General features: G+C 40.3%; 1 protein-coding gene, 3 long non-coding RNA genes and 1 pseudogene across 5 annotated transcripts; 2 read left to right on the forward strand and 3 right to left on the reverse strand.

Moving 5' to 3' along the window:
* Nucleotides 1-477: 477 nt before the first annotated feature.
* Nucleotides 478-3489, reverse strand: LOC309488547. The gene is made up of 2 exons (XR_014202168.1): nt 3371-3489; nt 478-889 (listed from the first exon to the last, which is right to left on the reverse strand). It is a non-coding gene; the product is annotated as an uncharacterized lncRNA (long non-coding RNA).
* Nucleotides 3490-6461: 2972 nt separating this feature from the next.
* On the reverse strand, nt 6462-7742 carry LOC309487615 (baculoviral IAP repeat-containing protein 2-like; annotated as a pseudogene). The gene has a single exon. The product of its transcript is annotated as a baculoviral IAP repeat-containing protein 2-like (transcript).
* Nucleotides 7743-15156: 7414 nt separating this feature from the next.
* LOC309488412 lies at nt 15157-15636 on the forward strand. Its single transcript, XR_014202124.1, has 3 exons — nt 15157-15221; nt 15344-15374; nt 15475-15636. It is a non-coding gene; the product is annotated as an uncharacterized lncRNA (long non-coding RNA).
* A 5384-nt stretch (nt 15637-21020) lies between these two features.
* Nucleotides 21021-88013, reverse strand: rap1ab (RAP1A, member of RAS oncogene family b). Its single transcript, XM_082156801.1, has 8 exons — nt 87770-88013; nt 72165-72253; nt 60739-60807; nt 60576-60632; nt 59523-59663; nt 31941-32084; nt 31723-31832; nt 21021-22076 (listed from the first exon to the last, which is right to left on the reverse strand). Exons 2-7 carry the CDS (start codon nt 72219-72221, stop codon nt 31743-31745), a joined length of 558 nt encoding a protein of 185 aa, XP_082012927.1. The 5' UTR covers nt 72222-72253; nt 87770-88013; the 3' UTR covers nt 21021-22076; nt 31723-31742.
* On the forward strand, nt 53352-58166 carry LOC309488556. Its single transcript, XR_014202180.1, has 3 exons — nt 53352-55389; nt 57172-57237; nt 58153-58166. It is a non-coding gene; the product is annotated as an uncharacterized lncRNA (long non-coding RNA).
* Nucleotides 88014-144179: the final 56166 nt, after the last annotated feature.

Here is a 144179-nt window from a genome sequence, read left to right on the forward strand (position 1 = left end):
TAACTACAGTTAGAAAAGTCAAATCATAATCAACCACCCCTTTAACAGAACTGCATGTTTCCATTATACAGGTGATTATGACAGGATCCTGCTTGGAGACAGGGGCTATGCCTGCAGGCAGTATTTTATGACCCCATTCCCTGACCCAAACCCCAGACCACAAACCCGTTACAATGCAGCTCTAGCCAGGACAAGGGCATGCATTGAAATGACCTTTGGGCAACTAAAGGGAAGATTTCAGGGTTGCACCTGACAGGGCCTGTGACATTATTGTTTCATGTGCAATATTACACAACATTGCCACCATCAGAGAGGAGAGGACCCCTGTGGTGGAGGTGCAGCCTGATGATGACCTCCAGCCAGTGCACTTGGACCAACCTAGTGGCAGAGCTGCACAGGACAGAATTGTGGAACTAATTTTTTAGAAAAAATAAAAAACCCTTTATTTTTTGTTTAATAAAAGACAAGACAAATATGCTTAGTTCCTTCAGTTTTATTTCAATTATTCTTTGTAAAGAAAAGCCCATCAACCTGTCAACACATGCCTCATGCAACAAAAATAAAAAGGAAAAGTACAACACTGCCCACCTCTGTATCACCTCTTTGTGCTGACTCTTCTGTAGATGTGGATTCCTGCAACTCATATTGCAGTCAGAAATAATAGGTACACAAGTATAAATAAAGTTATTTATGGACTTACAGATACTTACTCTCCAAAAGAGTCATCTGAGAGGGTTTCTTCACTGTTCTGTGCACTAGAAACAAATGGGCATTACAAAGTGTTGCACTTTCTTCCCTTTCGATGTAAAAAGTTAGAAAAAGTCCACTTACTGCACATGCTTCAGCAAGCACCCAGGAACAGGTAAAAGTGTTGCTGTATTATGTATAACTGCACAAAAGAGGAAAACACAATGTCATTACAATGAAGTACACTGGGGGAAATTGTGATCAATAACTCATAATGGCATAATATTTTTACATTAACTACATGCAGTGTTCACTTTCACAAGTCAAAGCAATTCATCACTTCTCAAGATTTAACAGATGATATGACTGGACCAGCCATTTGGATTATGACCCCAAGACCTGACCCCAGGGATGCCCTTCACAATATGTCAATTCACATTCAACCCAAGGGCTAGCTCTTCTGCCTGCGTATAACTTGGGGGTGCAGGACCACCCCCTGTTTTTTTTTTTCAGCCTTTTTCTTGGTTGCTGTTATAAACTCTTGCTCTGCTGTGGAGAAAAACTGGGCGCAGTCTTTGGCCATGGTGAGCAGCCAATAGCAGTGTTGCTGATCAATGTTTCTACTATCGATACATATCCCCTTTTAAACCACCGCATGAACACGCAGTTATCTCAGATAACTCAATCCAGCGTTACTACTAACCATAAACAACATGTGTTCAAAGAACCTAATTAGCCAGATCATGATTAGCAAGATGATATAATCTTGGATGTGTCATTTGATCACGGATGTATTAAGCCACGTACGAAGAACGGACCCCAGGACTGCGTTGTCGTCGTGTCCAGGCACTAGGTGCTAAATAGGAAAAGGATCTACCGCCAGTAGTCGATTTTGATATTCTAGGTATTATCAACTGGCCGGAATTTTGAGATCGCAATAGGCATGAAGGACTATAATACGTTAAGAGCTCGCTTAAGTACTGGGGAGCTAAACCATTTAGTGCTTTGTAAGTAATCAGCAATATTAAAAAATGTATCAGATGTTTAATAGGGAGCCAATGCAGTGTTGACAGAACTGGGCTAATATGGTCATACTTCCTGGTTCTAGTAAGAACTCTAGCTACTGCATTTTGGACCAGCTGTAGTTTGTTTATTAAGCGTGCAGGGCAACCACCCATAATAGCATTACAATAATCTAGCCTTGATGTCATGAAGGCATGAACTAATTGTTCCGCATTTGTCATCGAGAGCATATGTCGTAATTTAGATTTTTTTTTTAAGATGGAAAAATGCGGTTTTACAGATACGAGACACGTGACTTTCAAATGAAAGATTGGTATCGAAGAGCACACCCAGGTTCCTAACCGACGACGAAGACTTGACAGAGCAGCCATCAAGTGTTAGGCAGTATTCTAGATTATTACGTGAGGAATTTTTTTGTCCAATAATTAGAATCTCTCTTTTTTCAGAATTAAGTAGTAGGAAATTACTAGTCATCAAGTTTTTTATATCAGCTATGCATTCCGTTAATTTTGTGAATTGGTCAATTTCGTCAGGGAGTGAAGAAATATAGAGCTGAGTATCATCAGCATAACAATGAAAACTAATGACATGCTTCCTAATGATATCTCCTAAGGGTAGCATGTACAGAGTGAACCGCAACAGTCCTAGTACTGAGCGTTGTGGTACGCCATACGGAACTTTTGATCGATAAGACATCTCTTCATTTACTACTACAAACTGATAGTAGTAATTATGATACACCACCTGTCAAAAAATTATTGATTGACAGGCGCCACGCCCCTTCCGGTGACAGGTCCCGCCCCTTCCGGTGACATGTCCCGCCCCTTCCGGTGTCCCGCCCTTTCCGGTGACAGGTGTCCCACCCCTTTTGGCATAGGATCAATGGGATCAAAGGGCTTTTGACAGCTAGTTTTGACTTTTGATTGACAGGTTGACAGCTTTTGATCATGTTTTGACAGCTAGTTTTGACTTTTGATTAACAGGTTGACAGCTTTTGATCATGTTTTGACAGCTAGTTTTGACTTTTGATGTCTTTTGAAGTCTTTTGAAGGCTTTTGAAGCCTTTTGATATTGACAGAAAGTGTTATAACAATATGTCATGGTATCTGACAGCTAGTTTGATGCCTTTTGAACATGACAGTTAGTGTTTTTTGAAGCCTTTTGATCGTTTGAAGACACTGTGATTAAATAATACGTCAATGACAGCTAGTTTTAATTGTTTGAAGCCTATTGAAGCCTTTTGAACATGACATTGTGTGTTTTTGAAGTTGGTATCACACACACGATCCTCCCTACATATTCCTGAGCGTATCCGGGCTGTACTGTGAAACTGATAAGGGGAAAACTGTGGAAGTTTATCTCACACACAAATGTTGAGAAACCATTCAGTTCTTTTAAAACAATATAAATTATTATAAATAAATAATTTAAAATAAAGATCTTACTAAAACCTCACTCAAAAAGTTTAAATAAAATGGAGTCATAAAAAATTGCAATCAGTTAAATGTTTATAGAGTTAAAAAAAACAAACAAAAAAACATACAGGTTATGAAACAATCAGTTAAATGTTTAGAGAGTTGAAGAAAAAACATATAGCTTATGAAACAACGCAATAAATGAAACGGGTTCACGAAAATAAAAAAATAAAAAATCATCTCACATGTTTAGATAACTAAAGCGCCTCTCCAGCACAGCCCCGGCCTGAGTGGTGCGTGCGCCCTCCGCATTCTGACATCCCCCTCCTTCTGCTCCTCCACATTCCAGAGCACAGTGATAGTGAGAAACAGAGATTTTATTAAATAATGTATATTTCACACAAATAATATAATATACAATAATATAAAATAGCATCTTACTGAAACCAATTCTTTCAGTTTTAGATAAACAAAGAAATAAAAAATCATCTTACATAAAACATTCTGTTCTTAAAAAGAATATAAAGGATTATAAATAAATAATATAAAATAAAGATCTTACTAAAACCTCACACAAAAAGTTGAAATAAATGTAGAACTATCCAGTTTAAATAAAATGGATTCACAAAAAAATTGCAATGAGTTAAATGTTTATAGAGTTGAAGAAAAAAAAAAAGAAAAAAAAACATAGGCCTACATGTTATGAAACAATCAGTTAAATGTTTAGAGAGTTGAAGAAAAAACATACAGCTCATGAAACAACGCAATGTATGAAACGGGTTCACGAAAATAAAAAATTATCTTACATGTTTAGAAATCAGGGCCCTTTGGCCTCTCTTTACACCAGCGTTTGACCTGCGGGGCTTTCAAAAAGCACCAGCCAAAGGGTGTGTGTGTGTGTGTGTGTGTGTGTGTGTCTGTGTGTGTGTGTGTGTGTGTGTGTGTGTGTGTGTGTGTGTGTGTGTGTGTGTGTGTGTGTGTCTGTGAGAGAGTCACACAAATTCAGTGATCAGGATATCAGGTGCTGAGTTTATGAGAAGTATAATCTTAAAAGTTTAAATGATATCTTTTAAAAATAAAAGATTGTTTAAATGAAATATTTAAAGTTTGAATACATACACATCTTCTATTTATCTTTTAGAAGATTACTGTAATGATTTTGTTTAAATTGAACCTAAGGTATAATTGTTATTAAACAATGTCTGTTCAAAAACTTTAGATTGTTGAAAAACTGTACTTAGTCGTCTTAAATCTCATTTATATGAAAAGATTCAATCATATTTTTTTGTCCGTGTGGAGTTTCAATTTTGATGGCTTTCCATAGCCATGATGATTTTTGTACCGTAACTGCATATTCGATCATGTACACCTAAACACGACCATCACAGAAAACTATAAAATAAATAAATCATTTAATATCATTTCTAAGCTGTATTGCACGCGCGCACACACACGGTTCTAAAAAATTAACTAATCTCTATGTGCATCATGTCACAGCGTATGTAATGTTAGTCTGCTAACGCCTTTCCAGAGCCAAAGTTTTGTTCGTACTAAATTTATTTCAAAGCATGATCGTAAAAGTTTAAATATGATCTTTTAAAAATAAAAGGTTGTTTTAGTTTGAAGTTTAAAGTTCTTAACTTTCTTTCTCGAAAAAATCTTTAAAGTTTTATTAAAATCATATCTTCTATTCATCTTCTTAGAAGACTTATGTAATGATTTTGTCTAACGGTGACCTAAATTATAATTGTTACTAAACAGCGTCTGTTCAAAAACTTTAGATTGTTGAAAACCTGTACTTAGTCGTCTTAGATCTTATTTATAAAAAAAAAATGTGTCCATACAACATGTTGTCAAAGTCTGTCACAATGTTTTGTTGTTTTTAAGACATCCGAGGACTCTACATTGCTCTTACTTAGACTAAGTTGTATCATTTTTTATTTTATTTTTTTGGTTACATTGTTTTTATTCATCAAGTTAAATGTAAATTTGCAAATCCAAAAACTGTTTGTTACTTGGATGATGAATATCTAAACTTTATGATAGGAAAGTACGGACAGCGCCTTTGACCAAGCCTCTACATATGGGGCACTTGCGTAGAGAAGGCGCACATTCTTTGCACACAACTAGGTGACCACAGGGGATGAAGACAATGTTCACTTCCTTACCCATGCAAACTTTGCATGTGCGCTCCTCTTGAAGTCTTCTTAACTGTTCCTCCATAGGCAAGTCTGAAAGATCTTGACTCGGTGATGCAGCTTCATTTGTCTGGGCCATCAGTTCTCTCAGCAGGCAGACATCATTCTTCTTGATCCAGTTGCGGAAGACCTCTGCTGCTGCATTTCCTTTCGACAGGACTAACTCAATAGCCGCGTTTCCACTGTCGGGCCAGGGCCGGGCCGTGCTAGTGCGTGCCAGGGCCAGTCGCGTTTCCACTGTCACTTCCGGGGCTTGATCGGGGCTTACTCGGGGCCAACGGCCAGGATTTCTGGCCCGTCGAATACCTTGGGCCAGAGCGGGCCAGCTCGGGCTAGAGGAGTGGTTACGAACAGAGGCGGAGTTTACCTGAGTCGAGAGACGGCAGCGCCGGATAATTCTGTCAGCATTAAAGACTTTTAAAATAATTTAACTCGCGTTCATGTTTGAATGCCTTGTGTTTGTGATGCAAAAGACTATGCGCGCTAACCGTTACCATAGTAAACATAGTAAACGCTTGAAGATACGCATAGTAAAAAAACATACGCTTGAAGAAATCCGACCAATCATAAAGGCTATCACAGTCATGTTTTTATTTTATCTGTCAGTAGCCTACGTCTCGTCTCTTTATACCGGACTATCATAAAATAAAGCAACTTTTTTTTCGGGAGCTTCCTCTGTGCAGAAACGAGGTTGCTGAACTTGCTAAGCTAAGCATTCAGCGAACAACGCTTCGAGTTCGAAAAAAAAAAAAAAAGTTGTGGGCGCAGTACAAGGCGATTAAAACGCACAATGGACAAAGCGGTGCCCAGAGAAGGAACTTTCCATGGTTCGACTTGATGGACGGTGTGCTGGGTCACCGTCCATCTGTTAGTGGAGAGACAAGTCGGGACACTATGGCAGCCGCGGACGGTGAGTTAATACATGCTATCTTCTTAAAATCTAAGTTTTCTAACTTCCTGCCTGAATGAACATCATAATTCCCGCTGAAATGGGTGAGGTTGTATGACGTTTGATCCAGGAAGGCGTGTTAAGGGCGGGGTTTAGGGCAGCGCTGCAGGGCTAATGGCCCGGCAGTGGAAACGCAAGCCCGGTGCTTGAGGCCCGAGGCCACTGGCCCGGCTCGGCTCGCTGTTAGCCCTAGCCCGGCCCTGGCCCGACAGTGGAAACGCGGCTAGTGAGATGCCCTGTCTGCTGCTTGACTGTAGTGTAGTTACGAATAATGTCATACTCTTTCTGTGAGATGACGTTCTCCTCTAGAAGATGGTCCATTAAGCACTGCACACTTTTTAGGCGCTGTGACACGGCAAGATGATTTTTCTTAAGAAAAGTAAGAAACTTACTTTCTCGCTCCTCCTCTCTCTTCTCATCTTCCGCACGTAGTAAATCAGACACCAACTCTTGAACGGTTTTGTAATTTTCTCCACTTGCGAGAATTTAGCTTTGAACGGTTTGCTTCACCACAGGATTGTTCATCATCACTGCATCTTCTCCAGGACCCAGGTGTACAACAGGTGGATCAACAAATTCTCTTGAGTTGCTGTCTCCATTAGTCAATAGCTGTTCAAACACAAAAGGAAATCTTGCTTGAATCTGATGAACAAACTCTTGGCCCTTTTTTTGCAACAGGTATTCACATCTTGGAAACCACTTTGCATGTTCTACCCATGGATCATCACCAGACTCCCAACATCTGAGTCCACCATCACAACAAAAGCACTTCACGTCATCATTACGACCAACATAGTAAAAACCAGCCTTAGCCAATCGGTCTGGTCGAACAGTTATTCTTGAGGGCCAGTTGACAAATGTGAGCAACCTTTCTTCACACTGTTGCATTGCCGAGTTAGATCCATTGGAAAGGCCGCCACCAGATAAAGGTACATTATCTGCACGGTCACCTCGAACAAAGCGGCAGTTGGGGTAATGCCTCTGGTGCTCTGATACTGCACGATCTCCCAGTTCCCAGTTGCTAAGCTGGCCTCCACAACTGAAGCAAGCCACTCTGTCACCCTGACCAAGGTAGTAGAAACCACTTTTGGCAAGCTCGGCTGGAGTTACTGTAGCAAGAGTCCAATTCTGAAAGGTGTCAAGGCGTTCCTGTTCCCGACGCATGCCAGGATTGTGACAAACCAGAGGTCGCTGGTGAGACATATCCTCAACTCCACGGGAGGAAATAGGACTGGAAAGGGCCAGGTTGCTGAATGCCGTGTTTAAGTAACCCACCTGCTCCTCCATTTGGCCTGAAACGGATACCGTGGTGGTCGATGTTACGGCTGTCGCAGGGGTAGAAAGCTGTAGGATGGCCACGTTGTGAAGCGGGGGAAAAGGCAGAGTGAGAGGACGACAGGAGGTTTGCGGTAGCGGGTAAAAATGTGACCACAGGGCGTGTCCACTCAAGCCCTTCTCTCTGCTGGACATCCCATGACTAGTGTCTAGTCGTCCATGACAGAACACATAATCTTATTAAACTTATTAAATACCCTCTATGATGCAGGAACCGATGCTAAGAACAAAATAAAATTTTGTTCAACACCACAATTTCAAAAATTGAAAAATCACCACACAATTTCAGGTATTCACATCTTGGAAATGGTTGCCACCTCAGGAATACAGTAATTAAAATGCAGAAAACAAATATTGAAATATTGAATCTTTTTAAATCATGTAGTATTATTATCATGTAGTGTTATAATACTATTCTTATGAGCTCAGAAATTTTTTCATTCAGAAAATTTTATTTCAACATTATACTTTCAAGTATACATTGAAGTAGTGAAGAAAATGATAGTACATAAAGTAAAACAATAATGACATTTACAGATGATCTAACCAGAATAGAAAATCTCTGCAGGCTATCATGTTTTGCTCTAGGGTATAGTTGACCAGACTTGCAACTATTTCACCAACGTCAGTTTTTGCATTTTTTGACACCAGTGACACGCAGAGATCCGTTACAAAAGTCCATATAGCGAGTATCTCGGTGATATCGAATTCGTCAGAACATGCACACAACACATTCAGAAGTTTTCTGAGGATTACGCCGTTCGGCTCTTTGCCGTTAAAAAACATGGGCGTTACATCAGGCCAGGACTTTGTCAAGCCTCTTACAACATCCATTTCATTTTTGAGATTTGTCACACGTTTGGTATCCTGCATCAAGCCAACCATCTGACCTCTAAAATGATCTTTAAACATAGAGTCTAGCGTAGCTCTTAAAGGACACTCTTTGCCCGTGGCGCACTCACACGCCGGATGATACTTGTGCCCCACATCGCCAGAACTCAATGCGGAGTCGTTCTCCATCCGTTTTTGCATCGCCATTTTTTCCAACTTTTCGAATAGTCCACTATTCGATGATGAAAGATGCTTTTCGTTCCTGGAATCTTCCTGGAATCTCCTGAGTGAGTCCTTGTGGCACAATCGTCCAGGGTTTGTGCGTTAATGCGCGGAAGTTTGTGTTTTTGGGTCAGGAGCGTGAGTCGTAGAAGCGTAGTTTGCGTCAGGTTTAGGCAAATGTTGAAGCGGGCTTTGACAGTCCTTCAACTTTTGATCAATGAGATGATGCAGTAGCACAGCAGTCCGCGGCTAGTAGAGCTAGAGTAGAGCTAGAGCATGCGATGTCCTGAAATATTTATCAGGACGGCGATTGGGATCCGCCCACCCTGTTGCGTAGGATGTACGGGTGTCGTCATCAGGAAAGCCATACAAAAACTAGTTCCTGCATAAACAACAAGTCCTACATGCCACCAGAGAGAAGTTTATTATTTTCACTCAATCCAGTTACAAAATTTTATTTTTTTAAATCTGAAAATTAAAAAAACTTTCAAAACATATGCATGGGTGAATTGTTCACCATAAGTTCTGTAACAAACATTTAGAAAGTAGTTAGGATGCACATGCTTTAAGTTAATGTGCTTTAAGAATCATTTTGCGCATGCTTTTAGTTAATTTGACCAACTATGAAGATGTTAAAGTTCATAGACCTTTAGCGTTTTGAGTTAAAATTAAAACGTGATATCGCATTAAACGCATCATTACTGAATTCAGGGGTGTTTAATAACTTCAATAGTTATCAAGCACCAGCTGATGTTAGTTTTTCTTCAAACAAAAGTAATTTTCTGATAAATCATTGTACACCTACATGTGTTTTGTTGGTCGCTTATAGAAAGATGCGTCCTTGTCTTTGTTTCGCGGTATTTTTAAAAACATAGAATCAGAGAACAGAGAACCTTGTGTGGTATTCTATATCCGCATAAAGGGTTAAAATATACATTTTAGCGCTATTTAAAAACTAGGTCGGTATAATAATATATTGTGTCACGTGAAGATGATGGTTTAAACCATCATTTTATCAAATCGAACCAATTCATGTGAATACTGTCGTATATGAACAAAGAGAAGACCTAGAGTTCACTAACATTACAGCTAACTGTAGGAAACAGAAACAGATACACAGGGAAAGTGTAAAGAGAACGCCATACAAAACATTACAATCACACCCGGCAATACGATAAGTGTTACGCTAGTGATGTTAAAAATTGTTAAACAATTTCAAAACAGGGTGTTTCAGAAGAAATGCAAACAAAATCAAAGGTGTCCAAAATGTTACGTGCTAATATTTGGTCTTGTTTCAGAGTCGATATGCTCCGGTGAAAACTTTGATGAGGCCGAGAACAATAGCGCTGTTAAACATGCGGTTCAATTACAATGTTCAATATAAACAAGAATCCGACTCTAATGCGACTGAGCTTGTTTCACATATAACTGTTGATTGTTAGATATAATAGTTAGATGATTTTTCTAACCATTGAATTTACGATATGTTAAAACATTCAGCATTATGCCGAATAAAAAGAAGATCATAAAAAGAAGAACAATTATTAAGACATAAAACACAACGTCTGTTTTCTGGATCGGGCCTAAAACTCGGGTTTGGACAGAATAAAAAATGAATCAACCCTCCTTTCGCGTAAAAATACCACGTATCAACTGTGATTCATTAGCTTAACTGTTGTTTAGTGACACAGACACACAAAATAACAGTGTAATAATAACAAAATAAGTGTAATAGTTAGACGAGTTTGAAGTGTAATACTCAGCATGCACTTTGTGTGATTCGTAGATAGAGGGAAAGTTTCTGCTTAAAATTTCACTTAAATTCTTAATGGTCATTTATTTATATAAACACTGAATGTTGACGGCTCTCAAAGAAACGTCTTCACCTAAAACACACACACACACACACACACACACACACACACACACACACACACACACACACACACACACACACACACACACACACACACACACACACACACACACACACACACACACACAGTCCAACATACAAAATGTGAAACAGTGTCGTCTGAACAAGATGACTAAATCTAGCGGAGTAACAAAACCATCATTTGGATACTTTTTATTATAAACGGAGCTTTTCAATCCTCTTTTCTTAGGGATTTGGTCTTTTGAATCTTAAAGATAAAGAATAAGATGATGTTTTAAAGTTAGTCCATAGGGTGTGGAACTTTGCATCACTATGGTGTGTAAAAATACACCCAAAGATTTAAGCACAATTATTTACACACATACTATGTAGGAGAATATCTAACTGTATATTGTAGATTGTGAACATTGCACTATCAGTTTATTTGGGGTCAGAGAACATCCTTAGCTCATACATCTCTTTAATTTTGTGCTGGATGTTAGTTAAAAGATGAAGGTATTAGTTAATAACAAACAAATAAAAAACTTAAAATCAACATGAAGCCATAATATTAATTAATAAAATATGGAATAATTACAGTTTGAAAATGACTTCCATAATATTTTATTTTAGTAAAGGTATGCCCAACACAAAGTTGTGCGTTGTGAGTGAGACCCCGCAAAGATTACGCCAATATTAGATTTCTCGAACACTGCACTATGCCTGAAACTAAGTAATCAATATGTAGGACTGTCAAAAACTGTAGGACTGTCAAAAAATCATCTGTTATCATGGTTTAGTTGTATTTTAAAACACTGTTTTTTCTTAAAAATGTTGTGTCAGACGTATTTGGTAGCATGATTATCTTGTTAAATCGTGTATTCAGTCCATGTTTATCAGGTTGATATTTGTAGAAATACATTTATAAAACAAAAAGAACAAGTTAATGGCCTTGTGTCAGAACACAACAGGTATGAAGATATGTCTGGTTTTTACTTTTTATTCTAACTTTAAAGCTAGATTATCCTTTGGAAAGTGTAATACAGTATTTGATTTTTACACACGCAGTGTTTTCGCCAACTGACCTAAACCGTTGACCCCTGAAGTTATGACTTCTGAAGGTCTCTCATGTGTAGATTCACTCGGTTGAAAAAATTGTATTTTCTCATTTAAACATCTGAAAAAATAGACTGTGCTTAATATCTGCTTACTCTTTATTGTGATGCTCCCCAACAGATATTCTACTGACTATAAGTAACTCAACTATATCTCAACTTATTCTAACCCTAACCCTACCAGTCCACTAATACTCTATTAACACTAATGAGAGTTTACTTTACACACTCTCACAAGCGAGTTAGTGGGCATGCAGGTGCAACACTACTATAGTCAACAGCACGTTCAAAAGGACCATCAAAATAGTGCTACCAAATGATGACTTAAAAACGTTTTAAGTATTACATTAAAAAGGCGTAATTGACAAAGATTGTAATTCTGAATTAAGTAATAATTATGACAAAAAGTCGAAATTATGACTTAAAAAGTTGAAATTAAAATGATGACTATGCGTCATAATTATGAGATTAAACGTTTAAATGATGACATACTAAATTGAAACTATGATAGATAAAGTAAAATATTCCATAGTGAAATTTTCTGAATTTAGTATAATTGTATTTTTGAAAATGATTCAGTACTGAAACAGCATTTATGAGTTTTTACATATTTTCTGCTTGTTTATGCAGTTCGTGTAGGCCTCTAAGACTATGAATAACTAAAAATGATTATTGATGAACTTGAATAACTTGAATTTTGTTGGCAATATAAAAAAAAATTGCCTTCCCATAACGGGAGTCGAACCCGGGCAGCCTGGGTGAAAACCAGGAATCCTAACCGCTAGACATTATGGGAGGCGTTGATACTGCCCCGGCACATTTGAAAGGCTGCACTGCACGGTACAATATAATGCAGGATCATAGTTATGCAGAGCCACAGGAGAAGAAATCCTCGTCGCCAAAAAGCAAAAAATGTATTTAAAAGGAAACGTGACCGGCGAATTCAAAACGAGGGTAAATATCGGGATAGCTTTTCACAGGTGGAAAGAGCTAATGAAGGAGAAAGACTTTGCTGGATGGCGCCTTGCATGGCTGACACCGCCGTCGGTGTGTGAATGGGTGAATGTGAGGCTATGTAAAGCACTTTGGTGGCCATAGGTCTGTGAAAGCGCTATATAAATGCAGTCCATTTACCATTTACTTTGAAAGGGACGCTGAAGTTGCCTGCTTTCTTCTCGACAGGTAAGTCAAAGTTACGGTCTAAATTACAAGCTTTTTTCATTGCTTGGTTGTGTAAATCATTATATCATTATATCATTATATAGGCAGCATAACAGTAGAACATGTACAATTAAACTCGATGAAGTGCTATTGGAAGACATGTTGTCATAGCTTCTTGGCACATAACGGCTACTGCAGTTGCAACACGCATTTGAAAAAGTGAGGCGCTAGAGAGCACTATTCGTTTAAATGCAAAATAGAATTTCACCGCTAGATGGGAGAAATTCCTACACAGCGTACCTTTAAGGATAGGGTCTTTAACAAAAAAGCCTCCAAAATATAAAATACTCTATCAAATCTAAAAATAAAAAGTCGCTTGTTTAAAGCAAACAGAAATCGCTTGAGAAGTGTAAAACAATAAAACCATAACCTCTAATTTGATATTAAATGCTGAACCGAAAAACAGAGTCATAAAGGAATAAAGTAACTATAATATCGGGAATCATCAGATGCTGAAGACGGAAGGTAATGTACTTTTTTTTTTTTAAGTGAATCGAAAGTGCTTTTTACGAACGCCCGCTCGACACGTGACGTCACATCTCCGCGCTGCTGTTTTGGCGCGCTTTATGGAAGTTTGAATCGTTGGAGTCACACACACACACACACACACAAGTGCAGCGATGGAGCGCGTGAACACGAGCAGTGTGAGAGGATTCCTGAGATCTTGTGACGATCTGACTGAGAAGAGGGGTAGGGGTAGGGGTGGGGGTGGTGGTGGTGGTGGTGGTGGTGGTGGCGCAATGGATAAGACACATGCCTTTGGTGTGAGAGACCCGGGTTCGAATCCACTGTGAGACACCAATGTGTCCCTGAGCAAGACACTTAACCCCTAGTTGCTCCAGAGGTGTGTGACCTCTGACATATATAGCAATTGTAAGTCGCTTTGAATAAAAGCGTCAGCTAAATGAATAAATGTAAATGTAAATGTAAGATCCGCTGTTTAATACAGAAGAAACTCATCAAGAAGTACTTGAGCAGGTGATATTATGCACTTACGATTTATGTGTGGATTAAAGAATAGACATTAGTAGAATAGACAAAATAGGCATTTAATGAAGATATATTTTATATCATTGTAGAATGTATTTCTGAGCACCAGACGCTCACTCTCACTAGTATATGGACACACAATCCCATGCATGCCAAACTATCTAAAATGGTGCCTTCGAAGGGCACTAAAGTTTTTAATCATTATCAACATATTTTTTGATAAAAATAACTATAAAAGAGTTCCAAATGACACTTATTTTTGAGCCCCACAATTTTAAGCGCTCCAAAGTTCTAACTAGAGCAGGGGGCAGAGTTAAAAAGGAACTTTGTTGTTCTTGTCTAGCCTTAATTTACTGAAGGCTATGGATGTTAGGTAAATGTTTATTAAATTAATTCACAATATGTACACATTCATTATTAATCTTATGCCTAATATGATGAAAAAGGCTGTTATTTGTTTCTTCTCCTCTCACATTAAATCACATGTATTATATAGGCCTATTTTAAGTTCAAAATGGTGAAATTAGAAAAAAGTTGATTAGTTTGCCTTGATTATTTTTGTCGTTGTTTAACATTTCTCAAAACTTTTCTGTCAAATATGAAATGTTTAGTTTAGCTACTTGCACCTTATCTCACACTTTATGACCGTTGTCAGCAGGAACTCGCTCTCAGCGGCTCCTGTGAACATACTATTGTCCTAACATAGACTATTATTGTTATTGTCCTAACATAGACTATTGTTTTAACCTGCTGTGGATGTTCACTGTCCATGTGGCTTTGGTTGCCATATTTATGAGCTAATCTGGCCTTTGAAAAAGTGAATGTTTGAACTCTGGTGTATGCTAAATGAAAACAGGTGAACAGGTGTATGAATGTGTCTGCAGGTGACCCTAACAACTAATGACAAACTTTATTCTTCTAATTGTTTGTCTTTGGTTAACACAGCTGGAGAAGAACAACAGGGAGGTTGGAAGACACAGTAGAGGAACTACAGAATAAATATGGAGAGAAAACAGCATTAAAAAGGATCAAGTCCATTGTGAAAAAAATCAGAAAAAATAATATCAAATGTAGGAAAAGATTTATAATTTACTTTGTTAGTAGTCAATATGTTTCTCAATCTTCAATAAGCTTTACATGGTTTTGGTTGTGTATTTAATTGTTATTTTTTTAACAGATGGTGCACATTCTGGAAACATGACAAATCAACAGCCTAACAACCTTCCACAACGAGAGCATAATAATAATTTTACATCATTCGGACAGCTTAACTTAACAACTGACCAGAGGAATGGTGGGTCAATATTTGCTCCAATCATAGTAGACAAGACAATATATGGTGAAGTTAACATCAGTGTGGTGAGTGTCTGATAATTTAAGAAACAGTTGCTTAGTTAAGAAATGATTTGTGTATGTTATATATATATAGATATATATATAGATATAGATATTTATGTACGAGTATTTTTTTTTTTTTTCAGGTGTCTCACTCTACCTCGGTAAACGAACATGGTAAGATCTCTTGTTGTAGAACACTGTGCATTCATAAGCGTGATGCTCCTGTTAATAATATGACTATCCAACTTTGTCCTGATTTTTAGAAATTCTTCAGAATGTAAGGAATGAGAGGACTTTGGAGGGAAGTGCACCACAGTCGGTCTCTCTAAACAAGATCTACACTGAACTGTTTATCATCAATGATGAGACTGACCCCATTAATAGAGGACATGAGATCTGGCAGATCGACACATAATTTAAACACATCAGCTCAGAGACTCATAAACTACAAGGAAATCCTTCAGCCACCTACAGATGAAAATATAATTGTGTGGTGATTTTCCAAATGATACAACTTAGTCTAAGTAAGAGCAATGTAGAGTCCTCAGATGTCTTAAAAACAACAAAACATTGTGACAGACTTTGACAACATGTTGTATGGACAACATTTTTTTTTTATAAATAAGATCTAAGACGACTAAGTACAGTTTTTCAACCATCTAAAGTTTTTGAACAGACGCTGTTTAGTAACAATTATAATTTAGGTCACCGTTTGACAAAATCATTACATAAGTCTTCTAAGAAGATGAATAGAAGATATGATTTTAATAAAACTTTAAAGATTTTTTCGAGAAAGAAAGTTAAGAACTTTAAACTTCAAACTAAAATAATCTTTCATTTTTAAAATATCTAATTTAAACTTTTAAGGTTATGCTTTTAAATGAATTTAGTATAAACTCTGGATGTAGTATGCTCTGGAACGCAGACTAGATTTACTGTGACATTATCTCCCCGAGTTTTTCAGTTTCAGTTTTTCAACCATCGAAAGTTTTTGAACAGACATTGTCTCACATTATAACAATTATACTTTAGGGTCACCGTTAAACAAAATCATTACAGTAATCTTCTAAAAGATAAATAGAAGATATGAATGTATTCAAACTTTAAAGATTTTTTTTAAGAAAGAAAGTTAAGAACTTTAAACTTCAAACTAAAACAACCTTTTATTTTTAAAAGATCATATTTAAACTTTTACGATCATGCTTTGAAATAAATTTAGTACGAACAAAACTTTGGCTCTGGAAAGGACCTTATAAGCAGCCTATCAATAAGACAGCCTGATGGTTCACAGTTTCTAAATGTTTTTATTGTTGCTCTCTCTCTCTGAAGATGTGGTCATTTTCTCAGATACAACTTAAGGAATTATTGAACATTTCACAGGTGTGAGATGACTTTTGTGACTCTCTAAAAATATAAGGTGTTTTTATTTATATATTTATTTAGCTAAAACTTTGTTTACATTTTATTTAATTATTTATTTATTTAATTTTTGAAAATGTACAAATGTAGGTTTCTGTGATGGTCGTGTTTAGGTGTACGGGATAGAATATGCAGTTACGGTACAAAAATCATTATGGCTAAGAAAAGCCCCCACCATAAAAAATGAAACCCCAGCATGGACAAAAAAAAATGCTGATTGAATCTTTTCATATAAATGAGATTTAAGACGACTAAGTACAGTTTTTCAACCATCTAAAGTTTTTGAACAGACATTGTTTAGTAAAAATAATACTTTAGGTCACAGTAATCTTCTAAAAGGTAAATAGAAGATGCGTATGTATTCAAACTTTAAACATTTTATTTAAACAGTCTTTTAATTTTAAAAGATCATATTTAAACTTTTACGATCATGCTTTGAAATAAATTTAGTACGAACAAAACTTTGGCTCTGGAAAGGCGTTAGCAGACTAACATTACATACGCTGTGACATGATGCACATAGAGATTAGTTAATTTTTTAGAACCGTGTGTGCGCGCGTGCAATACAGCTTAGAAATGATATTAAATGATTTATTTATTTTATAGTTTTCTGTGATGGTCGTGTTTAGGTGTACATGATCGAATATGCAGTTACGGTACAAAAATCATCATGGCTATGGAAAGCCATCAAAATTGAAACTCCACACGGACAAAAAATTATGATTGAATCTTTTCATATAAATGAGATTTAAGACGACTAAGTACAGTTTTTCAACAATCTAAAGTTTTTGAACAGACATTGTTTAATAACAATTATACCTTAGGTTCAATTTAAACAAAATCATTACAGTAATCTTCTAAAAGATAAATAGAAGATGTGTATGTATTCAAACTTTAAATATTTCATTTAAACAATCTTTTATTTTTAAAAGATATCATTTAAACTTTTAAGATTATACTTCTCATAAACTCAGCACCTGATATCCTGATCACTGAATTTGTGTGACTCTCTCACAGACACACACACACACACACACACACACACACACACACACACACACACACACACACACACACACACACACACCCTTTGGCTGGTGCTTTTTGAAAGCCCCGCAGGTCAAACGCTGGTGTAAAGAGAGGCCAAAGGGCCCTGATTTCTAAACATGTAAGATAATTTTTTATTTTCGTGAACCCGTTTCATACATTGCGTTGTTTCATGAGCTGTATGTTTTTTCTTCAACTCTCTAAACATTTAACTGATTGTTTCATAACATGTAGGCCTATGTTTTTTTTTGTTTAGTTTTTTTCTTCAACTCTATAAACATTTAACTCATTGCAATTTTTTTGTGAATCCATTTTATTTAAACTGGATAGTTCTACATTTATTTCAACTTTTTGTGTGAGGTTTTAGTAAGATCTTTATTTTATATTATTTATTTATAATCCTTTATATTCTTTTAAAGAACAGAATGTTTTATGTAAGATGATTTTTTATTCTTTTGTTTATCTAAAACTGAAAGAATTGGTTTCAGTAAGATGCTATTTTATATTATTGTATATTATATTATTTGTGTGAAATATACATTATTTAATAAAATCTCTGTTTCTCACTATCACTGTGCTCTGGAATGTGGAGGAGCAGAAGGAGGGGGATGTCAGAATGCGGAGGGCGCACGCACCACTCAGGCCGGGGCTGTGCTGGAGAGGCGCTTTAGTTATCTAAACATGTGAGATGATTTTTTATTTTTTTATTTTCGTGAACCCGTTTCATTTATTGCGTTGTTTCATAAGCTATGTTTTTTCTTCAACTCTCTAAACATTTAACTGATTGTTTCATAACCTGTATGTTTTTTTGTTTGTTTTTTTAACTCTATAAACATTTAACTGATTGCAATTTTTTATGACTCCATTTTATTTTTTTAAGATCTTTATTTACTAAGGTTTTAGTAAGATCTTTATTTTAAATTATTTATTTATAATAATTTATAGTGTTTTAAAAGAACTGAATGGTTTCTCAACATTTGTGTGTGAGATAAACTTCCACAGTTTTCCCCTTATCAGTTTCACAGTACAGCCCGGATACGCTCAGGAATATTTCAAAAACACACAATGTCATGTTCAAAGCTAGGCTTCAAACAATTAAAACTAGCTGTCATATAGCCATGACGTATTATTTAATCACAGTGTCTTCAAACGATCAAAAGGCTTCAAAAAACACTAACTGTCATGTTCAAAAGGCATCAAACTAGCTGTCAGATACCATGACATATTGTTATAACACTTTCTGTCAATATCAAAAGGCTTCAAAAGGCTTCAAAAGCCTTCAAAAGACATCAAAAGTCAAAACTAGCTGTCAAAACATGATCAAAAGCTGTCAACCTGTTAATCAAAAGTCAAAACTAGCTGTCAAAACATGATCAAAAGCTGTCAACCTGTCAATCAAAAGTCAAAACTAGCTGTCAAAAGCCCTTTGATCCCTTTGATCCTATGCCAAAAGGGGCGGGACACCTGTCACCGGAAGGGGCAGGACACCGGAAGGGGCTTGGCACCTGTCAATCAATCATTTTTTGACAGGTGGTGTATCATAATTACTACTACTGATAACGGTCAGATAAGTATGATTTAAACCATGCTAATGCAATTCCACTAATGCCAACATAATTTTCTAGTCCATTTAAAAGAATGTTGTGGTCAGCATTTTGGTTCTCGAAGAACACATTTTTTCCATTTCTGTCACTGATGGAGTTTGGGTTCCTTGCCACTGTCACCTTTTGGCTTGCTTTTTTTGTGGGACACTTAATATTCGGCAATATTATTGAATTGAATGCACTGACATTATTGGATGAAAACTTAACTGAGCTGGATGATTACATTGTTTTCTCCAGAGCTGCTTTATTGATTAAATTAACTCATTTCATAATTGATGAATCAACGCTGAACTGACTTGAACAATGACACTATTGTCTTATTTTTAGAGCTGCTTTACAGCTGAATTGAATTTTGTTTGCATCATTGATCATTACTTTAAATCTGCTTTGACACAATCTGTATTGTATAAAGAGCTATTTAAATAAAGGTGACTTGACATGGTCAGCTGAAACATCTGAAAGCCTGTAAATTTTGCCAATAAACCTGATTTGCAATGGGGGCTGAATCATTTCGATTACAACTGTACCTAGAATATCAAAATCAACTGCAAAATACAAGCCTTTTTTGGAAAGCAGACACACTCGTCAGTTTACATCTAGACTAAAAACACATCTCTTTAACCTGGCATACACAACACATCACATTTCTATGATTCACATACGTTAAATGATTATTAGGCTGCATAAATTAGGTCAGCCGGAACTGGGGACACTTCCTATAACACCCGATGTACTTGTTCCATTGTTAAAAAACAACAACAACAAATACAAAAACATTACACTAACACCCGAGGTTACCATTGTCAGCCGTTTCTGGTCCGTATCCAGATCAGATGGTGGACCTTCACCTAGACACGACCACAACGCATCCCTGAATGTAAGCAGAGATCCTGTCAACTAAACAATCCACTGTGAAGGCCTTGTCGACAGACAGCCATCGGCACAGATCCTCAGCAGAGACGACGAGATCACTTTTTCTTGCCAACAGCCATATTGATGAAATTAACTAATTTAATAATTTGTCTTTACAATGAAACTGAATCAACACTGAACTGACTTCAGTTGAACAATGGCACTATTTTCTTTCTTAATTGCTGTACAGCCGAAATGAACGGTTTGCATCATTGAATACTTTTCCTGTTATCACTGTAAAGCTGCTTTGAAGCAATCTGTAGTGTAAATAAAGCACTATATAAATAAAAGGTGACTTGACTTAAACTATGTAATTGCAGAAATAAAAAAAATAAAAATAAAAAATTCCCCACTACTAATGCCTGGCAGGGACAAGCAAAGACAAGCAAGTTGATACACATGTCCCAGTGCTGAGTCTGTAAACTGTAAAGAACACTACTCAGCCAATCATATTGAAATACCAGAACTATGCAGATATGGACCAAACATTTTAAAATAAGAGTTTTCCATAATATTTATATTACTGATGGCATACAGTAGGAATTTAAGTCCTCAGGTTCCTTTTTGCCATGTTAAGTTGTTGGCTGTTACATTGTTTGCGTCTAATTGGGTTTTTATGTGATGTACAGAAAAAGAAGAAAGTTAGACATCAGAATACCAACAGTGAGATGGAGGATTTAAAAATGTTTTGGTCAGACCAAAAAAAAAAGAGAAGCTTTGCTTCACAACCATCGTTCCATCGATCTGATAAAAGCTCTTTAAGAACATCCCAGGAAAGAGGGAAAATAATCTTGTTAAAAGATGACAGATAAACCAATAAAATTCAAAACAGCAGAAATAATGAAAAGGTACTAAAATTTAATAATCTTAAAAGCCAGAACATCTTTTGACAGAAAAACACAGGAGGAAAAAGTTTTAGTACAATATATTTCAGTCTCGATAGGTATAGAAATCGATCGTTCCTTCCCCCACTTTTTACACTATAAAAGGCCTGTTTACTTCTGAAATAGTCTTTATGAAACAGAATGGCAAATGATATATGAGCTAGGAAAACCATGTGACTGAATACAAAATATTGTCACATTGGAAATGGGGCAGTACTTTCTGATGAGTGTCAATAGTTGTCAGCAAAACAATATTTATATACATGTTTGTCATCTATAGACATTTACACATTGTACCAAGAATGGAAGTACAACTTAAGAGAGGAAACAATTGAACTAGACATCATTTACAACATCTACACTTAAAGATGGTCATGCTGATAACTTGCTATTGAACATTGTCATCCTCCATGTCCTTGAACATGCAGTATTGCACAAATGAATACTGTTAACTCGGATTTCTCGTCCGGCTTTTTCAACAGATGAGGCCATTTAAAAAAAGCACAGAGTTCAAGAGTTTATGAAAAAAAAAAGGTTTAAAAACACGTTTGTGGTAAAATTTCAGTGATTTTTTTCCTCTGTCTCAGTCAAGTTTCTGAACAGATGTATCCATGGGTTTTTAGAGGAAGCTGAATGATCTTAAATATTGCCACCAGATTTTCAACATAAAGGGGAAAAAAAGATAGCTCAAGAATCCCAAGCAATTGTGTCCTAAGATTCATTGTGTGGAAACTGAAAAGGTGGTTGATTTTCACTATTAATGTAAATATCAGCCGCAGAAGATCAGGGAAATGTTGAGCTGTTCTCAGTTCTATTGAAATGGCTCATGGGAAATAGAGTTCTTCCTCAGATTTTTCTGCCAACATAAAGGGGAAATAAAAGAGTTGTGACTGGTTTTCTTGCTCGCTCTGTCCGGTGCTGCTTTGAGTCAGCTGTTCCATTGAATCACTCATTGAGGATGGGAATACTGGCATGATCCAAACAAGCTAACAGTTCTTCATTACAGCATTCTGCAGAGAGAGAGAGAGAGAGAGAGAGAGAAAAAAAAAAAAATCACAAATACACATTAAATCCTATTCTTCTATCCTATACTTTCATAAGGCCAACAAATTTTATTTTAACTGCTAAAGACTGAGCAACTGCTGCCCTCTAGTGGATAAGTTTGGTAAACAATCAATTTACTGAATATTTTTACAGAAACTGTACAAGCAAATATATTGATTCACATCATCAGACCCTACAACGCTGGTACGCTTTTATGGAATGTTGCTTGATTAAACCTTATCTTGCAAAAAGACGTGCTAATAAACACTCAAGCACTTCAGAATGCTACTAGCAGAAAAACAGGCACTGCACTGAAACTTTACTTGCATCCGCTTTGGGCCGTGTGCAGTGGTGAATGCTGTAACCTTATGGGCACCACAATAAGTATGCTGTTGTCGTGTGTGGTATGTAGGGCTGTCAACTTTAGTCGTCTAGTCGACTAATCGGTCGATGCCGTCTTGGTCGACTGACATTCTCATTGGTCGACCAGTGGCATAATTTTTTTTTTTTTTTTTTACCAATAAAGACATTTTCATTGACTTACTCCTTGATATTTATTCCTTTATAAGCAGTTATATATATTACTGTCAGTGCTTTAAGTGGGCCGGTACGCGCCGGTACTCAGTACCGCCACTTCCAAATATAGCTCTTAAGCGTACCGACACATCTCCGTGCGCCCAGAACGTGCTTTTAGCGTACCGGTACGCTCATTTGCACATCTGTTTTAATCCTTTGGCTGCGCTGCCGCTTTTCAGAGCGCCCTTCACAATGCAAGCTTCCTAATTCGTCTCACCGAGAGCAGAGACTGCATTACCCATACACCCTTGAGTTTTACAAGTGAAAAGCGCATGCGTCGCATTTGCCGCTGTCAGTGTCAACTCAACGTGGTCTGGAGAGGGTGTGTGAAGCGCGAAACCATAGCTGCTCAGTTAAAACACAAATAAATGAACACTTAATATGCTCTCCTGGCTTCAGACTCTGAGTAGTAAAAGAACAAGGTCAGAATCAGAGGACTCGGTGGCTGACACCCCACCAAGCCAGAATGATATCGCTGCAGCCGGTCAGAATGAAAGCAGCACTTGTGCCGCGGTCGATGAGGTTCTCACAAGTGGCGACGAGGATGAGAGTGACGTCACTTCTACCGATGACAACAGCCGCGTTAGCGAGCATGAGTGGCCAGAGTGTTGGACCCAAGCACAAGTCCGGTATTTCTCCACAAATTACAAGTGGCTGATGAGCAAAAATAAAAAGTTGGGTTGTAGTGTGTGTAGTCAAGTTTGTGCTCGCGTGGACATGCAGCAAGGGCAGAGAGTGTCGCAGGAGTGGAGTGGGTGCTTAATCTCGTCTTTTGGAAGGGACAAGGCTGCACAACAAAACTCACTACGAAAGAAAATAAAAGAGCACAGAGACTCAATTTATCACAAGAAAGCAGTTGAAATAAAAGAGAAGGCAACACAAAATACAATGCAAAAACACATTGAAGATATGAGAAAGGCTGACTACGCTTCAACTTGCAATGTGTTTAGAACAGCTTATAAGATTGGCAAGCATGGGCGTCCCTTTACAGACATGCCAATAGATGTCCAGTTGCAAGTCTTAAATGGTGTCAAGATGGGCAGAGTTTTGCACTCTAATAACTCATGTGCAAATATACTGGATCACATTGCAGCTGAAATGAAAAAGAAGGTAGTCAATGACATAGTGATGAATGAAAGAAAATTGTGTGTGCTCATTGATGAATCCACTACAATAAGTGGAAAGTCTGTGCTTGTCGTGTGCCTGCGGTCAGCTATTTCCAGTGAAGTGCCAGACACAATATTTTTTGAACTGATTGAGCTGCAGGGGACCACAGCAAAGGACATCACTGAAGCACTGTTAGGATGTCTTCATAATAATGGCTTTGACCCTCACTACCATCAGGAACATTTGTTGGCATTTGCTTGTGATGGAGCCTCAGTGATGCTTGGGAGGAAAGCAGGAGTTGCTGCGCAGCTTTGTTCCAAATTCCCTTACCTGTTTGTCTGGCATTGTTCCAATCACAGACTGGAACTGGCAGTTTGTGATGTTTTGAAGGAGGTAGGAGGAATCAACCACTTTAAAATATTTTTAGATCAGCTTTACTCCCTCTACCATGCATCCCCAAAAAACCAAAGGGAGTTAACCGAGAGTGCTCACAATGTTGGACAGCGTCTCCTTGTGATAGGCCGTGTTTTATCAGTGCGTTGGGTTGCTTCAAGCGAGAGAACAGTGAAAGCAGTATGGGAGAACTACCAAGCTCTGCAGGTACACTTTACAAGTGCTGCTGCTGATACCAGCAGGGACTCAAGAGAGAGAGCGAAATACAAAGGACTCAATGATGTTCTCACTTCTGTTTCTTTTGTGGTCAATCTTGGCATCATGTATGACGCTCTCACAGAACTCAGTGACCTCTCAAGAATGCTCCAGAGACGGGACATGACTTTGGATCAAGCCGACAGGCAGCTGGACCGACAAATCCGGGTGTTTGAGTCAATGGTATCCACACCTGGTCCCTACACACAAACTGCCATTGAAGCTGAAAAGAAGAAAATCTTCAGAAATGTATGCCTGCATGAAAATCAGAGGGTTATACAAATCAACCCTGGGCAATTTTTCCGCAGCCTGGCTGAAAATGTTAAGTGCAGGATGACTCCAACAACTTCCTCACATGTCAGTAGAACCTCTTCTGAAAAGACAGATAGTCACCTCCTCTCAGACATCAAGGTCCTCCAGTCTGACTCCTGGCCTGCATCTCTAGATATTCAATATGGGGATGCAGCAGTCAGACGTTTATGTCAGAGATTCAGAGTTGGGGAGAGGGAAAGTGTCCTAGGATTTAGGGAGTATAAAGACCTTAAAGCTTCCAAGACACCAGAAGCCCTGAAGCCTCTCCTTAAAGCTGTACACACCATTGCAGTATCAACAAGTGAATGCGAGCGAGCTTTCAGCTCAATGAATGATACTTTGACAGATAAAAGAAACTCTCTCGACATCAAAAGGCTTTCAAATCTGATCTTCCTGAAATGCAACGGACCACCCTTGGATCAGTTTAATGCACAAATGTATGTGCAGACATGGCTGGCACTAGGGAGGAGAAGTGCAGCATCCACAAACTGCGAAGCCCAAAGTGCAAGGAAAGTGGAGCCCAAAACGTGCTGGAGCCTTTTCTAGGTAAAATGATTTGTACAGTATTTCTCATTTGGTGTACTTTGATTGTATTTTTCTGAATCTGCTTTTGTATATTTTTCAGGGGTAAAGAAATGAACCATCTTCATGTTTATGTTCTACTGTTCTGTGGTTACTATGTTATTATGTTTTATAATTTATTTTATGTACATTTTATTTATGTTCAGTAGCTCTTTCTACTGTAGCTCTTTCTAAGAGTATTTTCTTTAATACCCTTTTGCACATTTTATGTTCAGTAGCAGAAAATTTTTTTTATTTGTAAGAGTATTTTTTTCAATACCCTTTTGCACATTTTATTTATGTTCAGTAGCTCTTTCTACTGTAGCTCTTTGTAAGAGTATTTTTTTTATTTGTAAGAGTATTTTTTTCAATACCCTTTTGCACATTTTATTTATGTTCAGTAGCTCTTTCTAGCTCAAACAAATCCACAAACTAATAAAAGGATTTATTATTTTTTACAAGGTTGTCTGTTGACTTCTGTATATAAAACCCCAATATAGTTGTTGTTACCTCAGGGGAGCAGCAAAAAAAAAAATATATATATATATATAAAAAAATAATAGAGTACCGGCACCTCTTTCAGGCCACTTAAAGCACTGATTACTGTATTCTAAATATAATTAGCCTATGTTTTATCCCCAACTTTAAATGCTTTAATTTAGGCTATTTTGTAACAGCGCCACAGTTTAGCGCACCACGTAGAACACTTGGAAACCGCACCTGTGGCTGGCTGCACTGTTGCTTCGCGCTCAGTAAGGAATATAGGTAGTTTTGCTGTATTCATTCAGTTAGAACGCTACTTGTTTTGGCTTTAGTCACAAAATGTCCAAGAAATCTAAATCTTTTGTCTGGCTGCATTTTACAAAAAAAGACGACAAGACTGTGGAGTGCAAGCTATGAGGATAGCTAAATAATGAGGAGAGATATCCACGACTTGCTCGGGCAGACAAACGCGTGCTCTGCATCCCTGCAACCTCCACTCCTGCAGAGAGCATATTTTCCAAAGCAGGATTTATTGTTAACAAGTCGAGGAGCTGTCTTTTACCCAAGAATGTGGACATGTTAGTGTTTTTGGCCCACAACATAAAAAAGGTGGACTAGGCCTGCAGATCTGCAAGTAGCCTTAACGGCTTTATTATGCTGACTCAATAGATCGTGTTTTCTTATGTTCTTGTTTTTATTTGTACACTTGACGCGTTTGAAAATAGCCTAAATAATGTAACAAAACGAAAATAAACCTATAGGCCTTCTTGCTATATAGCCTATTATTATTAGGATTGTTTTTAAGGCTATTTGGTTTTTTTGTGTGTTTGTTTTAAAACGCCTAACGTAGATCGGCTGGACAAAAGTTAACCCATAGCTTTTGAAAGTAAAGAAGAATATACAGCCTGTATAAACAAGAGCTTTTGTTAGGATTTTTCATTATTTTGCAGTTTTAGCAGTTATATTTTTTGTAGCGTGTGGTGTGGTCAGGTGCGCGATTGTGACTGTCACTATAGACCTAGGACAGAGCTCCTCACTTTGCAGTTAAAAAAAAAAAAATCACTTAATTTTCAAAGAATTGTATTATTATTGTTTTATGTATTATTGATGTTTTTCGTTGTTGTTTTATAAATGCTCTATGACAATTGTTTAATAAATGTTCAATCAAAATGCAAAACATCGCGTCTATTTTTATTTTTTTGTAGACTAATCGTTGCGCAGGACAGGACCTTGGTCGACTAAGCATTTCTTTGGTTGACTACAGCCCTAGTGGTATGAAACAGGTCTTACTGCTTTAAAATTTCTGAATAGATACAGACGGTTGGTCTGGGAACGCCCCGTCACGTGATGTGAATTTAGCCCGTGGGGGAAAACATTGCCTTGGCGCTCATTGAAATACACGGGACAATCATGCCGAAGAGTTGCTGTGTCGTTTTCTGTACCGCCAATAAACAAACAAATTATGAATTGATGTTCTACATCCTTCCTAATAAACACACAGAACCGGAAATGAGAATTTTTTTAATATTACTGTGTGAGTAGATCCCTGTGTGATATAGTAGTGGGTGTTAAACTCGTATTAGGCAGTGGTGGGCTAGTTTTGTCTACATCCCTTACGAAAAAGAACTATAGTAATCCTATAAGATTTCTATAGTAGTGTATACTTGTGATGTTCTGTAATACCTACTTCTATAGTATGTCCCAAAATACAACAAGATTCCTATAGTTGTTTTTCATAAGGGATGTCTCATTCACATTAGCGTTATCAGCTGAAGGCTCATGACGCGAGCCGTGAACCTATGGAGCAGACTGCAGTCTGTGAGTTACTAGAGGACTTTATAACTTCTTAAGTGATCACGTTTTACAAAAGGATTAATAGTTTGGAGTGAAGCATACGTACAATTGGTAAGTGACAAGGTTTTATGGAGTTGTAGTATGCAACATAAGTTGATTGAGTTATAGGCTAATGTTACCGCTACAGCTGCCGCGATGTCTTGGAGATTCAACCAGATCACAAAATATGTCTGGAAACGACACCTCCGGCCATTTGGTTGGGTCATTGACCCAGTTTTTAATTAAATAAGGGCTATCATAACCTATTGCAGTTAATTTTACAATGTACCGTTGCCGGTCGGCAGGCGTTAATGACTCGCAATATCACATTTTTGTCATTCAAATACACACGATGTTCGCAGTGTTTTCCCCCACGCCGACTCCACCCTCGCCACGCCCCCAACTATGACTAGATGCCTACTGTATGTATACTGGGCAAATTATTTGGCCTAAGCAATAAATCAGTCTATGAAAAATAATGTAGGTGGGAGAGACTTTGACCGAACAGATGTAAAACCCCATTTCCAGAAAAGTTGGTACATTTTGTAAAATGTAATAAAAATCAAGAATTTGTGGCAAATTAATTCTCTTTAACCTTTATTTAACTGACAAAAGTACAAAAAAATATTTCCAATGTTTTCACTGACCAACTTAAATGTATTATGTAAATATAAACAAATGTTGATTTTGATGGCTGCAATACCAAAAAAAAAAAAAAAAAAGTTGCGACAGAGGCATGTGTACCACTGTGTCACACCACCTTTCCTTTTAATTACACTTTTTTGATTGTTTGGGAATTAAGGAAACTAATTGTTGCAGTTTTGCAAGTGAAATTTTTGCCCAATCTCGCCTGATACAAGACAGCTGCTCAACAGCCTGTAGTCTTCTTAATCTGATTCTACTTTTCATGATGGGCCGATACATTTTCAATAGGAGACAGATCTGGACTGCAGACGGGCCAGTCAAGCGCATCCACTTTGCTATGCAGTGTCTACGAAACCACTCAGTTTGCAGCACATGCAGAATGAGGGCTGGCATTGTCTTGCTTCCCAGGAAAGATGTCATCTTGATGGCAGTGTAAGTATCTGTACAATCCCAATACGTCTCCACGTCAATAGCACCTTCACACATTCGCAAGTCACTAGTGATGGGACGGTTGATACTGGGGCTCTGACGCAGTTTTCAAAGCACAATTGTATCACACACTGTACCGATACTTGTCTCAAAATGACAATACCATGTGACTGATGACGTTTGAAGCTTTGAATTTTTGTATTTCAGACTTATTCACCTTTGCAAAAGCACATCCCATTACCCTTGTGTTTGACTGTGCATTGACTTGGTTATGCGTGTACACTAATTTGCATTGCATTTAATCATGTTTTATAGCTGGGGTCTCAGAGACACTGAACAGAACATAAGGGTTTAACAGCTCATTCAAAATATTTTTTCAATGACTCGCGTCAATTATTAATTAAGATCACATACTTGTATATTTTATATTATTGATCAATATGTGAATCCGTTGACCAGGCTACATGACATGAGTTGTGGTCTCATTGGCACAAATTAAATTGAGATTAGATTACATAAAAACTGTATTGATCCCAGATTGATTCCACTCTTGTATGTCACTGACTTCCGAAGCTTTGTTTGGTCACATCATGCTTTTTCAAACTGCATATCCTCTGCTCCGTGATGATTTGTTAGACATGGTACAGAAAACAAGTCTGACCACCAGATATCACTAATGCGTATTGTGTTAAAAGCTTTGAGTAATGAAAAATGTTTCACCACAATTTGATAAAAGCCTCAAACGCTTCAGAAAGCCTCGGTTTCCCATTACTACAAGTCGCCCATACCGTTTTCAGTGATGCACCCCCCTATCATGACAGATGTTTCCTTTTCCGTCACGGATGAAAGTCTGGATGGTCTTTTTAGTCTTTGGGACGGAAAACTCGAGCTGACACGTGAACTCATCTGACCACAGCACACATTTCCACTGTCTTTTGAATCATCGGAGATGAGCTCAGGCTCAGAAAATTCTGCAATATCTCTGCATAGAATTGATGTATAGCTTTCTTGCATAACAGAGATTCAAGCGGCAGACTATTTAGTGACAACGGTTTTCCAAAGTTCTTCCCAATGTGGCTATATTTAAAGGGATAGTACACTCAATTTAAATTCTGTTATCATTTACTCACCCCCAAGATGTTCCAAACCTGTATGAATTTCTTTCTGCTGCTGAACACAAAAATATATTTAGAATAATTTGGGCAACCAAACAAATTTTTTAGGGCTGCTCCCTAATAGTCGACTAACCGTTAGTCGACTAGAAGAGGCTTGGTCGCCTAAGATATTATTAGTCGGTTAGTCGCAGAATTATATATATTTTTTAAATCCACAGGAAGTGACAAAATCACGTAGGCTGTAACAGACAGATTGTTAACAGTATGAAATCCAAACATTCGCCACTCATTCATCGACCTCAAATATGGCGTATCACTTGAAACATGTAAGTAGTAGCAACTTTACAAGTCCGCTCGCTCTAATGTTAACCTAGATAAATGTGTGCTATTATTAGGCCCATATTTAAATGTTTGTGTGGAGAGCGTGCTTTACTGCATGACAAACAAGTGCAGGCACAATCACTTGCATTTCACTTAAAATAAAAATGTTTTGGTCATACAGATAAGAGTAATGCAAACTGTAAAGGGTCTACTTTTATTTTATTTTTAAACTCACAACAACAAAACATTGTGCTTTTGTAAAATAAAGGTGCTTTCTGTCGATTCGATCTCAGTGACCTTGAGCGCATCACATAAATGTACCGAAACTCAGCGTATACTTGCCTCACAGACATGAGAATTATATATAGAAAGCTTGAAATGTCTACATGTGAATGAACAGATTCAAATGGAAAATAAATATTCTCAGATTATGTAACGTGCATATAGGCATGTCCACTACAGCAGATATGACGAGTTAGCATCATTGTTAATCTCTGCAGCTGAAAACACAGATAACATTACCAATAAATCATTAAAATATTTAGACAGTCTCCTCCTGTTCTTTTCACGACACATTCATGATCATTACATTTCCCGGTGCGTTATGGCAAACTTTATGTGTGCATATGAGCGCTGATTAGGCTATGTATTTTATATAGACAATTAAAGGTACATTATTACGATTTATGGTTATTAATAGCGGCACGTCTTGGACAGCGAGAAGAGTTGAAGTCATGTCAACTTTACGGTAATGAACTATGACGCGGTTCGGCGGCAACCAATCGGAATGTAGAAGTCCTCCGCTTGAGAGGATTCCAGTGAACGCAGTCAAGTAAACTTTGGTTCCGACCACATTAGTTCCCAAGCAAAATAGAGGAGAGGTTGATCATCTGAATTTGATAAGGCGCGCAACACTATTTATAGGCAACATTTTCACGCTAGATCGCTTGTTTTTCAGTGGGAATGCAAATAAGATTAGCACTTAACCATGAACACAAAAGACACACCACATTGGGTCTCACACATTCAACAGAGGACTTTACCTACAAAGAATGAGATTTCTCTGGATTCCCTAAATCTTTCCACAATATTATGTATGGTAGATGCTGAAAGACCCAAATTCTTTACAATCTTTCATTGAAAATGTGGTTTTTGAATTGTTCGACAATTCTCTCACAATATTTGGCACAAAGTGGTGAGCCACGACCCATCTTTGCTAGCAAAGACTGAGATGCTCCTTTTATACCCTATCACAATACCATCACCTATTACCAATTCACCTATTGTGGACGGTTTCAAAACTTCAAAGTTCAACTAGGATATTCTATAATCTTTTCAATTTTATTTTGCCTCTGTCCCAACTTTTTTGGAGAGTTGCAGCCAAACTCAACATTTGTTTAAAAATACAATTAATTTGGTCAGAGAAAACATTGGAAATCTTTAATTTGTACTTTTGTCAGTTAAATAAAGGTTCAAGAGAATTAAACCACAGATTCATGATTAATGCATTTTACAAAATGTCCCAACTTCTAGAAATTGGGTTGTACATTAATAAATGAATGACGTAAGTGACATGACAGACCTGGCTCAGTGCTGCTGGCTCTACAGGACAACACAATTGGATTTCTTTTTTGCTTTCTTCTTTTCCACCGGTGTTTTTCTGTTAATTTGTCTGACCAAGTCATAGAAGATCTGCAATTTGCAAAAAATACATTCATGATGTACTCAATATGAACATGAAACTACTGGAATATGTTCTGAATGAGGGACATATCAAGCAAGTATATGAAACATGCTCACATCAAGGACGTTAATTTTTGATTTGGCAGAGGACTCTAGAAAGGCACAGTTGTTCCACTGCCGGGCCAGATTTTGCCCCTGTTCTTTCCCCACCACCCTCTCGTCCTCCAGATCACACTTATTACCCACCAGGATCATCGGCACCTATAGTCGGAGAGGAGGAGTGAAAAAATAAATCAGATACACAATGGCAATTATGTGGATCTATCATTCAGCCATAGACACTAAACAGTCATGCAACATTTATGAAAACATTGTAGTTTTGTAACATTTTTAGTCTGCTTATTAGACCGGCGAACAGGGTTGGGGAGTAACAGAATACATGTAACGGCGTTATGTAATCAGGATACAAAAATCCAGCAACTGTAATTCGTTACAGTTACGTCAAAAAACGTAGTAATCAGATTATAGTTACATTTTGAAAAAAGGGGGAATACTTTCAGGATTACAATGGTTTAATTTAAAACTTAAATAAATCAGTATTTTGGCATAATAACACTATATTAAGCGCTGCTTGATTATACAGTAGTTCCTGGTTCTGTTGCCAGTAATGACTCACGTATGCCACCCGCTGGTGCGTGTGCAAATAACAGCTTTCTACAATCTCCTTAGACGCTGAATGAATCACTGCTGCCAGTAGAAACGTTGCCCGCGGGACAAAAACGCTTTATATTCATGGAAATTCCGCTGATATTTTGTTTTCAAAGAAGAAAATGCAAACAACATGATTGTACCAACATGTCCTTTCTTAATCTCTTCACTTAACGGGATGTTCGCTGCCTAGGTAACGTAGGGGAACTCCCACTGCCAACGCCCCAAGTTCAGTCAGGCAAATTAAGAAAGATCACGGCTTTAGTCAACATGTAGCCTAGGCCTATTTTAAAATAAACTAATATTTAGATTGAGTAGAAATTTAAAATGTTGTGTTTTTTCCTTGTACATGTTAGTTAAAAATAAAAATAAAATAATCTGTAATACCATACAGTAGCCACTAGATGTCTGAATAGCCCTTTACATAAATATTCAGGGCTGTGTGTTCCCAAGTTGTGGAAATGAGACATGATTGCTTAGTTTTAATAGGTTTTTAGCTACAACATAGTTACTTACAGCTATATGACATTTTCTTAAATAGTTTATATTTTGCAAATATTTTACACCGGACCAAATTCTTAATAAATAAAAGGTTTTCAAAAAATATATATTTCTTCGAAGATGAAGAATGCCAAAATTTACATCACTATCGTAATGAATCCACCAGTGAACTACTTGTGCAATATCTGTAACACAAGGTATATTCTCAATTTTATAGTTGAAGCTGTTTGTCACAACAGTAAAGTCAGACATGGTTTACATGTGCTAACATACATATGCAAAGTATCATTTCAGACTGGAATATTTCCAAATAAAATGAAAATTGCAAAAATAATACCATTATATAAAAATGGAAACAAGCACATCTTCACAAACTATAGACCTGTCTTCTCTGCTACCTCAGTTTTGAAAAATCTTAGAGAAACTATTTAATGATAGATTAGAAAAATGTATAGACAAACATGACTGTGTTGTACATTATCTGTTTTATATTCTGGTTTTAAATTTTATATTCCTGGACATGTATGTATTGTGATGTTTTATGTGGTGTATGTTTTATGTAATGTATGTTATTTTATTTGTTTACCTGCCCAGGGACAGCAGATGTAAACTAGCTATTAGCTAATTCTGGTGCAATTACTTTTAATTGTGCATTGTCCCTGTAAAAATAAACAATAAAATGAAAATGAATGAAAATGAAAATCACATAAATGAAAGTCAGTATGGTTTTAGAGCAAAGAGGTCGACATCAATGGCCTTAATGGAAGCTGTGGAAGAAATTACAAACACCCTAGATAAAATAAATAAATTTGCAGTTGGAATATTTATTGATTTAAAGCCTTTGATACACTTAATCATTAAATTTTACTCAATAAACTGGAAAAATATGGCATTAGGGGAGTGACTTTGAACTGGATCAAAAGTTACTTAACAGAGACAACAGTTTGTGAAGTTGGGGCGAGTTTACGTCACAGTGTCTGGGCATTGCTTGTGGGGTCCCTCAAGGATCAGTATTAGGTCCTAAATTATTTAATTTATATATAAATTACATATTTCGTGTATCTAAATTATTGAAATTGATATTTGCTGATGATACCAACATATTCTAGGAGTGACCCCGAATAGTCGAAGATTCGATGCTTTGATAGGAGGAGCCTGATTCGATTACCAATCTTACAGTCGAGGTGTTATGAAACAAGGATCATGCCATTTTGGCTATATGGGGGTGCTCAATGTCTGATTTCACATAGAACTACCGGTTTTCTGCCAGCAAGTTAATATACAGCCTATCATTATAATGCTGTAAATAAAAAGGCTTTTAATAAATATTTTTAACGTGCGTGAGCGTGAATAAATCCTGTGAGAGATTTAAGTTCCACTTTCCATGATCCGTGACCGACAGAGGAGCATCTTGGCAGCAGGGATTTAAATCTTTAACCATGCCTGGGATAAGAAAATCTAAAGTGTGGATGCACACCATCAGAAAGGATATTCTCCAAGGCTGGATTTAGCATCAGGAAAACCATGATCACACTTTAACAAGGCCAACGTTAACAAGTTGGTTTTCCTCGGGACGTTCTAAAACGCTTAGCGTGAAAAACGCTTAACGTGGCTTAATGTATTAAGACAGTGAAATTAAAACACCAAAATAAACACCATAGTAAACGCCATACTAATTAAGCAAACTATGTACAGAAAAGCAGATGAGCGCAGAATATGAACGCAAAGCATTTAATTACACGGTAAGCGTTTTCCTCCCACGAAAACGCTTAACGTGGTTTAATAGGCTACTAAGAGTATTAAAAGATCAAATTTTGTACATAGTACACACCTTATTAAATACTATGTGCAGATTAACCCAGAATATGAACGCAAACCATTTTCTATATAATAACGGTTTTCTATGGGAGAAAAATGCTTAATGTTTAATTAAACGTGTTGCTTTCATATTCTGCGCTCATCTGCTTTTCTGTAGGCTATATAGTATGCTTTATCAAAAAGATATGTACAGAATTTGATCTTTTAACATGACCTACATTAAGACATTAAGCCGTTAAGCGTTTTTCACGTTTAAGTGTTTTAGAACGTCCTTTTTCCACAATTTGAAAAGACTCAAACGGACAAAGGCAGAGTGAAAGACTGGATTTTTTTCAGGTAGGGTACAAGTGATTTCAAAACATTTCTGCCGGTTCTAATTAGATTTTTGGATGCTGTGAAAATGTTTAGCTAAAAAGACTGCCACTGTCTCTACAGTTAAAAAGACAAAGTTGACGATTCCGGCTATATTTTCTTTATTTTTTATAATTTCTTTATTTTAATTTTATTTATTGATCACTCAGGGTTATCTAATTGAACAATTTTTGGCTTGTGTTTTGAATATATGTTCCCCTGGCCTGCACTTTAGGAGTTCTGCACAGTTGTGAATCGATTCTGACTTATTATTTTATTTTTTTACTATTAAAAAGGTATATTCTGTTCTGATTTAATTCTGTAAGTCTGTTAGTTTCGGTGCATCGATGTTGCGCTGTACAATTTAGCCGATTTCATTTGATTTGCCAACATGTGAAATGCAAATCCTGTCTGCAGTGTGGCCTTTTTGCAGTTATTTTATTTCTTAGTTTTATTGATCCAAAACATTTGTATACATTTTCTTCTATTCTTTGTGTGATGTTCTGTAGGCTACATCATGTCTTTAAAATGTTAAGCCCCGCCCCTCCCGTCCCCCACATGCACATGATTCGACTATTAGTCGACTAAAGGCAAAACTTGAGGATTCTGATTCGACTATGTAAATCCTGTGTCGGGGACATCCCTAATTATTCTATTCTTGTGATAATTATAATACACTTATAAAGATAGTAAATAAAGAATTAGTAAAACTAAAAATATGGATATATGAATAAATTATCTTTGAATTTAAAACGAAAGTAATGATGTTTGGTAATTATAAAGAAAACGCAGAAATATTAAGTATTGATCAATAACTATTGATAGTAAATTAAGCTGGAAACCACACATCAGATACATACAAGCTAATGTATCTAAAAGTATTTCTATAATTAATAAAGTTAAATATGTCTTGGAATATAATGCACTATATATATTGTATTGTTCACTGGTTTTGCCCTATTTAACTTTTTGTATAGAAATTTGGGGCAATAACTACAAAAGTTCACTACATACCCTCTTCTTACTCCAAAAACGACCAGTTAGAATCATACACAAGGTGGGATATTTTGATCACACAAACATATTTCTGCAATCTAAATTTTTTCAACTTTCTGATCTAGTTGATTTTTATACTGCTCAATTCTTGTATAAAGCCAACAAAAATGATCTGCCGGGTAATATTCAAAAGTTCTTTATAGGAAGAGAAGGGGGCTATAATGTGAGGGGATGTGGTAACTTTAAAGTCCAGGCGGTGAAAACCACCATGAAAATTCAAAGAAATGTTGTTGACAAAATATAAGGCTGAGTGAGGGATCTTGGTATTCTTATGTTTGTGATTAGGGGGTGCTGGTTACTGTAAAATAACGGAAGTAGTGATGATTATAAACAGTTATTTATCTTGATATTGTAAATGGTGACTATTACAATAGAGCGGGATATGTATACATAGCTGAGTAAATAATGATAATGATTATTATTATATATTATTGATATTACTGTTGTTATTGTAAAACTGTGATTAAACAATATGCTAGGATATGGTTATATTTTATATATGATGTAATTATTATAAATATCGGGACAAATCTTTTGCTGCACATCAGAACTATATTCTTTGGTTTTACTCATTGTGATGGATAATTAAGGGAATTTGGCCTTTGGAATTTTCCTCATATTTAAACTCATGTGAAACAAGAAGTCATAGCTGGACAATTTCATGTTCCTAGTCACCCTGGTGTGCAAAAAAAAAAAGGTAAATATTAATGGGAATATACTTCAGAGATATTTTACTCATAAAAAAATTCTAGGGGTACCAATAATTGTGGCCAACGTGTTTTGGAGAAAACCATTTATTTCATAATGTGATTCCCCCCCTACTTTCAATTCTTTTACGTCAATGAATTTTTGCAAATTTTTTGAATGAAAGATCAAAAGGATAAACGATGCAGAATTATTTTTTACAGACATTTTTGATCACACACATTACACATATATATATATATTTTGTGTGTGTGTGTGTGTGTGTGTGTGTGTGTGTGTGTGTGTGTGTGTGTGTGTGTGTGTGTGTGTGTGTGTGTGTGTGTGTGTGTGTATATATATATATATATATATATATATATATATATATATATATATATATATATATATATATATATATACATATACATATACATATACACACACACACACACACACACACACACACACACACACACACACACACACACACACACACACACACACACATATATATATATATATATATATATATATGTGTGTGTGTGTATATATACAGTACCAGTCAAAAGTTTGGAGACGTTACTATTTTTAATGTTTTTGAAAGAAGTCTCTTATGCTCATCAAGCCTGCAGTAAAAAAAACAAAAAACAAAAAAACCAGTAATATTATAAAATATTATTACAATTTAAAATAATGGTTCTCTTTTTGAATATACTTTAAAATGTAATTTATTTTTGTGATGCAAAGCTGAATTTTCATCAGCAAGTACTCCAGTCTTTGGTGTCTTATGATCCTTCAGAAATCATTCTAATATGCTGATTTATGATCAATGTTGGAAACAGTTGTGCTGCTTAATTTTTTTTTATAACCTGAGATACTTTTTTCAGGGTTTTTTGATGAATAAAAAGTTAAAAAGAACTGTATTTATTTAGAATAGAAATCTTTTGTAACAATATACACTACCGTTCAAAAGTTTGGGAACAATAACAATTTTTTTTTTTAAGAAATTTGTACTTTAATTCAACAAGGATGAATTAAATTGATAAAAGGTGATGGTAACAATTTATATTGTTAGAAATGTTTTTATTTTGAATAAATGATGTTTTAATGAATAAATGCTGTTAACGTTTTACTCAATGAATCCTGAAAAAAGTATTCCCAAAAAAAAAAATATTAAACAGCACAACTGTTTCCATCATTGATAATAACTGAGTATCAAATCATCATATTAGAATTATTTCTGAAGGATCATAAGACACCAAAGACTGGAGTACTTGCTGATGAAAATTCAGCTTTGCATCACAAAAATAAATTACATTTTAAAATATATTTAATTTTTTTTTAAATTGTAATAATATTTCATAATATTACTGTTTTTTGTTTTTTTAACTGCAGGCTTGATGAGCATAAGAGACTTCTTTCAAAAACATTAAAAATAGTAATGTTTCCAAACTTTTGACTGGTACTGTATATATATATATACACACGTGTGTGTGTGTGTGTGTGTGTGTGTGTGTGTGTGTGTGTGTGTGTGTGTGTGTGTGTGTGTGTGTGTGTGTGTGTGTGTGTGTGTGTGTGTGTGTGTGTGTGTGTGTGTGTGTGTGTGTGTGTGTGTGTGTGTATATATATATATATATATATATATATATAAAATGTATAATAAAAAAAGGTTTGGTTATAGCAAGGGTGCTGCCATCTTGCAGTAATACAACATGTGACGTCACGCCGTTGGTTGTCTTGCCTGAGTTCAACAGAACAGATACAATGGTATAGCCTAGGAAAACCCAGAAACTTCCGGCAAATTTAGATTTGCTCTGCAAGTAGTCTGGCAAAGAGCTCATTCAAGTCCATTTCCATGCCGTCGAAATCGCGGCACCAATCAGAAACGTTGAGGCGGGATTTACACAATGACGATCGCTCTGATTGGTTTTAGGTCTATCTAATTGCGCCCAGAGGCATTTGAGCGACGTCCACTCCATTGGTGATGCGCACCAACTTTTAAATGCATTATTATATTCAAATTGCAAACACATGAGGACAGTCTCCATAGACCCACTGGCAGATGAACATGCTACTACATTTCTCTCCGAAACGGTAGGAAATTAAATTAGATTTAATAGAGGATTTTAACTGTGACAAGATGATTGACAGGGCAGTTTACGTGACAGGATGCACGAGACAGATCCGTCCAATAAAGATGACCGATAAAGTAGTATGTCCCAAAGCTTGCCTACTTTTTTGCTACACATTCAAAAGTAAATACATTTTCTTCACAAAAAGAGTAACGTTACATACTTTTATGGCGTAGTGTAACTTAGGCGAATTGGGACGCAACATATGTCTTTACACAATGACGATCGCTCTGATTGGTTTTAGGTCTATCCAATTGCGCCCAGAGGCATTTGAGCAACATCCGTTGGTAACGCTTTGGAAATGAGTTATTAAAGAAGCTTTGCCAGACCATAACTCAGTTACTACTGAGAATGGTCTGGTTTTAACCGGGCTAACAATGGTAGAGAGACAGTGAAATACAGACAGTGGAGGACAGATAGTGAAAGATAATGACAGACAGTGAAATATGGAAACTGGACAGCCACAAGGCATCAGAAGTCAAAAGGGAAGCCACTACTGCATTGCTCCTGGATGTAAAGGAGTTTTACAGTGTTAAGGGGAGAAACCCCAAGTGAATGAATAAAAAAATAAAATAAAAATAATAAAAAATAAAAATTGATATATCAGCATGAAACTTCCCCAGTTGATTACTGACATTAAGACATATCTTTTGTATTACAAGTTTTTAGAATATTGATGTTAAAAGGCACACTGTGGAGAAATTGTGTTTGTCAAACAGCGACCCCTAGAGTCGCTGTGAATACTTGCACTGTTGTAAATACCCCTCCACCCCCTACCTCTACGTTAGACTTATTTATGTCTTGATATTTATGTGAGATATTGAAAACTGTTCTCATGATAAATCGCAAGAATCAACGTCAACAGCGTCGTCTGATATCCCTCAGGACTACGTGATAAATACACCTCACAACACCGGAGTTCAGCTGGCAAACTAGTTCGTGAGGCAAGCTAGGCAATAAAACAACGCAAAAAACACGTAAGAGAAACGAGTGTTTGTTAGCAAGTCTGTTAACAGCTCTGATAATCGAAAGCTAGCTAGACATATGTGGAAATTATTGGACTGGTCTAATTATCAGCAATGGATGAATGAACAGCATGTAAAAAAAAATGACATACTACAAGCAAGCGCAACAACATACAACATAGAATGCAAACAAGTTTACAAATAAGAGATTTATTTACTGGCCACTAAATGCGTTTTCTCAGATCGGATTTCTGATTTATCAAAACGATTCCATTTACACCTGGTCACATAAATGTGTTTTTGCGAAACGGATTTAAATCCGATCTTCAATTCTCGCGCTATATGCAGATTTAATGGAGTGCACGTCACCGAAAGCAACAGATATGAACTGCATTTATTGATCATCAGCTAAAATGTCAAATCAAAGACAGCAATAAGAGAGAGAGCGGCAACAGCCCTGGTAAGATCATTTCGTTTCTTTACTTTTAATGATGATTATTGTGTGATAAGCGCCTGCGACTTACTTTCACTTTGATTTGCGATAGTTTGCACGTTGGCTTGATGAACAGATGCTCAGCTGCGGTAATGCGTGTTCCAGTAGCGTCGTCATATCTGGCAATAACATAGACTATAACACGCTCTCACACGTTTTTTAAATTTATTTAACATTTTTGGGAGAAGTACAATTTACATGTGTGGTTTCAACAACCAGATGCATTTACACTTGTCCAGTTTCGTCTGGAATGCGGCCCAGACCTCCTCCTGAAGTGGTTTGAGCGGTCGGATTCAAATCCGTCTTGAATGCGTTTCGGAGGACATTTACACCTGGTCTTTTCACGATCAGATAGCTATCTGATCTGAGAAAACGCATGAAGTGGCCAGGTGTATACAGCCCCCATGACAAAAACATACGCACGAAAGCCGAAAACAAACGCTGGTTGGCCTCTCACGTCCATAGACAGTACGCTCACGTCCAAATTTGAGGAAGTGGTGGGGGAAGTGACGTATGCCGTAAAGCAGTCGAATTTTGTAGTTCTTTTTGTGCCAGGTTACTACCCGAACCCCGAAGTTACGTAGTGCCAGTAAAAGCAATACAGACCCCATCAGGCTATGGCAGACGTGTCATTCAACCTATTGTAAGTCAATGTACCATCACAAGGGTCTTGGAAATATATTATGAAGGTTGAAAAGCTACATAGTGTTCCTTTAAATATGCAAATTAGGTAGCATTTCATTAAATATGCACTAACTTGCATATATTTCCAGAAGAGAAATCTGAACATTGGATAAAGCCAGATTCAAAATTCTTGTTTCATTTTGTTGACATTACAGTCAAAGGTTTTTACAGAGGGGATTTTGGATCTCTTTTCATCACTAATTTCATTAATCAGAAAAAACTGTCAACAGCCATAAATTATTATCCATTTTCGCCCCGTTTTTAGGTATAAAATGTTGTACAAATCAGAATCTGAATGATATATGAACAAACCCCTCAGTAAAAACCTTGAGAATATAGATAGGAATACAACTGGAAAGTTTGGTGTATGTAAGTGCTGCTGAAGTGGAGATTTCTGGCTCAGAGTATGAGAAAAAACCCATTTTGAGAAAACGGTCTTTAAAATTGACATCAGCCAATGAGATTTAGCTTTTAGAGTTAAATGCCCCATTGTACTTTCATGATTGGTTGCTGATAAAAAGGAAATGACCATATTTAGATCCGACAACATTGTACAGGAGAGAGAGAACTTTCCAACGGTATAGGTGATGACAGGGTGCAGACAGCGATCGCGGAGCAGCATGTTGATTTAGAACGCCAATTCTGCGAGCGAATTGGAGCGAGTAGCCTCGCTTTATTGTGTATATAACCCAACTCGACACATCGGGAATGGCTTGCCAGGCCAGGGCCTTTGTGGCTAGGGTTTGGCACATATTCGGGGACGGGCCGCCTAACACAGGGGGACCTAATACCCTTATATTGTGATTTGTGCACATACTTAGTGTTGGGCTGACTGTAAAGGCTTTCGCCTCGGACAACACAATGTCGTGAGTGGCGGCGGGTATCAGCCGCAGGGCGGGGCTGAGAGGCCTGCTTCGCCGGCTTCGCTGGCTGAGAAGAAGGCGGTGCGGTTTGGAGAGCTGGAGTGCTTGGGCAGGAAGTGTCGCATAGCTTGGGACGACTTCTGCGCTTCGGTATGCCTCTCCGAAAATCTCTTCACTGCCGGACCGAAGAGACCAGTGCTGGAGACGAGAGCGTTGAGGAAAACAGTTCTGTCCGCATCCTTAATCTCAGTGAGATTCAGCCAGAGGTGGCGCTCGAGCACGACTAGGTTATCCATGCTCCTCCCGATAGCTTGCGCTGTAGCTTTGGTAGCACACAAAGCTAAGTCCGTGGCGCTCCGTAGATCACGGAAGGCCTCAGGGTCCGGGCCAATCTCGTCCATCGATTGGAGGAGTTTGGCCTGGTAGACCTGCAACACAGCCATCGTGTGCAGGGCCGATGCAGCTTGGCCGGAGGTGGAGAAAGCGCGTCCAGCGAGAGCGGAGGTATTTCGGCATGGCTTGGTCAGGTGAACCTTGGTCTCTGGTTCTCTGGTCTGCCTGAGAGAACAGGACTGGTGACAGTGTTTGAGCAGGAGAAAGCGAGGCACACGGGGACGTGGCTGGCGTGCGCTCGCTTATTTCCATACCCTCGGGCTGCCGTTGGCTGCGGCGCTTCTTTTTCCTCGGCAGAAGTAGAGCGGGAAAAGGAGCAAGAGAAGCGGTGTTGCAGTCTTTGGAGAGAGCTAGCCGTGTCCGAAGCACAGACACAGGCATGCTCTCGCAGACCGAGCAGCCACCGGCGGAGAGTGCGGCTTCAGCATGGGAGGTTCCCAGGCATGAGATGCACTTTGTGTGCCCGTCGGCCTCGTGCGAGACATTTGAAAACGCTCGCGAAATTGCTCTTTTAGACTGTGTGAAGACTTTAAGGCTTTAAAGGGATACTCCACCGAAAAATGAAAATTGTCATCATATACTCACCCTCATGTTGTTTCAAACCTGTATGAATTTCTTTCTTCTGCTGAACAGAAAGGAAGATATTTAGAAGAATGTCAGTAACCAGACAGTTTTAGATACCATTGACTTCCATAGTAGGAAAAAAATATACTACGGAAGTCAATGGTATCTAAAACTGTCTGGTTACTGACATTCTTCTAAATATCTTCCTGAAGTATCGCTGAAGGAGATAAAATCTGCTAAAATGGCGATTTTGGGGACGTAGCCACGCCCATTTTGCCGGTCTCTGACGTGTGTTGGCGCCTCACCATTGGATATGCAGTTGCCGCAGCACAGCCAATGAGTGAGTCAGATACTCACTGTGCTCGCTGTGCAGCTGCAATGCGTTTTACAAAAAGGCTTCAATAATCTGAGGAAAGGAGTTTCCCCCACTGCGTATAGCTACGCAATACGAAGTGACCGTTCTCGAAAGGGAACGACTAATATTTTTGAAATCGTGATTTACATATTATTCTTTAATGAGACTAGAAACGAGAGCCTAAAGAGTTCACTTATACTCTCTCAGTGAGAACAGCTGGCCTCAAACTCGTACTACTGACGCATCACCATAAACGGCACATTCACGCCTTCCAGTCTCAATAGACTTGAACCTTTGCTGGGGATCAGGACTTATAGCCGTTCCAACCCGCAGTAGCAGCGTGATGAGGGAGAAAGAGATGCAGGAAGTGTAAAGCCAATCAAAACACATTCCTGAGATGTTAACTGGTCAAGGCTGCAATCCGCTGGGCCAGCGCTTCACACTACACACACATACAGTTCTCTCCACACACCCAAAAAAACAGCATCTCCTGACTGACATAGAACAGATGCAAGACAGAGGACTTGGGCTGCTGCAGGGATGGTGTGTAGACCCAAGGGATGGCAGGCTCATTTCATCAGTTGTCTTGCTTTGGATTAGGCCAGGGTTGCAACGCTTAGTTCCTGGGGCCCGTTTCAATAAGGAGGTTCAACCAACTCTGAGGTAACTTACCCTGAGATGGGAAACTGAGTTTTCTGTTTCAGAACAGCTGAATTTAGTTAGTTCAGTCAACTGAGTTCATTGTAAAAGAAATTAAGTTTTTTGAGGAAAACATTTCAGGATTTTTCTCCACACAATGGACTTCAATTGCAACCAAAATGTTGAAGTCCAAATCAATGCAGTTTCAAAGGGCTTTGAAGTGCTTCAAAGGGCTCTGCACGATCCCAGCTGAGGAATAGGGTCTTATCTAGTGAAACGATCGGTCATTTTCTTAAAAAAAAGAAAAGATATATATATTAGAGGTGGGCATAGATTAATTTTTTTAATCTAGATTAATCTAGATTAATTTTGAAATTAATCTAGATTAATCTAGATTAAAATGGCTCATTTGAATTCTGCCGAAGGCATTCAGAATATGTGTGCTACCCAAATAATGACTATAAAAGTAAGTCTTTGAGAACGGGTTTCTCAAGCCAGGTGGCGCATTAGACCAGGGGCTCATCTCCTGTTTCCAAAATGCATCATAAACTGCTTGAGAAAGCTGTTCTACTCATAGACTGTAAAAGGTTACTACTGTACTGTTACCGTCCGTAGGCAACATTAGGTAGGCCAATGTTATTATCAACTACTATAGGCTATCAATTAGGGATGGGCGATATGGCCTAAAATCTATATTGTGATATACATTGCAGCCTCTTGCGATAACGATTTACAGTATATTATAATAAAACCATTTCAGAACAGAATACACAGACCCATGCTAAACAACTGCTAAATGTTTTTGTTTTTAAAGGGTGTATGTAGTTTTGAGAACATATATTGTGCAAAACTGTAAGTACACAACATCATTTTGCAGATAAATAAAATGTAAGTACACTAGCTGCAGAGACTTAAGTAGGTCTAATGTTTATTATGGCTTGGAGCTTATGAAACCCCAAATTTAAAATTAGAATATTGTCTAACTGATGTCTTTTCAGTTAAAAAGAAACACAACAACGATTCTTAAAATCAAGATGATGTGCTACACCACTAAGCAAGGCTGGATTAGTACCCCAAGGGGCCCCTGGGCACTGAAGCTCATGGGCCCCCTCCCCTACCTGACAACCACACCCTCCAAAGGAACACACACCAGGTGTGGGATTTAACATGCCAATCACTATTGATCAAAAGCTGAATGACTAGTTCACAAGACAATGATACGAAATACATTTTTCTGAAAAGTATGGCTGCACGATTTGGGGAAAATGTCATATTGTGATTATTGAGGTCAATATTGCGATATGCGATTGCGATATAGTAAACAAATGGTTTCATGAGTTAACTTGCTTATTTCTCAAGTAAAATGCACACACAGATTAGTGATAATGCTGAAATTTGTAGCCCATTTCTCAACTCAAACTAGAAACAACAACTAAATGCACTGTTTTCAAATTAAAATAAATTCAATATTGTTATTTGTCTCAATAATACAAGAGTTAAAAATAAATGTCATATTTACCTGTGCCTGTCAAACAGGTAGACCTAGGACATATACCGAAATTGTCAAACTGCACTGCATAAATTATAAATTAAATATAGACTAATCCTTATTATAGCAAAAAAAAAAAAAAAAAAAAACTTTAGTCAAAGTGAGTCATTTTCTCTGTTCTTTTTGTTCTTTGATTAACTTTACTGACAGAAAGCTTTATTGGCTGCTGTCTCTTTAAGACCAGCTGACGGAGACGCGGCTCTCGCACGCGCCTCATTCTTTCACAACTCTTGACGTTCATCATAAGACAGCTCTTATGTTATGAAGATACTCGACAAAACGGACATTTTGGCATAATTGTGTGTGTTATTGTAAGTTCAAGCACGAAAGATAACTGTATTCTGGCGTGCTGTCTGTGCGCACGATACTGGCGCGCGCGCGTCTTTGGTATTCAGTGATATCATGTTTCGTTTTGAATTTGAGGTGGTAGAACGGATTAGCTGCTAGTCGTGTGTTAACTTACCGAACTGTTACCCCACACACTCTGTATATAGTTTGCTGCTGCTCGTCTGACGGCTTAAACCCGAATCAAGTCCAAATAATGGATGTTGCACCGATCTTTTTCACCAGCTTTCACTTTCAGCCGTGTTTACTTAAGATGACGACGAATATGCGTTGCAGCCGGGTTTACCTCGCGGCCGCGGGTAGATTGCGTCATCATAGCTTGTGTAGTATAGAGCCATCTCCCAACCCAACTTGGAGAATAGATTAACGGCGATATTTTTTTTATCGCGCGATAAGAGTCTCGCGTTAACGCAGCACGTTAACGCCGATAACGGCCCACCACTAATATATATACATATAAATATACACATACACACACACACACACACACACACACACACATATATATACACAAGGGCTGGGGGGAATTAACGCGTTAATCTTTGCGATTAATTTGAGATGTTTAACGCATTAAAAAAAAAAAACGCAATTGACGCAGCACCTTTTTTGGCCTCGTTTTAATGACTTCCTGCTATTGAAAAGGCCGAAAATATGCCGTCCCGCCCCTCCGTGTTCGGCGATCAGGTTTCCTTCTCGCGCAGCTTGTTTAGTAACTTCACGAGCGGTACTTTTCCACTCCGTGTGTGTGCCGCGCTCTCCGTTCCGTGTGTGTGTGTGTGTGTGTGTGTCAGCGCGCTGCGCTCTCTGCTCAATGTTCCGCTCCGTGTTTGCGCTGCGCGTTCTACTCTGTCGTTAACGGCCCAAACGCTCCAATCATGTACCGATCACGCACTGGAAAAGCAAAGTTTGCTCAAATTACGTGAAATTTCTCAGTAGTAGACTTCTGTTTGCTGAGCTGGTAGAGCCATGCTGGGCAACAATGGTAAAATTACCTGCTCTGATCACATGCTCAGGTAATAATAGTTTTGTATGACTATACTTTATTTTTGATAATTAGTCAAAATAAATCTGTTAAGTCTGCGTATGTTGCATAAAACTGAATGAAGAATAATATATTGATATATTGAAGTTTAATATAGGACTATTTTCTGTCCAATTTGTGTGGACATTTTTCTTTCTTTCCCCTTTTTTGTCTCGTTTAATTTAAAGGGCACCTATTATGCAAAATTCACTTTTACATGGTGTTTGAACATAAATGTGTGTTGGCAGTGTGTGAGCAAAACCACCCTAGAATGATAAAAATCCACCCAGTGGTTTTTTTTACAATCTCAATAAATCATAAGCACTGTCTCAGAATGAGCTGTTCTAAGATTCTATGCAATGTGACGTAGAATTGCACAGGCCCCTCCCACGAATGTTGATTGACACTGCAGTTTGAGCATAGACCCGCCCTGAGTGAGCTGGACACAGAGTCCGCCATCGTTTCGACGCTTGAGCAGCTGTAGACAAGAATGTCTCCCAAGCGATTGAGGTGTGTTGTTGTTGGATGTAAGAATGAACATAGCAGTCTTCATTTACTCTCGTTGTAACTCGAGGATGGATCTGTATGGAAGTAAAATAATGTCAAATGTTTTTGAAATAAAAAGCCTGTTGAATTGCACTACTTGAAAAAAAATAGGCATTGCATTAACCATGCTTGCATTTTAATGCATTGTATTTTTAGAGCTTGCATTTTTATGGGCTGAAATTCAACATGGTTGAATATTTAAGCTGTGAATATTTCAATTAAAAACATTTCAAACACCTTTTCATTATTAATTCAATACCGTATTTTCCGGACTATAAGTCACACTTTTTTTCATAGTTTGGCTGGTCCTGCGACTTATATTTAGGACTTATATATCAAAATTAATTCAGACTGAGATGAACCAAGAAAAAACATTACCGTCTACAGCCGCGAGAGGGCGCTCTAGTTGGCGGAGTTGTTCAAAAGCGACACCAAGGATGAAGAAAATGATGTGGAATGAGATCGCGGGAGCTTGGTGAACTTGTTTACTGGTAACTTGCTTGTTGGACTCGCTGGCTTATGTTCATTTAGCCTATCCAGCCTCCTAGGTATATGTTCTTTATGCTATTGTGTAGCTGAATAACTGTTAATGTGTTGCGTTAACATACCGGACACCTATTCAGCATGTTGTTCTGTGTAGTTGAATAACTTGCCTTTCCAGATTAAATGTCTGTTCTTGGTCTTGGATTTTGTGAAATAAATTTCTAAATAAATGCGACTTATAGTCCAGTGCGACTTATATATGTTTTTTTCCTCTTCATGATGCATTTTTTGACTGATGCGACTTATACTCCGAAGCGATTTATAGTCCGGAAAATACGGTAATCCATATTCAACTTTCATATTTCACTTCCAAAATATTCAAACTGTTTAAAAATACAACCAATAATATTCAACAGGCAATTTTCGGTCCATTTTATTTCGCTTTGCAAATTCGCTTCCACAAATTCAGTGGTTCAAATTCGACAGTAAATTCAACATTGACGTCCAGGAACTGCAGGAAAAGCAGTAGATTGCCGAGCATACTCTCCATCTGCTGTTAGTCGACCTCACCATCAGATGGTGCAAAAGCGCTTGTTGTAGACGAAGACCAGCAAAATTAGAGCAAGTCATTCATTAATAAAACTAATTTACAGCAATGTAAGTGTATTTGTGATTATTATGAAAGCTGTTTTATGTTAAATTCAGTGCCTTCAGTTCACGGTTACTTTTCCTGTGTAGCATACATGCATCTTTCTCAACCGTGAACGAAATTAATGTTATACCCCGATGCGGATGTACAGATCCAATGTTACATTTTTGAGGTTGACATATTTCTCTTGGTTGTTTAGTTGCCTTAACTTTATATTGTGGCGATGTGCTGCATGCAGGGTTTCCCTCAATACTTCAGGATTCCCCTGCTGGACATACAACGCTTAACGTAGCTTAATGGACTACAGTGATGTAAAAGACCAAACTCGCAGGCAAGCAGATGGACTCAGAATAACGCGCAAAGCTTAATGCTGAGCGTTTTCCAGTGATAGAGTGGCATAAAGATGGCTTGATGTTGGACATTCGCACATTTAGGGACCGTCTCTAAAGTGTATACGACTTTGGTATACACGTTTCTAACTCCGATAGCATTTGAATAGAATGACTTACAGTCATAAAACCAACTGTAAAGTGTTCATGTAGTGTCAGGCATAATGCGCACCCTTTGGATTTTTGATATTTATTCAAATAAATTTAAGTTTGCTATTGAAGTTAGAAACATGTATGCCAATGTTGTATGCAACTTTAGAGACGGTCCCTAAATGTGCGAATGTCCAATGTCAAGCCAATTTTACATTTAGTCATTTAGAAGACGTTTTTACCCAAAGCGATTTACAGTTAAACTAACAATAGGACAACAATATGCAAGTGCTATGACAGTTTAAGCTAATGCAATACACGTAGGCATACTCATATATATATATATATATATATATATATATTAGGGGTGTAACGGTTCACAAAATTCACGGTTCGGTTCATACGATACACTTGTGTCACGGTTCGGTTCGTTTTCCATAGGCTACAGCAAAAATAAATAAATGCCAGAGAAATTTCCTTGAATTAATTTTTTTATTATTATTATTTTATTTAATGAAACTAACATCATACAATTTTTTTTTTTTTTTTTTTGCTTTTTTTACTGAGCAATAATGGAGCTACTTGACTCTTCTTATGAGCATATAAAACAAAACAGCTCCTTGGACAAAATGAAATGTAATATTGTAGTAGTAGGCTAGTTATAAACAAAGGTTTATTTTAGTTCAGATTAACATTTAAGGGCAGCAATTGTATTCATAATGTCAAAATAAAACAGATGTAATGTTACTTGAAAGCATTATAGCCCACTATTCCTGACAAACATCCATACCTTGCAGTTAGTGTTACTACAGCAAATCCATTCCACGGTGAATGTTGCTTATCTGTGGCTTAACACGGGATAGTTCATTCATGGCACGATGTTTCTTCCTGTTTTCCACGTCAGCGCTGTTTGATCCGTTAATAACAGAGAAATGTGCATGTTTCTCACTAGATCTCGCAGCGATGTTATTACTTCAGTGGCGAATTCAAAAAGCATTTGAAATGTAAATGCTTTCTTTACTGGTCTGGATCTCTTAGCGCTGTGTGGTGTTGCTTGATCAGGCTCGCGCATAGGGCTCGCGAGTCCCGCTTCACAGGTCAAAACTGATAAACGGTCCACACAAACACAATAAGAGTAGCTCAGTTTCGTTCCTTACATTGCATTTGCCAGTTGATGTTGTGGTCGCGCCAGCATCTATGAGCGCGCTTGCCACCCGCGACGCGCCTTCATTTGAAATAACGAAATTTTGGTCGGCAGAAAAAAATGGTCCAACGTAATGCGTACCGAAAACCGAACCGAAAGCCTCGTACCGAACGGTTCGATACGAATACGCGTATCGTTACACCCCTAATATATAAAGAGAAGAGAAGAGAAGAGAAGAGAAGAGAAGAGAAGAGAAGAGAAGAGAAGAGAAGAGAAGAGAAGAGAAGAGAAGAGAAGAGAAGAGAAGAGAAGAGAAGAGAAGAGAAGAGAAGAGAAGAGAAGAGAAGAGAAGAGAAGGTGTTAGTATTAATTGATCAAGTGTTTTATGTCAGTATATCACGAAACGCTCAGCATGAAACTTTGCGCGTTAAGTTCATATTCTGAGTCCATCTTCTTGCCTGTAGCCTATATAGTAGCCTACATCCCCAATAAGGAGCAAGATTGGTCTTTCATATCACTGTATTAGTCCATTAAGCTACGTTAAGTGTTTTGTCCCAACGGAAGGGGAATCCTTGAGTATGAGACCTATTGAGGGAAACCGATTATAATCCCGTTCATGGTAGAGAAAGCTGATGACATGTAGGCTACTGGGAAAGTAACAATGAAGTTATTGAATGAAACAAACACAGCTTTTGTGTGTTTATCATCTTTTCCGCATATACTGACACAGATAATCATTTTCATTTTATGAAATGCGCTTTTGCACCATCTGATGGTGAGGTCGACTAACAGCAGATGGAGAGTATGCTCGGCAATCTACTGCTTTTCCTGCAGTTCCTGGACGTCAATGTTGAATTTACTGTCGAATTTGAACCACTGAATTTGTGGAAGCGAATTTGCAAAGCGAAATAAAATGGACCGAAAATTGCCTGTTGAATATTATTGGTTGTATTTTTAAACAGTTTGAATATTTTGGAAGTGAAATATGAAAGGTGAATATGGATTATTGAATTTTTAATAATGAAAAGGTGTTTGAATGTTTTTTATTGAAATATTCACAGCTTAAATATTCAACCATGTTGAATTTCAGCCCATAAAAATGCAAGCCCTAAAAATACAATGCATTAAAATGCAAGCATGGTTAATGCAATGCCTATTTTTTTTCAAGTAGTGCAATTCAACAGGCTTTTTATTTCAAAAACATTTGACATTATTTTACTTCCATAGATCTGTACTGTTCGTGATCCAACTTATGGTCTTCAGAGCGACAGGCCTAACGTTACTGACCACGGCAGAAATGAAAGTGAAAGCGCGCTCTTTATGACAGTCATTTTACGGATATAAGGTTTACCAGTTTATTAAGCACCCACTGAAAAGGTGTGTATATTTGTTTACGGTTAGTTGTAACGAGTGTTTTGTGTACTTCGCTGTGTATGTTGATGATAATGAAAGGGAGAGAGAGGGAGTTTATGGATAAGACTTTAATGCTCACTTCTTATACTGTATTTATTCAGCTCTTACTGTGATTCTCTGGAGTAAAACTAACGCTTCATCTTTTGTGTGATGTACAATAAACTTCACTGAACTTATCAGTATATTTTGGTCATCATTCGGACGAGGTCTGCTACAGCAGGCTTGTATTAATAGTGGATAAAAGCAGATGACAAGTAAATTATAACCATAATTAAACTAAACTATACCTGTTCAGTCTCCAAACAGCATGTATTCTCTGGCTCTGTGGGCATTATTGTCCGACTCCGAGTCGAAATGAACACAGCTACTGAGAGTTTCTGTTCTGATATTATCAGATGAGATCTTCATAATATTGTCTGGCTCTGAGCGCGAGCTTGTGAGGCTCCGCCCCCTGGGCCGGCAGCAGCAGTTAATTTGCATTTAAAGGGCACACACTAAGGGCGCTTTCACACTGGCAGTTTAGTGCGGACCGGGGCACGGTTCGCATGAAAAATCGCTAATGTGAACGCTGTCATCGGACCCGGGTGCGCACTAGAGTACCGAACCCGAGACTACCTGGAGGAGGTGGTCTGAGCTCGGTTGCTCCCGAACCGTGGCGCGGTTCGCGTTAATGTGCAAGCAACACGGACTCGGGTGCGTGCTTGTTCAGGAAGTATAGTATCCCGCGCATGCGTATCTCTGTCGCATCAGTGAAAAATCTTCTGCGAGCAGCAGAAACACGGCGTCCCCTGGATATGTGCTGAATTACACCATGTAATGAACATAAACGTAGTTGTCTCTCACTATGTTGTGCATAATAGCACCAAAAAAACAGACAAATTACAGCTATGCTCAGTCGAGTTGTATTCTCCATGCGTTTTCCGTGTGCGTTTGCGATGACGTAAGATCACTGCAAACGCACCTTGGTTCGATACAACTAATTGAGTGTGAAACCAGACCAACGCTGCGGGGGGCGCCGGGAACTAGCGCACTCGGGTTCGGACCGCAGCAAACGAACCCAGTGGAAAAACGCCCTGAAACAGCGCTTTTTTCTGAGCCCCCAAAAATGACAATTTAAACATGCTGTAAAAAATGATCTGTTGGTTATTTTGAGCTAAAACTTCACATACATACTCTGGGGACATCAGAGACTTATTTTACATCTTGTGAAAAGAGTCATAATAGGTGCCCTTTAATTAGTGATTCTACATTTAAATATTGATGATTACAAGTTTGGGGGATATGCGATTAATTACAGCAAATTGTGCAATTAATTAGTTAAATTTTTTTTATCGATTCCCAGCCCTAATACACTTTTTAACGACAAATGCCCGTCTTGTACCATCTCTGAGATGCGCCACGTATTACGTCATCACGTTGGAAAGGTCACGAAAAAAATAAAAATAATAATAAAATAAAATAAAGATGTCGGACGATTTTGAAGTTGGAGGAGAAAATGAGATGGAATTTTTCACCCTTCCCTACCTTTTTGAACCGGAGTACACAGACAAATAACTTAGATAGATGACTTGACGCGTGACCTTTCCAACGTGATGACGCAATGCCTGGCGCGTCGCAGACCAGCACAAGACGAACAATTGTGGTTGAAAAGTATATACATTTGAATTTTTTTTAGAAAATGGCCGATCGTTACACTAGATAAGACCCTATTCCTCAGCTGGGATCGTGCAGAGCCCTTTGAAGCACTTCAAAGCCCTTTGAAACTGCATTGATTTGGACTTCAACATTTTGGTAGCAATTGAAGTCCATTGTGTGGAGGAAAAAAATTTTTCCTCAAAAAACGTAATTTCTTTTACACTGAAGAAAGAAAGACATTTACATCTTGGATGGCACTGGGGTGAGTAAATAAGGAAATTTTCATTTTGAGGTGAACTAAGCCTTTAAGTGCGTGCACCACGACTATGAAAAGCCATGATTACGATATAACAATTCACCATGGAAAACGCACCCGACGAAAAGATGCCTGCAAACTTCCAAGTCAAATTGTAATAATTTAGAAATAAAAGGCATTTTTCCTAGCCTGATTTTAGCCTCTGATTTGAACACTCTGTTTGAAAGGGCATTGTCTGCTTTGAGACTTCAGTGTAAACGCCCACTGCTGTGATTGGCTGACATGCTTGCATATGAAATAGCTAGCATTACATATGGAACTCTCTCGAATACTTTTACTATTACAGCTATTATACGTTTTTACTATTACAGCTATTGAGATTAACAAATCGTGAGAAGTTTAAGTATTTAGATCTATTCCCATCACACAAAAGGCTGCAGTGATGAGCATTGAGCAGATGACAGCCTGTTGATCGCGTGAATGAAGATCTTATCATTGCAACGCAGTTTCTGCACTCTCACTAATGATTTCACCAATGCAAACATGAGTTAAGTACAGTAAGAGCTTCGTTGTGCAGTGTAACAGCGTCATTGATTTCATAACGAGTTTTGGCAAGACTGTCCAGATAAACTCGTGCTGTGTGATTGACAGCTTGGGCGATTGGAAAGGGATTGTTCTTTGATCGCTTTCTGTATATATTTTAATCACAGTTTAAATAAGATTATTTTCATCCTACCAAAAGAAACGATGTGAAGTTGATATTTTAGTCACTGGCTTGATTTACTGATGCATAAAACAGTATTGATCTATTTTGAGAGAAAGATTATCTGTCTGAACTTGAACAATTATACATCAGAAATTCACATAACCCACTGGTTCTTCAGAGGCTCGGATGAAGGAACTAAAAAAATACTTTTGTGTTCATTTGTACATCCAAACACTGAGCAACTGCCATGCTTCGCTCGTTTGCAAGCCATGATGTCTCTCGAGGAAAAACCAATATCGCGCAGCTCATTTTCTCATGGGCGGGCCAAATTCTCTTTGCGGGCAAAGAAGAGAAAGGGGAGGTGACCTTTCCCCTTATGACGACAAAGGCAAGATTCTAGATTTGCCTGTCTGAGCTTTCATTTTCTCAAAAATACCCAGGGCTTGGTTTACACCTATCAAAATGTCTAGCCACTGGGGGACCATAGGCAGGCTAGGGGAACTCATATTAATGTTAAAAAAACCTCATAAAGTAAAATGTTCATGTCATGGGACCTTTAAGCATTAAAGGTTCATGGGTGTAGCCTACATGGCTTTACAAACATTTTACACATTAAATAAATATATTTCAGTGTCTATTTCAATATGCAGCAGCTTTTTCCATACAGTCTAATGCTCAAATAATTAAATGTTCTCTAATCAAACCTGTTACATTTCTTAATTAGGGTAATGAAATTAACATTTGACTTCTACTCAGCCAACAGCAAGGCAGAGGCTCATACAACACCACCACTCAAAGATGAAGAGGAGATGGCCATAATACCAATTATTGGAAGAATATTAAAATATTAAAAAGAATAACTGTTGCTTTTGTATTTGTAGGAAATAAAGATGAATCTGAATAATTTGTGTTTCTTTAACAGCTGTGGTTGTGGTTTTGGCATATATCTCGGACTACCCTTCCATCTGGTATCCTTCCGTTCCGTAGAGGAATCTGTTTTATTTTCAGAAGGAGCGATGCTGGGAATATGCGTGTTATCAATGCATCCAACCACATTGAAAACCCTAAAGGAATCAGATTACTTCCAGAGGTCGCAGCAAGATGTTATCAAATGAACGTCATTTATAGGCTTGGGTATCGAGTATCGAGTATCGATTGGAACCGGGACTAGCTTTGCGATTTTCCCGGAATCGTTCAAAAGTTTAAATTTCGATTCCTAGTTTCGATTCACAGTCCGCCGACCGGAAGAAGAAACCGCTGTCTAAGTCATTTCTAGCCCTATTCTGAACTGAAGTAACAACATAATCGATTTCAAACTGCCAAATGTTAACTCGCTGACACTTTAGTTAAACATTTGTAACGTACACACGGCATGGTAAATGCGTGTACTAGCACAGGTGTAAGCTTATATTGATTGTTATGCTAAACTGCGAACCGACACATTTTATGAGACGCTGTGTGAGTTGCCTTATTAACTCACACAGCGTCTCATAAAATGTATTCAGAGCAAACAACCCTGACGTTAAACCTTAAAAACGTACTTATGATGTTTTCTTATTCTTCGGTATCTTGCAAGTTGCAACCATATTCTCTCGTCCTCTGCTCGTCCGTTTGAAAACTGCACGCGATGCCGGCGAACGTAAAAAAAAAAAAATATTCATGAAAACACATTTACGAGCTGCCAACTCTCACGCATTTACCGTGAGACACACGCAATTGACACTTCTCACACCACACATCCATTTTCTCACGCACAATAAAATCGTGAAGCAAAGAGGACACGGAGACCGACAGACTAGACAGAGCAGTTACTTTATGATATGAAAAAAAATCTCAGCTCTCAGATTCTGTCAATTTTATTACGAAATTATAACAATAAATACCGTTTTGGCGCTTGTAAATGTGACGCGACAGATCCCTAGCGCACATGAACCGATCATCTCGACTAGCAGCTAATAGTACAAAAAACACGAACACTGTTGAAAGATACAGTAGACTACAACTTACCTAACTGTATATTCCTCATATATAATATCGATCAATCAGTGTTTTTTATCAGCGTGAAGAGGTCAATAACATAGCTGGAGAACAATTATGTCATATTTACCTCAGGAAAGCCATTTAATGAACATATAGGCTGTAGCACATAGGCTAGTTGGCAAGAAAAAAAGAGCTATAGAGAGTATTTTGCTAAATATGTGTACTATATTACATATTTATTATATTTGAACTTATATCATTAAATAAAGTTGTTATTATAATAAAAAAAAACGCATTATATTTAATTTGAGTTATTTTTAACCTTAAATAATACTGCCAGCTGATAGGGCTCTCTGTATGTTTACAGCATTAGGTGAGTTGTTTTTTTCTTGAGAAAAATTAAAGCCTATCTTGAGTACCTAATATTTATCCAAATGAGTCAATATTAAATCAAATCACAATAACTGAATTGAAATGAAATAATTAAAAAGCGTAGCTTACCAGAAATTGTACCATGTAAACATTGTAACATGTTGTCACTAAACCTAATAAAATTCAGTTTAGTTACTAAAATGTTAGTGACAATCACATACAATACAATACACTTATTGTGATGCAAATTTTTTTATATTTCAATTGATGGAGAAGGTCAGACTATTTCCTTCAGAAAGACCGTTGGTTAGCTAGCTCATTTAAAATGTCAAAAAAGTTGTTTAAAGTAGATTTGATATTTATATTGTAGTTGAAAACAGCCCTGTGAGAAATTCATAGTAAATTTCATAAAAAGTAAAAAGTTAATATAATTAAAATTTATCTAAACTTTTTTGACCCTGCCAAAGAATCGGAATCGAGAATCGTTAGGAACCGGAATCGAAACAAGGAATCGGAATCGTTCAAATTCAAACGATACCCAACCCTAGTCATTTATCAGATTAGCCTCATTTAAACCGATTTCTGCACAGTGAAACTCCTCTTTGATGGCACAAAAAACACTCTACTGACGTAAATGTATTTAACTGCCTTTAGGGTAAGAAAAATAATCTTGTTTCCGTTTGCATTAAGATTATTTTTCTTACCCCACTGTCAGATCATTTTACTTGTTTTAAGTGAAAATGTGAAAAAATTCAGTTTTATAGCTGATTGTCTTATTTTGTTTACATCTTACTTTACACACTTCAGGGCAGGCTGTTGCAGCTATCTCAGGGGAGAGACTGTATGACACTATGGTACAGCCTGAGACATGCACAATAAAAAAAATTGCCTTCTGCATTTTTTTTTGCCATTGTACCGAACTCGTACCGAACCGTGATGTCTGAACCGAGGTATGAACCGAACCGTGACTTCTGTGTACCGTTCCACCCCTAGTTCCTACCAGCCGTTTGTTGTAGTCCTTAACCCTCTGGGGACCAAAAACGCGCCCACGCGTTTTGCTCGTTTTTTTTTTTAGCAATGAAAAATAAACACAAAATGCTCTGTTAATTTTGATCTTTCATTTTCGTGTAATACATCAATCGATCCTGTTCAGTTTCTATTTTTTTTCTGTATACTCACAATACAAATAAAGTGTTTTGCTTTTTGACAAATAAAGAAAAACTAACATGATGCTATTTCTGCCTTCTCTCTGTCAGTAAACTCCCATTTGAAACGCGTTCGAAAATTATCTATAACTCCGCGAAAATTCAGTCAAACAGGCAAACAGACCCACGGGCATAAAGCTTGAGATCGCAGCTTTTAAATGAAGTAATTTATATAAAAAACAAATATTATCAGCTTCTGTAATCTGTATAAAAAGAGAGCGACTCCAGTCGAGCTCATTAGGAGCCATTCAAAAGTAATGTGACCACTCCCCGGAGAGCGCGTGCTATTCAAACGCAAATTCTGAGAACCATTTCAGTCTGTGAAACGCCCCCACATCAGCTGTAAACAAAGAGGCATAATATAGCCTACCTTATGGAGAAAATTTTCCGTGCTGATATGAGGAGCAGATCCCGCTGAGGAGTGAGGTAGGCTAAGTTATCCTTTCTCAAGTGTTAATGTGGAATAACGTTATGGAATAACGTTGTAGGCTTATGTAAACAAAAAGATGAATCGCGTTTCTATAATATGAATCGCGCGTCTATTTGTAAAGAGTGTTTAGCCTAAATATGAATCGCGCGTCTGTGTGTGAAAGAATAAACTGCTTTTACAGTTACTGCGTTACAGTCAGGCGAAGTATGAAAGACAACATTTTGTTGACTAGATTTGGGTACAGTTTTTACTGTAGAATATACTGTCACATCAAATAAGCTTTTCTGAATATATATAAAATACTATTTTGTCAAAAATAAAGTCATAGACTAAGATGTTCCAATGTTGGCTATATTCAAACTAATGAATACATATGATAAAATGTAGGCCTATAATCTTTTTTTTTTTTTTTTTACAAAGAAAGAGTACTTTTTTTGCAGAAATATTGCTGAAATTGTAATTATTGTTGTAATTGTAACCTTTTTAATAAAATAGCAAAACATATTTACAAGATAGATGTAAGCAAAATCTTAAATGGTCAATATAAGTCTTCTTCAAAATATATATTTTGTCTTTGCATTGTGGCTCAGTCAGTGTCACACCTGAATGAATGGCTAATTATGCAGAGTCATTATGCAGAGTGGGTGGGACTAAGGTGTAAACTACTCCTCCCCCTCGCATATTGGCTTTCCAAGCAAAACCTGTTTTACACCATTTAAATCAATGTTTTTTTTTTTTGTGAACGATAAAGCAAGACTATTTTCACATAATTTTGAAGCTAGAACTGAAAGGGACAACATCCATTAGTCAAAAGTCTTGTGGGCACATATTTTGTATGAGTTTTGTGGTCTTATTTCAGCAACTTTCATTTTTATTTTTTTAAATAACCACGCATAAACATTATTCTCTTAAAAATACAAACATCTACATACATGTTGCTCGCATATTATGGTAGGCCTGTTTGTGCTATATAGAGTGAATTTACACCTTTGCCATTAACATGTTTATAAATAACTGAAAAAAGCACAAATGTCAGAGCATGTCAGAACATCTCAAGGGCCCCAAAAACAGCTTGGTCCCCAGAGGGTTAAAAAGCGATTTCTGTAAAAGCAAATATCTCCCTTTGCTTTGAACTTTGAGCATTGTAACTTTGCAGATGTTGTTTTTGCTCAAACAGTAACATTACACACTAACTAAAGTTAAAAAAGTGAAATCATAAATCAACCACCCCTTTAAACTAAGTTTGTAAAGTGCTTCTCTGTATTTTCTCTCAAACTTACATCCTCTGTGTCCTTTACTCGTAAGATCTGCTCTCGTAAGTCCTGCAGGTCATTGAATGTGGACTGTGCTGTGATTGAGTACACAAGAGCAAAGCCCTGACCATTCTTCATGTACAGGTCCCTCATGGCTGTGAACTGCTCCTAAAATAAGAAGGAAAAACACCATGAAATTTTACATTGAGATTTACATGTAAATCCATAAAACTTTCGCTCATCTTTGAAACCCAAAGAAAGATATTTTATTGAAACCTGAGGTTTCTGTCCCTCCACTGAAAATACAAAACTGACAATTCAAAATGGCATAAAGTTGGATGGACTTTCAGAGGAGAGAATGAGAGAATGATTGTGGTAACTATGGTTTTGTAGCTGAAATGTGGCATATACATATCAAATTATATTATAATAATGTAGACATTTATTAAAGAAGTAAAGAAACATAACTAAAGTAACTTTGTTATTAAGCTATAGCCGTTTTGTGAATTTATAGTAAATTTTCTTAGGCTATTAGTTTTCATAATATAATAGAAAACAGTTACAGTATATAGCTTGGTTTTTACCATGGCATTGATGTACCATGCATGGTTTTACCTGTGGCTATCATGACCTACAAATATATACAATATAATACTACGGAAGATCAATGGTGAATTTTAATAAGAGTAGAATAACTCATGTCAGAATTAAAATTTTACCCTATAAAAATGAGGCTCATTTGAACATACAGATGTTCCGGTTTTTGTTTATGAACTCAAGCTCAAACTACTGCCACCATCAACTCGAGCTACTGCCAAATGTGCATTTCCAAGAGACAAAACATGCAATATTATTAATAAATAATAAACTAATTTGATTGGGCCTGTCTGGGGTCAGTTTTTCCTATTAAAAATTCTTTGCATGTAAGGTTTTGGTAAGAAGCGTACAGACCTCTGATGATAATGCAAACTAAAGAAGGGTGTCAATTCTTTATTTTTCCTCTAACCTAGTTGCAGTATGTTGCCAGCTGAGCTCTCCGAAACACAGAAGGTTGAAAACAGGAAGGCCGACAACACTTACTGTTCCAGCGGTGTCCAGGATCTCCAACATGCACTGCTGGCCGTCCACCTCCACTTGCTGTATGAGGAGAAGGGAAGAAAATAAAAATAAACAAAGATAAGCTTCCATTACCCACTAGGTTATATATAAAAAAAAAAAGAATCTACTGAGCAGAAATTGCTACCTTTCTGTAGGAGTCTTCTATTGTGGGGTCATATTTCTCAACGAAAATTCCCTGGACAAACTGGACCGTCTGCAAGATTCAAAGATATTTCATTACAGCCAGAGAATGTTTCACACAAGGCTTTAAAATAGTCAGTGGGAGGAAAACAACTTGCATCTCATTAAACACTATGAAGACTGTGAGCAAAATATCTTGACAACACTACTGGCTAATCATTTATACAATTTAGCTCGACAGAATGGATCGCATTGTAATATCTACACCCCGAGCCTGGGATTTCTCCACCTCTTTAGAAACAACTGGTGTAAATCCAGATTTGGAGGCTAATAAACCCACTTAGGCTGGTTCTAAGGAGGTGCCAAGCAACCCAAAACAAAAGGCAGGAGCACCCTCAGGTGATACTGTAATAATGTCATATTGGTGAAACAGATGTGGCAAATGCTCCATGATTTTTGTTCAGTGCCGAGTTCTGCATGCTTGCGAATACACGTGCGTTCTTTGCGCGCTTTCGAGGTTTTATATAATACACTGAATACAAGTTTTGATTTTCATGCTGCTTAGAGGACAGACGGCCAATTACACATTGACTTAAATAACTAGCAGACGGCCGTACGCATCGATTTGCGCTAAAGGAGTAACCCTTGAACTTGACGCACAATGTAATGACGGCAATCAACGCCTCTCGAGTTTCAAACAAACAGGACTGGTCAACTACGTTCGTCATTACGTTGTGCGTCAAGGGTAACATTTACATTTTACATTTATGCATTTGGCAGACGCTTTTATCCAAAGCGACTTACAGTGCACTTATTACAGGGACAATCCCCCTGGAGCAACGTGGAGTAAAGTGTCTTGCTCAAGGACACACTGGTGGTGACTGCTGGGATCGAACCAGCAACCTTCGATTTACCAGTTCAGTGGTTTAACCCACTAGACCACCATCTCCGCCGGTTACTCTTTTATCGTAAATCGATGCGTACAGCCGTCTGCCGGAAGCTAGCTATTTTAGTCGATAAAGTTTTAAATATGGATATTTTTCTTACACTAACGCATCGCTTCAGAAGACCTTTATTAACCCCGGAGACACGTGGAGCACTTTAATAATGAATAGATGCGCTTTGATGGACTTCCAAGACATACAGCCATTCACTGGCATTATGAAGCTTGGAAGAGCCAGGACATTTTTTAATATAACTCCGATTGTATTTGTCTGAAAGAAGGTCATATACACCTAGGATGGCTTCAGGGTGAGTAAATCATGGGCCAATTTTCATTTTTGGGTGAACTACCCCTTTAAAAAAAACAATGCTAATATCTACAAACAAAAAAAAATCTTTATATGAATTTAACATTTTCAAACCTAAAATCAGCAAGCTTTTATTTTGGTGAGTTGACAGGAAGCATGTATATGCATTGACGGTCAAGCACTGCCGATTGAAGCGCGTCAGTGAATGTTACAGCTAGGGCTGTGCAATTAATTGAATTTCGTTTTCGATTTCGATTTTTGCTCCCAACGATCACCAAAAACGATTATTTTGCCATGTTCTGTTTTGAAAGAACACTCTAATTTTGTCTTGTGTTCTGAATGACGCGCACACGTGCACGCGCACATCCGCCCCTCCCGAAGCCATAAACTCTCTCAGCTTGAATGTTTAAACTGATAAGACTTAAAAAGAAGTGAAAATGATAAACTTTAGTTACGATGCTATGCTAGGGTGACCATACGTCCTGTTTAACCAGGACATATCTGGCCAGGATTTCGAGATCGCCCAAAATGCCCGGGATTCGGCTTTTGCTTTCTACAGTCACCATTCATTATGTTTACATTATTACATTATTTGACACTGACACGTACGTGCCAGCTTTGCAGGTCATGCATTCTGCTTCACACGGATCCCGATCGAGACGAAAACACAGGAATTTTCTTAGCAATGCTAGAACGCACATCAACCGATCACTTGTTTAGCGTTCATGTAAACACTACATTTAGATTCACCAATCGGAATTAATTCAGTCCTACTGAATCAAAAGGTGTGCATGTAAACAAAAAGAATGGCGACGAGAAAGCAAAAGCCGTATCCCGGATATTTTGGGCGATCTCGAAATCCCGGCCGGACATGTCCTGGAATATGGTCACCCTATGCTATGCTGGCCCGATTGTGCAAGTGACAATTCCGTCATATCCCGACTCCTAAACGCGAGAGTGTAGTTTCGACGCTTGCTTTGTCCAACCCATTTTGAGAGACGGAGAGAGAAAAGACGCAGCGCTGCTGAACACTCACGCGGTTTGTGAAATTGCGTCTTGGAGAAAGTTTTAAAATTATTGATTTGATTTTATAATCTGTGTGGATTCATTTAGGCTACTCATACAATCTACATGCTAAAGTGAATCAATGTTTGTGGGGGAATTTCCCGCATTATCAGTGGTAGACCTGCGGGAATTAAAATACTCATTTAAGTATTATCTGTTATATTATTTATTTTAATAGTTCAAAAAGTACAATGTTAAAATTTCGATTTTTTAAAGAATTGTTGAGAGGTGTCTTTGGTAACACTTTACAATAAGGTTCATTAATTAGCATTAGTTAACTACCTTAGTTAACATTAACTAATAATGAACAATACTTCTACAGCATTTATTAATATTAATTTCACCATTTACTAATACATTATTAAAATGAAAGGTTGTATTTGTTAACATTTTAGTTAATGCACTGTGAACTAACATGAACAAACAATGAACAGCTGTATTTTTATTAACTAACAATAAAAGATTAATAAATACTGTAACAAATGTATTTCTCATTAGTTCATGTTAGTTAATACATTTACTAATGTTAACTAATTAACCTTATTGTAAAGTGTTACCGTGTCTTTTTAATAAATGCAACACGTTCCCAAAGTCATGTGAAATAATCGTGTTACATAATCGTGATTTCAATACTGACCAAAATAATCGTGATTATGATTTTTCCATAATCGAGCAGCCCTAGTTACAGCTTTGCGTTTTGCTCTGAAATAGAAATCTTATACAGCATTACAGTTAGTCGATCTAAAATGGTAATTGTGCGTTAACAGCTGTCCACCATGTCGGTATGCAAATGAGTGGTCTGAACTTATTTACCCAGGGCACTTTTTTCTGGTCGCACATGCGCACCACTTATGTGCAACCCTGAATATAACTATCATAATATGGTTGGTTTATATTAATGTCGAAAGCTATATGCTTAATATGTAGCTCTGTTTGACAATTTGTATCGTGGGTCCCTGCTCTATGTCTTTTTGCATTTTACTGTGTTCCAAAGTTCAAGTTTGGTCATTGTTGGTCAGTTGGCGTTTTAACGCTATGCGATCTTCATTGGCTATTTCCTTGGTGAGTAACAAGTTAAAATAATAATAGTTGTTTAAAAACCTATGGTTAAAGTCTGCTTTTGATAAAACCCCCAAAAAAAGATTCAGGGTTGAACCTGTTCATTTCTTCTAAAGTTGTTCATCTAAAGAAATTGAATAATCATATATAATGATAAAACACTGTATAGACGTAAACTGTATTAATTTAAATACATAGATTTTTAATTAAAGCTTCTGAAGATATTCAGTCAAGAGCAGCGAGTGATTTTCTCCTTGTCTTTTGTTGTTTGAATAACATTAAGGACACAGACAGCAGCATGCATATTAGGCTGCTGCCACTTTCAGACCTCATTCACGGATCCAATACATTCTCCCAACCGACCGTGTTATGTAAACCTTGTATGTATTTGACAGTTTAAGCGCAATAAGACATGAAAGAGAACTTCGCTCAGTATTTGGGCTTGTGACAGCCGGCTTTCTGTGTGCAATTCAGGTATGTGTATTTTTTCTTACCGCGGTGAAGCAACAAATCTCGCGGTTTGGCGGTTAACAGATTGCATACAGAGAGGCCTTAAAAGCTGCTAGATCTGCTTATTTTTCAACCCTATTAGAAGAAAATAAACAAAACCCTAGGTATTTATTTGAAACGGTGGCTAAACTAACGAAAAAGAAAGCTTCAAGCCCAGAAATTTCCAAGCAACACAGCAGTAATGACTTTATGAACTTCTTCACTTATAAGACTGATAATATCAGGGACAAAATGATAACTATGCAATCGTCTACTACAGTATCACATCAGGGAGTGCATTGTAGTCTCCCTAAGGAAAAATTCGATTCATTTATTGCTATAGGAGAGGAAGAATTTGCTAAACTCATTAAATCATCTAAACCAACAACATGCATATACCGTATACCGACTAAGCTACTGAAAGAGGTCATAGATCCTCCTCTTACTATCATCAATTCATCTTTGTCTCTAGGATACGTACCAAAAACCTTTGAGCTGGCTATGATTAAACCACTTGTTAAAAAAAACTCAACTTGATCCTACAGAATTAGTCAATTACAGGCCCATCTCGAATCTACCCTTTCTGTCAAAGATACTAGAAAAGGCAGTATCTTCACAACTATGTTCCTTTTTAGAAAGAAACGATATCTGCGAGGATTTTCAGTCAGGATTTAGACCGTACCATAGTACCGAGACAGCTCACATTAGAGTCACAAATGATTTGCTCTTATCCGATCGTGGTTGTATCTCTCTTTTAGTGTTACTCGATCTTAGTGCTGCATTTGACACTATTGACCACAACATTCTTTTAAATAGACTTGAAAATTATGTTGGCATTAGTGGAATTGCATTAGCATTGTTTAAATCATACTTATCAGACCGTCAGTTTGTAGCAGTAAATGAAGAGATGTCTAATCGATCACAAGTTCAGTATGGCGTACCACAAGGCCTGAGCCTTGAGGTACTGATACTAGGACCACTGCTGTTCACTCTGTACATGCTACCATTAGGAGATATCATTAGGAAGCATGGAATTAGCTTTCACTGTTATGCCGATGATACTCGGCTCTATATTTCTTCACAACCTAACGAAAACTACCAATTCACAAAATAAACGGAATGCATAGCTGATATAAAAAATTGGATAACTAGTAATTTCCTTCTACTAAATTCTGAAAAAACAGATTCTAATTATTGGACAAAAAAACTTCCTCACGTAATAACCTAGAATACTGTCTAACACTTGATGGCTGCTCTGTTAAGTCTTCGTCGTCGGTTAAGAACCTGGGTGTGCTCTTTGATACCAATCTTTCATTTGAAAGTCACGTGTCTAGTATCTGTAAAACCGCATTTTTCCATCTTAAAAATATATCTAAATTACGCCATATGCTCTCATTGACAAATGCAGAACAATTAGTTAATGCGTTCATGACCTCAAGGCTAGATTATTGTAATGCTCTACTGGGTGGTTGCCCTGCACGCTTAAACTACAGTTGGTCCAAAACGCAGCAGCTCGAATTCTTACCAGAACCAGGAAGTATGACCATATTAGCCCTGTTCTGTCAACACTGCATTGGCTCCCTATTAAACATTGTATAAATTTAAAAATATTGCTGATTACTTACAAAGCACTAAATGGTTTAGCTCCGCAGTACTTGAGCGAGCTCTTAACTCATTATCATACCTGCAAACTCAGAAGGTCTGAAAAAGGTGACATTTTATAACACCCCCAAATACTGATCAATATTAAGGGCATTAGGTTTTAGGGATGGGACGGTATGAAAATTTAATATCACGATTATAGTGACCAAAATTATCGCGATTATCAATATTATCACGGTTTTGTTCAAACGAGATGAAAGTGTTCAAAAAGAGATGATGATCACACTGAAGGCATTTCAACAAGTTTTATATTTGAAAATCAACAAACAACAAATAAAACAAGCAGCTATATGCTCTTTTTAAAGCAAGATTCTATTCTGTGCCATTTCCTTCCTTATAATGACGGTCGTCAATAGCAACGCATTATAACACCGCGCACATCCATTTTAACGGCCACCTAGTGTTAAGTAGTGTTCATGACATGAATGTTGATGTGCCTTTAAGATAACTTCTATGGCATACGTTATTGTATGCATGCTGTTTTTATATGAGCGCGCACGCACAGTGAGAGTGAGATTGCTCGCGCTAAGAGGAAGAAGATGACAGCTCTACTGCTGACCGTTGTTTTATTATAATGTGTTTACTTCCACTTTGATTTGTAGCGTGTTTTAGAGTGTTTTCTTTTCCCTTTTAACATTCGTTCTTCGACATGTATGTGAAGAGTGTGCTTATAACTGAGAGAAAACATCTATAAAAGTCTCGTGGAACTACCAGTTAATTTGCACAAACTCTCTGACAGACGTTACACCATGTATCACAAACGCGCTCTCTCGTTTTATTCAAATAACTTGCCGTCTTGCGTCTCCATTTTTAATTGTATTGAAAATTAAATCAGAGTTGATTTATTGTTTACAGAGTTTGATAATATTGTTGTGATCATCTTGTCTGAACGATTGTTTTCCATCCTCGATTAAGTTTGCCTCAGGACTTTTGTTAAAGCCAAAATATGCCCACACCTCAGAATTGGTTCTCTTAAAAGGCTGAAAAATCTCCCGAGCGCTGTCACTGCCTTCTGCTATTCCTTCTTGAATAAAAAAACAACAACATTGCGCGCTGAGCCTGCGTCAGACTGTTGCTGGCTGGACAGGATCTAAAAATCGCGATAATCAAACACGGTTTTAATGATAATTAAATTTTAAACGATATTACTAACCGTCAGTAAATTTTATCGTGGTTTATAGTGAAACCAGTAATCGTCCCATCCCTATTAGGTTTATTACCCACTGTCAGTTTAAGACATCGGATCATTTCCAATGACATGCGGATCCAGAATTGCACTGATGCACATCCGATACACTCACAACTGTTTAAGACATAACCGACATATTTTACACGAATACTCTCCAAAACGGACATTTAGACATAATGTTGTGTGTATTTGTCCATTCAGACACGAAACAGAGCTCAATTCAGTACTCGCGCGCTGTATAGGTGTCTATGGCTGCACGCTTCGGTTCGGGTGTGTGCGTGCGCACAGAAAGATGAGACATGCAGCGCATGCCAACTCGTGTCCCGCTGGGTACATCAGCACATTACAGTACAAATGTGTGCATCTACTATCAGTTCTGAATGGATCGCTTCCCAAATTGTCACTATCTAACATTTTCGTCTAGTTTTTATTCGTTGACGAAAATGTCAATAGATTTTCATCATAGTTTTTGTCATTCAAAACTAGTTTTTATAATTTACTTTATCGTCTCGGTTTCGTCTGTGAAAAATGTCATTGATGAAAATAATGATGAAAATTATTCATCAACAAAATTAACACTAATGCAGTGGAGGAGATAGCCTTGCCAAAATCCTTCACATTGAACTAACATTGACTACGTTTACATGCAGCCAATAACCCGTTCAAAACCGGGATATTAGCAATAACCCGGTCGCGCACGGCCATGTAAACACCGGCAAAAACCCGGATATGCTCATATCCCGGTTTTTAAAAACCCGGATATTATCCCTGGGGTACCCCTTTTCTAACCCGAATATTTGGTCATGTAAACACGTATCGGCATATCCCCATCAAAAGGAACATTGATTTGTGTTCTGCGCATGTTCTATTCGCAAGGAATCTTGGTCTTTTGAGTAGAGACGGCGCATACAAAAACCCGCGTGCAGTATACCGGAAGTAAACAAGAAGTAGAGGTAAACATGGCGAGACGCAGCACAGCACCACACTTTTGGAGCGAGGAGGAAATCGCAAACAAAGGCGATCGCTATCTGTCCCGAACTATTCATTATCCGCGTGCTGCTGCTGTTGTTGTTGCCTTTGGATACAGGAAGAATCGGAAATGACGCACATTGCGTCTTAACATTGTCCGTACGTCCAGACGCTAACCGTGGGTCGCCGTTTACATCGGGATATTGCCAATTGATTACAAATTCCATGTATACAGGAGTAACTCTCTCTACTCACGCATGTAAACGGGTTATTCCGAATGTTTCAGAAACCCAAATGGTCAATGACTACGTTTACATGCAGCCAATATCCGGGTTATGGTCGGGTTAGGGTCACTATTTGGGTTTCTGAAACATTCGGAATAACGCGTTTACATGCGTGAGCAGAGAGAGTTACTCCTGTATACATGGAATTTACAATATCCCGATGTAAACGGCGACGCGCGGTTAGCGTCTGGACGTACGGACTTCCTTAAGACGCAATATGCGTCATTTCCGATTCTTTTTCCTGTATCCAAAGACAACAACAACAACAGCAGCATGCGGATAATGAATAGTTCGGGGCAGATAGCGATCGCCTTTGTTTGCGCTTTCCTCCTCGCTCCAAAAGTGTGGTGCTGTGCTGCGTCTCGCCATGTTTACCTCTACTTCTTGTTTACTTCCGGTATACTGCACGCGGGTTTCTGTATGCGCCGTCTCTACTCAAAAGACCAAGATTCCTTGCGAATAGAACATGCGCAGAACACAAATCAATGTCCCTTTTGATGGGGATATGCCGATACGCGTTTACATGACCAAATATTCGGGTTAGAAAGGGGGTACCCCAGGTATAATATCCGGGTTTTTAAAAACCGGGATATGAGCATATCCGGGTTTTTGCCGGTGTTTACATGGCCGTGCGCGACCGGGTTATTGCTAATATCCCGGTTTTGAACGGGTTATTGGCTGCATGTAAACGTAGTCACTGACTACGTTTACATGCTGTCAAATATCGGGTTATGGTCGGGTTAAGGTCACTATTTGGGTTTCTGAAACATTCGGAATAACCCGTTTACATGCGTGAGTAGAGAGAGTTACTCCTGTATACATGGAATTTGTAATCAATTGGCAATATCCCGATGTAAACGGCGACGCACGGTTAGCGTCTGGACATACGGACAACCTTAAGACGCAATATGCCTCATTTCCGATTCTTCTTCCTGTATCCAAAGACAACAACAACAGCAGCAGCACGCGGATAATGAATAGTTCGGGGCAGATAGCGATCGCCTTTGTTTGCGCTTTCCTCCTCGCTCCAAAAGTGTGGTGCTGTGCTGCGTCTCGCCATGTTTACCTCTACTTCTTGTTTACTTCCGGTATACTGCACGCGGGTTTTTGTATGCGCCGTCTCTACTCAGACCAAGATTCCTTGCGAATAGAACATGCGCAGAACACAAATCAATGTTCCTTTTGATGGGGATATGCCGATACGCGTTTACATGACCAAATATTCGGGTTAGAAAAGGGGTACCCCAGGGATCATATTCGGGTTTTTGCCGGTGTTTACATGGCCGTGCGCAACCGGGTTATTGCTAATATTCCGGTTTTGAACGGGTTATTGGCTGCATGTAAACGTAGTCACTGTAGGCTAACAACACAATTTGCTGATCTTACGTTAGCTGAGTAGCCCAAGCTTACCTTCCATTATAACGAACGTGAATTAATCCGCGGGAAAGCTGCAGCCAGGGGCTTTTCAAAGAAGACGCTGCCTTTATCTTGACTGTGATTGGCCAAATGACTCGCGTTAAACTATCCTTGTATCTCTGTAAAGCCGCTTTGGAACAATCTACATTGTTAAAAGCGCTATATAAATGAAGATGACTTGACTCTCCAGTCATCCTACCACTTGCCCTCTAGACCCCATCCCCTCACATCTTGTTAAAAGCGCTATATAAATGAAGATGACTTGACTCTCCAGTCATCCTACCACTTGCCCTCTAGACCCCATCACCTCACATCTTCTACAAGCCATCTCTCCCACACTTCTACAAGCACTCACACACATCCATACAAGCAACTCCTCCCTCCATACTGGCATTTTCCCTACCGCATTCAAGCAGGCTCGGGTAACTCCACTGCTTAAAAAAAACAAACATTAAACATCACTTGTAGAGAATTACAGACCTGTCTCTCTCCTACCATTCTTTGCGAAAACACTTGAACGAGTTGCTTTCAACCAAGTAACATCCTTCCTGTCTCTGAACAACCAGCTGGATGTCAACCAATCTTGCTTCAAGAAAGGGCACTCAACCGAGACTGCATTACTGTCGGTCACAGAAGCCCTACGGACCGCAAAAGCTGCTTCCAAATCTTCAGTTCTCATTCTCCTGGATCTGTCTGCTACCTTCAACACTGTGAATCATCAGATCCTTTTGTCCACCCTCTCATCACTGGGCATCATAGGTACTTCCTCTCCACTGGTTTGAGTCCTACCTCACAGGTAGATCCTTCAAGGTTGCATGGAGAGGCGAGGTATCCAGAGCACATCAACTGACCACAGGGGTTCCTCAGGGCTCAGTTCTTGGACCCCTCCTATTCTCCATTTACACCACATCACTGGGACACATCATACAGGCACATGCTTCCTCTCATTTCAACCAGATGATCCCACAGTAGCTGCACGGCGGACATGTCGGCATGGATGAAGGAACATCACCTGCAGCTCAACCTGGCAAAGACTGAGCTTCTATGCCTCCCTGCCAATCCGTCTCTACAGTACGACTGCACTATCCAGATAGATTCATCATCAATCACCCCATCAAGGTCGGTCAGAAATCTTGGAGTAATATTTGATGACCCGCTGACCTTCACAGACCAAATTACAAAGACCACTAGATAATGCCGGTTTGCACTGCAAACCTCCCTTATTTGGCTTATGCTACTCTGAGCAATGCCTGCACTTTGTATTTTGAGCACTTCTTGCTGTTTTTTTCCTCTTCACGATGACTCGCTTAATTTGGTCCTAATTTGTAAGTTGCTTTGGACAAAAGCGTCTGCTAAATGACTAAATGTAAATGTGTAAATATGTGCTAACATTTAAATTAATCATGTGATACAATGCACTTAGTATACAGTAATATTGCGGGCAGCCATGTAAAGTGGCTAACATTAGGCTACTAAGATGTTTCAAATGATAATCCATGTTTGAGGTTGATGAATGAAAGGCGACATTTGGATTTCCTGCCCCACATAATTACCACATGGACCAGCCGTGGTAATGATCTATCCGGCATGGACTGCATGACTGCCAATTCCTGTGCAGTTTTTTTCTGTGACAAACCAACTAATTCAATTTTGGACTAAGCCTTGATGAGTCTCTTCTCATCAACTAACATTTAGTCAAATATTAGGGGAAACTGAGAAACTGAACTTGCATACTGTAATGATTAGGGCTGGTTCGTCATGGTTCAAGTATTGTAAAGGATGATCTCATCATGATACTTGAGATTCAAATGTTCAAGTGTAATTTTTAGTACGGAAAGTTCATTCTTGGCATGGATAAGTGAATAGGCTTTTACAGCTGTGGAACTAAACGACAAAAGACAGCACATCCAATCAAAGAAATCCAAAGCCATTTGGGATGCAGCCATCTACTACTGATAATTACCGTGGATCACATCATTGCTTGGCCGAGCACTGGAGTCTAGCTGCTCTGAGGTTTGGTGAGGAAGAGATTGTATACTGCACTTACCAGGGCTGACTTGCCCACTCCACCAGAGCCCAACACCACAAGCTTGTATTCACGCATGGCAGGGTCTCTTCACCAGACTCCTCAGTGCTCTAAAAACAAGATAAGAGAAGAGAATGAGTAGGTCACTGCATATGGATATATGGTAGTTTGTGTGTGTGGAGTAGAGAGCACCCTGGATCGCAGCCCATGGGTGGGGGATAATACAAGCGCGGCTTCTTACACACAAAGCAGCTGTGGGTTCTAAATGGAAGTGTGCAGTCTGGAGCCAGGACTGAGAACTGCTAAGCATCTGGGCCTATATGGATTTAACCATTTAATATCAGCAGGCCCACACTAATTTGGATAAATGATTTATTTTACTCGCCTGACTTTTTTTCATGGAATGAAATGGCCTTCGCATTCACTCACTTCGCACGGACCGACCGTCACTCGCAGTAACACATTTATGCAGGCTACAAATGCACACTTCACAAGATATCACAGCTGGATTCGATTAAATCTGCAAGGTTTGTGAAATTAAATGTTAATTAGATATTCAGAAATTTGTTTAAATGATGTAGATGCGCATTTGCTGAATGTTGACGGTAAAGGATAAAAGTATTTTAGCCTGATTGTTTGCCTTTTCTGTTACAAATAATATAAAAGCAATGGTTTACTTTTTCACATACCATTTACTTTCTTTGTTTACCAGTTATGTCTCACAAAGTATTAGATATGACTGACAGAGATCATAAACTAATGAAGACGGAGAATGTGAGTGAGTGCTGTGTGATCAAGCGCTGCCCTTCTCTTCTCAGGCGCTGGTGTTCAAATAAAACACCGCCCATCAAAATAAAAGTCTGGACCGCCGTCAAAATAAAAGTCCCGTTTCCAACACATCGGCCAATCAGAAAAACGTATCGGCCGATGCCGATATTTTAAAAATGCCAAATATCGGCCGATATATCGGCATTGGCAATATATCGGTCGACCACTACACTTAAGGCCTCATTATACTTCTGCGTCGGACCTACGCCGGAGCCTATACGCCGTAGGCAACGTGTTGGTTTTAATTTATACTTCTGCGTCGTTGTCCGCTTTGACGCGCACCTAGGGATGTGAAACCCTGAGGGAGGGGTTCTGGCAGACCAATCACAGTGCTTGAGTCCGCGTAGAATTGACGCGTTGTTAAATTTTTGGAGAGGTGCACGTCAGGGTACGCCGAAGGGTACGCGCGCTACACACAGCCTACGACGTAGCTACGGCGGCAGTTCGACGCAGAAGTATAATAGGCCTTTAACCTCATCATAAAAAAACAAAATTCTATGCTTTCATTCTAGCTTATGCTACTCTGAGCAGTGTCTGAAACTTTTAATTAAGCACTTCCTGTGTTTATTCTCCTCTTTACAATGAATTCGCTTGTTGTATTCCTATTTGCAAGTCGATTTGGATAGAACTAAAGCGTCTGCAAAATGAATAAATGTAAATATAATAAAAATATAAATTTCTCACAGTAATAAAGTAAACAGTCTTTAATAAAATAAGAAAAAATAATCAAGCTAATAGCAAAAATAAACAGAACAAATATACAATGAAATGATAGAGATTAGGTAGACTAGGTACAGAAAATGAATAAAGAAATCAAATTTAAAAACACTGCATTGTATTTACTGAATAAATTAAATATAGATGAATCACCCTGTTGTCTGTGTGGGTCCTAATGCCCCAGTATAGTGATGGGGACTCTATACTGTCAAAGAGCACCATCCATCGGATGAGACGTTAAACCGAGTTCCTGTGTTCTCGAGTTCTCTGTGGTCATTAAAGTAAAGTTATCTAAAGAAACAAAACGCGGAGCTTTTTGCGATTATTGGTGGTTAGGCTACAATGCTGCATTCGTCTTAAGCCCTATTCGCACGGGATTAGTATTACCTAGGGACCTCCGGTAATTTGTAATAATCGCAGAGGTCATCTGTGATTTTTATCCCGTGCAAATCTGCCATGTCTGTAAAAATGTCTGTAAAAATTCCCCCGAAAATTACCTACCGTATTTCGGCCAACACAGGGGTCCTCTGATAATACCAGTCCCGTGCGAATCCCAATGTCTGTGATTTGGGCTGTTTTTCTGTGAGCCTATCGTTTCCTAAAGAACGTAATAACCATTATGGGCCGTTTAACAGTCCATTTTACGTCTGTATTAAAACTATATTAACAATAAAATCTCTCGATATGCTCTACTCCACTCGCTATGTTTTTCTCCAATAAAAACTATGAAGTGCGGCAAAAGAGAAAACAAACTACAGTAAAGACGTGATCCGGAAGCTCAACTCGGGCCGTTGTCATGGAAACGTCAAATTAAGTATTTTGGCGCAACATGGAAGCTCTTTTGGAAAGTTTGGACGCTTTTTGTGGTAGTGTAATTTAGTAGTCTGTATCGTGGAGCATTTCTTTGTCTCACACAGCCTCTAAAGACGTCCATCCTGTAAGTATCTCAAGAAATCAAAGTGTGAAAGAGTAAAAATTATATAAAATGAAATAAACCAAATAAAATGAATAGAAAAACAAGCCTATCGCGACGTTTCGGTATTTATAATACCTTCTTCAGGCAGGCTTGTTGTAAATATGGACAAAGAATAAAAGAAAAAGAAGATATATTATATATTTATACAATAATATCATATTCTATAATAAATATCATATATTTCTCTAATAAATTGGTTTTAAATAAGTTCTTTTTTTGAATTGCAATACTGCAGCGCGATCTTCGTTTCAGCATGTTCAGCTAGTGAAGTGTGAATGGGTGGGCGCACGCTGTAAAGTCCGTAAACTCGAGGGAATTACGAACATTTATTTGCCCGTGTGAATGAGCCACCAAAAACACAGACGTCAGGGGGTAATTTCTTAATTACAGAGGTCCAGGGGTAATACTAATCCTATGCGAATAGGGATTTATACACACAAGACACACCAAAATTTGCGGGACGAATATGTGTACCGTTACGCCCCTAATTACTATTTAAACAAATGTCAAGAAAATTTTTTTTTGTTTTTGTGACAAGGTAAAGTGAGGTCAACCTCAACAATGGGCTAGAGCTGGGCGGGAAGCAGGTTGCGGGGCGCATTCGGGACGCCATGAGAGTATTGCGATAAGTACCATCATGTGCAGGTTTATCGTGGTTTTCCGGTTCGGTTTGAATATCGTTACACCCCCAGTATCTATATGTCAGCACACGTATCTGTCAAAGATTTAAATAGGGATGTCCCGATCCGATCACGTGATCGGAAATCGGGCCCGATCAGGTGTTTTCAGACTCGATCGGAATCGGACGTTACCTCCCGATCAGGACTCGGATATATATGTATATATATTCTCATTATTTTTGAACACATCTATAGTTATGCGGTGCCACAGAGTTACGCCGGTTTCACACTGCACGCGAGCAGAGCATTAAGCAGCGCAGGAGCAATGCGTATGGTGAGCAGGAGCAGGACACGCGCGTTTTGCTTTCACACTGGCAGCGTTTGTCACGCGCAGCTGAACCGCGGCGTGTGTACAGACAGAGTACTCTATAATGGATAAGTTGGCATTGCTTTATTTCGTTTTCAAATACATTTAAGAGAAAAGAAGCTTGTCTTTTCAAGCATGTCAAGAAGCTTATTTTATTAATTTCATTTATATAACTTTTGGTTCATCTTTGTTTTTATTGTTCGGGCAACAAGTTTGTTTTTGGACATTTGTTTTCTTTTTAAATTGCTGTTGGTCATTTGATTGACTTTAAAACACAATAGATATCATCAATGCACTTTTTGGATAAAACTGCGGTGTATTTTGGCCATGATCAATGCATTGTCACTTTAATTCAGTGTAAGCGGTGCAGCAAAAATAGACTCGGCGCCGAAACGATCGCGGCACTGCTGCTCTGCTACGCACTGCCGCGCCGCCTCTGCGTGCGGTGTGAATGCTCTAATCTGTTAACATGGGCGGCGAAAAAAATACGCGCTGCACGCTCTGCTAACGCATGCAGTGTGAAACCGGCGTAAGAGTTAGGAGTGCAGTTCCTAAAAGCACATTACTGGCTTTGCAAACACTGTGGCACTTTTATATTTTATTTGTTTACATGCCTGCCGGGTATTTTAAGTTGAGGTGCTATTTGTTTATATATTAGACTTTTTTTATATTTACTGTTGCACTAAAGTCCAAAAGTGAAGAATTGATGTTATTTATTACAGAGTTGTTGAATGTTAAAATAAGGTGAATTAAATAAAAAATAAGAAACATCCTGGATCTGTTTTTTCACTCTTCTTTATTCTTTTTTTTTTTATGTATTATAGAAGTATCAGATCGGGACTCGGTATCGGTAGATACTCAAAATCAAATGACTCGGACTCGAGGGCAAAAAAACCTGATCGGGACATCCCTAGATTTAAACTGTACGTGTTAATTATATCTTAGCAGTTATTTTGAAGCCCTTGATATAAAGCATGGCTCATGTTTAGGACAAAGTGGATTATGTACTTATCCCCGCAGCCGCTCACTCTGCCTCCTCCGCTATTTTTCAAACTACTGTACATTGCTATAAACAGTATTGCCTCATTCCATACCGTTTATAAAAATAAAATAAAAACAATTGCTACAAAAATAAAATATATATAAAAACAATATATCGTACAAACTCAATATACGGCCCAGTGCCCAGCCCTATGTTACACATGTGTTGTCTTTCTCCATTGTTTGTGCTTACTTAAGACATAACTAACTATGTTTACTAGGATACTCTCCAAGACAAGTATTTTGATAATTTTGTTTTAAGTTGTCTGTTGTTCAAGCGCACAAAAATGTGAAAAAGAATTCAATTCAGTATTTGCGTGCTGTCAGACACAAGTACCGTATTGAATTCTCTTTTGAGTCTTCTTGCGCTTGAATGTTTAAATTGGCAAGGCTTAAAAACTCATGCAAATGATAAACTTTAATAACGATTCAGCACTGGCCCGATCGGGACAGTGAGTTCCATCTAGAGATGCACCAATACTACATTTCTCAGCCTACACAGATAGCCGATTATTTGTTTTTTCTTATGAAAAAAAAAATGTCTCCCAAATAATGCTGCAAACTATACAGAGAACCCTCTCATTTGATACACTATAATATTGGTTGCAATTAACAACAGAGGTATTATATTAAACTACTATTTATTTTCAGATATACTAATTAAAACCCCCCAAAAAACTGGAATGTTTGTATACAACTCAGTTGCACATAAGGTAGTTTTCATAAGCACTTCATGCAACATTCATATATAATTAACAGTAAGCTCCTTTTATAGCCAACTAACAAATGGATGACATTACTGAGGTAAATGCAACGTTAAGTGACATCTTTCCATGGTTGAAATACTGATTGAGATATTATATGAGATAGGGCTGCACGATTAATCGCAATAAAACCGCACGCGATTTGGCAAAGGCTGCAATTATTTTATGCGCAGCTTGTCAGTGGAGTGCGGCTGATTGGTTGTAAATACTGCCCCATTTGAACGCCAGAGGGCGCTCTCATGCAAACACGATAAATATGCCCCGCTGCAAAAGTACAATAACGCCGCCTTCACACTGGCAGTTGAAATCAGCTCCGTAATACGCAATACGCCCCCAGCGGACATCGTACTACACCGTTGAAAAGCGTCGGAAGCTTCGGAAGCGAGTTAGAACAAAAATGGCGGAGAGATTAACGGTTGATTTAGTCAGTAGCTATGTTTCCATCAACTTGTCAATCGAATTATATGAAGTTCGGTAAAAAAAATCATGCGAATAAAGCTGGTGAAAGTGTGTTTCCATCAAACGGCTTTAAAGCGAATAAAAACCTGTGCGTAATGACGTCACATGCTGCTTTGCGATCAAATTGGTATATCGAATTGATTTGAGACATTTTAAGGTGTTTCCATTCATTTTCGCACTGAATCGCACAACATTCAAGCAAACATTTGCGAACAAAGTTTTGCTAGACAAAATGGATCGCGCCATCTACCAACAAATGATCAATATTGCACAAGTTGTAATAGTGCAGAGTCCTGCACGGGTCCATTTTTGGAGACCCGCCCCCGCGATAAATCGCACACAAGCTAAAATCATTCCATTTAAAGTGCTTTATTTTTTATCTCGCACCTCTCTCAACATCACAATAGCCTCATGAATGGGCTAATGAGCGCTAAAGTGCGCTTTGTTTTGGGCCATTCAAGTAGCCTAGGCTACCTCCAGTTCACGCGCGGCGCCCCTCTGTGTCATTGCCTGCTATATTTAGCTCTTATTTATTAAATCCAGGAAAATGGTTAATTAAACATTGATTAAAATTAAGATACAATTAATACAAAACGAAATTCACTTTAAAGAAAGTCTTTCTACAAAAACAAACTTAATAAAGTGGTCAAAATCATGTCTGCCCAGTCCATTTGTCTCCCGATATTCGGGATCATCTTATCTTATTCATGCTTTTTTCACTTTTCATATAATCAACACATAGGCTTATTAGCCTGCCCTAGAATCATTGAATATTATTTTGCTTGATTGACGGGTTTTTATTTAAAAGAAAGAGCGTAGCCTACATTTGTAGGCCTATATAGGCTATGGGCAATTTATATACACAATACTTAGGCCTACTAAAATATAATTAATATAATTTTATTGCATTTGTATTAGTTGTTTGAATAAAATAAAAAATAAAAAAAATAATTAAGATCGGTCGATCTTAACGCAAGTTTACAACCGGCCAGTCGGTCGGACTAAAAGGGGAAAAAAAAATGTATTGGGTCGGTCCTAAATTGACAGGATCGGTCGGGTAACGGCAAACAAGAATATTTTTAAGGATGCCCAAAACACATATTTGCGAGTGTGTAATGGCAATTTAGACACACAAATATTGCACATATTTTTCATCCGCTACCCGCCCGCAAGGAGTTCACAATCCACCCGTTTTAGCCACTTTTATGCGGGTACCCAACCCATTGCAGGACTCTAGGTGCTTATGTGACAGCTGATAGCAACATTATTTGACTATTATGGCATTTCTTAGATTTTTTGCTATAATAGTCGTTTTATTTTTCTGTTAAATTAAATTCAAAAAGTATCTCGTCTCCTCGTTTGTCCACTTTGTTGACACCGGCCATGTGTGCAAACCAGACAGTATATAATGGGTGCAAACTGGGCGGAAATTAACTAAAACTTCTTTTGTGGCGGGTTGTACCCATAAAATGACCTAAAACTTAGGCCACATCCACACGAAGCCAGAGCTTTCCCTATCCGATATTTTTTTTCCCCGTTCCAAAAAAAAATTCCGTAAACACGGCATCATCTTAAGAAATATCTGCGTACACACGAAACCACTGAAACCGACTCAAAACGATGTAGTATACATGCCAGACCAGTATGTGGCGCTGTAATTCTGCCACAGACATACACTAAAAACGGAGAAGAAGACTTGGAGCTCGCGCATAAACCTTGCGCGCTGTATACAACAATAATATTAGGCACAGTAGCTTCTTTTTTTCTTTTTTAATCAAGAACTTTGTTGAACAATATGAAAAACCATAAATGTAGTTGCTGTGACTTAACGGTGTCTGACTAGTTGACACTTGGTGTGATGACATCATCGTTTCACAAAATGTACGGATTGGCCGTACACACGAAAACGCAAGGGCGGCGTTTTCAGATTTATCCACCTTGGGACCCGGTTTCAAAAAATAGCGGTTTCAGTCTCCGAAAACGCCGGATCCGTGTGGACGAAACGCCAATACGATAAAAAATGTATACGTATACAGCGAAACGCGTCTCCGTGTGGACAGGGCTAAAATCGCAATCCATTATTTATTCGGCAAATAACATTTCCATCAGTGTTTATCGCATAAACCGTATATCGATCAAGATAAAATCCGATGAGACCGACCGCATTTCATTTTAGTCGATATTCAAGAAATTCAATCGAACTTTACTGTTTCCATAAGGCATTTTTCATTCGATATCACATAATTCGGATAAAAACGTGTTGATGGAAACATAGCTAGTGTCAGAATGTACAATTCTGTATGATCTCTCTGTTGAGGGGGTTATAGAGACAGGCTGCTGCGTGGAGGAAAGTTCCCCAGGATATTGACATGTCAGGTCGACTAAATGTGATATAGTGTATATAGGGCTTTTAATTGTATTAACTGCCCTAATAATGTTAGAAAATCATGAAAATAAAAAAAATGACATGACAACTTATCGTTATAAAATCATTATTTTATTAAAAGTTAAGAATTCAGGTTTGTTTATCAGTGCCATAGCAACGCTAACTTCCGCTGGAATTGTCGGATAGGAACCGCCCGTAGCCTTTCGCAAGAGTTCAATTTTTTTAACGCATCCGGATGACCAACAGACACGATATTTTTTCGCACCGCACTCATTCGGACCCGCTTCGGACCCTTTCGCATGCGGCCTGCGAATCTCCATAGGAAATGAATGAATTCCGGTCGTTTCGTAGCCGTATCGGAGCTGATTTCAACTGCCAGTGTGAAGGCGGCGTAATGGGCATCATTACAGGAAATCCCTATCGCTGTAGCTGAATAAACAGAAGATTGAAACTAAGATTGAAATGCTTTGATTAAACATGACTTATAAATACACGACTGCCTTATTCTGTGTAAGAAGGCACATCATCTCCCAGAAGGATGAGCTCAACTTTCGTTATGAAGTGAGTTTGGAGTAAATGCATGTTATTAAATGTCTGTTGTTGGACAAGAGGTTCATAAATGCTTCTCATGTTTTGTAAAGATGTTTGACGCGTGTTGTTTTTTCAAATACACGTTGTACGTGACTCAAACTCACAGTGCTTTCAGATGGAGCAGCGTTTACAGAGCCGTACATCAATGACAAGCTGCGCATAAAAAAAAAAATAATCACAGCCTTTGCGATTTTAAAAATCGCGATAAGCCATCTCGATTTAAGTGCGATTACATGTAAATTGCGATTAATCGTTCAGCCCTAATATGAGACATGATACGGATTTCGGTAAGTTGTACTGTATCTTTCAACATACCTTCTGATACTCATGCATGTTTTTCTAGATAAAATTTGTATTAAAGTGGAAAAGACTCGTGTAGTGGCTTGAACTGAGGTGCTAGTGATCTGTTACGTCACATTTAAGAGGTCAAAACGCCATTTATTGTTTGAAATTAATGAATTTCAGAATTTGAAAGATGACACTGTTTCTTTTTAGAAGTAACAAAGCACAAAGCTATTTGCGATTATAATATATTATAATAAAAAATGCTTTATCATAAAAACCAAGTCTGTTAGATAACAGCACTGAAAGTGCATTCACATAACTGTGTCAGTTCATAGAGTTAACCACCACTGGCTTTAAAGCGAATAAACCAGTTACTTTCTGAACAGCCTTACATTCAATTCAGACCAAGTACATTGATCAGCAAAAACCATTTACTCTGCCCGTCCTTGAATGAATACATTCTTTACATGAACTTCTCAGATAGCTGCTGCAACCATGTGGGGTTTATTCAGAATAAATTAAACACACACAGCAGGCTAATATTTTTAGTGTAAAAAGGTGTCACAGAAAACCATTCAGCTGGGTTTCATATAGGGCTGTCGCGATAACCGCAATATCGCAGCACCGCGCTACTGACAAGCCAACCGCAGAGAAGTTCAAGTAACCGCAGCAACCGCGAAATTCGCGTGTTTTCTTTTTTCAAGGCTATACCCTTCTTGTTTTTAACTTCGTGCATGTGTATTGAATGTTAAATAAGTTAATAATGATAATAAGACGAGGTGATCATGGTTTTATCATGGTGATTTGTACAGAGGCTTTGTGGATTTGCACTTAAGCCTAAACAGACAGTGAATGAGAGATCAACTGAGCGCGTGCGATTACCTGCGTCTGTCTTTGAGGTCAAGTCATATTCGTGAAAAGGTTTCCGTGTCCAAGGAAAGTTAAATATTTGTCCTGTCATCCTTTTAACGTTTAAAATAAAGGGTATTTACCATGAATGGCATCAGCGACAGCGCTGGTCAGCATCCACAGCGCGAGGAACTCGCGGTCGCGGGAAACAAAACTCAGTGAGTCACGCATTGAATCAATGCCATTTGTCTCTATTAAGTGAAGCTTCAGCGTTACCCATGCGACGCATTGCTGGTCAGCTGAGCCTTGAAAAGTGGAGCTCAAAGTTAAAAATAATTAACCTTGTTTCATTACTATCTTTTAATGAATCAATCAGCGTTTTTGAACGTGTTGTTGAATGAATGGTTTCACTCAAAGACAGTCCGTTGCCGTAACAACTGCGCGCTGAGTGACAGTCTTTCAATGTGCAGAGACGCTGTTTAGTTTCGGTTTATTGGTTACTGAAAATGTACTCGTTTTTGTGCATGCTGACCACATCGTAACACTTATTTATATAGCAACAAATAAATCAAAATAAATAAATAAATGCGGTAAAACCGCATATCGCGCTATTGAGCCACTCAAAATGGAAACAAGGGAAAATCCTTAACCGCGACAGCCCTATTCATATAGCAAACACACATGCAGCCAAACACAAGTCTTCTGAAGTTATGAGTCCTTGGTGAGGGGCCAAATCTAAACATTGTCCAGGCTGTGTGCACTCAAGGAACACTAAACTCATCCAGTGTTATTTGGAGAGGTTCATGGGTGCCGTTGCTCGAATGCCTTAGTCTGATTCTGGTTTTGCAGGAATGGTTGGCATGCACAGAGAATTTTCTTCCTTTAATAGTAAAGGCAGTGTAGAAAAGGCAATGAGATGCCAAGCTAAGGCCACAGAGAGAGATAATGACCAGAGGTAAAAACGTAGAATGTGATTAGGAGCATTAAAGCAGCAAACAACTTCCAGCCATGAGTCACACATGATGTATGGAGAATACACTACAGACATACACATGGACGGATATAGTGCAAGACCACATCTGCAACTCCAAATAATTCAAATTATGTTCAAAAGCAAGCAAATTCTAGCCTGGTTAAAACCAGACCATTTTCAGTAGTAACTGAGTTATGGTCTGGCAAAGCTTCATTAATAACTCATTTCCAAAGGGGCGTCACCAACGGACGTCGCTCAAATGCCTCTGGGCGCAATTGGATAGACCTAAAACCAATCAGAGCGATCGTCATTGTGTAAAGCCATATTCTGCGTCCCAATTCGCCTAAGTTACACTACGCCATAAAAGTAGGGATGGGGCCGATCCGATCCAGTATCGGTATCGGGACCGTAATTCACGTATCGGATTTCCCCGATCCAACCTGCGGAGATATCCGATATCCATGAGTCATGTCTGCGCTTTAACGTTGTCTGCTGAAATGACTCCAAAAGTGATTCCCGCCGGCCAGTATGCTAGCTGGCTGCAAACTGCGGAATGGATTTCCTGAACGGAGGCGCGACTCAATGAGGCACAGAGTTATGAGACACGCCCCCGCTCAGGTAATCCATTCCGCAGTTTGCGGCTAGCCAACAACGTCCGCTGTGTGGAAATACTTCACACTGGAAACACCGCAGAACAAGACAGCAAAATGCAATGTTTGCAAAGCCGTAATTCAGAGATCTTTGAAGCTCCCTCGCGTCGTACAACACAACGAACGCAATCAAGCATTTAAAAAAGCACCACGTTACTGTGCGTTCACACCAAACGCGAATAGCGCGTCAAATTCGCGTCTACCGCGTCTAGTTGGACGCTTAAATGTTTTGAATCCATTCGCGCGTCCAGAGAAAAATGTACGCGCGTAAAAAGCAAAAGTTTGAAGCGAAATTGACGCGCATCTGAGGCAAAATCCGCTAGTCTGTTTGCAAGATGCTGATGTTGATCGAGCATTCATCGAGAGAGTTACCGCATCGAAGCGAGGATCACCCTTAAGATGTTTACATATGCACTTTTCTTATATTTCAAGACTCAAGTATTTGACATTTTGGGAATGTAATAAATATTGACATGACAATCAATTTGAAACCCTTACAGTTGCATATTTGTTTTCAGAATGGGAGTTTTTTAACTGTTAACAGGATTTCCTGTTTTTCTGACTTCCTTTTCTGACCTTATACTTACCTCAAGTTGCCTTTTGGGACATACATGCATACATACATAACGTTACATATCATACTTGCCTGTTGAGAAGTTTATTTCATCATCATATAAAATAAACAATAATGATAATAATAATTTTAAAGCAAACACAAGTCTGGTATCGGAATAGTATCGGTATCGGCCGATATCCAAATTCAGGTATCGGGATCGGAAGTGAAAAAATGTGGATCGGTGCACCCTACATAAAAGTATGTGCTCTTTTTGTGAAGAAAAGGTATTTACTTTTGAATGTGTAGCAAAAAAGTAGGCAAGCTTTGGGACATACTACTTCGTCATCTTTATCGGACGAATCTGTCGCGTGCATCCTGTCACGTAAACTGCCCTGTCAATCATCTTGTCACAGTTAAAATCCTCTAATAAATCTAATTTAATTTCCTACCATTTCGGAGAGAAATGTAGTAGCACGTTCATCTGCCAGTGGGTCTTTCATGGAGACTTTCCTCATGTGTTTGCAATTTGTATATAATAATACATTTAAAAGTTGCTGCGCTTCACCAGCTCAAATTTTTGCCTCTAGGCGCAATTGGATAGACCTAAAACCAATCAGAGCGATCGTCATTGTGTAAAGCCCGCCCCAACGTTTCTGATTGGTGCCGCGATTTCAACGGATAAGAAATGGGCTTGAATGAGCTCTTTGCCAGACTACTTGCAGAGCAAATCTAAATTTGCCGGAAGTTGTCTGGAAGTCAATCCATAGCTAGTTTAAAAACTTGAATTCTCTTTTTTCTCTCCTGTAAAACTTTCTGTAAAAAATAAACATATCTACCTTCCTCACTCAAGTATGGCATCATTACTAAGTCTTTCCATGTTAGGATGGAGAGGCTGCTTTCACCACACAGCATGAACAACTAAACTTCCCTGATCTTCATCTAAGGCAGACTGAATGGTCTGTGAACCAAAAGAACTGCTCTGCTAAACGTCTTCTGAAATCATAGCAGGGCTCAACGCTAAGGATTTTTTCTACTGGCAAATTGTGGTTAATATTTTTTACTTGCCCTGCAAAAAAATTAAAAAAAAAAAATTAAAAAAAAATTGTTTTTACTAAATAACGGCACTCTCACACTGAGCGTAACACGATAAAGCTAAGCGCAGACGAACAGAGCTTTCACACAGAACATGAAATGGTTGATCGTCTTCAGCTAATTCATGCCTGAACGATAGGTGGCACTGAACCAGAATACATTTTTCCTCATGTATGCATCTAGTAAGTTTTCCCATTTAGATTTAATCTCATCCACAACACAACATACAACAGTATATAAAGATAAATTAGGTTTGGTACAACGCCAGAAACACAAACCATCTGTGATGATCACATAACATGATTGACAGCTCTGGAGCTCTCTGACTCATAACACACGGAAGAAAACGGCACTCTGTTTAAAGCTCTTCAGATAGCATAAGATGTAACCAATCACATCAATGTGCAGGTGGGCTTTAGCATAACTGCAAAGCAGGGGGTCTCTCAAGAGAAGCCAGGTTATCCTGGTAGGCTATATTTTTCTGTTGATATGAAAAATGGTGTAAAGCAACATAGCAGGTGAATTATGTACATGATTAAGGGCTGTGACGGTATGGGATTATTTTCTTACCGCGGTGAAGAAACAAATCACGTGGTTTGGCGGTTAACTAGTGGATTTTACTAACAGACCTACCAATCTCGGTGTAAAAATAAAATGATGATGCCATCTTTCTAACCCCCCTCTATAAAATACTGGATTACTCAGTAAATATACATCTGTGACATTTAATAGTTTGGCTTTCATCACCATTTATGTTTGTCTTTCTATAGAAACAAATATTAATAAAATCAAACATTCGAGCCGGGGACCTCTGGTTGAGTTGACACGGAATGACCCTGCTTCACGTTTTACCTACGTTGAAGCATAATGAGTCATGATGAGAAACTGTTAAACTTGCATTTCCCCATCCTCCTCTTCTCATTACTAAAAAGACGCCATATCTGGAAATGTGGTCGGTCTTCCGTTCTTTCAAGCTTAAGAGATGAGCAATATGCTGATATTATTTTTGCTGCTAAATAACTTGTCTAATACAGGGTTTACCTTAATATTATAAAATTTGCATAATCTCTGCCATTAACAAATTCAGCCTTTAACAAAGTCTACTTGCAGAAAATGATAATTATTCAATTCTATCAATATCAATTCTATATTAAGTTCTAACAATATGCATTTAGTTTTTAGCAGTTGTCCTGTTAAAAAAAAAAAAAAAAAAAACTCAGCTGGATTCTTTAATTGCAGCTATGGATTTCAATTTATGAACTACAGGTACATTGTACAGGTACAATTTTATATATGACTTAATTTATCTATGCATTTGCACTTCGGCATATTGTTTATCAGACAAACAAAAATAACCATTTCGTTGCACAAAACAATAATACTAGAAAATCCCTACAACAAAAGCACAACGTAAAAGGATTAAAAAAAAAAAAAAAAAAGTTCAATATTACTCAAAAGCAGTAGTGGTAAAAAAAAAAAAAAAAAAAAATAAATTGGGTTTCAGAAAAAGTCCCAGGCAAGGTTTGACAAATCATAACCTCCTGACAAACTAATCAGACAAATTGGTTTAACAAAATGCAATTTACTTTCGTAACTTTATCTGGATAAAACCACTATGAATATCTTCACAAAAGAAGCTTGACTCTGATGAGTTTGAGGAGCTAATGATACAACAAGTGAAACAAAACATGATAGTCATATAAAAAGTTTGAAAATGACCATGATTAAATTCGTAGAAAAGAAAAAGGAAGCCTCACTCACACTTTACTCCACAGTAAAACCAGCAAAGAGAACTGAAAACTGATTTGCTAAACATTCTTGTCAAAAAAGAAAAAAAAAAGCCAATGCCTACTCTTGTCAAATCAGCAAATCACTTGATCCATCCTAGTCATCTAGGGATTCTAAACTCAGCTTCAGGCTAGAAAGTTTATTAAACCAAAATCAGCTCGAGTTAGGATCCTCAGAAGTATGAAAACAGTGTGAAAAAACAACAGGGTTCACTTAATCTGTAATAGCGTGCTGTTTTGATTGAAAGCATGTGGAATTTTGTGGATAAAAAAACACCCTAAAACATTGGACAAAATTATTAATTTAATGACGGAGAGCACCACACTTTAAATATAGGCGAATGATATACACATTTATTTAATCTTTTTGTTTAAGGAACTAACTTACCTAGGTTATATAGAAGTGCATTATTGAGTGTGTCATAACAACAATAATAAGAGTTTATTTTGGTCAGATTTTGACGTGGTTAAATCAGTGAGATTTGTGCTAACATGCTAAGACTGCTGGAACCAGAAAGAAAACTACTCTATAATTTTCTATTTAAGGAATAAAACATTGTTGGTACAATTATGGACTGTAAGTGAATAAAACACACTATACCACACAATATATCTGGTTTAAAAGCTCATGATTTTCTGGTTCATGATTAAAATGGTCTGTTAGCGCGCTCGTTTAGCCGCCTACCTTCACACACCCGCCGGAATAGACCCGACAAACTTTAGCGTGTTCAGCTGCAGTCAGACAACCTCAATCCCTTTCCTCCTCAGCAAACTGGGTCATTCCACGAAACAGCACTTGTGGCTCACACGAAAAGAGCTTTGGGAGCGGAAAAAGACGACTGTGCTGCCCTCAATGCGACCTCGCGAGCCGCTCACGTAACGCGCCTGTCACTCACCTACTCAGCGCTCCAGCGCGAACTAGCAGCACCGCGATTTAAGCGTAGAGTCTAACAGCTTCCGGTGTCGGGTGGAATCATGGGCCGCCACCCGACAAAACAAAGGTCATTTGGCAAAAGAGGCAACAAAAAAAGAGCATGTTGACATTGAAATTAAATTGTCAAAATCAGAAGGGAAGAGTCTAGTGTGGAAAAAGGTGATGGAATTATGGCAATATCAATGGGATCATGAAAGTAAAGGAAGACATACATTTTTCAAAATAAAATAGGCATTGTAAGAGAGATGACAAATAGAAGGAAAGTACAAGTTATAATAACAAGACTTAGGATTGGGCATTGTAAATTAAATGGAACTCTTTGTATGTTAGGAAAACATCCAATAGATCAAAGTGATGAATGCCAAGAGGAGGAAACAGTCAGTCACATTTTTATGTCATGTAGAAAATTTACACAAGAAAGGCAAGAGTTGAAACATAATTTACAATAAATTGGTATAGGACAGTATAATGTAAAAAATATATTAGAATGTGGAAAAAGTGAAAAAAGAAAGAAATATTTGTTTTATTTTTTAAAGAGGACTGGACTGGAAAGACGAGTATAAGTATGAAGTGACATGATAATTGACAGCAGATGGCAGTAACGCAACTTTTTGGATGCCAACTGACGTAAAACACCAAAGAAAAAGAAGAAGAACAAAGGTCATGATGTACTCCTGTAATAAAATTAAACTGTGGTTAAATTACCTAATCTCAATCTTAATCTAAATATGCATCCTTGACTTTTGAATTCAACGCACAAGAATCCCGCAGATAATTTACATCTTCCACACTAACACAAACATGAACTCTACGAGCATGACCATTCACTTTGTATGAATTAACTTTCAGAAATTAGCCGACATGAAAACGTTTTCAATATTGTAGCTGCAAGACAAAGTACAAGGCAAAAAATACAAGGCAAAGCTCAGAATATTACAACCCGCCCTAAAGGTCCTATGCAATCTGATTTGCCTCTTCAGCAGACAGATGACAGCATGTTTATGGTTAAGACATTGTGTTTCCCTTTCGAGAGCAGTAACTTCTACATTGCGTCAGCTGACGCTGCGGGAACTCCTTCCTTCTCCACTTTTGTTGAAATATTATGGGCTAACACCAGCTTGGAGCAGCTGGCCAATTGTCACGAAGTATGCAAATACTGACAGGCAGTATAAAATGCATGGCCACGACAATTGCATCAGAATCTCTTTCTTCACGCTGTCATCGTTGAAGTTGCACCTGAGGACTAGTTACCTATTCTTCCTCGCATCTGATGGCTAACCTTTGCAGGATTTGTGTGGGCCCCATCAACCCGCCCCACACCTATGAGTACTGCGCCGCCTGCTTGGGCCTGGTCCACGCCAAAGCGGCGTTCTTGGACTCCACGTGCGTGCACTGTGCCGACCTGCCGGTGCGCACTTGAGAACCAGGAAGGGTTTTTGCTATTACGGGGTCGAGGCCCACTGCCACCAGCTGGTGGGCCCTCTCCCACCCAGAAACGACGGTGATGATGAGGCCTGGGGCCATAGTCCTCTGCCGTCGCCACGTTCCACTGGTCCTTTTCGTGGACGCGCTGGACTCGACGTGAAATGCTCCGGAAAAAAGGAGCACGTCGAATTCCTAGGTAACGTTAGTCGGGCCTCCGGAGGACTCCGTTCTTCCACGACTTCCACGAGCATGTGGTAAAGTCGTGGTCTGCACCCCAATCGGCGCGTGTCCAAAGGGACGAGGCAGAAGCCCACGGCTCTGTGCGCATACCCCCCGTCGAGGAGACCGTCGTCGTGCATCTGTGCCCGTCCATTCGTCTCTGGGCGTCTTTCAGTTCGCGGCTCATCTGTCTGAAAAAAGAAAGGCTCCAATCACTCCCTCCAGCCTCTTGGTGACGCCGTGTAGTCAGTCACTGAGCATTTCTATGAGGCGCAGAAAAGCGTGAAGGCTATGAGTCACGAATGTTGCCCCGTCGCTTGTTCCAGCCCTCGTCGAGGTCTCTCTCTTCGTCAGCACCTCGTCCCGCCTAAGATCGACTGAGCAGTCTCTCTTTAATGTTACATCCTTCAAAGCACAGTATGTTTCTCTGCCCGCTTATCTGTTGAGCTGTCATCCTCTCATGACACTGACGCTCAGAGCGCTGTTTGCCCTGTAACAGGGCTTTGCGGATGTATGTGAATCACGTGGCCGCATTCCTTCAGTCGGGCCAGCTTTTTGTGTCCTTTGGTTGCTGTACTAAGGGAAAGACATGAACCGTCTCAAAACAGAGACTTTCTCACTGGATTGTGGACGCTGTCGCGTTGGCTTACGCTTGTCAGGGGAAGGTTTGTCCCCCTAACATGAGCTCATTCGACGAGGGCTGTTGCCTCTTCTACCCCTTTTCCACCAACAAGAACCGGGTGCTGGTTCAGAGCTAGAGCTATTGCCAGTTCGGAGTTGGTTCGACTGACGAGCTTACTAAGAACCGGTTTGCGTTTCCACCGGCCAGAGAGCCACAACAGAGCTATCTCTTACGTCACTGCATACGTATCGTGTTGCCCAGCAACGCTAGTGCGGCAGCGCCAAACACAAACACACCAGACTTGTTCGAGATGCATCGGCTTGACGGATTCTCGCAGAACGATCAGCACATGAAATCATAGCACTGTGAAAGCGATCAAAAAGCACAAGGAGTCGTATGATCTCCAAACACTCCCGCAGCTCTGATCGGTCCACGCTGCTCCGATGCATCTCGAACAAGGCATCAACAATAATAGACGTTGCGTTACTATGGATGCTCATGGGTTTGCGAAAATAAATCGGCATCCAAACACGGCGAATCCAACGCGTTCGTGCAGCTCGCCGTAACTTACAAAGACGGATATTATAATCGAGCTGCTATTAGCTCGACTAGCTGCTATTTAAAAATGGTGGTCACAAGTTTCTCTTCAGTCTTGTTGGCCACGGTAACCCCGCCCCCAGCCTCTGACGCAAGCGGTTCTTTCTTGGCTCCGTTCTAGACCCTGCAATGATTTGGTGCTACTTAAGAACCAGTTTTACTGGTTCGGAGCTGGTGCTTTGGCGGTGGAAAAACAAAGAACCGATTTGAAACTAGGCTCTGGCTCCGAACCAGCACCAGCTCTGCCTTGGTGGAAAAGGGGTATTCGTGGGCCTGGTCTAGAGTAATGTCTATCCAGGATTTGTGTTTTGCTGCTGGCTGGACTTCTCAGAACACCTTTGTCAGATTTTACAAGCTGAATGTACCGTCTGTGGCATCTCAAGTGCTTTCATTGAGTTAAGTTCCTTACTCATGTATTGTGAACTGTTCTAGTTGTACGCAGTGGTTACCGCTATGCTGACTCTGTGTATATGGCTACTAGTGTTTAATACAGCTGTCACCGCTACCGCCTTGACACTGTTTACTTTCATGCTTGAGTGCTTATTGTGTTGTGTCTGCCCTGGATCAGTGCAGCCTTCGCTTTGATTGCGTTGTATATGCACATTTTAATAGGCTCGGAGCTGATGTCTCATTGGTCTAGTTCCGCCTATCAGATGCAAGCACTCCTAGCGGCGCAGCTATTGGCTGACTGTCTGTCTCCTCCGTGGCTGTGTAGCTTGGCCCCGTTTTTCCCAGGGGGGCAACGTTCCGGAAAACATTGAAGCTTCTCCGGGCGCCGCCATTGATTAGCAGACCATCACCTGCTGTTAGCATTCCATTGACTTCCATTCATTTTGGAGTCACTTTGACAGCGAATAACTTTACATCTGAGGCGTTTAAAGACTCCATTTGTCCATTATTTATTTCTAAAGAAACACGAAAATGTATAAAAGGCTCCATTACCTTGTATCTTACGTTATGGCCCCGTAGAAGCCGTTTTTGTAAATATAGGCTAACGATCAGGCCCGGGGTGGGTAATCGGGAGAATCGGGAGAATTCCCGGTGGGCCGCTTCACTTTTGGGTCGGTCGAGGATTTTTTTTTTTCTTCTTCACATTTAGTGAAGTTAGTTACATTAGGCTACACACGTTCCACATTCTGACACCGCAGCGCGCAGCCTCTGCATGTGTTGTACCATGTGAGGGAGTTCTCCCCTCCCCTCCTATAGAGTTGGTTGGGTCCATAGTAAGAGCTGAACTGTTGCTTCATTTATCCAATTTGGAAAAAGTGCTAATATTTGGAATTCCACCATGGAAAAAGTGGGCCGGTCTTGGGCCTGAAACTCCCGGGCTGAAAAGTGGCCCCACTCCGGCCCTGCTAACGATTGCGTCATAACCACGCGACTCTCTGTCGCACAGTAGAGAAATTACCGTATGGACAGGAGGAGAAGCTCGCGGGCAATCAGGGGGACGTGGATGCATGATAAAATAATTAATCAGAATACTTAGCAAAAGTTTCTCCTGCTCCTAGCTCATGGACACCTCCTACTCACACTCTCCGTCTCTGCAAGTTTCGGAAGGGAATGATTCAGATTTCTCTTGGCACAGCTACTAGAAGACAGACGGGTTGCTCACGTCACATCTACGTCATCAAGCTCAGTTTGAGTCTGCGCAGTACGGTCAGCCATCAGCCGCAGACGTCACGTAAATCACGCGTGGCAGTGAAGTGTCGAGTCAGACGTCACGCGTCATTCACGTGTGGCAGTGAAGTTATTAATAATTTTTTTCTCTAACACTTACTGCATCACGCTACTCAACACGGCTCAGTGCAGTGTGTCAGTTCTTGTGAGACGTTCATTGAGACGAGTGCATGTTGCAAGGTTACATTAAAGACCTATGAGGTGTGATTTGTATGAGGTGTGATTTGTGCACTTTTTGGCGATCGCTAAGCAAACTGATATGGCGCGTACTCCGTGCCAAAATCAAACATCCGTATGGCGGGTACTCCGTGCCAAAATCAAACATCCGAACGACCGACCGACCGATCGAACGTCTATCCGAACGTCTTGAACTTTCAAACGGGTGACCCACGTGACGACCTGACGTGACGTCAGCGTCTTCGAATTTGCAGCTTTTTAACCATACAAGTATACAAGCTGATGTGTAAAGGCTATAAATGGACATGATAGGCACTAAATATGCCTACAGATGTTATACCTAAAATAATACTCAACCATTTCCTGCACTTCCCTGAATAAGCCTATTGTAGGCTAAGTGATGAACTGACCAAGTTGCCACCTGTAGGATATATCATGACTTTCTGTGTATTTCATGACTCTAATGTTTCAAACACCAGACTCACCTATTGTAACTGTATAGGCTACAGTGGTATGCTTTTAATTAATGTTGTTGTATTTTTCCTTTTTTATTTTTTTATTTGTCAAACTGATTGTTTTACAAGTAAGAGTTAAAAGTTATAAGATAAAGGGTTTTTAATTTCAAAGTCTTCAATGCCATGGACCATGTTGTCATTAGTTGGCCATTGACTTTTCATGGTAATAACACATTGAGAAAGACACAGTTAAGATTATCCAATATAATCTATTGCCTAGGCTACTTTGTTCATTATGACCGCCGCTAGCATAGCTAGCGAAAGCGGTCATATAGGGATTGTCAAAGTTTTTTTTTTTTTTTTTTTTGTCACCTTACTGAATTTTTCGTCAACGATACCAGGGACACCGAAGCACCGGGGAACATGAAATTTGGTGGGCATGTAGCCCCACTAGACTTCTAAGGAAAAATTTCGTTTGGTCCCCGGGGGCCACTCCCCCCCCGCGCTGGGCCCCCCCAAACCCCCAAAAATGCAGTTTTTCCTAAATAACTACCTGAACCGTGGCACCGAGGATGAAGACATTTTTGTGGTATGTTGGTCTACTAGACTTTTACGGAAAAATTTCATTTGGTCCCCGGGGGCCACTTCCCCCCCCCGCGCTGGGGCCCCCGTAAATTTTTCGTCAACCATACCAGGGACACCGAAACACTGGGGAAAATGAAATTTGGTGGGCATGTAGCCCCACTAGACTTCTAAGGAAAAATTTCGTTTGGTCCCCGGGGCCACTCCCCCCCCGCGCTGGGCCCCCCCAAACCCCCAAAAATGCAGTTTTTCCTAAATAACTACCTGAACCGTGGCACCGAGGATGAAGAAATTTTTATGGTATGTTGGTCTACTAGACTTTTACGGAAAAATTTCGTTTGGTCCCCGGGGGCCACTTCCCCCTCCGCGCTGGGGCCCCCGTAAATTTTTCGTCAACGATACCAGGGACACCGAAGCACCGGGGAACATGAAATTTGGTGGGCATGTAGCCCCACTAGACTTCTACGGAAAAATTTCGTTTGGTCCCCGGGGGCCACTCCCCCCCCGCGCTGGGCCCCCCCAAACCCCCAAAAATGCAGTTTTTCCTAAATAACTACCTGAACCGTGGCACCGAGGATGAAGAAATTTTTATGGTATGTTGGTCTACTAGACTTTTACGGAAAAATTTCGTTTGGTCCCCGGAGGCCACTTCCCCCCCGCGCTGGGGCCCCCGTAAATTTTTCGTCAACGATACCAGGGACACCGAAGCACCGGGGAACATGAAATTTGGTGGGCATGTAGCCCCACTAGACTTCTACGGAAAAATTTCGTTTCGCCCCTATCTTCAGTGGAGATGTTCAGAACTGCACCATATTTCATGTGTATGATTAACTTGACATCCTCTGGGGGTATCCTCTGCTAAGTTTTGTAGAATTTCATCCATGGGGGGGGTATAAAATAAATTCATTTATGTGCACATTTAGTGACTGTACACTCATCGGCCTGTAGATGGTGCTGTTGAGCGAAGGGTTGCTGGTTTAGGATGATACTGTCACACACACACATGCAGGAATACAAACAAACGCAAGCATGCACACACACTGACATCCACACGCACAGACACACACCCATACACACACATACAAATCCACACGCACAGACACACACACACACACACAGACACACACACACACACACACACACACACACACACACACACACACACACACAGACAGACATGCACATACTATTACTTTTTTTAGGTATATACATAAACACGCAATACAGCCAAATTACTCCACGTCATTTATTTTTGTGGAAAGCCAGTGCAGGCCTGAGCGGCGGTCATATTTTGTACCGCGATGCGGTACATCTAGTTTTTACCATGATTTCATCTTCATTCTGAAATTGACTTTGCTGACTCTTGGGCTACAAGACAGTGAGTTCCTCTAACATAAGATGTTGATGTTTTTTTTTTACTCTGATGAACTCTGATATATAAATTCTGTCATAGAGGGTGGTAATGTAAACAGTAAACACTGTTTCTAACATGCATTTTCACTGTCTCTTGTGTTCGGTTTAAATTAGGATAATCTGATAAATGATGTTCACTTGATAACATCTTGTTGTGACCTCTGAAAGTAATAATTATAATTTGCTTTATGATTTCCAGTGTGGTTGGATGCATCGATGACACACATAATCCCATCATCGCACCTTCCGAAAATTATGTTAACTTAACTAGCCTGATTAAAACATTTAACAGGTTGAAGAGAGCATTTAATTGTGTGAAAATAGATATAGGCTACTACATAGAAACAGCGAGGCACATTGAAATAGAAACTGAATTATATTTATTTAATATGTGAAATGTTTGTAAAGTCATGTAGTCTAGAGCCATGAACCTTTTATGCTTAACTGATTGAGTTATCTGATTTAATTTGATGAGTATAAGTCCACTAACTTACCTTTATGTGCAATAATAATAATAATAATAAAGGAAAATTGTTAAAATTGAAAGTAGGTTACATCTGGTCTAGGCTATTTTTTTTTTTTTTTTTTTTGCTTTGTTATTTATTTTTATTTTTTATTCATGTCGGTGACGCCATCTAATTTGTAACTTTCTTCATATAAGAATGGGGTAGGAGTTTATACGATTTTTTTTTCTTCATCCTACTCCTGTTCTTCTTGTCATGGAATGTATTTTTGTTGTGTTTGTTGGATTGTTGTTGTGGCATTTTGTGTTGCATTACCATGAAAAGAGAATAAATAAACGAAATGAAATGAAATGTCAGTTTTCACCTGATAATATAACAGTGATTAAGAATAATACTTGTGTATTGACTCGGAAGTATGCAGACATTTTTTTGTATGTGTTGACAGCTCCGTAAAAAAAATTAATTCACAATTTAATCTTCAAAGAATGTGGTGGTCTTAACTTTCTACTTGCTTGTGATTTTAAATGTACAAAACTCCTAAACAAAGTGGTCTAACTTTCACAAACAAGCTTTGAATGCATGGAAAATATTTTACAAACACAATTTCTCTCCCCATTCTTGTATTGGAATAACCAATATATATTATTAAAAAACAAGACCATTTTTTGGAACGATTGACGATTTTTCAATCGTCAAAAAACGATTTTTGTTACAGATTTGATAAATCAATCAGCTGACCTATATAATTACAATGAATTTGGATACTGATTGCAGTTTTTGCTGCATTTGAATACGCTACAGCGTATTTCTATTCAATAAGATCTATTCCAGATTTAATGGGAGATGGAGAAAAATGATGTGGAATATCGTGCTTTTCCAAAATAACCGTTTAAGCATGTCAGGTTTGTCAATAATATTTAGCCTTAATTTAACTTAAATAATACTACATCATACATAACTTTCTAAATCACTTTCTAAATCAGTCATTGATTGCAGTAATCAAATGTGGACTAGTTAGAGGATACAATCGAAGAATAAGAAGTTAAACTAAGGTATATATAAAAAAACGTGTTACAACGTGTCTTCACACGTAAAAAACACGTTGGGAAGACGATCAGTTACTCGCGCTTCCGACCGGTCGCCATGGGAACGCGTTAAAGGGTGGTAAAACACGATTTCACTTTTCTAACTTTAGTTAGTGTGTAATGTTGCTGTTTGAGCACAAACAACATCTGCAAAGTTACAACGTTCAAAGTTTAAAGCAAATGGAGATATTTGCATTTAAAGAAATCAATTTCTAAGAACTACAGAAACGGCTGATAAGGACTACACGACATTCCTGTGGGCTTGCTGACATCACTAAGCCCAACATTTACATAAACCCCTCCTCTGGGAACACAATAAATAAAGGGGGCGAGGCCATTTTATGTTGCTTTGGAAAAGAGTTGTTGTGGTAGTCGAGTGTCTTGCCGCTATGCCGTCGAAACGCTGTTATTTTCACCCAGATTGCAGGTCCACTTTGTTCAGTCTTCCTAAGGACAGTTACAATTTATTTTTAACTCGGTCCCTTATAATTATAATCCAAATGTCGCACTCTGTGCTGCACATTTTCCGGAGGAAAGCTTCCTCAATCTACACGAGTTACAATGCAGGATTCATACAACGGCTTGTCCTGAAAGAGCGAGCAGTTCCAACTTTAAAAAGAGAAGCTGTTTACGAGCCACAAACTGTAAGTATGATTTTTTCGTTGATGTGTTTTCCTGTAATAGTTCGTATTGTTAATTGTACGTTGTAGCGAGGAAGTAAACGGAGAACGCTGTTCGTCTCCACAAACCAGTTTGTTAAATACTAATTCATACTTATCCGACAATCACATACAAACTTGTGTTTAATATCAGCAGCGCAGCGAACTTGTAATGTTCGTGGTTGTTGTCGTTTCACTGTAAATTATTCTTTGATTATAGCTTTTGTGTATTGTTTATATGCAGGCATGCTAAACATGGTTTGTGCTTGATTTGGCTACTGTTGTAAAGCCAATGTTTAGTGTTTGTATTGGGTTAATAGTTCTGGAGACAGATATTTAGCTACAATCGTTCTAAATATACAAAAGTAGCAGTGTCATATATAACGATCACAATAGATCTGCAGTCTTAAAAAAAACATACCTTTCTGAAACGTCCTTTAACAGCCGTTCTTGAACCATGAACATGTTCTGCTCGATCCTCTCCTCTAACATTCTCTGGGTCTGATTCGGGCTCAAACTGGTAGCAGCTATGGCAATATTAACGCCGTTGTTTACTGAAGCACAGACTACCGGTAAGTGTAAGGGGCGTTTCTGAACAACGTTCCGTGAACTTGGCTTTTAGCGAATCACAACACACTCGGCCAGCTAACCAATCTGAGCCCATTACGTATTTTTGAGGGCGGGGCTTCATAGAACCCGGAATCCATCCGACTGTTTTTACAAGGAGGGACAGAGCAGTGTAGAATAATGGTTAAATATGTGAAAAAGAATGCGAATTTTTAAAAACGAAGCATGAACACATGTTACAGTGAACCCCACAAACACATTCAAGCCTTCGAAAAAAGGTGTTTTACCACCCCTTTAACAACACGTAAGCACATGTAGGAACGTGTTACATATGATTTTATTTAAATGATCATTACATTGTTTATAAGTTGCAGACATGAAAATCAAAGAACCTTAATTACAAAATAAGATATATTCAGCTGATCTTAAATGTAATATTAGAACTATTATACATATGTTTTTAATAAACCTTTCCACTTTAACATTTATGATGATTATTTGTAAAAGATTATGATAATTTAGTAAGTGTTGAGATCTCTAAGTTCTTGAAACAAAAAATCATGCTTGCTTGATTAGATTTACTTTTTATTGGGCCTACTTTATTTGTTTGATATTATGTATAAAAAATAATGCATGTTTTTAATCTATAGGACAGTTTTCCTGAATTGCTAAAATACATTTCTTGGAACCATCACCCACTTTCTCAAAAATTTAAATACAAAACCAAATCTTCAAACTACATTCAGAGACCATCTGATGCTTTTCAAAATAAAGACATTTACTCAACTATTTTATCTGTGCTCAAAATCAAACAATGCTTTCAGATCATACACAGCTCAATATCATAAACACTGCAGAGCATTCATTAGATCATTCAGTCCAAATATATAAATCTAATATGAAAACCTTCTGGATCAAAAAGTAAAAAATTAAATAATCGACTTTTGAGTGTTTTTATGGACAATGGGAACTTTGTACATTGGGCAATAAAATTAACAATAAAAACTAGTTAAAATGATTATATGGTCAAGACTATTGAATGTCTGTAGCTTATAGGCAGTATTTCTGCTCTTTGAAAGTAAAAAACACATAGCCGCACAAGCACAGAATTCAGGAAAGTTGTTTTTGGGGTACAATATTTATATGTATTGCCTATCATGTCCATTTATAGCCTTTACACATCAGCTTGTATACTTGTATGGTTAAAAAGCAGGTCGTCACGTGGGTCACCCGTTTGAAAGTTCAAGACGTTCGGATAGACGTTCGTTCGATCGGTCGGTCGGTCGTATGTTTGATTTTGGCACGGAGTACCCGCCATACATCCGAACGACCGACCGACTGATCGAACGTCTATCCGAACGTCTAGATCCGAACGTCTTGAACTTTCAAACGGGTGACCCACGTGACGACCTGAAGTGACGTCAGCGTCTTGAAATTTGCAGCTTTTTAACCATACAAGTATACAAGCTGATGTGTAAAGACTATAAATGGACATGATAGGCAATACATATAAATATTGTACCCCAAAAACAACTCTCCTGAATCCTGTGCTTGTGGGGCTATATGTGTTTTACTTTCAAAGAGCAGAAATACTGCCTATTGAGAATGAGGACATACTCATAGGTAGCTTGCTGTCACGTGACGAATTGAGCCCGTCCACCATTTTGGGAGGATACGCTATTGGTTGCCAGGGGCAACAGTGCAAGAGCAATACAGAGACGGAGCAGGAAAGACGGCTCGAGGAATTATAATAGAAATGACGAGAAAATTAAGAATAAATGGAGAAGAATGCGGCAAAAGAAAAGGGTCCTTACAGGGAGAAACTTACTACCAATGCCAAACAAAAATGATTTTTTTTTTACTTTTAAATTTTAAAATACGAAAAAACTGTAATACATGGCTCCTACGGTTTCCATGACAATCGTGTGAGACACTGGAGCAGTTTTTTACACAGCAGTGTTTTCCAGGCATTCTAAAATAGTGCGACAACCTCCTCTACTATCAATACAAACAATGAACGGTGCTGGCGGGTATCCTCCCAAAATGGCGGAAAGGGGAGGATGACGCGGTCTCTGAGGGCGGGGCGCTGTGTCGTGACGAAATCTCCTCATTCTCAATATAGAGACAGAGTGTATTTAGGCCACGCCCACACCCAGGGGGAAAACAAACCAACTGTCTCCATTGACTTTGCATTGCGAGAGGCTGCCTCCTTGTCATTTCTTGCTTCTAACAAAAGACAGAAAAATGCCTAAAAACTGCTGTGTGACAAGGTGTCCAGCAAAGAAGCTAAAAAACCCAGAAATAAGTTTTTATTAGCTCTCGACCCCAAAAAACGAGTGTTTAGGACATAAAAGTGGATACAGGCAGTTGAGTCAGAGCGTCACGTGTCTCATTACTCTGAGAACTAACGTACGCCACTGGAGGAGACCGTAATCGGCAACACAGGATAGTTTATCTTACAGAAATATAATATATAAAACTGACATTTGGATATTTGGCTCACCAGTGACCAAATGTTTAACTTACTACACATGTGGTGTATTTTAGTGCATACTGAGTGTCAGGATCCCACAATTTACCCATTCGTTCCAGCCTGTGTCCACTTTTATGTCCTCAAACGCTCGTTTTTTGGGGTCGACAGCTTATGAAAACTTATTTCTGGGTGTCTTAGCTTGTTTGCTGTACACCTTGTCACATAGCAGCTTTTAGGCATTATTCTGTCTTTTCTTAGAAGCAAGAAATGACAAGGAGGCAGCCTCTCGCAATGCTAAGTCAATGGAGACAGTTGCTTTGTTTTCCCCCTTGGTGGGCGTGGTCTTCAGATTATGACGCGTTGCGCTCTGTCTCTATAGGCTACAGACATTCAATAGTCTTGAATGTCTGTAAAATATAATCATTTTAACTAGTTTTTATTGTTTATTTTATTGCCCAATGTACAATGTTCCCACAGTCCATAAAAAAAACACTAAAAATAAATGTAGTCTATTATTTTATTTTTTACTTTTTGATCCAGAAGGTTTTCATATTAGATTTATATATTTGGACGGAATGATCTAATGAATGCTCTGTAGTGTTTATGATATTGAGCTGTGTGTATGATCTGAAAGCATTGTTTGATTTTGAGCACAGATAAAATGGTTTTGAGTAAATTTCTTTATTTTGACAAGCGTCATGTTCTCTGAATGTTGTTTGAAGATTTGGATTGTGTTTAAGGTTTTATTTTTTAATACTTTAATTAAAAGGTTTTAATACAATATTTTATACAAAACGAAACCATCAACACAGTCCAGCATCAGACAACAGCTGCTCAGCATAATGTTGACGCCTGATAAGGCAGAACATTCTCCCAGACCCAGACGGTCCAACATCGTACTGGTTCTATCACCTGTCCTGCAGGCACGTAATAATCTTCGGAAACACTACCATGTCTCTGTTCACGCTCCACTTCATCTGCTAGTGAATTTAACGCTCGTATCAGCTCTGCCGCCGCCGTGTTTCCTCCCAACACCTCAAAATACGCACCATAGCGGCGTATGTTTACCTGTTGCTGAGCCCCGCCTTCACGCAGTGATTGACAGGGCAGAACGGGCACGTGATCGGCTCAGAATGCATTTTCAAATTGCACATTGAATTTTGCTACATTCATTGCGGGACACTTAATGGAAATGCAATCGCAAGTGTCGTAACTGTGAGTGTAAATGCAATTAAGAAAAATTACATATAAATTACAATTTTGCTACAGTTTTTGCTTGAATGTGTTAAACATATCTAATCATTTCTGTAATACATTTTAATTTTAATTTTGCAACTTATAAAGCGTTACAATTAGTATTCAATTTACATATTAAAACTAGTGTATGAAATGGCAAATGTAAATTACATAATTGAATTTTCATTTTCATTTTGCACCAAATGTTGCACAAATGTATGGGAAAATAAAAATTTAAATACAGAAATGCATTGCCATTTTACATATTGCATTGTGATTTTGCATATTACATTTCAAATTGAATATTGCTACACATAAGCTTCCATATTGAGAAAGTGGGTGATGGAGAAGAAAATACCAAGAAATGTATTTTAGCAATTCAGGAAAACGTAATCGGTTACTAACGTAACCTCGGTTCTCTCTAGAAGAGGGAACGAGTATTGCGTAAGTTAGCTTACGCTACGGGTAAAGTCATCTTTTCTCGAGATATGAAGCCAAAAAATTATCCTTAATTTGTATTCATTGTCAACGCAGTGCAGCAGCTAGCAGACCTAGCGCGCTCATTGGCTGCTCCACGGCAACTGCAGCAGCCTACCAGTGAGCCTGGCGTGACGTCACGCCCAATGAGGGCGCGCGTCACAGCCCGCCAGAATGGGAGTGGCTTAGCGTATAAAAGGAAGGCTCGGAGGCTGATACCCTGGTTTTCGTCGACTGAAGCGAAATGAGCTCGTGGCGTGAGCACGGCGGGTTACGCAATACTCGTTCCCTCTTCTAGAGAGAACCGAGGTTACGTTAGTAACCGATTACGTTCTCTTACGAGAGGTTCTCTCGTATTGCGTAAGTTAGCTTACGCTACGGGAACCCCTTGTCAACGACGTGCGCGCCCAGCATCCACTACATGAGTCCCAGGGGAAGCCCGGGAAACAGGTGGCCGACAGGGTGGGCCAGCACATGTTCATAAGCACACATTAGGGGGTGTAGAGCGGCTCGGCCGGTCTATACAGATACTGACACAACCCTTTCTAGTGCAGCTCAACCAGGAGAGCTAAATCGAGTAAGTAGCCCGCGCACAAAAGTCTGGGCAGGGCATACACACGACTTAGACTGATAGAAGTTTAGCCTGCAGGGCGGGAACTTCCAGGTTATAAAACCTAACAAATGTAGAGGGGGAGGCCCAACCTGCCGCTGTACAAATGTCATGAATGGAAATCCCGCTGGACCAAGCCCACGATGAGGCCATGCCTCTGGTGGAATGAGCCCGGATGCCCAAGGGGCACTGCAGGTTTCTGGACGCATAAGCTGCCGCAATAGCGTCCACTATCCATCTGGACAGACTGTGTTTCGAGGCGGCGAGACCCTTGGTGCGCCCTCCAAACGAAACAAAAGCTGCTCCGAGCGCCTGAAAGCGGCGGAGCGCGTGACGTAATTCCTCAGAGCCCTGACAGGGCAGAGGAGGTTACTATCAACCTCGCTGCCAGATGCCGGTAGGGCTGAGAGGGAAATGACCTGCGCTCTGAAAGGAGTGACCATCACCTTGGGGACGTAACCATGTCTCGGTTTGAGAATGACTATTGAGTCATTAGGTCCGAACTCAAGACACGCCGCGTTAACTGAAAACGCGTGTAAGTCACCCACGCGTTTAACTGCAGACAGAGCTATCAGAAAAACGGTTTTGAACGTGAGGTACTTCAGATCCACAGTATCCAAAGGTTCGAAGGGATACGCTTTCAGGGCCTCTAGGACCAAGACAAATCCCAAATCGGACCCGAGGGGGGCCGCGGGGGATTCATCCTCCTGGCTCCTCTGAGGAAGCGGATGATGAATTCATTCCTTCCTAATGCGCGGCCGAGCCTAATGCGCTCCGAGTCGGCGAACGCTGCAATAGCCGCAACATAAACTTTGAGCGTGGAAGGGGACCTGCCCACGTCCAGCAGCTCCTGAAGGAAGCACAAAACCCACGAAACCCCACACGTTTGTGGGTTTAGATTTTTCCCCGTGCACCACTTGTTAAACACAGACCATTTTGACGCGTAGAGCCGTCTCGTAGAGGGGGTTCTAGACTGCGTGATCGTGTTCACGACCCCTTTTGGCAAATCAACGAGAAATCCGTTGATTATCCACGCATGCAGAGACGAGCGCTCTGGATGGGGATGCCAGATCGAACCGCGGGCTTGAGAGAAGGTCTCTTCTCACCGGGATCGGCCATGGGGCTGAGTCTGCCAGTTGCATTTATTCCGGGAACCATGTCTGGCTCTCCCAGTGCGGGGCTATGAGGAGCACTGAGTGGCGCGTTTCTCTGATCCTCCCGATCACCTGAGGTAACAGCGAGATCGGGGGAAAAGCGTACAGCGGGACGCTGGGCCAGGCTTGGGCCAGCGCGTCCTCGCTCTTCGAGAAGAATGTCGGGCAGTGGGCGTTGTCGTCTGACGCAAATAGGTCGACTTTCGCTCTGCCGAAAAGGCGCCATAGAAGCTGGACCGTCTGGTGGTGCAGAGACCATTCCCCGGGGGGAACGTTGTCTCTGGACAGTCTGTCTGGGCCGTCGTTCAGGTGACCGGGCACATGCGCGGCTCTCAGCGAGCGCAGTGAGCCCTGAGCCCAAACGAGGAGGCGTTCCGCCAGTGCGCAGAGGATTTTGGATCTGATCCCGCCCTGACGGTTCACGTAGGACACCACTGACATGTTGTCTGTGCGAACTAGTACATGGTGTCCTCGCAGGTATGGGAGAAAATGTTTCAGTGCATTCTCGACCTCTAGCATCTCCCGACAGTTTATGTGAAGGCATTTCTCCCGGTCTGACCAGAGGCCATAGACCGGTCTGCCCTCGAGAAGCACCCCCCAACCTAGGTTGGAGGCGTCTGTCGAGATCGTTTTCCGGTGCGAGATAACTCCCATTGTAACTCCCCGTTGGTACCATCCGGCCGCCAGCCAGGGCTGCAGGGCTGAGACGCCCTGATTCACACTGACTCGCGAGCCGCCGGCAATCCACGCTCTGCGGGGGCGCTCTCGCTCTCAGCCAGCGCTGAAGCGGGCGCATGCGCAGTAAGCCCAGCTGAAGCACCGTTGCAGCTGAAGCCATGTGGGCCAACATCATCTGAAATGTTTTCAGGGGGAAACACCTGCCTTTCTGAAAAGACGCGGCGAGATGTCAAATACGGCGCGCGCGCTGTGTCGACAGTCTGGCCGTCATAGCCACAGAGTCCAGCTCTATTCCCAAAAAAGAGATTGACTGACTGGGTATTAATGAGCTCTTGGTCCAGTTGACCGAGAGACCCAAGCTTTTCAGATGGCTGAGAAGCGCTAGTCTGTGGGATATGAGTTCTTCCTCTGACTGCGCTAGAATCAACCAGTCGTCCAAATAGTTCAGAATTCGCATGCCCTGTGTTCTCAGGGGAGCGAGGGCCGAGTCCATGCACTTCGTGAACGTATGGGGTGCTAAAGACAGGCCGAACGGGAGGACGGTGTATTGATATACCTGACCATCGAAGGCGAATCTCAAGAATGGCCTGTGACGGGGTATAATCTGAATCTGAAAGTATGCGTCTTTCAGATCGAGAGAAATAAACCAGTCCCTCGGGCGGATTTGCGCGAGGATTTGTCTGGTTGTGAGCATTTTGAACGGCCGTCTCATGAGAGCTTTGTTCAAATATCTCAGATCTAATATGGGTCTGAGAGCTCCGTCCTTCTTGGGAACGAGGAAATAACGGCTGTAAAAGCTCGTCTCGGTCAGAGAAGGATGCACTCGTTCTATCGCCCCCTTGCACAATAGTTTCGCTATTTCTGTATGAAGCAGATGGGCTGCTTCTGTATTCACTCTCGTCTCAGTCCGTGCTCGAAAGCGCGGGGACGGCGAGCGAACTGCAGCGAATAGCCCCATTTCACAATGTTCAGCACCCTTTCTGACACGCCCGGGATAGCTTCCCACGCTTCCGCATGCATAGCTAGGGGTCGAATGGCCTCTGGGTCCCGGCCGCTGCACTGCGCGGGATAGGGAACTCGTAGCAGAGGAATTTGCGCGGTGCGCGCGCTGTCGATGCTGGGGAACGGGAGCTCGCTGATAGCGATAACTGGCTGGACAGCACTCAATGACTCGGTCACTTGGGACGGAGAACGTTTTGCAGTGAGAAACCCGTGACGCGAGAGCGGCGTGGGTGTTAATGTGTTTATCAGTAAGTGTGAGCGCTCGTGGGCGGGCACAGGGCTTACATTCATAACACGGCCAGTGTTGGGGAGCTTTATGTGATCTAACCCCCGGGGCAGCTGTGTGACAGAGCGGGCAGTGGGTAGGTGTGAGCACTGACTTGTGGGCACAATTCCTACGCTTATCACTCGAGCGGCGCGTGCCCGCTTTGTGAGAGTGAGCTCTGTGAGAGACACAGGGGAGATCGTGCTTGTGTGTAGGGGTGAGCACTGGGCTGTGGGCACATTTCCTACACTCAAAACACCGTCGGCGTGAGCCGAATAACCAGAATTAATACTCTTTTTCAGATTTCTCTGGGTCGCTGTGCGAACGGCGTTTGTGTGCAGGCGAGCGAGTTGTGTAACTGACTTGTTGGCTGCAAAATACAAAATACTGCAGATGTCTGCAGTCGCCTTTTTAGGTGACTGACAGCGCAAAATGCTTTGAAGGCTCAAATGTTTAGACTCTCATAATTACTCAAGCACCATCATGTGAGCGGGAGGGTGCGAGGGGCGGGTTCACTTTCTGCATGTGAGAAGCTGGCCGCGAGCTCGGAGCAGCGAACAGCATAAAACACCATTTTTTTTTTTTGGCCGCCAGAGCCGGACTCAAACACGGGTCTCTGGCGCGAAAGCCTAAGATTCTGCCACTGAGCCACAGGGGGAGAAAACATAGGTTATCGGTTCGCGCGAGCATATTATAAAGCGTCGTCATGTTTCGTGTCGGCGTTAGCTTGCAGGCGTGCGTGTATTGTATTGTAACAGGCTCGTTTACTGCAATATTAATATTTCCAGCCGCCTGAACTCAGAGGGGACTGAGAAATGTGTGAGAATTGGAGATTGGCCCGACCTCAGCGGGGCTACAAACACTCTCTCTCCTCCTTTCGCCGGTGAGTGAGGCACGCGGGGTGCTGAACATTGCTCGTGACCGTCCGCTCTGACATCCCTTGAGAACGGCGCAGTTTGCGCGGCACAAGCAAAGGGAGAGAGCGCGGGAAGCGGGGCGAGTAGCCAGAGAGCGTCATCATGTTTTGCAGGCGTGCGTGTACTATAAACAGGCTCGTTTACTGCAGTATTGATATTACCAGTCGCCTGAACTTGGGAGGGGACTGAGAACTATGTGAGACATGGCGGTCAGTCAAGCCTCGGCGGGACTCACACACTCTCGTTTCTCCTTTCGCCGGTGAGTGACGGGCGCGGGGGCGGTAGCTTTCTTGTAACGTAAACAAAAACAAGCCCTGTGATCGTCCGCTTCTGCGATCCCTTGTGAGCGGCACGGTCTGCGCGGCTCGGGCAGAGGGAGAGAGCACGGGAAGAGGGGCGAGTAGCCAGAGAGCGTCATTAGGAGGGGACTGAGAAATATGTGTGAAATGGATGTGAAACACTCTTTTCTCCTTTCGCCGGGAGACGGGCGCGGGGGGCGGGGTAGCTTTCTTGTAACGTAAAGAAAAACTAGCCCCGTGACCGTACGCTTCTGCAATCCCTTGTGAGCGGCGCAGTTTGCGCGACTCGAACAGAGGGAGAGAGCGAGCCCCGTAATCGTCCGCATCTCTGACATCCCTTGTGAACGGCGCAGTTGCGCGGCTCGAACAGAGGGAGAGAGAGAGAGCGGGGAGTGGTGCAAGGCATTTGAAACAACGCCTCGTAGGAAATTTCTCTTTTAGAAGCGAGAGTATGTGTCGCAGTGGCGAACACACACAGCAGTAAAAGGATATGACGCCGGATAGCGTAGCAGGCACGGATGGCTGAAGGCGGCGAAGAATCGTCCGGCTTCCTCAGGCGCTGTCCTCTGCTTGCTCTGTCGCTTGCTTCGACGGCGGCGGCTTCTCTCAGAGATCCAGCGATGCAGAGAGCTTCGCTGAAGAGACGAAAATCAGGGTATCAGCCTCCGAGCCTTCCTTTTATACGCTAAGCCACTCCCATTCTGGCGGGCTGTGACACGCGCCCTCATTGGGCGTGACGTCACGCCAGGCTCACTGGTAGGCTGCTGCAGTTGCCGCGGAGCAGCCAATGAGCGCGCTAGATAGCCTGCTCTAGGTCTGCTAGCTGCTGCACTGCGTTGACAATGAATAAAAATTAAGGATAATTTTTTGGCTTCATATCTCGAGAAAAGATGACTTTACCCGTAGCGTAAGCTAACTTACGCAATACGAGAGAACCTCTCGTAAGAGAACTGTATAGATTAAAAACATGCATTATTTTTTTTATACATAATATCAAACAAATAAAGTAATAAAAAGTAAATCTAATCAAGCATGATTTTTTGTTTCAAGAACTTAGAGATCTCAACACTTACTCAATCTTAATAAAATGACTAAATTATCATAATCTTTCACAAATAAACATCATAAATGTTAAAGTGGAAAGGTTTATTAAAAACGTATAATAGTTATAATATTACATTTAGACAAGATCAGCTGAATATACTTTACTTTGTAATTAAGGTTCGTTGATTTTCATGTCTGCCACATATAAACAATGAGCCAAAAAAAAAAAATGTATCATATGTCATCATATGTAACACGTTCCTACCATAGACTGTAAAAAATAGGGGTTCCTACATGTGCTTAGGTGTTGTTAACGCGTTCCCATGGCGACCGGTCGGAAGTGCGAGTAACTGATCGTCTTCCCAACGTGTTGTTTACGTGTGAAGACGTACTCGGTTACTAACGTAACCTCGGTTCTCTCTAGAAGAGGGAACGAGTACTTGCGTAAGTATCTTACGCTAGGGGAAAACCTCTTTTCCTCGAGATATTGAAGCCAAAAATTATCCTTAATTTTGCAAAAATGTAAAACGCATTGCAGCAGCATGCAGACATGGGCGAGACAGCTTGCGCGCCCATTGGCTGCTCTGCGGCAACTGCACCAGCCTATCGATAGAGGCCCCTCATGACGTCAGAACCAATGAGGGTGCTTCGCGCCCATTACGTCATGTCCCGCCGAAAGCGGGTGGGGCTAGGGCTATAAATACGGCCCAGAGAGGCTGGTTTGGTCAGTTTTTCATCGCTGGAGCGAATCAGAACATGACGCATGCACGGCAAGATACGCAAGTGAACCTGTCTTCTAGAGTGAACCGAGGTTACGTTAGGAACCGAGTACGTTCTCTTACGAGAGATCTCTCGTACTTGCGTAAGTATCTTACGCTAGGGGAACACAATGTAAAACGCTGTGCGTGCTTGAGACATAACACTAAAGTCCCAAGGGCAGGTGCCCGGGGCTCATACAGTGCCTAATAACAAGGGACTCACAGAGAATCCGGGAAGAGGGGCTAGAATAGCATCATTCCTGTAATATGGAGCTCTGATAAGAGCATGTTATATCAAGTGTTCCACACAGCCAGGGCGAACTCGGCCTGGACTGGTAAATATGGGGGACTTACGCACTGCCCACAGAAGTATACAGACGATCAGTGATCGACGCTCTAGCAGTTTCAGCATCCTGAGCCGATAGCATCGGGCGGGCAATACTAAAAATTAAACCGAGAGCAACCTAGCTTGCAAAGCGGGAACCTCGAGGTTATAAAACCTTATAAATGTAGACGGGGAGGCCCAGCCTGCCGCCATACAGATATTTTGCAAGGCAATCCCACTGGACCAAGCCCACGACGAGGCCATGCCTCTTGTGGAGTGCGCTTTGACACCTATCGGGCATTGCAGGCCCCTGGATGTGTAAGCTAGCGCTATAGCATCAACTATCCATCTGGATAGACTCTGTTTTGACGCAGCTAGTCCCTTAGAACGTCCGCTGAACAAAACAAAGAGCTGCTCCGTCTGTCTGAAAACAGATGAGCGAGACACATAGGCCCTTAACGCCCTGACCGGGCAAAGGAAGCCTGCGTCCCCTTCCTCTTCAGATACCGGCAGGGCCGACAGGGAGATCATCTGTGCCCTAAACGGTGTATTGAGGGATTTAGGAACATATCCGTGCTTTGGTTTGAGTATGACTCTCGAGTCATTAGGCCCAAACTTCATACACGTCGCGCTCACTGAGAGCGCTTGCAAATCCCCTATGCGCTTCACTGAAGCGAGAGCCAGAAGAAACACTGTTTTGAAAGACAAGAGTTTCAGGTCTATTGACTGTATTGGCTCGAATGGGGCACCTTTCATGGCTTCCAGAACCGTGGAAAGGTCCCAAACGGGAACTGAGGGAGGTCTGGGAGGGTTCAGCCTCTTAGCTCCTCTAAGGAAGCGAATGACCAGATCGTTCCTTCCTAATGACTGGCCGAGCGGTGGTTCAGCGAACGCTGCTATGGCCGCCACATAAACTTTGAGCGTGGATGGGGTTCTGCCCTTATCCAGAAGCTCTTGTAAAAAGGAGAGAACCTCCGTCACCCCACAGCGTGAGGGCGGAGTACCACTCGCTGTTACACCAGCTAGTGAACACAGACCATTTTGAGGAATAGAGCCGCCTCGTAGATGGAGCTCTAGCCTGTGTGATCGTGTTTAACACTCCTGCTGGGAGGTTAACGGGTACCCGTTGATGGCCCACACATGTAGGGACCAACGCTCCGGGCAAGGATGCCAGATCGAGCCGTTTGCCTGCGAGAGGAGATCCCTCCTCACCGGTATCGGCCACGGGGCGGTACTCGTCAGACTGGAAACCAGGCTTGGTTTGTCCAAAAATGGGGCGACGAGTAGCACTGGGCATCCGCTCTCCCTGATTCGCTCTAACACCAGGAGGCGTTCCGTCAGCCTGTGAAGGATTCTGGATCTGATACCTCCTTGGTGATTTATATAAGCCACCACTGACATGTTGTCCGAACGGACCAAGACGTGGTGTCTTTTTATCTGGGGACAAAAGCGCCTCAGCGCGTTGTTGACTGCCATCATTTCCAGGCAGTTTATGTGCAGAAGCTTCTCCCGTTCCGACCACTGGCCGAATAACGGTCTGCCCTCGAGCAGCGCTCCCCATCCCGAGGTTGAGGCGTCCGTAGACACCACCTTCACACTCGAGGAAGTCCCCAGGCTTACTCCTGACCGGTACCAGTCGGTCACTGTCCAAGGTTTCAGAGCTGCGACGCATTTCTGATCGACCTTGAGGCGCGCGAGACCAGAGATCCAAGCTCTGCGCGGCGCGCGCGCTTTTAACCAATACTGCAGCGGGCGCATGCGAAGCAGACCCAGCTGAAGCACTGAGGATGCTGAAGCCATGAGACCCAGCATCCTTTGAAAACTTTTTGAGCGGGACTAAAGCGCCGTGGCGAAAATTCTCTGTCATGCGCTGAATACTTAGTCTGCGCTGCGGCGAAAGCTGTACTGTCATAGACAGCAAGTCCAGATCTGTGCCCAGAAAATATATTTTCTGACTGGGAGACAGCGAACTCTTCGCCCAATTGACTGTGAGACCTAAATTCTCGAGGTGATCGAGTAATATGGTCCTGTGTTCTATGAGCCCCGACTGTGATCGAGCTAGAACCAGCCAATCGTCCAAATAATTCAGCACTTGTATGCCTCGGAGCCTGAGGGGTGCGAGCGCTGCATCCATGCACATTGTGAATGCGCGAGGTGCCAGGGATAGGCCAAATGGCAGGACTGTGTACTGATATGCCTGACCCTCGAAGGCGAATCTCAAAAAATCGCCTGTGACGTGACGCTATTTGTATTTGAAAATAAGCGTCTTTCAGATCTATCGACATGAACCAGTCCCCTTGGCAAATTTGCGAGAGGATTTTCTTGGTCGTGAGCATTCTGAACCGTCGTTTCAGAAGTGCTTTGTTTAGTCGTCTTAGATCTAGAATGGGTCTGAGACCCCCGTCTTTTTGGGTACCAGAAAATATCTGCTGTACATGCCCCCTTCGCTCTGAGCTTGTGATAAGGGTTCTATAGCCCCTTTGCTCAGTAACTTCGCTATTTCGGCCCGAAGTAGGTGTGCTACTTCCTTTTTCACCGTAGTATCGATTCGCGCCGCTTTGCGTTGCGGGCGTCGACCGAACTATAGCGAATAGCCTCTTTCTATAATGTCTAGCACCCACTTCGAAACCCCGGGTAGCCTTGCCCATGCATTTGCACGAATGGCTAGGGGTTGAATGCGAAGCGCGCTCTGGTCACTCAGCGACAGAGGGGCTTCAGTGTGCTGCAACATAAGCGTCGCGCTTATGACATTTGAGGCAGGGGGCGCGCTGATAACAGCGAGCAGATTGCCCGCGCTCGACTCCTCTGCGGTGGTCAACCGAGAGGGGGAGGGCTGGGCGAGTCCCGTAAGACCTGTCATGTCTATGTGTGAATGTGGGCGTGGGATAGCGGGCACATTTACAACACTGAGAGCATTGTCTGCCTGAGCAGAGCGAATGCATGTTGGTTTTGTTTTACAGAAACCTTGAGACATGCAGAACGTAGTGTTTGTGGGCACTGGGCAGTGGGCACATTTACCACATTTAATGCGCAATCGATCTGGGTCGATTTCATGTGCGCGAGCCCTGTGCGACGGGCTGTGTTTCTGTGTAGGAATGAGCACTGGGCATTTTGTCCACACTCATAACGCCGTGGCCGGAACACCAGAAAATACACTCTTATGGGATTTATCTGGATAGCCGTAAAAACGGCTGTGTCGCCAACTTGCTTACTGCAGAGTACACTGGAACAGTCGCATTTACTGGAACTGAACGAGCGAGAAGTTGCCATAGAAACAGAGAGCGTCAACATGCTGGCGTTTGTTTGCAGGTGTGCGTGTATTACAATAGGCTCGTCCACTGCAATATTGACATTTCCAGAGAAATGTGTGAGAATGGAGGTAGTGACGCACGGAAACCATAGAAACGGTGCTTGGGTGCAGGCGAGCGGGTTGAACAACGCGCTCGTTGGCTGCAAAAATACACATCTGCAGTCGCCTTTTCAGGGAACTGACAGAGCGAGCATTGACGGCATAAATTTTTTTTATGGTAGACCTGGGATCGAACACGGGTCTCTCGTGTGAAAACCTGAGAATCTGCCACTGGTCCACAGGGGAAGACACATAGGCATTTAGATAGCGCGAGTATTATCAGAGAGCGTCAACATGCTGGCGTTTGTTTGCAGGCGTGCGTGCATTACAACAGGCTCGCTCACTGCAGTATGACATTTCCAGTCGCCTGAACTTCAGAGGGGAATGAGAAATGTGTGAGAAATAGAATTCGGCCCGGCCGCAGCGGGACATTTACACTCTTTTCTCCTTTCGCCAGTGACGCACCGGAACCATAGAAACGGTGTTTGGGTGCAGGCGAGCGGGTTGTACAACGCGCTCGTTGGCTGCAAAATGCACATCTGCAGTCGCCTTTCAGGGAACTGACAGAGCGAAGCATTGGAGGCATAATTAATCTGCCGTTAGACCGGGATTAACACTCTTTTCTCCTTTCGCCAGTGACGCACGGGAACCATAGAAACGGTGTTTGGGTGCAGGTGAGCGGGTTGTACAACGCACTCGTTGGCTGCAAAATGCACATCTGCAGTCGCCTTTCAGGGAACTGACAGAGCGAAGCATTGGAGGCATAATTGATCTGCCGTTAGACCGGAATTCGAACACCGGTCTCTCGTGTGAAAAACTCCAAATTCCACCACTGAGCCACAGGGGGGAACACAAAGGCTTTCAGATGCACGAGCATATAAGAGCGTCAACATGTTTTCTTCGGCGTTTGCTTGCAGGCGCTGCAATATTTATATTTCCAGTCGCCTGATCAGGGAACTGAGAAATGTGTGAGAAAATTCAGGTCAGTCCGGCGGGACTAAACACTATTTTCTCCTTTCGCCGGTGAGTGACGCGTGAATGGGGCGCAGGGGCAGGGTAGCTTTCTTGTACGTAAAGAAAAACTAACCCCGACCGTCCGCTTCCAGCCTCCCCTGTGAACGGCGCATTTTGCGCGGCTCGAACAGAGGGAGAGAGAAAGCTAGCCCCGTGACCGTCCGCTCCTGACATCCCCTGTGAACGGCGCGGTTTGCGCGGCTCGAACAGAGGGAGAGCAAGCATCATCCTCCAAGCAGGCAAGGCAAGCGGGCGCACCGGCGAGCTTTGCGGGTTGGGGGGGAAAGGGGCGTCTTGAAAAAGACGCCCGCCTCTTTTAGTGCAATGAGAGTGTGTGTCGCGGCGGCGAACACACACACATACACAAAACACAGTAGCAGAGGAAAGGATATGTACGCCGGAAAGCGTCAGCAGAAACGGCGACTGAAGGCGGCGAGATGTCGACCAGCAGCTTCAGATGCACTAATCCCACTGGGTGCTTGACTCAGACGGCGTGGCTTCCTCTCAGGATCCAGCGATGCGAAGGCCCGCTGAAGAGATGAAAAGCTGACCAAACCAGCCTCTCTGGGCCGTATTTATAGCCCTAGCCCCACCCGCTTTCGGCGGGACATGACGTAATGGGCGCGAAGCACCCTCATTGGTTTTGACGTCATGAGGGGCTATCGATAGGCTGGTGCAGTTGCCGCAGAGCAGCCAATGGGCGCGCAAGCTGTCTCGCCCATGTCTGCATGCTGCTGCAATGCATTTTACATTATTGCAAAATTAAGGATAATTTTTGGCTTCAATATCTCGAGGAAAAGAGGTTTTCCCCTAGCGTAAGATACTTACGCAAGTACGAGAGACAAGTAAGAGAACACGTTGTAACACGTTTTTTTTTTTTTTTTTTTTTTTTTACCTTAGTTTAACTTCTTATTCTTCGGTTGTATCCTCTAACTAGTCCACATTTGATTACTGCAATGGCTGATTTCGAAGTTGTGTACGGTGTATTATTAAAGTTAAATATAGCAGAGGCTAAATATTATTGACAAACCTGACATGCTTAAACGGTTCTTTTGGAAAAGCACGATATTCTACATAATTTTTCTCCATCTCCCATTAAATCGGGAATAGATCTAATTTCGGAATGTGTCTTATTGAATAGAAATACGCTGTAGTGTATTCAAATGCAGCAAAAACTGCAATCAGTATCCCATCTGCTTTACCTAAATATAAAAATAATAGGAAATTAATTATATATAGTAGGCTAGGCTACATAAAATATGCTGACCATTTATATCAGACAAATTGACATTTCAAATACAAAGCCGGCCTACATGTCTACTTTATGATACCCTTAAGAGTGTAATGTAACCCAGACTTAATTTCAGGAGTCTCTCGTCTCAGGGGGACATGAGGGAGGAAAGCATGGTAATTCGAAAATCCTACAGGTTTTCTAATAATACAAAGCTTAATGCTAAATCCTGAAGTATCCCTTTAACTATCAACAAAAAAGGTTCTTAATATGACAGTTTTTTTCTACTTGTTACATTTGTTAGAAAAGTATTGTTGCTTTTGGTTCTCTTTGTTTGCCCTGCCTATGTTTTGCCCCCTTGTGGGTTTTGCTTTCCTTGTTTTCAACACTACAATAAACTGTTTCACCTAATTCTGTCTGTGCTTGGGTTCGTATCTCAAAACCCTGACATATATGTATATATGTGTATATATATATATATATATATATATATGTATATGTATGTCTATTATTAGCACTCTTTAATGTTAATGCAATCTTACAGAAATCTTTATGTAGCCCTATTAACAAGGATTTGGGACAATTATAATGCCATGCTGCAAACCACTTTATGCCCCTTTAGCACTTTATTCAATAATATGTTTACAAGATGAGAACACGAGAGACAGTGAAAATGCATGTTAGAAACAGTGTTTACATGACCTCTCTCTATGACAGAATTTATATATCAGAGTTCATCAGAGTAAAAAAAAACATCAACATCTTGTTATGTTAGAGGAACTCACTGTCTTGCAGCCCAAGAGTCAGCGGAGTCAGCAAAGTAAATTTCAGAATGAAGATGAAATCATGGTAAAAATGAACAAAGTAGCCTATAGGCAATAGATTATATTGGATAATCTTAACTGCGTCTTTCTCAATGTGTTACTACCATGAAAAGTCAATGGGCAACTAATGACAACATGGTCCATGGCATTGAAGACTTTGAAATTAAAACCCTTTATCTTATAACTTTTAACTCTTACTTGTAAAACAACATATCAGACAATATACAATTAATCAGTTTGACAGATAAAAAAAAAAAAGAAGGAAAAATACAACAACATCAATTAAAAGCCTACCATTGTAGCCTATACAGTTACAATAGGTGAGTCAGGTGTTTGAAACATTAGAGTCATGAAATACACAGAAAGTCATGATATAGCCTACAGGTGGTAACTTGTTCAGTTCATCACTTAGAATACATTCACATTTATGCATTTGGCAGACGCTTTTATCCAAAGCGACTTACATTGCGTTAGTCTATACATTTATACATAGATATGTGCAATCCCCTGGGATCGAACCCACAACCTTGCGTTGTTAACGCAATGCTCTTACCACTGAGCTACAGGAAAGCTATAAGAATAGCCTACAACACTAAAATAGGCTTATTCAGGGAAGTGCAGGAAATGGTTGAGTATTATTTTAGGTATAACATCTGTAGGCCTATTTAGTGCCTATCATGTCCATTTATAAGCTGTGTCCCAAAGTGAAGGCTGCATCTTTCGAAGGCCGTATTTGAAGGCCGGATGGCCGTATTTGAAGGCCGATTGCGTCACCGCGGCACGACGAAGGACGTCCCAATTCAAAGGCTGCATCCTTGGAAGGTCGCATTTGAAGGCCGATTGCTTCACCGAGGCTCGATGAAGGCTGTCCCAATTCAATTCTCTATCCTTCGAAGGCCGTATTCGAAGGCCGGTTGCGTCATCGCGCCGCGACGAAGGCTTCCCTGATTCAAAAGCGACGCCAAATGCATAGACATGTATAGAAAGGCTAGATAGCTTACCGGCGCTGAGAGCCAATGGGACCCGACGACGTCACACGGCGGCCATCTTAGGACAGGACCGCTCGTCCAGTTATAACATTAAAGTCTATTGTGCATGTAGTGCTGAAATAACTATATTTTGCTCAATTTTCAACCGATTTTCAAACGGCTTGGTGTGTCATAAACGTCAGGGATGCGGCTATTTAACTGCATACTTGTGAAAAATTATTAGCCACAAACGGCATCAGCACAAATCATAGCCACGTTAATAAGGTTTGTAATAAACCAAACCGTTTGTAAATCCGTCAAGAATTCAGCAAGTTACGAGCATTTTAGTTGGCGTATGTCACTCCCCTTCCGTCCAGAGCAGCAGGGAGCAGCAGCGCAGTCTCCTGACCTAAGATGGCCGCCAAGTGACGACACAGCTGACTCCGCCTTGAGCCATCTAGCCTTTCTATACATGTCTATGGCCAAATGCACCATTCGTTTCCCCGTGAAAAGAAGGATACATAAATGGACACTTAGCGGCCTATTCTACCCCATAAGTCATTGCGCGCCGTTGACGACAGCATTTATTTACTTATTTTTAAAGGCGGCCGAGACTAGAGATCGGTGGTGGACAGCAAATTCACATTTAAATGTAAGTATTATGTTTTAATTTACTCAAATAGCTAGCGAAACCAGAGTTAAATTTCTTATAAACTTCTTCTTAACTCCTTCGTCACCATTGCGTGGCTACATTTATCAGGTAGTTTTAGGCAAAACTTGTGGTAATAACGTTATTAGTTTAACGACCTATTTGTAATATTTGCACTTGTGTATTATAAGAAATATCACTCACCCAATAAAGCCCAAAACAATAAGAAAAGCAGTAGATAAGGCAATGGGGTTTCACTTTTATGTGTTTTTGTAGTGCTGTCATGCTATGTGGTTAACCAAATTTTAGTATACAGAAATATGATTTCTGAAGTATTTTGTATGCATGTCTTGATGTGTCATATTTTGCAGTGTTAACAATGCACTTAAGATTGCTCCTCTGTGTTAAGTACCCTTTTCTGCTTTTTTAGAACAATTCAGGAAAAAATGGGTTTATATATAAGAAAAGTAATACACACATCTTTGCTGAAATGTATTGTCCTCTTGTTGTTAACAAGCCATGGTTCATTTGCTCTGCCTTTAGGATTGCAAGTGTCCTGGGACAGGAGAGGGTGTGAGTGGGAAACCCACTGCTGAAACTTGGTCCTGGTTTGTCCTCATGGATGAGGTGTTGGGACAGAGGCATTGCACCAACCCCCCTGTCCTCATCGCCTCAATCCCTGAGGACACACCAGGGCCAGGGCCGTATTAAGACAGTGTGGTGCTCCTGGGCACTATACCTCAAAGCCCCCCCCCCCCCTTCATTAATGTCCTCTTCCTCACCCGAGTCTTCCTCGCTCCTGTCTCTCCCACAAGAAGAATATCCTCATTCGCCTGGCGCCATCGCCGACGCGTAGGCAAACATTAGCATGCGTGTCCACTATATGGCGCTCGGAATGTATCATTCGGCGACGAGACTGACAAGCACGACAGATAACACACGTGTATACGTGCGTGTACGTCTCCATTTGTTTTATATGGAGACGTACACGCAAATGTCACGTCACGTAGACACGTCAATAACGTGTAGCTGTTGATCGTTACAGACGTGACGGCGGCGTCACGTTAGAAGTTAACGTGTGGATAACGTCTGCACGTCTGCCCGTCTTAACGTCTGCCCGTCTTAACGTCTGCCCGTCTGCCCGTCTTAACGTCTGTACGTCTGCACGTCTGCCCGCCTAATTTCCTTATTTTCTCATACATTTAGGCTACTGTTATAGACATTATAGATAATCTTATTTTGGCAGTTTACTTAGGGCTACATTGGATTTATTTATTTCTATAATGCTGAATGTCTGTTAGGTACATATGATAGATACAAGTATAATTGTCATCATGTATACAATCTTATGAGAGACAAATAAAATGGGCTAGAAACATTCATATAATTATTTGTTTGTTTAAGATTTGTTAAAGCCCTGCAGCAGCCGGTCTGCATGCCTCAAGTTCATTCATAGATGCTGCATTTAGTATTAATTAACCATTCAGAAACCACTTTAAAACTTATTGGATTTTAAACTAAAAATAATTATCATACTTCTTATTGCCGATTACTGCTATACTTATTCTGAACAGGTCATTAATCATTCAATTTAAAATCGTTTAACATAAATATACTTTTTAATAGCTACACTACAGTTTTTATAAAGCCTAGCACTCTATTAAATCTAGCCTAGTCATACTGCACATTTTTTTTGCTACCATGTTAAGAGCATACAAATATATCACCCAACTCAGGCAAAACAATTGACAGCCCTGATAAATAAAGTAAAAGGCTTAAACGGATGCATCTTGTTTTCACCTGCAGGAAAAACCAAGTACACCTGGCTGCAGCCTGCAGATCGGGGCGGGGCTGCACCTGGGGCGGGGCTGCACGTGCAGCCCCGCCCATAACGCTTCTCATTGGTTAGGGGCAAAGTGATGACGTCGATCGAGGCGGGGCCGCACCTGGGGCTTCTCGTTGGTTAGTGGCACAGTAATGACGTCGACGCCACGGTAAACAGGAAATGCGGTTGAAAACTCATGCGCCATATCGCGCTGACAGCGCATGCGTCGTATTTGCGTTAAGTGGTGACGTCACGCGTCTTAAAAACGCTTGCGCAAATTTGAAATAATACTTTAATAAAATGATAAAGTATTAAAACAACTCTAAAGTAATAATGAAAGCAGCAAAAAGTAGTTGAGCATATATCCATAGTTTTAACTATGTCTGATCTAAGGTAAACATAAGGAATTACAGAGTATAGGCTATATATTGTGCAATATCTGTGTAGTATTTTAAAAGTTTTTTTACATTCTGTTGCACTTCACTGTGTAAATTACTAAATTACTGTAAACATTAATGGCACCTTATATATTTCTTATTTTAATCATTCCTCTGTAATAGTTCTTGTTTATTTTTGTGCATTAGGTTATTATAAAACATTTATGCCAATAAAGTAGTTTTAAGTTAAACTAACTACATACAGTACATTGTAATTCTCTGTCTGTATCCCATATTATGCATGCCATCTCAAAAAACCAAACTCATACCAGTGATAACTTTTATTTCAAAACAAAAATAATTGTGTAAAAGAGATATGGGCAGATGACGTGACGCATGTTTTTTCTGTAATCAAGTGTAAATGTTTATTGAACTGCATTTCTCAATTAAAACAACACATGCCAGTGGGGCATAGAACATCATTTTATTTAAATATTATGATTTTGGGACGTAAAATTTATTTGGTGTTGTTCATATTTCAAGGTGAATAGCAAAATGTCCTGCGGTGTGACTGTAACATTGATGACTCATCAAATGTAAATATTAGTAAAATAAAGCAGGTATGCTTGGAGCAGCTAATAAATGCCTTGGCATTTTTTTGTATGCATTTACTTACTTAACTTAAGTTTTCAAAATGCTAAAAAGTACTAAAATAATATTTACAGTACATTTAGTTTTGAAACACAAATGCTGTCCTGCAGTGTGACATAGGATATTAGATTTTTGTACTGGCAGTTACATGGACAGCCATAGGGGTCCTTTAGTCAAGCCCCCTACCAGGAAGTCCCCCAGATGTTTGGATGTGCTAAGGAGGTTAAAATGTGAGTGTTAATCTCTTATTAATTTGATATATTTTATCATTTCTGTCAGACCATGAACGTGTCCATTTTTGATAGTCCTGTGGTGTGACTGATCTAGACTGATCTAGTTCGAGAAAAAATTTAAATATTTTAAAAAAAGAATCATATTCAGGTTTAAAACAATGAACTTATTCAGTTACTGTAATGCCCAAGGTCAGTCTTGTATAGCAATTACTCAAAATGGCTGCAAAGGTGAAAAAGTCCTGTGGTGTGACAGCCCGTCCTGTAGTGTGACATAATTAAATCAGATGTCTAGCTAGATTCTCGTCTGTTATGTTTGCAATATTAAACATAAATATAAATATATCTCTGTCTCTCTATATATATTAAACAAATATTGTAAATATTATATATAATATACCTATATTATACATATATTAAACATAAATATATATCTGTCTTCATTATACATAATATACCTATATTATACATATATTAAGCATAAATATATATATCTGTCTTCATTTGTTTGTTGTATGTGTATGTTAACAGTCACTGATCATTGTTTTTAAAGTGATTTGTCAGTTTTTAGGCATGAGTAAAGAAAGGACAAGGAGGTACAGGGAAATGATGAAGTCAGATTTCTCTTGTTCACTGGAATCTTTGTTCAAAGAGCTGAATTGATGATTTTAACATGCTTTTAATTATTTTAGCATGATTTTAATGACTTTCCCCTGAGAAACAAGATATTTGTTTAGTCTTTTAAGTTAAAAATAGAAATGAATGGTCTTTATGACTGGGTCTGATCTGACACCTCCAAAATGTTAATTATTCAGTATGTCTTGTTCACTATGTTTTTAGTTCAAATTCATTCATTAAGTAATAAGATTGTACTGATATGGTGGATTTTCATTAATGTTCAAATAGAGATGCAAATGAATTTGTTTGTTACAAAAGTATTCAATATATTTCACCATAAATGTTCATGCAGTGTCTCATTTTGTCCTGTGGTGTGACGGGATGTCCTGTGGTGTGACATCACTTCAAACACAATTAAACGACTTTTACTATGTTAACTAGCTTAAATAATGATATGCATTTGAAAACATTGCATAATATAACTATATAAAAAAATTATAAACATTTTCAAATATTTTTTCTCATTTTAAACAATATTTCCACTGGAGTGAGTGGTAAAAGATGGCACAAGCAAAGAATATAATCGAAAAACAGCTGTGAAAAAAAAATATATGCAGAATTTTAATGATCATTCTTTAAGAATACTTGTTAAACATAAAACATACCTGATTTGTATTTGAAATTAATAATATTTCAATATTTGAATTTTATAGTAATGTCATGTCACACCGCAGGACATATTTTGCCTGGAGCTGTGAGAAAAGCTTAATAAATTACATAATGAGAAAAAAAATCTGCTAACCTCTAACAGTTTCAAAAACAACAGTATTTGTACTTTACAAATTCATACGATTCTTAAGCAATTTAGAACTTTGTTTTAAAAAATGCTGTTTCACCCTTATTTGTCATCTACCCATATGCACACATACAGATAATCACGTACATCAACCGTACACACACACACGCGTAAACACACACACACACACACACACACACACACACACACACACGCACACGTACACTCACACACACGTACGTACACTCACACACACGTACGTACACTCACACACACGTACGTACACTCACACACACACACACACACATACACGTACGTACACACACATACACGTACGTACACTCACACACGCGTACGTACACTCACACACACGTACGTACACTCACACACACGTACGTACACTCACACACACGTACGTACACTCACACACACACGTATGGCGGGTAGATCATGCCTTTTCTAAGTCTACCCTGAAGAAGGCGAAGGAGCAGTCTACCCTTCCGTCGCCGTCAGTCCGTGTCTATTTTTGAATGGGATTGATAGAGACGTCAGACGACAGACCGGCGGCGACGTCACGGCGGCGTCACAGTAGTAACGTATACCTTACGGCGACGTGGCGACGGCGTACGTGAGAAATGTATAAAAAATCATAACGTCTGAACCAGGCACGTCGCCTAATAAGACGCCTGATACACACGTCGTCCCTCAGTACGTCGCCTAATAAGACGCCTGATACACACGTCGTCCCTCAGTACGTCGCCTAATAAGACGCCTGATACACACGTCGTCCCAATAGGCCTATAATGTTATTTTTCCCATGTTGATAACGAAAAGTGAATAGCATGAGTAAGATTGGATTTGCAATAGGCTATAGGCCTATCGGGAGACATGATTTTTGTTTTGTTTTGTAGGAAGCTTTTCTTTAAAGTGAATTTTTGTTTAATATTAAAGCCTATCTTAATTTTAAATTTGTCATCAAAAAAGAAGCGAATATTCCATAAACAGGCTCTAACTTGTTGGTCTTTCTACAGCAGTGTTTCAATAAATGGTCTGTCTTTTCTAGACAGAAAAGTTAACAACAAAGTAATAAAAAATATTTTATTTGCAAAATCTATCCCTGCCTCCAGATACAAATGGTCCCCCTTGTATGAAAATATGAATTGGAATAGAGCATGGAGTAACCCACATACATTTTTAATTACAAACAAAGTAAAAGAAATATCATTTAAAATTATTTACCATTATTACCCCTGTAACAAGATTATCTAAAAATTTATACCGTAGACGAAAAATGCAGCTTTTGCTTTATGGAAACGGAAACGTTAGACCATTTATTCTATAATTGCTCACATAGCTCTTCTCTGTGGAATGATATAGCCAATGTTTCATTAATGGACAACATGGCTCAAACATAGTCTACATTTATCTAATTTTGATATCTTCTTTTAATTTTCTGACTCAAATTTCTCTGTACAATATATAGTCAACTTAATAATTTTGCTTGGAAAATTCTTTATTCATAAATCGAAGTTTATGAAAAACTACGGTGACGCATTGCTGCCACATACATATGTTTTCCACTCAAGTGTGTAGTCATGTAGGCTACAAAATATGCCTTTATCCACATACAATTGATAGCCAATCATGTCTTTATCATACGTTCAAAAAGCTGAAGAAATAACAGCCCCCAACGGACATTCATGTTAAATGATCAAATTCTGTACACACCTTATTAATAGCAGATGAGCCCAGAATACGAACATTGTGTTTAATTGCATATTAGGCTAAGCATTTTCCTCCCATAGAAAACCCTTATAATAAAGAAAAAGCTTAATGTGGCTTAATAGGCTACTTCAGTGATAAAGAACAAATGCTGTAGCCTACACACCTTATTAATAAACCATACTATCCAAGCAGATGAGCCCAGAATATGAACGCAATGCATTTAATTATGCGTTAAGCGTTTTCCGATAGAAACCCTTTATTATAAAGAAAATAAAGGTGGCTCTTAACGTGGCTTTCTATGGGACTGGGAGGATGGCATTGCGGTGCACAGCAAATCCTTTAAATGGTATTCAATGCAAAACAAAAATGAAAAATAAAAGTAGCCAATAAAATAAACAAATTATTGTGGCATTAATTAGCCCACAAACAATATTTATTTTAAAGACTAAACGAATTTGTTTAAAGAAAAACACCAGCGTTGGGCGTTTATCTGTATAGGCTGCTAAGTGTTTCAGTCGTCGATCCTTTTCAAACTGTCGCAATAAAATAAAACAGAATTTGATTTGTTAAACATGAAGAAGACTTATCAGTCTGGCATGGCCGCTCGCTCTAACGTTAACCTAGATAAATGTTCGCTATTATTAAGCGCATATCGTGTTTGTGCGGAGTGTGGAGCGCGGAGTGTGGAGCGCGCACTGCATGACATGGACGCGCCGGTGCCATCACTCGCATTTTCCTATCAACAGTGGAAACAACTTAAATACTCCATCATTTCTGGTCATACAGAAAAGAATAATACATCAGTCGCAACTACTTTTATTTGTGTAAACTCTCAACAACAAGAAAACGTTGTGCTTTTGTAAAATAAAATAAAACGAACAGGGCGCGCTTTCATGATCTCTGTGAATTCGAGCGCGTCTAAAAAATGAACCGAAAAACAGTGTATAGACAAGCCTCACAGACATGAGAAATATAACTATCTATATAAAGTTTATAAAAAAAAAAAAAAATGTTATCCACCAACGAAAAAAAATCCAATCGAAAGCAAATAGCCTACGGTATACCATCTGATTAGGTGATCCTGTCCGTATGAAAGGCGCATCTCTAGAGGCTAAATTACAGTGGAGATGTAGATAAGTTTGCAGGCAGCCTACACTGATTTAGAAAAGACTAGTTCATTAATAAACAATTTAAATGCTTCATTATTTTTTTCAGACACATTTATTATATCATTAGCCTACTTTTGCCGGTGCTTTGCGGCAAGTTTTATGCGCTTGAGCGCGGAATAGCCATATATACACCCAGGATTGAATTTAAACGTGAGATTAGTCCTAATTGCTTAAATAAATTACTACTAGTTTAGAAAAATCCTTCAGTCTATGGCAACTCTAATCAATAGCCTACATTTAATATTTGACATTATTTAATTAGTAATTAGTATCCAGCTCTTTACATTAAATTAGTTGAGTTAGCATAATTAGTTAATGAACAAATAAAATAATAAAATAAAGTTTAAATTATACTACCGGTAACCATATATTTCTATATAGCATTGCTTATTCCACCACACAAAGGACTGTTTATAAGGTGATAATCCGTTATACATGTGAAGATTGTAGCCTATATGGCTGTATCTTGAAGATTTTTGTATTGTATCTTCTGTTATAAAGATGAAGATTGACATTTCGTTAATTAAACAAAATAAGAACACAATGTTGTAAAAAATAAACAACTTAGGCTATGTTCTGTTAGATGTGTTTTGACTACTTTTTGTTTAATTATATCTCTAGGTAATGAAGATATAGCCTATTAACAAAAAGAAATCTTAGGCTATATATAATATATTATATATATAAAAAAAACGTATAGGCCTATATAAAATATATTTTAAAAAAGGGCCTCATTGATTCATTTTGCCTCATTGGGGGCTGTTACTATTTGCTTAAGCTTTTTGAACGTAGAAGTGTGATAAAGGCGCTATAGGCTGTCAATTTTATGTGGATAAAGGCATATTTTGTACATGACTACACATGTCCTTATAAAGGCAAAAAAGATGTCGTTTTTAACGACATCTCGTTATTACGAGAAACATATGTCGTTTTAACGACATAAGATCACGTTATTACGAGAAAAGATGACGTTAAAACGACACAAGATCTCGTTATTACAACATAATTGAGGGGGAAAAATAATATGTATGTGGCAGCAGCTATGCGTCACCGTAGTACTGCTCTTGATGTAAAGTGTAACAATTATCGTCAGCCCTCTTGCGCCCTCTGTTGGCATTTGTACATAATATACATATGTTCATTGTTTATATATTTCTTCATGTATTTTAATAGTGTTGTTAAATAAAATAAAATAATTAATTACTTTTAATACCCTACTTTATTTGAACCAATTATATTGCCTGATTTGTAATATGTATTTAAGTCATAAAGGCTATTGTTCACTTCAGATCTATCTTTATGACCAAAAAATATATAAATAAAATAGTCGACACTGACAGCCTTGAACATTTGAACATGAACCTACATTGTTTTGCATTTTGTGACTAAAAGACTATTTCCCTGTCTTATATTTTTTCATTGTTGATTTCTTGAAAATAATAGGCTATTAAAATACTTTCTTGTCACCTTCTCCTGTAAACAATATCGTGAATAGTTTTATATTGTGTATTCGCCCATTATGGTCAACTGTGTAAATTAAAATTATTACCACCTTCAAAAGTAAAAACTCAGAATGACACATTCCAGAATATTATGTTTATAGATTACAATTAATGAATTTATCTGTTCAACTTTAAAGTTGTTGTTAATAATTGTGCAAAAAGTTGTGACTTTGATGGTGTATAATTTGCATAGTCCTCATATCCAGTAGAAAGTGAGTGAATTATTTAAAAAAAAAATACTATGTTTGTAAACCATTCAGAGATGACATTAATGACATACACAACTTTGTATACAATACAAAATTTGTATCAGTGATATTTTCAATGTCATCAGAATACAAGAAAAGAATGATTGATTAGAAAGATAACAAAGGAAAGATAAGAAAAGCTAGGGGGGAAAATAGATATTATTTTATTGTGATGCGACGTTGGAGTCACACGTTGGTGTGACGCGTCTGTGGTGCGGCGTGCTGTGGTGCGACGTTGGAGTCACGCGTTGGTGTCACGCGTCTGTGGTGCGGCGTACCCCTTCTGTCACGTAAAAGTACACGACTGTCGACTTCGGTAAGTTATCCGTGGCACTATCCACTCGTCATACACACGTACGTACACTCACACACACACGTACGTACACTCACACACACACGTACGTACACTCACACACACACGTACGTACACTCACACACACACGTACGTACACTCACACACACACACACACACACACACACACACACACACACACACACACACACACACACACACACACACACACACACACACACACACACACACGTACATACACTCACACACACACGTACGTACACTCACACACGTATGTACACTCACAAACACTCACACACGTACGTACACTCACACACATACGTACACTCACACACATACGTACACTCACACACATACGTACACTCACACACAATCTACTCAGCCTGAAAAAAAAAACAGTCAACCGAGCAATAGCCCTCAACCTCCTTCTCAGAATAAAGTCCCCGCTGGACTCCGCTTCGGCCATCACCCACAGACCCAGGTGGGCAGTCCTTGTATACTTCAGTGCATTGCAAGCACAGAGTCAGCGAGTAGGGCACCCGGAACTCTTGCCTATATTGTCTGGAAAATGCACTCCAGTTCACAACACCTAATTTAGATAAAATACAGAACAAACAATATTGAATAATTTTAAAGAGAGGCATTAACATACAAGGAATTTCTTTTTTATACATTTTAAACATATTATAGGAAAATGTTAGACAAGATATGCTTGAGTGTTATTGGCTTTGTCTGTAAAGTACCTGTAACCTAAGACACTTACTTTGTTTATGAACAACAAACTAGTTAAAGTTTGTCAACACAAACTTTAATTTGGCTTGAGAAAGCCTATCCTAAAAGTTTGAAATAGTTTTAAAAGCTTGAAGGTTATTTTTTATATATATATATATATTTTTATATATACCTTATATTTATATATATTTATATATATTAATAACAATTATATCAAAATACATTTAATCAATGTATTCATAGAAAAAGAATATCCTACAATATATCTTTGTATATTAATATTAACTCTTAAATCCTAGCCTATATTTCTTCTCCTGGTTTAGTTTTGCCACTAGATTTCTTTTTAAGGGCCTCTGTTGTTTTAACCTATGGTTTTAACACTATAGCCTAATCCCACCAAAACCACAGACACCACACACACACACACACACACACACACACACACCACGCACGCACACACACACATACTTGGACCTACGCTGTCCTAGCTATTTGTGTGATATGATGAGTAAAGTTAGCACTACACGATCTCATTTTTACACCAATTAACATCACACTGAACGCCACTTCAGAATTAAAAATGGTAAAATAAAACGTAAATAAAATTAGAACAAAAAAAGAGTAGCTTGCCTGTAATGTACTCACCATGCAGCGATGAACATGAAAACATGCTAGAATCACGTCATGACTTCACGCCACTAACCAATGAGAAGAGATGTTGGCGGGAAGAGACGTGCAGCCCCGCCCCAGGTGCGGCCCCGCCTCGATTGACATCATAATTTGCCACTAACCAATGAGAAGCATTGTGGGCCCCAGGTGCACCCCCGCCCAAATCTGCAGGCTGCAGCCAGGTGCTTCTCGGAAAAACAAACACTTAAAACAAAAATGACAGTAAATGACCACTAACATCAGTAGGTGGCAGCAGAGGGACACTCATCTGCTCATTAGCCATGTCCACTCCTTGATATACTTGTAGGAAGTTTCAGTAAGTCTTGGGTCATTTATTCCTGTACATTAAGGGCTCAATGCCTTAACAATTTCTGAAAGGAGCAATGTTCGATATAGTGTACATTTGCTTTTATCACCAGTTGCATGGTGATTAAATCAAATTAATTAATGCAGTCTAAATCTGCAAAACCCCTGTCTCGCTCTGACTCAAGCTATTCTCACATTCCAAAGCACTCTCATTTACGACACCTCTGCTGTTTTGAGATTGCTCTGCGCAAGACGTGCAGCCCAAACGGCGCCGAAAAATGGTGTAAATCATTGACTATCTCTCACTCTACATGATCTCTTACGTCTAAACCAACAGAGACCGTCTGTTTATGGCCGGGAGAGCCTCGCGCTGACCAATGAGAGCGATCCCGAAAGCACTCCCCCCTAGGGAGTCCCTCGGACACTGATTTACACATAGACACTAATTAACTCTTCACAACAATAAAACAGTGTTGTAGAGACCAGATGCCCGAAACATGTGGTCTGTGCCTAATACATCAATCCAAAGAGCCAAACGCACGCACACACATAAGCCTCACCCGCAGCGACGGGGACAAGAGTTCAGCGGACGGGTATGAACTTTCAAGACGCACTCACATACACACACACAGAAACACACGCAGATCCCACCACGTGGGACCAAAATCCTTGTATGAAATATTTTAAATGTATTTTCTTGATGTGTGTCTGATCCCCTGTCCCAAATATTATGCCTATGTAGTTTGTTGGCCTGTAATCACTCTGTGGTGTCCACAATTACAAGAAATGATGTACCTCCTTGATTTTAGATATTAGAACTGTCATTCGCGGTATTGCCGTGTTCCACGAACAACAACGATGCTGAATCTTTAACACAAAATATCAGAGAATGCATTGTTTTATTAAATACCAGTGGTATTAAGTTATGGACGAATTCATCGTTCAAAACCCCGCGGAAAAGGAGGCGTATAGACCTCAAAACGTCAGGAGGTGGGCCCATACGTTGTTAAAGACGATTGGCCCACGTACGTGAGGGAGGCGTGAGTTTAGCCCTTTAAAATTGCGCGCCCCTTTCCTCTCATTGCAGTCCGCCAGAGAGAAAGAAGACACGCCTCCTTCCCTCAAGGAAGCTCCGCTCGCTTTTATTTTCCTTTTATTTCCAAGTCTTTTCTTAGAACTACTATAGTATAGTCTTCTGAAACCAACCCACAAAACCAACTTAAGGCTAAAGATAATCTTTGCTGAGTCTTCGCTCGCTTCAAGTCGCCATAGCAACCAGAACGCTGTGACCACGTGATCCAGGTGTCTTTATCCAACACAGACGAACGCACTCAAGGAAGGCCGATCTTTCAAACAGAGTAACGTAGATCTTTTAAATTTGCAATCTGAAGGAAATGCTGTTTAAAGTTGTCTAAATATTACTGAGAAACGTTGGGGTTTTGTGGTGAATGACTAAACTGATTCTATCCCTCTCTCTAAATTCTCTTTCACACACACAAACATACACGTTCACACACACACACATACTCTCACCCACGTGTGCAGAGATAAACACACTACCACGTGCTCACGGAGCGACACACCCACCTTACAAACGCTACCATCTCCACATTTCACACACACACCTAAAATCATTCGTATCTCAACTATTAGTTTCCTCTCGCTGAGTTTCTCTCTCTCTCTCTCTCTCTCTCTCTCTCTCTCTCTCCCAAATCTCTCTCTAAAACCTTTTTATTTTGTTGTATTTCTGTATTACGATCGTTATATTGCCTGTTTTGTTTATGCATTTTTACTCATGCGTGATTTAAAATAATTGTGTAATCGCTAGCTTGTGTAAATAAACTTTGTTAAATCATTTGAATTAAGTTTGCCTGTTTTGTTTCAAATTCTGAGTCCCTGATGAGTGCAGATTTTACCTTATAAGCTCTACGATTGGTTATTCTTAAAAGAAACCTAAAATTGTCTAAAACACGGAGATAATTATCTTCTTTGTGGCCACAAGAAAGTGTTATCTATCAGTGTTAAAGACGCCCGATTTCCGTTCATAAAGTATACATTCTGTCCGCTGGACGGCCAGTCTGCATGGTAAATGAACAAACTCAACTTCTACCTCAAATTCCCCCAAATTGAGTAAATGCTACCCGTCTCTATCAGTGATTATTACAAGTAATTGTGTAATCGCTGATACAAGCCGAGATTTTGACCTATTCCCTAATTTGAATAAATTAATTTATGGAAGCAACAGATGCATATTCACATTGATGAATATTACCGCTAATTTGAGCTAATTAATTCCCCAACACAAAGTCATTGTTGTTACATAAATATTGGTTTTTTGAATGCGGGCACACTCATACTCAGTTTTGATACAAATTGTGCAATTTGATATTCATGTGTGATTTTTGAAAGTTTAACGTTTTTGTGCGCGTTTGAATCTTGTAACGTTACTGAACAAGTATTGAATTACTGAATAAGTCGACTCGAAAAACTGATCAAAGGGCAAAAAGCCATAACCCACCAGTTAAGTCTGGTCGTGGAGAAAAACTGCAGTTAAGTTTACAGTATTGTTGCGAGTCCAAAATTAGAGGAAAATAAACATCTCTTTTGCTTGACCGTACATGTAATTCTGTTTTAATACCTGTATTGGAACAAAGGAGTCCATCAGGCATTGTTACCGGTATTTCTGTAAACCCCGAGAGCAAAGTAAGCTACTCCGGTCAGAAAGAATATATTCTATTGTATGTCGCTAGCAACGACACTTACGGGTTAAACCACTGGCTTTGCTAAACCAGCAAGAAACCCACGTTATAGTTCTGCACTGAACAGAAACAAAAGATCCGCCGTGATCTCTCAAGAATTTATTTGCAGTGTGATTTTTGTGTTTGCAAAAGGTCTGCGTGACCTTTTTAAAGAATTTATTTGCAGTGTGATTTTTGTGTTTGTAAAAGGCCTGCACGCGTGAAATTGCGATTGCTGAAGTCAATCTTACAGGCGTGTATTGTTCTCATGTTTTAAATTTACCACCTCGTGTCTTTGTTCCGCGTAAGCGCAACACTGCCACCGCGTGGTCGACGACGGGGAAAACACCCGTCGGCCATTTCCTTCCGCCTTGATTTTTGGTGATAAAAAAATAAAAAAATAAATTCGCGGTCGTAAATATCTAAGACGCTGTTTAAATACATATTTGTATTTACAGCTTGCTAAGTTCGTTTAAAACAACCCTTGTATTTTGGACTGAGACAGTTTATTGTGAATTTAAATTCCCAGAAAAGAAACCGGAAATTATAGGGTGTCTCAATCCAAAAGCACTGATAGTTCACCCGGAAGAGGACAGTGCCCCACGTGGCCACACCCCTCCAGGGCAACTATCCCTCTTCTCCTCAGGGTCACTATACCCTGCTGTGTTTTCCACTTCTAAATCTACATTGATGATTCTGTTTGGGTTTATTCCCATTTTTAAATAATCATTTAATAACAACTTCAATGTTATAGTGATTATTTTATTTTGTTGTTGAAATCCTTCCATTTCAAAAAAAAAAAAAAAGGAATTTTTTTTTTTTGTTATTCCCAATCATCATACCCCTGAGAAAGACAGAGCCCCCTAGTGGAAGCTCCCTGTCCAAGTCAGCTTTCTACAAATTTACTCCGTTGAATTTCATTCCATAGATGCTGATTTCGAATGATTAGTTTGTAATCATTACAAAATAACTTAAGTGTTGTTTGATTGTTATAAATAACCATTCGAATTCTCTGTTAAGGTACCCCAGGATTATTTGGATTTGATTTTAAGCCAATTTTGAATTAAAAGTTTAAGTGTGTCCAACAGTTAAAGCGAACCGACGAGAGGAAGAGCGCCCCCTAGAGGCTCTATTAAACCACTACAGTGGTCTACCGCACCGCTTCTCCTGTTTCCACCTACATCGAGAAACCGCTAACCTTCTTCTGTTTCACCTTTAACTGACAAGACCATACACCCCTTTAATTCGGTTTTTCCGCTTCAAGGTTGGTTTAATTTTACTTTGTTTTTATTTTTTTCTCTCCTCTACGAAGTTTTATTTTGTTATTATTGTTTTACCACATAACCCATTTGGTGTAAGCAAGAAATCTTAATTCACTTTAAAGTCCCTTGTTTCACTCCATGTTGTGGCTCTTAAAGGCAAGAATCTCAGCACTTGCAGTGGACTAGGAAAGTCCCGGTTTGACCTCTGTGGGTGAGTCTCCCGACTGACGTTTCCGACACTGACCGTGCGGTGACCCTTGAGTTTCTCTTACCTCTGCCACGGGCGGCGGCACGCAGTGCGTGACCTCAGCAATCCGGTGCTTCGGAGTGTCAGCCATAAAAACCGACGCAAGAGTCAATTGTTGGGACCGCTGCGCAAACACTAGGCAGACCCTGCCACCGTTCTGTGACGCACCCACCTTTGCATTGCGTTTGGTTGGTTGATATCTCCGGAACTACTAGGATTGTGTTAAAAGTCACCCTGTTTGAGGGGTCGTGTCCGTGAGCAGAGTAACGGAGAATCCAAGGTCACGGCGGCCAGGTGTTCGGGGCGCCAGGAAGGTTGACTGCGCTCGGGGAGGGCCGGCCGGGGCGACCTCCGTCCATTTCAGGTAAGACTAAATCATTTGAAAAAAAAAAGAAAACTCTGCCTCCCATTATAAGCCACATAATCTTAAATATCTCCCCCAAGGCACATCCTTTGTGCTATTAGTGTCCAAATTACAACTCAGATCAAATCACTGATATTTTTTGTTTTTGTTTTTGTGTTCAATTTCTGTTTCTTCCTCCCCTTTAAATCCTCGCCTACTCGTGCCTTGCATGTTCTGTGGTAACTTGTTTTTCAGTGCACCAACGAGACCCCAAAAAGCTAAGTAATAGAGGGACAACTGAACAGTCTCTATTCCGGGTCCTATGCTGACCCGCCTAACTGTCTAAAGTCAGTTAGCCCAAAGTTCTATAGACGGCATACCGTCCTATAGTTTATTAGCTTCACGACACGATTGCATTGGCCCTTCTTGTGTGTGTGTGTGTTGTGTTTTCTCTCGCCTACAGTGAGTCAACATGTCGCGCTCATCCAGCCCTGCGGCTCACTGGAGTAGCCTAGAAGCGTGGCTGTCCGCCATGACTTCCGGATGTCTATCCAAAGACTTCGGTGACCCAAAACTCCTGACCCAACAGGAACTGGACAACAACGTGGACCAGATCATGTCCCAGGACCCCACGCAGGCCTACAGTTCAAAAGAATGGAGTCGCCTCATCGGGAGTCTCTCTCACTACCTGGTGTCCCAGGCACGTCTGCTAGAGGAGGACAAAGCCCAGCTGGAAAAGGACAAAGCCAAGCTGGAAAAGGACAAAGCCCAGCTGGAAAAGGACAAAGCCAAGCTGGAAAAGGACACCGCTGGACTAAAGACTCAGCTAAAGGAGGCCTGCAAACAAAAGGAGCTGGCACAACAACAACTGGACGAGCTACTTCTGGGAACTGAGGAGGAAACACACCCGGAACTACAACAGGAAGTGGAAAGACTACAACAGGAAGTGGAAGGACTACAACAGGAAGTGGAAAGATTACAGCAGGCCCTGGAGGACCTGCGTCTGGACACGGACAGGACAGTGGAGGCGGAGAAACAGACCACGGCTGCCCTAAATTCCAAGCTGCTACGTGGAGAGGATCTGCTAGCAAGAGCACGCACAGAATTAACGGACAGAGACGCTAGAGTCAAAGTTTGTGAAACATTTTTGCAGAAAGCCCGAGCTGAAATTGACGAGCTCATCCAACAAAGACATGAGCTTAAGGGCGAGCTGGACATGGTCCACTGTGAACTCAAACATGTGTACGACCTACAAGATAAGCGGGAGGGGGAGACACACACCACCCCGTCTCTCCTTACCCGCGAACCTGCACTTCACAGCCAAACTATTAAAGCTAAAGAAGAAGAGGAAAGCCCACGTCCTGACACTATCTCACCTGCTGGCCCCGTCCCGGAAAGACGAGCCACCAGTCACCGCACAGCCTCTAAAGAACTGGACAAGCTGGCAAGGAACATCCCTACATTCAACCCAAATCCAGCAGGTGGCAACGACGTGCACTCTTATTTAACCGATATTGAATTTCACTTGCAAACTGTGGACAATGTCACGACTTGGGACAAGTTATATCTCCTTCGGACCACTTCTGGGCGCATCGTGAGGAGTTTCCTGGATCGCCAGCCAGAATCCGTTAAAACGAACTATCCACAATTACGACAAGCCCTGATCCGTGAATTCTCTGATCCAGACTCAGACCAAGGCATCATTGCGGCAATGGACCTCAAACAAGCTCGTCTGGAAACGCCGCAAGCCTACTACGAACGTCTGCGGCTCGCCTACTTCGGACCGAGGAATGAGGCACACATGGAAGAGGACGTGAGTTTCAAAACGCTTTTTCTGCGGAATCTCCACCCAAGTCAAAGTGCGCACCTGGGCGTTCTAGTCTGTCCACGGACCCTGTCAATTCAACAGTTACGTGACCTGGCCCACAAAGCGTACGTAAAACAAAAGACTGTGTCTGAAAAACCTGTAAAATACCCCACAGTGTGTGCCGTCGCTGCGCCCGGTCCAGAACTTGCCCTGGAGGGTGCACAGCCTGCCAACTACGAACCCGGCAACAAACAGTCCCGACCGTTCCAAGCCGGCAGAGGACAGCGAAACCGGGGGGGTGTCCGCCCAAGGCCGCAAAATGATCGTTTCGGTGGATCCTGGGACCGGCATCGCTTCCCCCACAACCAAAAAGGCGGAGGCAGCTGGGAAGCCGACCGCAACCCCAGAAGGGGCCGACCCCGATCTCCCCGAACCACAAGCCCAGATCAACGGCCAAGGGACCCATCTCGACATGACAACGGTAAAGTCAAAATGGAGCCCACACCCGACAGAAACAGTGCAGCCACGCCCGAAGAAGCAGAACTCATAAGAGCACTGAGAAATCTTGTCCAAAAGAAACCTCACAAGGAAGACAAAGATAAACCAGACACCGCATGACTAGCCCACAGGCCTGAAACCAATGCTCCTCACGCTGACAGCCCACCTGAAACTATTGTTAAACCTCAGACTATCGAACTCGCTGCTGCATCACCAAATGACAGCTCAACTCACTCCCTCCAGCTGACAGCAACACTTCCTGCACAAGACTGCAGCAGCTCTCACAACAAAATGCCAGACAGCGCTGTCCTAGTAATCTGCACCAACAACGAGACACTAGAGACCTACCCCCACTGCTTGTCAATCAACACACAAGAGCCCATGCCACAACTCCTGGGCAACCTCATTGAGAGAGGAGTGGCACGAAAACTGTACTTAACCATCACCTTAGAAAAGGAAATGCGGCTCGAAGCCCTGGTGGACACAGGTTCTGACCTAACGCTAATTTCTGCTCAACTATTTCAAAAACTCAAGTGTGAAGCGCAAAGACAAAACCGAACTCTTAAATTCCACACTTGTGAGCTGAACGTGCAGTCATACAGCCAGAACGACATCCAGCTAAAGAACTTAGCTCCCATTCACCTGGCAATCGGTCCTATGAGCGTAGTCCACCCTGTGTATATTTCCCCTGTGAACACTTATCAATTTCTCATAGGCAAGGACCTGCTGGACCGTTTTGAACCCTTGTTGGACTTCAAGCATCTACAAATTTGGGCTCAGGTGCGCGAACCCCTCCCCCTCCAGCCGCACAAATCCATTGAGCCAGAATGCCAAGCCACAACAATCGTGGAAATTCCCTCAGCCAGACATGAGGATGAAATCCCCACAGCTGTTCAGGGTTCAAGTTCGCTACTCTGCACGTTCAGAACAACGCCAGACTCCGATAATTACTGCCCCCAGGTAAAAACTCCCCTGCAGCTGCAGGACGTAACCGCAACAGACATTATCCTGGCACTATGGGCAGACAACTCAGCTATAAGCTTGTCACTATTCAATGCAATTCTTGAACAGACTCCAGACCTGCCCTACACCTGTAAACGCACCCGTTTCCCTTTGAACCCAGAACCAACCTCTTTGACATCTGCCAAAGGGATCTGTGCCTTGAACTTGACATGGAATCACCGGCACTTGACCCATTACTTCCTGATCCTGGAAGACCCAGCTCACGACGTCTACATTGGAGCAGACATCTTGATTCGCCTCAAGGCTCATGTGGACATGTTTAATGAGGTTGTATGGGCTCCATTGATTTCACTGCCACCTGTTCCAATCAGTCATGACAATCTACTGTCAGGTCAGACCATCCCTGAAGTCTGCACCCTCATCAACGAACAAGGAACAGTCATACCTGCTTACACGAAAGGCGTCGCCGTGCGCCTCAACCTGCGACAGGGCCAAACCCTAAACCACACACTGGCTTTCTTCCAACCTTCACCTGAATGTGTAGAACTCGGACTCACACTCGAAGCCACACCCCTCACTGAAGTGTCATCTCGGGTAGTCTACATTCTGTTCAACAACTGCACAGCAGCTGACATCAACATCCCCAAAGCCTACCGACTGGGATGGCTAGTCAGTAATGACTTTCATGACTTTGAACTGATACTACCCGTAATAGGGCCTATTCCACCTGCACTGATACCTGAGGGACATACTGACAATACATTGTTCACAGCACCCTTCCAATTCATTGCCATCACATCTGTCATGTCGGTAGCCAAACACCGCGTGTGCAGAACAGAGCTGACAGAGGATCAACACCTCACAGTGTACACAGTCTCCCACCAGCCCGTCAGTGAAGCTGACGCACCTGCCGTGCCGGTTGAAACCAACCCGACTGATGACAAACCAACAGAGGAACCATACCAAGGTTTCGAATTGCAAGTACAACAAATTCTACAGGATGCTGATGCCCTTCAGGACGATGCAGACCGCCAAAGACTAAAACAAGTCCTATACAAGTTCAAAGAATCATTTGCGAAAGACTCTTTAGACTGTGGTCTGACGGACCTCCACACAGTGCGTATCCCCACGCACCCCGAGGCTCCGCCCACCTTTGTCAAGCAATACAAGATTCCCATCGCCTCACACGAACCGGTGCGGGAAATCATCGAATCAATGCTTGAGAAAAATGTCATTCGAGCCTGCAACAGCACATACTCTGCGCCACTATGGCCCGTTCTCAAGCCTAATGGAAAGTGGAGACCGACCATCGACTATCGCAAATTAAATCAACAGGTGCCATTGTCACGATGGCCCATGACTCAGCTGGAACAGGAAATCCCACAAATCAGAGGAGCCACCATCTTCTCTACACTCGATGTGGCCTCTGGATTCTGGACCATTCCAGTACACCCTGACGACCAACACAAGCTGGCATTCACGTTTGGCAACCGACAGTACACCTTCAACAGGTGTCCGTTCGGATATGCAAACTCACCAGCTGAATTCAACATATTCCTGAACAAAGCATGTCCAGACGCCAGGATGAGAGGTAACCTGATTTACGTCGACGATGTGCTTATGAAAAGCACGACAGTGGCAGACCACCTAAAAGAAATTGACTATGTTTTAAACCAGTTATCTGCTGCCGGCGCCAAAATAGCCCTCCACAAGGGGCAGTGGTGTAAAAGCAAGGTCAATTACGTTGGCTTGCTCATTGGACCCCATGGCATTGAACCACAATCAAACCGTATTCATGCCATCCAAAACATCAAGCCCCCCACTAACGTCTCAGAACTTCGAAGCTTTCTAGGAGTTTGCAACTACTCCCGACAGTTCATCGAAAACTATTCAGACATCGCCAGGCCTTTAACAACTATGTTGAAAAAGGACTGCCCTTTCGTCTGGTCAGATGCTCAAGAACACGCCATGGTAGAACTAAAAAGACATTTATGCACAGCTCCATGCCTTGCTTACCCTGATCCACAAAAAGAATTCCACCTGGAAGCTGGGTTTTCAAACCAATGTCTCAGTGCTGGCCTATACCAACAACATGACCAAGACAAGAAGGTAGTCGCATATGCCAGCAAGACACTTCTCCCTCCAGAATGTAAATTCTCAGACTGCGAAAAAGCTTTGCTCTGTACAGTGTGGGCAATTCAGCGCTTCTCCAACTACATTGGTGCACAGAAAGTCATCATAGAAACATGCCACCAGCCCGTCATGTTCCTCAATAGCCAGCGAATCCGCGACGGCGTTGTCACTAATTCACGCATTGCTACATGGCTAATGGCTCTCCAAGGACGAAACGTCGAGGCAAGATACGCACAAAACCACAAATCCGCTCTAGGTAACGGCTTGGCGGCCTGTCAAAACTGCTCTGACAACTCTCCTGCCGCAACGCTGAACACACCTGAGCCCCAAGAACCACCACTGACCTGCCACAGGTACTTTGACAAGAATGCGTGCGAAGGCATGCCCACAGCCTACGTGGACGGATGCTCCTACAACAGCGAGGGCATCCTAAAAGCAGGTGCAGGGGTACTGTGGGTGAACGACCACCCATGCCCACCACAACACTTCAAGCTAGGCCCCAAGTCATCACAGTATGCAGAAATCGCAGCAATTCTCATAACTCTGCAAATCGCAGCATCAAACAACATCAAAGAACTTCTCATCTGCACAGACTCTAACTATGCCAGACTCAGTTTTGTATGCCATCTCCAGACCTGGAAACAGAATGGTTTCAAAACTGCTAACAACAAGCCTGTAAAACACCAACACCTGTTCCAGGAATGTGATAACATCACAACGACACACGATCTCACCGTGTACTGGAAAAAGGTAAAAGGACACTCCAAACTCCCAGGCCAAGACAAAGACTTCAATGACCACACTGACGCCCTCGCAAAAGCGGGCGCCCTACACGGTGAACCGTGGAATTCCCCGAAACCCTCACCCACCCCCGATGTAGCAGTGCTAACCCGAAGAAAAAAACCATCACCTGCTACTGCACCTGCTTCGCAGATGCTGTCACTAACCCCACAAATTTCAAACAACGACCTTGCAGAAATGCAAGCCTCAGACACTGCCATAAAGACTATGATTCTCCACCTCAAAGACCCCTCCCCCAACCCAATCGCACTGTCTGACACCACTGATAACTCAGATCTCAGACACTTACACAACAGCAGACACATGCTGCGTGTGCGGGACGACATTTTATGGTTTGTCACCGATGACACCACTTCGCCCAAGCTTGTCGTGCCCCGATGTCAAAGGGGGGAGATGATAAACCACGCCCACAACGCACCTTACGCGGGGCACCACGGTACCAGAGCCACGTATGAGACACTTAGACAAGTGGCATACTGGCCAGGTATGCAGCAGGATGTGGCAGAGTATGTGAGAGAATGCCTGGTCTGTTGCCAGTTTCACCCAACAAACCTGACTCACAGAGCCCCGTTGCAACGCAGAGGAATCACATTTCCCTGGTCAGATCTCCAAATTGATTGGGTGGGACCGCTGCCCAGATCGAGCAGAGGTAACAAATACTTTCTCACGGTGGTGTGTCAGTTTACCAAGTGGGTAGAGTGTTTGCCAGCACCTAACGACACCGCCCAAACAACGGCATATCTCCTGATGAACCACATCTTCTCCCGATTCGGGTTGCCACTGAAAGTCAATTCAGATCGAGGTACCCATTTCACCGCAGAGATCATGCAAAAGATCTGGAGAATTCTAGGGGTACAAGCCAAACTTCACATCAGTCACCATCCGATCTCATCCGGACAGGTAGAAAGGTCTAACCGAACGGTGGTCGCCATGTTGAGAAAATATGTGTCGGCTAACCAGAAAGACTGGGATGCGAAACTTCCCCTGGTGCTGATGGCTATCCGAGCCACACCACAGGAATCCACCAGAGTGGCTCCATTTGAACTCATGACTGGGAGGCAGATGACTCTGCCCTTACACCTGTTGTACCAACCAGGAGACAACAACCTCGTCACCGCCTATACTACGTCCCAATATCTGGACGAGCTCCATAGACACTTGAAAACAACTTTCGCTTTCGCTCAGCAACACCTGAAGACCAGCGCTGAAGGCCAGAAAGCCTTTTACGACAAAAAGGCATCACACCAAGAACTCAGTGTGGGCGACAAAGTCCTGTACTACAGTTTCGCCTTGCCACCCAAGCAACTGTCAAAAAAGTTTCTGCCTCACTGGACTGGACCACATGAAATTGTGAACAAACTCTCTCCTGTAGCATACCAGATCCAGCTTAAACGGGGACCAAGAGAACCCGTTCTCAAATGGGTCCACCGAAATCAAATTAAAAGATATGTGGCCCGTAGTAGGGACAGACAAGAAGAGGCCAATACGAACTAAACTCAACCGCCGTCCCTACAGGAAAGAAGACTGTCCCATCCCCCGGGACAACCCTCGCTGACCTATGACCAACACGACACTGCTACACGTGTCAGCCTGCTCAACCAAAGCATGTGGATTCAAGTCCCACGAGGAGCCATCCTCCACCTAGATGACCTGGCCTCGTACCACCTCCCAAGTGAAGAGTACCAAGCCGAACTAGAAATTCCCGGTCGACTCATCAAAAGGGGGAATGTAACGGAGAGCAGATCACCAGTTGCATGGTGATTAAATCAAATTAATTAATGCAGTCTAAATCTGCAAAACCCCTGTCTCGCTCTGACTCAAGCTATTCTCACATTCCAAAGCACTCTCATTTACGACACCTCTGCTGTTTTGAGATTGCTCTGCGCAAGACGTGCAGCCCAAACGGCGCCGAAAAATGGTGTAAATCATTGACTATCTCTCACTCTACATGATCTCTTACGTCTAAACCAACAGAGACCGTCTGTTTATGGCCGGGAGAGCCTCGCGCTGACCAATGAGAGCGATCCCGAAAGCACTCCCCCCTAGGGAGTCCCTCGGACACTGATTTACACATAGACACTAATTAACTCTTCACAACAATAAAACAGTGTTGTAGAGACCAGATGCCCGAAACATGTGGTCTGTGCCTAATACATCAATCCAAAGAGCCAAACGCACGCACACACATAAGCCTCACCCGCAGCGACGGGGACAAGAGTTCAGCGGACGGGTATGAACTTTCAAGACGCACTCACATACACACACACAGAAACACACGCAGATCCCACCACGTGGGACCAAAATCCTTGTATGAAATATTTTAAATGTATTTTCTTGATGTGTGTCTGATCCCCTGTCCCAAATATTATGCCTATGTAGTTTGTTGGCCTGTAATCACTCTGTGGTGTCCACAATTACAAGAAATGATGTACCTCCTTGATTTTAGATATTAGAACTGTCATTCGCGGTATTGCCGTGTTCCACGAACAACAACGATGCTGAATCTTTAACACAAAATATCAGAGAATGCATTGTTTTATTAAATACCAGTGGTATTAAGTTATGGACGAATTCATCGTTCAAAACCCCGCGGAAAAGGAGGCGTATAGACCTCAAAACGTCAGGAGGTGGGCCCATACGTTGTTAAAGACGATTGGCCCACGTACGTGAGGGAGGCGTGAGTTTAGCCCTTTAAAATTGCGCGCCCCATTCCTCTCATTGCAGTCCGCCAGAGAGAAAGAAGACACGCCTCCTTCCCTCAAGGAAGCTCCGCTCGCTTTTATTTTCCTTTTATTTCCAAGTCTTTTCTTAGAACTACTATAGTATAGTCTTCTGAAACCAACCCACAAAACCAACTTAAGGCTAAAGATAATCTTTGCTGAGTCTTCGCTCGCTTCAAGTCGCCATAGCAACCAGAACGCTGTGACCACGTGATCCAGGTGTCTTTATCCAACACAGACGAACGCACTCAAGGAAGGCCGATCTTTCAAACAGAGTAACGTAGATCTTTTAAATTTGCAATCTGAAGGAAATGCTGTTTAAAGTTGTCTAAATATTACTGAGAAACGTTGGGGTTTTGTGGTGAATGACTAAACTGATTCTATCCCTCTCTCTAAATTCTCTTTCACACACACAAACATACACGTTCACACACACACACACATACTCTCACCCACGTGTGCAGAGATAAACACACTACCACGTGCTCACGGAGCGACACACCCACCTTACAAACGCTACCATCTCCACATTTCACACACACACCTAAAATCATTCGTATCTCAACTATTAGTTTCCTCTCGCTGAGTTTCTCTCTCTCTCTCTCTCTCTCTCTCTCTCTCTCTCTCTCCCAAATCTCTCTCTAAAACCTTTTTTATTTTGTTGTATTTCTGTATTACGATCGTTATATTGCCTGTTTTGTTTATGCATTTTTACTCATGCGTGATTTAAAATAATTGTGTAATCGCTAGCTTGTGTAAATAAACTTTGTTAAATCATTTGAATTAAGTTTGCCTGTTTTGTTTCAAATTCTGAGTCCCTGATGAGTGCAGATTTTACCTTATAAGCTCTACGATTGGTTATTCTTAAAAGAAACCTAAAATTGTCTAAAACACGTAGATAATTATCTTCTTTGTGGCCACAAGAAAGTGTTATCTATCAGTGTTAAAGACGCCCGATTTCCGTTCATAAAGTATACATTCTGTCCGCTGGACGGCCAGTCTGCATGGTAAATGAACAAACTCAACTTCTACCTCAAATTCCCCCAAATTGAGTAAATGCTACCCGTCTCTATCAGTGATTATTACAAGTAATTGTGTAATCGCTGATACAAGCCGAGATTTTGACCTATTCCCTAATTTGAATAAATTAATTTATGGAAGCAACAGATGCATATTCACATTGATGAATATTACCGCTAATTTGAGCTAATTAATTCCCCAACACAAAGTCATTGTTGTTACAATATTTTAATAACAGAATAATAGACTTAAATGGTCAGAGTATGACTGCTTTATTCTATAGTATTTCCTGCATGCTGGTCCTATTCCTGTCTACCTTATACATGAGATACCCATACCTTTACTCTGCTCTTAAGCACACACAATAATCATAAATGCTACACTAAATCTTTAAATCCTGGGAAATAAAGTTTGTTACATAAATAAGAATTACAGTAAAAAGCATTCACTTAACAATTTCGCAGTTAATGAAGTACATGTTATACAATATAACAGTGTTCAGTATTTTCAGATTTAAACTATGGCTACGATTTATATTTATATTCTTTATATCACAATGACATACATATGTACACATACACACACACACACACACACACGTATGTGTGTGTGTGTGTTTGTTTGTTACATTCTCTATAAAGTATATTTACTGTATTACTGTATGTAAAATGCAAGTGGAGTACGTATACAGTATTACAGTACTGAAAATAATGTCTGATTACACACCTGATTACACACCAAACGTTTGAATGATTGAAGACACTGTTGTTCTCCCAACATTCGGCTTTACCTTTTGACCCTCAGTCATTGTAAGGTCATAATTGATAACATTGTCTGCTATAGTGTCCTTATTTCATTAGAAACATGTCCACAATCTTGACCTCTTCCACTGTTTTGCCTCTGTACCCTTCTTCCACCACACATCATTACTCCTCTTCTTCCAGACTGTTGACCCTGTTTGTTTCTGTGTTGTTCTTCCATTATCTAAATGTGTGACACTGAGTTGTGCTCTGTCAATATATGCTTGTCAAATGAAGCTTCAGGAGATGCACCTCTGAGCTATATCAGAGACCTGGTTGATTTAATGCTTTACATTCCCCTTCATTAGTGAAATGCAAAATGTATAGCCAAGATACTGTCATTAAAACATTAAAATGTAGCATGTCATGGGAACCAACAACAGCACATAATTAGGCTATACCCATATTTCTATTTATAACGCAGCCACTTTAAATTCACATAATGTTTCACTT

Source organism: Leuciscus leuciscus (assembly GCF_965113295.1).
Source record: "Leuciscus leuciscus genome assembly, chromosome: 23".
Classification (NCBI taxonomy): Eukaryota; Metazoa; Chordata; class Actinopteri; order Cypriniformes; family Leuciscidae; genus Leuciscus; species Leuciscus leuciscus.

What these genes read in the sequence shown, in the direction of transcription:
- rap1ab (XM_082156801.1), bottom strand. Translation starts at nt 72,221, where the DNA reads ATGCGTGAATACAAGCTTGTGGTGTTGGGCTCTGGTGGAGTGGGCAAG. An exon ending in GAGTAAAGGACACAGAGGAT is followed by an intron (nt 32,085 to 59,522) that starts GTAAGTTTGAGA and finishes CTCCGACTATAG; the next exon opens with GTGCCGATGATCCTGGTGGG. An exon ending in CAAAAATTAACGTCCTTGAT is followed by an intron (nt 31,833 to 31,940) that starts GTGAGCATGTTT and finishes TGCAAATTGCAG; the next exon opens with ATCTTCTATGACTTGGTCAG.